This window comes from Cuculus canorus, chromosome 2 (assembly GCF_017976375.1).
Source record: "Cuculus canorus isolate bCucCan1 chromosome 2, bCucCan1.pri, whole genome shotgun sequence".
Lineage (NCBI taxonomy): Eukaryota > Metazoa > Chordata > Aves > Cuculiformes > Cuculidae > Cuculus > Cuculus canorus.
In genome coordinates, this window is record NC_071402.1 from 19486887 (window position 1) to 19608782 (window position 121896).

Sequence of the window (121896 nt, forward strand, 5' to 3'; positions counted from 1 at the left end):
CAGATTAAATAGCCTGGCATTTCTAGGCCATGCCATTTTGCAGCTGAGTTCAGTCAGAGACAAGGGATGAACTCGTCTCAAAGTTTCACCTCTCTCCAATGTCACTTTTAATATGAATCAAAGATCCTACTTCTTTTTATTTCACCAGCATGAAAGTTCACATGCAATTCAAATGTGTACTTTCCACTAACTTTCACATCTTTACCTTGTAATCTGTGGTCTTTAAATAGACTTAAAATTAAAAGTGAACTTCAATCACAAACGTAAGTCCTTCCACATACAGCAGTTTCAACTATTTGTTGCATTAATATTTCATAGTTAGTATGTACTCCTTTGAATATTCACTTGGTTACTTCATGTAGCAAATTTATTTCAAAAATCATATTTATAAACATTATTCAGAAGGAAAGAAAATATTTCTGTGCATCCAAAATGTAAATGAATGCATTTAACTTGCCCATTAAATTTTAAGAATTATTAACTATTACCAACAAAATCAGCTTACAGTACAGCTTACACCTCAAATTAATTCCTGCAGAAGCTCACCATTTAATAAGTGTAATAAGTGCATGTGTACTGCGGCTGACAAGAATTCCTTATCATTTCTCAAGCAATTATTGACATAGGATTCTTCAAAAGTAGTTGTTTGTTATGAATAGATTGTCAAAAGATTTCTGGTTAACATAAAATAGTGTCTGAAAAAAATCAAATCTGAAATCTTTTTGCATTCATACATATTATCTCCTCTGTTGCGTGTATACATATGTGTATGTGTGTGTGTTTGTATATATACTTATGTATATTAAATTCTCCAGCAATGACAATCATTTTACCATTTCTGTCATGCGCTTTGATATTTATATCTGGAGACATTTATAGGAGTGTAATTATGTGAAGCACATAGAGATTACATACCCATCTGTCTTACTAATCAAAAACAGGACAAAAATATGATTTATAACCACAAAATTATTACAAATGCAGAAGAATCTGCCTTATGTTATTCAACTCTTTATCAACAACTGTCTGGATATTTTTTTCAAAAGCCTAGGAGTGAAATTGTGACTGTTGAAAAATATTTCCCTCAATTATTTTTATCTCCTCTGAAAGAGTTTAAGATAACCTCATGAAGTTATATACTGAGCTTCACTGCTTTCTTCTAGATCAAGTGAGTAATATGGTACTTAATATATATTTGGTTTAGGGAATAGCAAGGCCATTGCGTAAGCTCTTGGACAATGCACTCCGAGACTCGAGCAGAAGTTCTTTCATATACAGTGTGATGCTCTGGTTCCAAATTTTTAAGCTCGATGCCTGGAGTTAGAAGTGGAGGTACTAGCACTTAACAAGAGGTGTGAAGTCAGATATGGGGAGGACCTGTCACTCTGAGTCACTTGTTCATTGGGCCTGTCTTTTAAACAAGACCCTTTTGGGTCCAATTATTGTCAAATATATTTTCAGTTTTCAGACACAAATTCTCTCTTTAAGAAGCTGCATGGGAAATTGGCAAGAAAGATAAGACTAAAGCCCACCTTCTAGGTGGCTACTTGCAAAGAGCTGCAGCTTTTATTGAATCCAAAGTTCATGACCAAGGACTTCACTGGAATACATAAAATGTATAGGTCTTGTGGTCATCCAATATTCACCAGCAAAAAGGTCAAGTTTTTCAGTTTTGTGAATATTTACCAATACAGCCCTGTTTGGGCAGACTGCAAGCAATGGTTTCATTACCTCATATCCAGACATTCATCATAGACAGAAGAGGCTGAAAGGGTTACTCATCTATTTAAAACAAAAAAAAAAAAAAAAGGAAGGAAAGAAAAAGGAAGGAAAAAATAATTCAAAGAAATGAAAAGGATGAGACTGCCAATTGTAGTATGTATCTGTCTAGTTATCAATGTCTCCATTAGGGAGAAAAGCAGATGCAAGCTGAAAAGCTAAAAATAGGGAATGCACATTTGCACTGAGCAGCTCATGCCTCTAGCGTGTACCAAGTCATGTCTGCTTCTTGCTTATTCTTTCTCTGCATATGCATATCTGTATTAATTTCTTTATTTTCTTCTGATTTGAAGATAAATTAGGATCATTTCTAAGCACTTCATATTTTATACTCCAGCTGGTTTTTCATGTCCTAGTTGTTTTCCTATAAGCAGATGTCAGTGGTTCAGCTGATTAATCTCACTGGCGTCCAGTCACAGGCACAGATGCAGCCAATTTTCTATTGATGGCCAGATATAACATCCTTTCCACCTCTCTAAAATTTTGCCTGCACAGTCCAGCATTTAGCAGGATGAAGAGCACTATTACAGAAGTACAGTAAAGTTCTTACCTTTGTACCAAAGAGACTGAATTTTATGCCCTGTGCTGAAACGCTAATACTCATTTGGGAATAGTCTTGCATTTGATTTTTTCTGAAGACTTGAGCAGGAAGAACTCTAGAATAATATCACCTGGATGAAGATCTCTGAGATAGGCCAGAGATACCACTCTTTTTTCCCCCCCAGATAATGGCTGCCGTTTCAAAAAAATCTGGCTTGATATTTTCCAATAGCATTTTTTTCTGATAAGTAGTTGTTGAATTATCTAAAGCATAATATCCTGTGGTAATATATTGATTTCAAAGAACCTGTGCTGGAAATCTTACTTCTTCGTCTGACGCTGGAGACTCGGATAGCCCGAGGAGCGAGCGGGCCCAGAAACAGGAGTATCCCAGCTCAGCCAGGGATGAGCAGCTTCCAAGTCCCCAGACTGATCTGGGACAACTTTTGAGTCAAAACTAATTTATTTAAACTATTTCAAAAGAGATTTCTCTTGTTTCCTCTTTTATGATGTTGATTTTAATTTGGGTTATTTTAAATGTAAGGGTTTTACTAAAAACTGGAACAAATAGCATCTTAAACGCCTAGGGTGCTCTTTGAAAGTGGGTCATTCAGAAGTGAGCACCACAGCCATTCTACTCCAGTGACTCTGGAAAACATCTTGCTGAATTAAATTACCTAGAATAAGGTACTTAGTTTGCCACAAGTCACCATCACCAAGCTCAGCCAAAAGAATGTTGTCTTTTTCACTGAGTCATCATTGTACGTATCCCTGGTAAAATATGAGTTATAGCATCCTAAAGTACAGATAAAATTACCTACTTTCTTCTCTCAGGCCTTGTGAGATGCCTTTCCATTAGTGATATAATCAAGAAAGCTTTTAGAGCTCTCTTTGCAGTCACTGGCTAAAAAGTCAAGTTCTGGACCTTCCTTCCACTGCACTACAGGTACAAGCAATCAAGATAGATTGTCCTCAGACGTGTAAGTAGTTAATTGAGCAGAGGGAGCTTACAAGACCTGGGAGAAAATAGCAGTTGAAGATTCAGGAAGTTAAAATATCCATCAGAAAGCTGAAGAGAAATCAAAAAGTTGAAGAGAAAAGGCAAGAAGGCTTGCCTGGTTGCACGCAGCGAATGACAAAAGTGTCAATGTCCTAGGCTGGGATAGATGTATTGTGCTTAAATTGCACTCCATGTGACCTGTATGTGACTGCAGAAGGAAGTGTCATCAAACACCGACATAATTTCGTATGATTTTTTTTAAGAACTTGTCAAACTCAATCACACCTACAGATAACTGCACTTTATTTTCCTTTTAAAATTAACATGCTTGGTTTAACTATCCATGTATATTGTTTCTTCTTAGCCAAACTACAAAAAATATGGGATGTGTACCACAGACTAGTCATGCCTACAGCCTTTACAACATGACGGCTAAGGAGTTTTTGACCGACAAGGAATGCCTTTCCATCTGCCTGATCATGGAGTTTTATCTCCAAAAATCAATTCAGTTGCCTGCTAGGTACCCAGGCATTGGAATAGATTAGTGAATTCCAGTTGAACACTAACAATTTTTCGTTTCTTTTATCAGTTGGTCCCCACGGTAATTTTATATCAAACTAAAAAGTATTACAATCTACAGCTCTTCCAGTTACTTTTCAGAGTCATGCATGACCATTCACGGCAAGAGAAACAATTCGCTCCTTAATGTTTGTATATAGTCTATCAAATAAAAAGAACAGAAAGAACTACTGCTTATGAATAACTTTTGCAGTATTGATCCCGTATTTGCAAAAATACCAGGAACTTTAAACCTCAGAATTAAGAGCTTTCATTGTGATATTTCATTAAAAAAAATAATTCAGGAAGTATATTCTTCCTCTTCCCTGCCATGGAAAATGTCACCTTTTTAATGTCTTTAATAAAAAACAATCTAAACACATGAGTCTGATTTTTTAACACTTTCAGTCTCCCTAGCAATCATGTGGTATAGATTGTGCCCAAAGTGATTGTGATAATTTACTGATCGTTTTGAAGACTGGATGCTAAATAATATCAACAAATTTCAACAAGCCTGAGTAGTGCCTTAGTTTTTATCAGCTTTTATTGTGATGTACAATCTGTTAAAGTGGTAATTTTGATAACACGACTTCTATACTTGCTTTAAAGAACAGGAGAATTAATTGCTCTCCTAATCTTTGTAGAGTTAATAGCTTTGAGACACTTGTCTGTGTTGCATACACATACTGATTCTTTATTGTAGTGCTAAAAACAAATAGCAATTAAAAAAAAAGAGGTAATTTTGTTGTTAGTCTGCAGTCTTTGGATAATTTCCCCTAAGTGTATTTCTTCCAGCACTGCACCTCTTACTAAAAAAAAATAAAATAAAAAAATCAGCAGATTATCAGTCTTTTTATATAATGAATACAAGAATTTACTATGCTATTCTTAAATCCTGTTTTCAAGTTTAGTGTTGTTTGCCTTAAATTGCAGACTCTAGTCTGTAAAAGCACAGATTTCCTACATAAAGTATGCAATTTATTTATGTTCCTGTTCATATTCCTCTACGAAGTGATTCTATCATGAAGAGGTAGTCTACACTCTGTTGTTACATGCATGCCATCCATTAGACACCCATGGGAAGATAGTTTGAGTTAGCAACAATTGTCAGAAACACAGACAACACACATAAAAGCCATTGGTTGGTTTTGGAAAACAGAGCTGAAACATCATGGTCTTTCTACCAATAAAGTCTCCATAATCCCTCATTTTGTCTGATTTTATATTTTTAATTACCTATTCCATGACAAAATGTAAATTTTTCCAATTTCTCTCTCATGCTCTTGGTCAGTTTTTCTTCAAAGATTCAAAGAATGCACACATTTCTCAGTACTTTCCAGGATGGATTTGATATCAGCCATTGAATTTTGCACTAAACATAGGAACTGGAGGAGATAGAGGAAGGGAAGAGTAGCTCAGAATTCATTGAATGGCAACATCCGAAGACTGAAATTTTTCCCATTTATCAAATATTTTGTAAGGAATGTTACCGTACCTTGACTTCACAAGATAACTCAAGCTAACCTTTTCCTCCTACCGTACCTTTTACTCATATGACATGTACAGTATTGATGACCCTTGTTCCAATACTAAGTTCTTTGATCAATAAGGAAAATACGTGTTGAAAGAAAAGAATTGAAAAAAATATCATTGTACTAGGAACGCCTGTAAGGATACATGGAGTGTGAGGACCTCAGGTTCATTAAGTTATTTGCTTAAGGACTATTCAGCATGAAAGAAACACCAAATAATAAGGAAACCTCATGGACACTAAGGACATTAAGGACTGGGCAGCAAAAGAGGCAATGCAGAAGATTAAAGGGATGGGTGAGCCCTTGAAAATGTTACAGGGCTCAGTCACACACCTGCTTACAGAGAAGCACCTTGTTCCTCATAGGTCTCTCCAGATCCTCCTCTTTCCTCACCTTTTTCCCTTCTACTGAATATCTCATGGTAAGTTCTGGACAGTCCCAGGAGCCCCCCCAAATATCCCACATTATTTGTGTTAGTCTTGTTGCCCCCTTTGTGTCAGTGACAAAGCTCAGGCTGATCCTGGAATCTGCAGGATTTCTCCAGCTGAACAGTGCCAATAAAGAAACACTTCCATGCCTTTTGGCCAGTTCACTCCATAAACACTGTGCTGCATGTAGATACACACAGAGTGTGTGGCTTTGGATATCCCCACTGTAGATGTCGAAAGCTGATTTTGATTCATGAGACTCTTTTCACAAGCAGGAAAAGATGAGGGCCTTGGGCACAACTCTTTTGTCCTCAGTCACATAACTAAAGCAGACAAATGAGCTACTGTATGTGGTCATGAACCTAAGTCAAGCGTAAGTTATGCAAAACATCTTTGCAAAGTTTGTTCATCTGGATTTTACCATTTAGTAATATGATCATAATTGTTACGTTACATATACTTTTGCAATGTTATTTTTCTTTATATAGGAACCTAACTGAGTATTTGTGTTTGGATGTCTTTGGAGATCTCCATCTCAGCCTCTTGTGAGAAACGTCTGCAAAAAATTACTTGATTTTTTTTTTTTTTCAATTCACGATGGCCTTTAAAAGCAATTCTCACACTGCCTTTCAGTCCCAGGTTGAGATTATTACAGCAACAGACCCTGTAGTAGAATATTTTGTATTGAAACCTGTCTATTGACATTGCTTAGTTTCCTGAAAGCAGCATTGTCAAATTCCTTCTTTTCCAAGAGCATATTAGCATAAAGAAACATGATTAACACTTTTTGATATACTGCCATTTTTCCAGCTTGAATTCAGCACTTGGAATTTTGAGCTGCCATGCACTCTAACCACAGTAAAATGTCACACATTCAATGTACCCAAGAGCTCAAGCTTACAGCACCTTTCAGTGACAAGGCACAAGCGCAGAGCCTAGGTACACAAGCTCTGAAAGGCATGTGATGTCTCCCATACATCTGCACGCTGCCTCTGGAGCAGAGAACACAGTGGAGTACACTGTGGCGGCACCTGCAAGACTCAGACAAAGCCAGGCAGCTGTGCCAGCCCAATCAGCCTTGGACAGGAGTCGTGGCTGATGTGGGCATCAGAAGGAATAGGGTCCAGGACAGCATGGGGTTCTGTCCCCTTTTGCAGGCAAGCTGAGCTGTGCTCAGGAAACTGCTGCTGAACAATGTCAGGGTCAAACACCAGTCAGCATTCATTTCAAATCACTTAGATATGAATTGCAGCAGTACCTATTAACTCTTGTCCTACCATGGCAAAAATATATCCCTTCAGTATTTCGCTTGAAGTAGATTTTTAGACTGACAGTAGCAAATCCTTATAGCCACCAGCAAGACAGAACTTACTTGTAGGTAACAAAAGGAACCATTTAATCCATTGTGTTTACCTTAGCCTCCTCACAGAGTTTGATCAGCAGTGGCCCAAAGAATCTGTCTTTTCACTATTAAACAGTGAAAATGTTTACTTTCAATCAGTTACTCCCTCTCTAAAAAGTAGAAACAAGCAAATGGTATTGCTATGAAAAAGGAAATAGTTCTTAGCTCAATAAAGCTTCACTATCTGCAGGAGTTTGGAAAGGAGTCTCCTAGTTTCATTTATAGTGAAGTCTTGGCTACCAGAATAATTTCCATTTAGATACACAGCCATTGGGCCAACAATGCAATGAAATGAAATGTTTGCTTTTCTTCATTTCTTCTTTACAATTTGTTATTCTTTACTACTGCTGATTTGTACTTGTACATGGAAAGAAGTTAATAAACTGACAGGGAAAGGGGCACAGTTTCATTACATCATAGTAGGCATTAAATTTGATATTTTTATGCTGAAACCAGGAAGCATATTTTTCTGGTTCTTGAGTTTCTATAAACTATGACAGATTGATATCTGGTAGGGATGGTGTGTAACAGATTGATATCTGGTAGGGATGGTGTGTAAACAAAAATGAGGTTCTTCAGTGTATAAAATAAGTGTCCAACACACTGGCAAGTGCTCCAGATATTGACTGCATACCATCATTTGTCTACATGAGTGGGAGCTCCAATGGTAAGACTAGGACTCTGCAAATCCAGTGGAATGATTAGCCATTTTGCTGTGAGATATTAAGCTTAACATCCTTGCAGATAGAAAGGGAAACATGACCATATGCACCCAGCTGGTGTGAACAGCGGCTTACTTCTCATAAAAGAATCTAATTGCATATACCTAAATATTAAAGTCTGTGAGGTAATTCGGTAGTGAAATGGGCCACTAGTAGTGCACATTTAAGCAGGGATTGAGACTGGACTGTCAGAGCCATAAGTATAAATATGAGATAAAATATGAATTGGTAGACCTGTGATGTCAAATATAGATATGCTAATAGTCTATCAAAATAGACTAAATACTAATAGTCAAATAAAGATAGAATAGCCCAGTCAAGTGGTCAATATTAAGTGTCAGTAAAGTAGATTTTTGCACCACTAGAAGGACTTCAAAACACATTTAGAAACACTGTGATCACAAGATGCCATCGGAACCACTAAGAACCGATGGCTGGAAATTCTCTGCAGATGCTTTTCTGTGGTTTTGAGCATCTCAATATTTCAGATAACTTTAGAGATAAGTCATCAGCAATGTTCAGGCACTTGAAGACATAATAGGGAAAGGTACACCTGTTTACGAAACTGGTAGCCGAATGTCAGAGGCCTACAAGGAAAGACATTTAGGAATAGCCTTGACACTTCACAAACCAAAAGTTATTTCTCTCTCTCTGCCTTATAGAGTAGGAAAAGATCAAAAAAAGGCTGAAAGAAGGAGGTATACATGAAATAAAAGAAGAAAAACATGAGGAAGAGGGAAAAGAAACAAATTCAATTCCCAAGCTTTCCAGCAACCAAGTCAAACACCAGACGCAGATGAAGATGGAATTGCCTTGTGCCACTTGGTATTTATTACTCTGAAAGATTTTAGTAACTAAACGGAGCAGCATTTAGGAACATACAGGATGTTTACTCTGTAACTATACAGTGTCTCAGGCGATCAGAGCAGCATTATATTTTTATTTAGGCCATAAAAAGCAAGTGCTGATTTCTCATGGAAAAACTGTCACTTAATGCAATCACAGTTGGCAAAATGAGTAGTATTTTATCTCTGAAGCAGTAGGAAAAGCAGGTGCTTATGTCCCTATTTTCTTGCTTCCATCAGCAGCGTTCCTTGTTATTTTGTTGCCATCTGGCAAAGACAGCAGGATCTACTAAAAGATACAGCAATTACTTTTTCTTTAATAAAACATGGTTACCATTGGCCCACAACCTAATATGAAATGCATGAAGTGTGAATTTTGGATAAGATTTTCTAATTCATTAATTTTGCATCCTGTCAGTTTTCTCCTCTAACAAATCTATTCTCCACGGAAAGTCATTGACCCACTAAAAAAAAGGGAAAATATTCCTTTGTCTGCCATTACTATAGTCCTGAGGAGTCTCAGTCTTCGGTATTTCATCTTATAAAGTATGCTCAGCTAAGGAAATACTATTTCTCATTTGTGAAAAAGTTTTTAAATACATCAAGAGAGTAAGTCAAGATGACAGTTATAAGACTAGTGACAGCACAAGGAATACCCAAGTGGGCTAATGAAAATTGGTAGACTCGTTTTATTTAATGTTATATGAGTGTTGCTTTGTTGTCTTAAATAGCACAAATTAGTACTGCTGGCTATGTTAGCTATTGGCCTAAGGTCTGAACGTGTCCTGATTAAAATACTTAACATCGTAATTAGAAAAATAGTTAATTCCTGTGTGTCCAATTGTGTTCCATATATTCTTGTAGCACTACTCCCACAGATTGCTTATAGAAATGGGAGGAAGTGGAATTTCTCTTTGTATGCCAATCCAAATCATGGATTAATTTTAAAACTGCACAGCACCAGTTTTGTAGAATTTCATACTATTTAATAAGAAAAACATTTATGATCTTGTGTGGAAAAAAAATCTTAGAGTTAAAACTACTATATGACACTGAGGTTTTGGAAACAAACCAGGCTGGCTTTGCTCTGAATTATTTCACATTTTTGAATTGCCTTTCATGTAGTCTTCAATTTTCTTGCTGTAAAAAATATATCTGTTGACTCCTGAAAGTTATTTTTCTGCATAAAATTCCAGGCATCACTGTTTTTCACAAATATCTATAGCCAGAATAACCACTTGGCTTAGTTACTTACTTCAGTTCCAGAGACATCACAGTTTAAACTGACCGAAGTCACATGGATGAGACTAAGGAAACAAAACAAGCCTAGAGAACAGAGATGCAAAAGAACACCTAAGTTCTTTACTCCATTTACAGAAAATATGCTTCTTTTCCTAGTGGTTTGTCCAATCCAATCAATCAGAATCAAGTGATAAAAAAAGGATTAGTAAGAGCTGACAATTAGGTTTGATCTTTTAATTCCCTCTTGAGTGTAGTTAATTATAAGGTTGAAATAAAATGTCAAAACAGTCGCACACTTAGTGAATTTTTCATGTGGAAAGTAGTGAAGTTGGTTGAGAATTTTCCCTTAAGGCCACTTCAGTATGAAAACCAAGATAGTTCTTCAAAACACAGAAATATTTTCTACAGACTTTTACCAAAGACCCTAACTTCCACAACATGACACCAAGGAGACTCTGCAATACTTGCTGAATCATGACAGGTGTCCGAGGACCTTTTTGCAAAGACTGCTTGGCAAAAAGCATGAAACGCACACACCTGGAGCTCCATCACAGTGTTGCTTAGCGGTTTGCCCTTACTCCAGGAAATCTGAAGAACTGGAGGAAGTTAACTTACTCTCCCACTGTCATCTGCCATACGAAAAATGCTACCCTGCTGCCAGAGTTTTCTGACTTACAGTCACTTTCACTGAATGGCAACAAAATCTGTCAGCAGGCTTTACAGAATAGAAAGTACCAGGATAGACACTTCTGAGATGTAGTATTGGTATTCATGGCAGGACTAATAACACATGTAAGAGGGTGTAACAGAGGAGGAGTTTGCAGGATTTACCTTAGGTCTAGATCCTCTCTTGTAAGGAAGGGTGGTGAGCAGTTCCTCCACATGAATGCTCCTTTTTTGTCCTGTCCCTGGCCAAGGTGACCACAGGTATCCCATTATCCCATCAGTTATCCTGTGAGCTCTTGCCATCTCACTCCAGCTCCCAGTTTCAGTGTCTTTCGGTGTGCTTTCCTTGCCCAGAAAGTCCCTTTTCCTCTCCCAGCAGCCAAAGGGCCTCCATTTTCCACAGCTACACCTGAACAAATACTTCCTTAAAGGCTTTAAGAGTGGAAATATGGCCTTTTTGTTTGTTACTTTTGGTGCCCTTGATCTCTACTACTGCCACTTGTAGCATGAGAGTAAAAACAGGCATCAAAAGGTGGGAAAGCAGAGTCCCCATCAGACTGGTAGGAAGAGGAGGTCCTCCGCTCAGCATGCAAAGATCCCCACCAAGGCAACGCCCCATCTCATTTGAGCATCTGGGCTCAGGTTGCTGTCAGACAGCATGTAAAGTCCAGCAAAAGGGATAAACAACTCCAGGTAGTATTAGGCAGGCTTTATGCAACACTTTTTAGAGAAGTGAAAAAAACAACATTTTGATTAAATTTACACTGTGAAGAGGTTAGATAATACTTTTATATTGCACAGTATATATTTGCCAGAGATCTGAGAAATAAAATTAAACTGTCTATGGTATAAGGCAGGAAAGAGGCATTGATAGCTTCCTGAAACACATAAAGCATTATGAGCTCTAAAAGTTCTTTTTGAGAATAACTCTTAATACTGTTTTTAAAAAAGCACTCAAATGACAATGTCATTTCTGTGATACATATAGATTGATTGCCCAAGAACAAAGGAACACACAGAACACTAAATAATATATTGTGGCTTAAATAATTGAAATGGGGCAGGAACACGTGGTTTTCTGAAATACATTCAGCTGACTCAATAAAATATAATTTTATAAAGACTGTCTTTAAAGTTACTCTAGGAAGAAAAAGAAAATGAGTTTCAGCAGCAGAACACAACAGACTTACACGTGGGAGTACAATAGATGATGTCCTTGGCACTAGCCGTTATCTTACTGTACCATTGCCTCTCCTTCTGTTTTCTACTACTCTTATTTCTAGTTTCGCAATTTTCAAATTTTTCCATTACTGGTTACCTGTTACCTGCTTGTTTTCATATCACCAGTAGATCTCTTATTTAAGCTTGAATTATTCTGTTACAGAGGGAAACCTAGAATTTAATTTTCCCTAGGAGTCACACTTATTTTTCCTTTCCAGACATGCATCTTTCTTCACAGATGGCAAAAGCCGTATGAACTGAGCTCATGACTGGCAGTGTTTCTGGATATGGAATTTTTACCGCACACTAATTCAATGATGAGACATACAGAACAAACTTTCATAATAAGTGATAAATGCAAATGTTTAAGTTAGATAATTATTTTATCTTGCAGTGAGTGGGAGTGTAAATAGTGTTTAAAGAAACATTAGAAGCTAAGAAATGAACTTGTTGGCTGTTATTTTATTTAGACTGTCTTGATCTACCGGGTCTGCAAATGGGTTGCTTAGGAATATACTACTTCAGTTTTTCTAATAGCTTTCAGATAAAAGAATATGTTTCTGAGTAGTATATCAACGTCTGTACCTGCATCGATCAAAATTAGTAAAAAAGCATCTAAGTACACAACAAACTATTCTGAATTAGAGTTTTTCACAGGGAAAAGTATTTTTATTTTGGAAAAGATAGTCTGTGCCATCGTTTTCTATTGAAGAATCTTCATTTGTCCCACCAAAATTTGGATTTCAATAGAACATTGACATGGAAAACACCACTCAGATCACTGGATCGAGTCTCCATATTTACCTGTTGAAATATCATCTCATAGGATTTCTATCACCTCTCCTACTGCAGTTCCAACAGTCCTCTTTGGTCCCAAGCTTATATATCAGTACTCTCTTGTTACTGGTTTTTTTTAGACTGCTGTTTTTAACAGTGCAAGGAGCACTTCTAGGTGCTGAAACTCAGTCCTCTATATTTCTAAATTGTTTCAGAGGTCCTTGGTACAGATTTGTTGCAGCCCAACTAGCACTCTCCCAAAAAATTCATTCTAGGGATTAAGGACCATCATCAGCTTTTTAGCATTTTGCAGCATTTTAAAATGAAAATATATACAATAGTAAGAGTACTAGTCACTTTATGCTAGCTGACCTCAGCACCAGAGAACAAGTCTGGTACTGAGAAATATTCATGCTAGACTGAAATTCCCGTCAGTGTCAGACCGTATCCAAAGAGAGACGGGCTTCTGTAAAGACTAACCCACCCCATCTTTCCTACACATTCACTGAAGGAAATGATGAATTTAACTTTAGAAGTGCCTGATCTCTTTCCATTGATGACTGAATAGATGACTAACTGCATCTATCTAATGAATAAATTCTGCCCTTCAGTGGTACACAGAATATCTACCCTACATGTCGTGAAATTGACTTGCAGACGATTTTCAAAATCCCAGACTTCCAGAGACATTTAAAGTTTAATTTTTGATTTTTGCTTGAATGCACACATGATCTATATATTAAAGAAGGCAAATGCTTAATTATGAAACTGAATCACCTAGCTGCTTTGGCATATGTCTAGCTTTGGGCACAGAAATACTTCCCTAGATTTCCTCATGAAGGTTAACTCATCATAATGCACGTGAAAATGACTAAACTTACAGCTGTAGAAGTTTAAAATAAGCTGTAAGCCAAAATAATTATTCCAATATTTAAATGCCAGAACCTGGACCCACAGACCCACAGACCCACAGACATCTGATTTAACTCCTGCCTAGCTATCTAACTCTCTGCAACACGTTTGAAAATGTTCTGCAGACAAATGATGTACAAGAGACAGTGATCACAAGTTTGAGTACCTGGGTGACGGTAGCAGGACTGTTGCCTACTCCAGTGAATGGTCACATGCAATCATTGGATAACATAGAAAGATGATAGGTCTAAACCTGTAAATTTACTAGTTCATGAATCATCCTGTAGGACCGATGAGATCTTTAGAGTTCATCTATTCATATTTTTAGGCGTTTTCCCTGGAGTAGCAGCAGCTAGATTTAATGAAAGTAGAGCTTTTCAAGTATTCACCTCTCTTCTTGAAACAGGAGTGTAAAAGGGAAAAAAGGTCTACTGTGGTAGAATTTTGATCAAGTTATTTGAACTACCAATACTGATTTCTAGAAGAGGGATAATGCAGTTAAGGATAGGAAATGGTAAAATTTATAAGCACTCCATTATTCCAATGGTTGCTATTGTAGTATTGTAGTACCCTAAGGTAGTACAATCTAGCTACATAAAAACAGGCTTAGGTACATTAATGGATCCCTCAACTGGAGCTCATATTCATTCCATGAATGTACTGTTTTGTTATTCTCTTTAGTCTAGTCTGGCAATAAAATTTTCATCCCATATGGCTCTAGCAATCTGAATTTTTGCACATTAATATTATCTGTCCACCTGCAAATATTGGTGTAACACTACAAATTAGAAACAGTTCTGATTGATTGCTAAGAATAAGTCATCAATCTTTTTATTTCTACACATTGAATCTTGCTTTCCGTCTTGCCAGGAATGAAATGAAGTGATTCATGACAATAAAATTAGTAGGACACACCTAGATAGCCTAAAATCAGTTACTTTGTGTTTTGAAAACACATTGGACTGAGAGTAAGGAAGAAGATACATTGCTTAGTGCTAAGCAAGCACTGTATTTTATTTGGCACTGTGAGAGTTCTGCAGAAAAGTACAAAAGATTCAAGGTGTAAAAATTTAATTCTGCTTTTCAAACCAAGTTTGATAGAACTCAGTTAAAGTGGTTTTAAAGTTTCCAAGAAAAAAAAAAACAGAAGTTACGCATGCATATAAAACATTAAAAATCCTGTGAGAATCACACCTATACTGATTTGTTCAGTGCTGCCATCCACCAAATGGCAAGAAACTCAGACTTGTTATTTTCACCATTATTAGAATTTCTCCTTTCAAAAATTAAAAACCTTAAACTCCTTAAAGGATCTTACAATTTTTATTTTCAGAATATAAAAAATTCTATAACAAAGAGAACATTTCGTGACATGAACGTTTGATTAGAAGCCTTTGGATGTTTCCCTTGGAGATGGAGACTTTCAACAACAGTCATAAAATATACATTGAAAGACCTAAAAGACCTGAAACATGCAAATCGGTTTTAGTATTTGGGACCAAAAGGAAAAATCATGGCTTTACATTCTGTTCAGCCACCAGTAAGTGGCACAGGAAGGTAGCCAAGTAGGAGGGAAGACAGACTAAATGGGAAAGGATGGGGAAAACTGCAAGGAGAGGAAGGATAGAGAATGAGGTGCAGATGAGAAATGGTAGAATCTTCTGCAGGGAAGATTATCTAAATTCCTAACTTCTTTCTGTCTGTTCTTACAGAAAAGAGATGAATCCCAGTACTTCTCCTGAACCTGCACTACTGTCTTTTTTGTAAAAAATCATTGTAGCCAGGTACTATTTATCTAGAGTAGTCTTTGCTAACAAGAAGCAATTGTTTTACACCGCCTTAAGAAAGCATTTATGGGAATGCAGTGTACATTTCCACAGTGCTCAAGTCAGAGTGCTCCCATGAACAGCTGCTCCCATGAGCAGCACTTTTTTCACTTCACTTGTGTAAATGGATAGTGCTTTACTGATGCCAAAAGTACATTTAAATTTTCAGAGACTCCATTCTGTATTGCTCATAAATTACCATACTCATTCCAATGAATCAAAATGGACTCTTTAGGAATGCTAATAATGAAATTTTTAAATGGTACATTCAGCAACCTAGCTTTCTTACATATGGATTTAAAAGTCTCTCCGTAAAAGACGATTATTAAAGCCAGTTGCCCAAATATTCCAAGTTGTCCCTGTAACATTTGCTTTCATAACAGGGTTGATTTTTTTTCTGTGGAATGACACTTATAATTTAATTATTATTGGTTCATCTCTTTGTTCATTTATTTTCATTACTTCTGGTGCACTTCAAATAAAAAAAAATACTCTTAGAGAAAACATCCAAGAAAATATGAGTTATGAGTCAGTTATGACAGTTATGAGTCCTTTAAAGATCATGTCTGAGAATACAAACATAATTTGGCCTTTTCAAACCCAAAGCACATGTGTTAGCACTCAGACTCCTCAGATGCTATGTATGGGATTCATCTGCTTTCAGCTGTCTGAGAGAAGTAGCCTGAGTTAATTGTTTATGTTCTTTCAATAACCAAAGAAAAGAAGAAAAATTTTAGGTCAAGATGAGCAGCTTTGTGTAGTCTGAGAAGTGCCTGTCAAAAATTACATAGAAGACCTACTTGATGAAAATTGATAGCTGTCTTTGTTAATTCCAGTTGGCATTTTAAAAATATTTATTTGTCAACAACTAGTCTTGCAGAACACTTGTCATAGTTTAAACACTTAAGTTCAGGATAAATGCCTAAAACCTCAAAGCTCGATTATGGTTGACTGTATATAGGAGAACTATAAACAATACTCAGTTTAGGACTTCATATGTGTGTGTGTGCGCTCGCGCACGTGTGTGTGTGTGTGTTCTTTTTTCTGTATCGCCAGATAAAGACTGAACTGGCAAACTCTGAAAAAAAATTACAGTTTTGCTACTGACAGGAAGTCTCAGATAATGGTGCATTATGTGCATACTTCTAAAAAGCTGAAATACAAAATAATGTTTCTAAAGCTTAGAATAATCAGCACCAATGTACTGCCTGAAGATGCCTAACTCAGCTCTTAATTTTGTTTCATGAAAACAGGTTGTATGTTATTTTTATGCTCTAGATTTTGTCTGAAACAGAAATAACTATTTACCTTGAAAACAGATGACCAACCTTTTCACACTCCAGATTCCCACCTTAATCACAGGATTGAGTGTGTTCCTCACTACAAGAAAGACATTGAGGTCCTGGAGCGTGTCCAGAGAAGGGACATGAAGCTGGTGAAGGGGCTGGAGAACAAGTCTTATGAGGAGCAGCTGAGGGAACTGAGGTTGTTTAGCCTAGAGAAAAGGAGGCTGAGAGAAGATCTTATTACTGTCTACAACTACATGAAAGGAGGTTGTAGCGAAGTGAGTGTCGGTCTCTTTTCCCAAGTGACAGGCGATAGGATGAGAGGGAATGGCCTCAAGTTGCACAAGGGAAGGTTCAGATTAGACATCAGGAAACATTTGTTCACCCAAAGGCTTATCAAGCACTGGCAGAGGCTGTCCAGGGAGGGTGTTGATTCACCATTTCTGGAGGTCTTTGAAAGACAGGTAGATAAAGTTCTTACAGATATGATTTAGTGTTGGACTCGATGATCTCAAAGGTCTTTTCCAACCTAGCAATTTTATGATTCTATGAGTCTATGAGTCTATGAACCTCAGCTCAGAGGGGCAATTTATGAAAAGTTACCCCCTTCCCTTGAGTCCAGTCAGTTTTAGAAAATAGAAATTAAAAAATACAAAAAGAAAATCACACAAGACAGTTCCTGTGGTATTTCCACTTTAGCTCCATTCTCTGTAATGAAATTAGCTCAATATTTCTTAAGATATCAGAACAAGATGAACATCAGATATTTCTGATCACCCACAGCCTGTAGTTGCCTAATTAGGTGACCTCCAAATCTATCAAGAAATTAGCTTTTCAGTCGTGCAGTAGTTACTTGGGTATTGATCTCATTCATGAAGGCATGGCTTCATTTATAGCCTGTCACTCACCCGCAAGGGCTCTAAAAAGAATGGAACACCTCAGACTTTTCATGAAATGCTGAATGATTTACAAAGGAAGGCCAGTATAACTTTCCTGTGGAGTTCACTGAGAAAATTTTCATTGATTTATGAACTAGTTCACTGGGAAAAGGAAAAAAAAAAAAAACCAAAAAACCCCAAAATCAAACTTCTATTTTAGATATACTTAGAAGCAATGAGGAATCCTGTTTTTCACAGCTGTGCTGAGCCTTGATATTCTCTATAGAGACACTAGTTCTTTGCAGACAGGTCTTGCCAGATATATCTGCAGGCAGAGTTGACAGTCAAGACCAGCTCAGCACCTGCTGAGTTCAGTAGTCCTGGTTATCTACCCTGTTTTGCAGTCCTGCAAAGCAATCTGCCTTCTTACTGATTAGGAAGTAGATTTGGCTGTAGGAGGCAGCTGATTAAATATGGACCCATCAATGGTCTACATAATAGGTGTAACTCATGGAGCAAAGCTCAATATGATACTTGATGTATTCATCAACTGGCTGGATGTTACCTCAAAAATCTCTCTAACCCAAAGGAGACTGATGACAGTGACAGGGGTCAGGAATGCCATTTCTCTCATGCCTAGCACAGCCTTCTTTCTCAAACTACTCAGCATCCTCATGTTCGCTGTCCACCATTCCAAATTAGGAGTAAGTTCACACTTTCACCAGTAACTGTTAGTTTTTTCCCAGCCTGAATGTCCTGTTCCAGCAAGCCTCAATCCCAAACTACTAACATCAGCAGTTTCCTCATGAACCTAGCTACTATATGAAGCAGATTGCTGTTAGCTGGAGGTAATACTGAAGTGACGTGAATGGTTCAGCTTGAGCTAAGTTCACTTCCACTTCTGCCATTTGCCATGGTCTGCAGTCTGTGAGGAACAGGAGAGTGAGTTGTGCCCTGAGTCGTAGCTGCAGCTGTGTCATCAAAGCAAAGTCACAGCAGGTGTAGAACTAGGCTGCTGATGCTGCAACTCGCTCAGATGGGAGATGAAAAGGACCCATCACTACCTGTGTGTTGAAATGCAGAAGGCGGTCTGCCTTTGTCTAACATTAAATAGTTAATGTAACTGGCTCCTAGGTGGTGACTGGTTTGGGAAACAGATTGTCCACCTCTGCACATCACTTCAGCCCCCAGAGAGCTGCCCAAAACAACTCAAAGTGTAAACTAGCTGGTGTTACTCAGTCCCTACACCAGAAAAGGATTAGATGGACATATGCACTCTGCTATACATGGCAGCGTGTTTGAGGCACTATGGAGGCATCTTTCTAGTCCTATAAAGTACATTTGAACTGTTATTGTGTAACTATGCACAGGTTGGCTCATAACTGTCCTGTCAATTGATTTGGCAGTGCACAGATCTGAGGTTAATGGTGGTCAAATGATGTCAAGCTAGAAGACTTGCAATAAAACATCACTGAAAGAGAACATGTGTTCACAGCTGACCTTGAATCTTTTGCTATTATTCCCTTGGTTCTGCCACAGTTTTCACTTGACAGAAATGTTGCCAGCGGGGGAGTGGGGGAGGTGGTGAAGTCTCACAATAAATACCAGAGAAAGCAATCTTCATAAATAATTGTACAATTGTCCGTGGATTACTCTAAACTTATGCGAAGTTGAATAAAAAAGACTAAAAGATGTAGTCTTTGTTTCATGATTGATGAAAAATTAAGTTTTAGAAAGAATTCAGTCTGCAGTTTGTAGTTTTCACATTCTTACACATTGTTTTTTCATGCATAATTTTGAGTGACTGACAATAACTCATTCACTTCTATAAATCATATCCTGTGTTCTTTTTTGTAATTGCAATATGCAACAGTCTGTTATTTTTTATGTTAATCTCAGAAGGAGCTAACTTACTATATGGGGTAGTTGGTTAATTAGGTTGAAAAAATTACTCATCTAACCTTACCAAATGTGAAATAGATTTTGGATCTGAAAAAAAACCAAAACATTAAGACATTTTGCTGTTGTGTATTTCTGTGCATCTGCAGTTCCCAAAAAACAAATAAAGTTCATTCAATAATATTCCATTTTCTTAACAGTGCCCTAGGAGCTCACTGTTTCTGTAAAGAGCACTGGGATTCTTTATTCTGGTAGGGCTTTTCTCAATGCTTATGGGAAACAAAACCTCCTGTCTTGCAAGGAGAGAGACTCAATGTATTACTATCAAGCCTTAAAACAAGCCATTGTTTGGACTGCATGGATTTCAGACAATGTCTCTCAATCTGAAGCATTAACTGCAGGACTCCTGTTATTCTGTTATTAAATTACATCCTAGGGGAAACCATAAATTAAGGGAATATTTTTTCATCATACAGGAACTAGGATTCCAGCTGGGAATTCTGGAGGAACTTTACACTGAAAATTCATACTCACACATTGGGTTTTTTCTTTTTTTTTGTTGCTGTTGCTTATTTGAATTCATTCTTTCGTAAACTAATTCACATTTAGCCTAACTTCCTTTACAGCTTAGATCTAAGAAGACCTCTGCTTCAGATCTAGAATCATAGAATCATAGAATAGTTAGGGTTGGAAGGGACCTTAAAAGTCACCTAGTTCCAATCCCACTGCCATGGACTTGGACATCCCACTAAATCAGGCTGCTCAAGACCCCATCCAACCTGGCCTTGAGTGGCCTCGAATGTACATGTACAGAAGAAACTCCAAAATATTGCTATTGCACAATTGTATCTCTGTCAGCTTGCTTGGTTGGCTGGGATTTTCTCAGTAGTTATCTCCTTTCTTTGCAGATAGTCTGTGTGGATATTTGGACTTTCATTTATTAAATCTATATTTTTACCAGTTTACCAAAAGGACCAAGGCAAAAGTTCTGAGCATAGAGTTCATCCACACTAACAGCACAATCCCTGGCATGTTTGTGGTCTATCCCCTCAGCACTCTCCCACACAACATCTGGGGCGACAGGAGTTTGTGAAAACCAGAAACTTTTCACAGGAGGCACCAAGACTGCTTTCACAGGAGACACAGTCATGCTGTTCTGGAGGGAGAAGGAATTTGACTCTATGGACATAAATTAGTGATCCTAGTCATCATGAGAAGCAGAGAATGACATTGTCCCTCTGATTTCATTAGTATATGCATTCCCTAAGTGCAGAGTCCTTCCTCATTGCCTGATACTGGATTTGAGCTTGTAGCAGTTCCTCTGCATTCATTTTTTTTCTGAAGTCTTTTAGTTAATTCATGCTTATTAGTTAATGCACACCTTTTTTTATATATTTTGCTGTTGTCTTTTGTAACAAAGAGGAACTTTTGTTAAAATCTCTAACTAGACATATACACATAGACGAGACATCCAGGCTCTGAAGTGCACGAAGCAGTGCAAATATTGTCATCCAAGTCATTAATCGTTGAACTAACAAAGGAACTTCTGTAAGAAAAGGTAAATGCTATTAGTTGCCATAATGCAGTCGATTTGACTTCACTCAAAATGTCTAGGGGTGCATCTTAGTATGCTTGCAGTGCTACTTTTTAATTAATTTTTTCTCCCTTTTCAGGTTAATTAAGCTGAGTCTTGATTTCTCCATTTATCTATTATTTTCCCCAGCATCCATTTGGACAAGTAGTTTTCAACTGTCACAGCAATCTTTTCTAATATCATATTAAATGCAAAACACTCACTTAATATTTTAAGCATATTATCAGAATTTTTTAATGAGCAGAAGTATATTTTTCACTCTTGATTAAACAAAGAGTTCTTTGTGTTTGTTTGTTTGTTTGTTTGTTTTAAATTACACTGGCCAGATGCAATCCTGGTGTTCTTGTCTTTTATCCAAAAGTTTAAATACTTGTTATTTGCAGTGCAATGAAGACCGATATTTCATTATACCTTCTTTTCTAGTCTAAGCAGTTCAGAAAAACCAACAGAGCTACATGTAATACATCAAAATCACTCTAATGAATTTGAAGGCAGTCCTTTCTTGCTGAACAGTGAGGTAGAAAATGGCTACTAATGCTGTGTGTTGTATCATAGCAATTTCAAATGTCCAAATCCACACCTACCTGTGTGCTTAGAAGTACTGTACTTTAAACATACTGCTTAATCAAGTGTTCTTTGCTTTTCCAGTTCATCACCTTTACATGTTCAATTCTGACCATCATCCATCTACTCTTTAAGTAAGCACTGATTTGCTTGGTTTTTTTCTGTACCCTACTAAGTATAAAGCAGAAAATGAAGTACTCTCTCTGGAATGCGAGCCTTTTCTTTTTCAGCACAAAAGCCTTTCTTCTTTTGTATTTCCCCTGGAAATGAACTGTATAAACTCTTTTAGCCTCTGCTGTACCAATTTTATTCCATGTACAGGAGGACACATTGTATTTTCTGTATTTCAGATGCAGTCTTTTTGTGGGGTCCTCATTAGTCTCTGTGTCTGCACAGTGAATAAAAATATTTTCCCTCTTTTTTATTTGTTTGTTTGTTATTGTTTCTTCTGTCATGTAGTCAGATCCTAATTTACTTTTAATCTGACGAGAACATCAGCTTAAAAATTTTAGGAAAGGTCTATGAAAGGCCCCAGCACATGCTCCAGTCAGGAATCCACCTGGTACAGTCTCAAGTTAGCTACGATCTCTACATCATGCCTGGGAATCAAACATCCCAGTGTGGAATTTTCAGTAGTCAGCCCAATCAGTCAGCAAAATCGATCAGTAGGAAAGCTGAAGACTAATCTTATTCCCAATACCACTTCAAAGGTTGAGCATTTCTATAGGAGACTACATGGCTTATGGCCCACATGCTTCTCTAGAATAGGGGACATATATTTCGGGTGCAAATAATGTCTTGACAGTAGTGGAATTGTGACCTGCTCTTCAAGTAAAGCTACATCTCAGAGTTCTTCACTAGAAAATTAGGAGAAAATTCAGTCCATGCCTTGAGTCTTAAACCACTCGGCAATGGCTGAATTTATTTTCCATTTGCATTGGTTAGAACACTGTAACTGGTAACAGCTCTTTTTTCACCACAGAGTCTATGATAAAGAAATCTATCTCTCTTTTTTATAGTTAATGAAGACTTCAGAGAGTACATTAAAAACCACCCTACTGACCTCCAAGCAAAAAGACACCAGAACAGCTCAGACACATTTAAGATAAACATTCCTGTTTCATGTAACTATTCAGAAATCATATTCAGAAACTGAAGAAAATCAAAGGTCCATATCAAAGTATCCTTTCTACAGTAAAGCGGAATAGGACAATATCCTGCAGGAGCTCCTGCCTTACAACACAGTATTTATTTTCCTTCTAAATTAATGATAGTACAATAGTATTAACAAAACATACGAAGTGTGAACTGCTATGAATGACACTTCATAACCAAGATTCTTATTGATTTAAACATATTTCCTTCTAAGATTTTCTCATAAGAAAGATTTTGCAACCAGAAGAACATCAGCTTTAACTCTCTCATGTTTATTTCAGTGAAGGTAGAAGAATGCCTTCTAAACTAAATGCATGTAGAAATTAGGTACTTTACAATGCTTTCTATAGACAGATTTTACAATTGTTTTTACAAGCCAGACTAAATGTAAGCATATAAGCATATTACCCACTTTTTTTTAGTATTATTTTAGGTCATCTGGAACAGTACTTGGGAGCAGAACATTTCAAGTCCTTGTATGAAGATGAGCACAGTAAAGGCAGTGTGTGATTTTTAATTTATGCCCTAAACACTGTGTAGCCCAGATAGAGGTCCATCTATCTGGTAAAACAGGGGGACTTGCACACTAGAAGTCAGCCTCGAGTGGTCAAGATTCTAATTTTAAACACAGATGTTTTATTAAACTCCTAGATAAAACTCCTAGATACCATATTTGCTAGATGTGTTCCACCATTAAGAAACGTAGGCAAGAGTCACTGGGTCAAAAGAAAGAAGGAGAGGAGAGGAGAGGAGAGGAGAGGAGAGGAGAGGAGAGGAGAGGAGAGGAGAGGAGAGGAGAGGAGAGGAGAGGAGAGGAGAGGAGAGGAGAGGAGAGGAGAGGAGAGGAGAGGAGAGGAGAGGAGAGGAGAGGAGAGGAGAGGAGAGGAGAGGAGAGGAGAGGAGAGGAGAGGAGAGGAGAGGAGAGGAGAGGAGAGGAGAGGAGAGGAGAGGAGAGGAGAGGAGAGAGGATATTGCTGTTGAAAATTATGTACAATGATCATATAGTCCGACTGCCTGACCAATTCAGGGCTAAGCATGTTATTAAGGGCATTGTCAAATGCATCTTCAACACTGACAGGCTTGGGGCATCGACCCATCTCTCTGGGAAGTCTTTTCCAGTGTTTGGCCCTCCTGGAAAAGAAATGCTTCCTAATATCCACCCTAAACCTCCTCTGGCTCAGCTTGGAAGCACTCCCACACATCCTATCACTGGATACCAGGGAAAAGAGATCATCAACCCCTCTCTCCACTTTGCCTCCTGAGGAAGCTGCAGAGAACAATAAGTTGGCCCCTCAGCCTTCTTATCTCTGAACTAGACAAGCCTGAAGTCCTTAGCAGCTCCTCATAAGACATTCCCTCCAGCCCCTTCACCAGTTTTCTTGCCCTCCTCTGGATGCATTCAAGGACCTCCACATCCTTCTAAAATTGTGGGGCCCAGAACTGTACACAGTATTCAAGGTGAAGCCAGACAAACACTGAAGATAGCAGGATAGATTTTAATCTCTTCTGTTTGTCTGGTTATCCTGTGTTCGATGCATTAGAAGTTATTAAGTGCATTTCACTACTATTTTGTGAGCTGACCATGAAGATAATTTCCTTCCAATAAAGGTTTTTCTGTTGCTCCAAATTTCCAGTGTCATTTGCAGTTGCCTGACTGAGTCTTTTACCTTAAAGCAAAGACAAGAACTATTCACCTTGTATTGGTTTCAGAAAATCAGAATACGAAATAAGACTGTTGATTTCAGTTTTCAATTAAATGGCTAATTAAATAAGAATTCTTTAACAACAAGCAATATTCCAAATTCATACAGGCAGCAGATGCAGCACTTACTCGCATGAATAATATTCCTCAAACTGACAACCAGGAAAGAAAAGCTTAGGAGAAACACTCCATCTCTGGAGACTTTGGAAAGGACGTCATCTGTCAGAAACAAACTGAGCATATGCAATTTTAACACCTTCACTGTTATAATCAAAGAAATAGTTTCATGCTGGATGCTTTTCTCTTGATTATATCCCTTTATTTCTAAGAGAACTAAATGCTAGGATTTTCAGAGCTGTGACAATAAGCTACATATACAGCTTTGACCTTTAGAGTACTTCCTGCTGTAATTGGCTGATTATGTCTTTGGAGAGAATAGTACTGTGGCCATTTCAGGCAGAAGAAAATCCAGTCATTTGCAATAATTCTTCACATATTTATAGAAAATCAATTCAAAGACAATTATTTACCAAAGGCAGTAATATGAGCATCTCTGATACAAGGATAGAGCTGGGCAGCTGTTTTCTGATAAAAAATAAAAATTTTGTTTGGGAATCTGAAACTCTTTGTGAATAATTTTTTTTTTGTCCTGGAAAAACTGGAAAACTGTGATAATAAAACTGTATCAATTCTCGTAATGGTATTTAATTAAAACAAAGCAAAACTTGTTATTTAAAGAAGAAAAAAGGAGGCTGAAAACACAACAAAATACTTCATGTTTGGTTGAGCAAAATGTGTGCAATTCAGAGATTCCTAATTTTTTATTTTATTAAGGGGAGGTCGCTAATGTGAAAATGTGTGGGGAAGATTTAGACTAGACATTAGGAAGAAATTAAGAGTGTAGTGAGACTCTTAAGCCAGTTGTCCAGGGAAGCTGTAGATGCCCTCTCCCTGGAAGTGTTCAAGGCCAGGTTGGATGGGGCCTTGGGCAGCCTGGTCTAGTGGGAGCTGGCATGGCAAGGGGGTTGGAACTGGGTGATCTTCAAGGTCCTTTCCAACCCAAACCATTCTACAATGCTATGAGTCTATGAAAATATTTCCCCTCCACTTTGACCTATACAACTATTCACCCATTTATGCCTAGAAGTGCTCAAGCACATTCTTAATAGTACAGATGCTCTAATCAAAGACTTGAAGATTTTAAAAGGCAGTGTTCAAAACACTTAATCCGTTGCAGCTAAATATGTTTAGAGAAAAGACAGGAAACTAGACTTTTCTCACAGAGAGGATAACAAGCATCTTTTCAGCACAATAAACTGCTCTGATCCACTTTGTAGCTGAATGAAATGGCAATATTTGATCGGATTTGTGGAGACATTAGGAGACAATATGTCCCCCCTTGAAGATTAACAAAGGTAGCCCGTCTACTTCCTCAGAGATTTTTTTTCCATGCTGCTCAGCTCCTTAGAAATAGCCTGTCAGTGGCCCATTCCTGAACCCAATCAAGCAACGTTATTATCTTTCCTGTCTGATCAATGCCATTAGGTACTTATGCTCCTTCTGTTTTTACTCATCAACTTACAGTTTTCAGGGTTACTCTGCAGCAAGGTTCCTCATATGACACATTACAGTCCAGATCTGGGAAAGAAGTATACAATGTCTTTTCCAAAAACTTTGCCAAGATTCTCCTCAATTCTAGACTCTCAATTCTAGTGAGCCACTGTATTTCTTAGTGTTTTCCCTGTCCTTCAGGAATCAGCTGCCGTACACTGCTCAGTTTTCAATTCAGAGGGAATGTGCAGCATCTGACTGTCCCAGAAGAACAGGAGCTGGCACTCTCCTTCCTACTGAACAGATTTCAGCAACATTACCCGGCAGATCTGGATAAAAATAACCACTGAGATCCGAGGAGGGTTTGTGGAGAGAACCCATGGGAAAAGCATGGTACTCTGCAGAACATAAAGATTTACGATCTCCTAAGTTAATGTTAAACTCTACTTGCTTTCTTCAAAGGTTCACTTTAATCAGACAAAATTTTACTCCCAAATGCTGAGGTAAAGATGTTTCTTGATCTAGAACTCAGCAGAAATTACCGTACACATAAAATCCATTTGTATAAAGATCTCAGCATCAAAGTAATACGAGCAATAATGTGATTAGTTAATAATAGAAACCTGGTGAAGAAAAATCCTTAAAGGTTCCCCCTAAGACCTTGCAAACGTTAATCGCGCCATTCATTAGAAAGGGTGAAAAGATTACAGGTAAAATGGGATGCAGAGTACATGAGTGTTCTCCCACAAAACTTTTGAGTGACTTTCTCCACTCTCATATTCCAGCAGGCCTTCATTTCACACTACGCAGCATGCAGAAGAAATATTTTTAAGTACCACTGTAAGAAATATCTGCAGTTAATGTGTAAGAAACACAAAACAACGTTGTAAGAAATCCTATTGCTTTCCCTGTTCCCCCAGTTCCAGGTCCAGAAGTCATCTGATCTTAGCTTCCTGCTGCTACCTTTTCATATGTGCATTCCTCCAGTTGTTAGCCAAGGTTTGTTTGGGGATAAAGCAAATAAAATTATCCTTCTGGACAGAAAATACAATAATGTTCAACCTCTGTGTCTCAGCTGAGGAAAACTACAAAATGAGAGGTAATGTAAAGAAATACTATTCATCAGAGAGAATAATGTGTCTCTGGTTTAATATGAAGTTACCATTAGTGTGACTGTTAGGTGTACAAATGCTGTCATGTAAACATGACAGTGCTACAAACATTCACATTTCTAGGGCTAGAAATATTCACACAGTCTTAACAATTTTCAGTACAAAAGTCCTGATAAACCATTGCCTTGTGATGCTTATTTTTTGCCCATTCTCTACAATAATGCAAATAACAATAATCATATGGAAATGCATAGACTTACGATAACAGGTATTTTATTCCCAGATGTTTCATTGTTTAACATAAATCTCTATAAAATTTCTCATGATAATACCTTTCTGATCCAGCTTTATGTGTTTCCTGAATCCCATATTTGTGGAACAGTCTTTCAATAACTAAGCTTTAAGACACAGTCTTTCAATAATTAAGCTTTAAGACACTTTTAGGACCTGAGATATTTTTAGTATGCAAATTAATTACGTATTTACAATAGAAACATTCCAGAGATCTGATGCATGTAATTAGAAATAGCTCTTCAGCGGTAAGATGTTAAGTACTTTTACACAGGATATGGCTTTATGTCTGAGTTCCTGCAAGGCTGGTTACTAAAGAAAATATTGTACATCTTATTTATGAGTCTCATATTGGACTAAAATGAAATGTGTACTAAGAAAGGCCTTAATATTTTGAATTTTGCCCTCCTGAATCCTTCATTTTTGAAAAATACCTACTAGCAATAAATACACTCTGGTTAGAGAAACTAGATTTGACCTTACACTACCCCACAAATACACCAGAGGTACCTTCCTCCTCTTGCTCAGTTAAACAAGGCTCTGAGCACTTGCTGTCACCTTTGTGTTTGTGTGTTACCAGTTAAAGTGTTCTTGCTGCACAAAGATTCACATCTGTGACAAAAGCTGAGAAAATGTTTTATTTTTACTTCCCTGTGCTCCTAGCTCCCTCAATTAAGGAGCTGTGAATTAAGCAGGATTCTCAAACTGCCTTTCTCATTACAGTTGTTTTCCTCTCAGAGCACAACTGCTTCATGTTGTGCAGAGCACGTTTTTTCTTGACTCCACAGTCACACCAAACATTTTATGGTCGTTAAATAAACCTGGGTTTTGTTCTTTGCATGAAACCAGGAAAATCATACTCACAATATATTTTGTCCTAAAGAAACTGGGTCAAAATATGAAAGTCTATCTATCTCGTATTATCAGTTTATTTGTAATTACTGAAATACACAAAAGATGTAACTTATATTAGTCCTGGGTTTGTTTGTGGTTTTTTTTGTGTTAGACATCGTGCAGCAATAAGTACTCTCCATTCTGTACAATGTCCAAATTGCCAGAATAAAATGCTGGTAGAAATCCTTCCTTTCAATAAACTCTACAGACATTTATGGAAATATTTAAGGACTACATTTAATGGCACCCTCCTTGTGACACAACTGAACATATCCAACATAATGTCAATTTATGATATGACTGACTACATTTCAACCTTCTGACATTATTAAAACATAATTCCATTTTTCAGTTCTCTTGTGCATAGCTGACCTAGTCCCTTCTCAGGACCAGCCCACAAGCACGTGAAGTGCACTTGGTGTGTCAGAAATGCACGCTTCATCCTGTGATCCAGCAGCTACTTACATGTGCTCATTGTATGACCAAGTACACACCTGCCATACGACACAGATGTTTAAATATGGTCTAGAAAGATGGTGGGTAATGAACTATAGACTTTATTGCTCTATGCTTTAGGCTGAAGGTCTACCCTGTAATTTTAAGGTGTTTTTTTTAATAGCATCATGGCTCCTTTGATCCAACTGGTTATTCAACAGGGTCTTTCAGGACTGTTCCTATTATTTGTTCTTCCTTATAAACTGCAAGATCTAACTGTATTACAGTTTGTCACCTAAAGAAATCTTAAGCCTTTCAAATGTTTGATCAAGCAGTTAAGTGGTGAGCCTAGAAAAAAAACAAACAGCCAATATTTGCATACTACTAATCTTAGCAATGCCAAAGCCTCACTGAAACACTGAAATGTTATTATTTGTATTCTTTAACCAGGTGCCCAGCATGCTTTTGGCATCTCCCAGGTAGCATGTTACCAGAAAATGAGCACTTTTCAGGGGATAGCATGAATCACAAACCCTTCCCAGTAGGCTGTATAGAGCATGCTATCCTGTTATTGGGGGAGAAGTTCATTTAAATGAACAGATATGGGATATACAATGCTGCTTACCCTCACAAACAAAGGATAAAGCATACCCTGCATCATGTACTAGTATAAAAGGGTCTTGTGTTGCTAAACACTTGGTTGTGAAACAGATAGTATCACACAAATATTAATTATGTCACATTTTCTTTCTTAGGTTACTAGGTACATGCTGTAGCTTTTAGAAGGAGCAATTGTCCTGATAAATACTTAGAAGTCTTAATATTACTCTAAATGACAGCTGGGACAGTTGTGGTATCACTGCAACAACCCCTTTGCAGACTATCAAGATTTCCACAGACTGTGAACACTTTCAAACTGTTGAGTAATGTTATATGAGGTCTCTTTCTGACATTTCTTGCTACACAGATTAAAACTTTTTAACTGTAAGCTTTTTTACTCCAATTATACCTATATCTGAACCTGGTATTTCCATATAAGTAAAAACTAGCTTTTGCTAAACAGTGTGGGAAAAAAGTGCAAGGATACTTTCACTGTAAATTATTAACTTCAGTGCTTGAGTGTAATTGATTAAGGAACATCAGTTAAGGCATTTTAGATTATGCTCACTTGTGAAAAAACACTGGTTTAATGCTGCAAAGGGCACTAATGGGTCTGGCAAGTCATGAATAAAATCTCCCAGTTAATCACAGAAAGAAATACTGCTCCTTAAACATTTTGAGCTACTGAAGCCTGTCTTCATACAGATTGTGGACTTTCCTCACATCTGTACTCTCACAATTCTCCTCTGACTCCAAACTCCCAGCTAGTTCCAGCTATGCCCATGGTGACTGACTTGCCATGCAAACATCCCAAATGACTAACCTGCAAACTACAAATGAAATATCAGTTGAGTTCAGACTTAAGCCTTTATCTCACCAGAAACACTAATTTTATCTCTCTCCTTTCCCTGCCATCATTTCTCATCAAAGTTCTGGGACTGGAATAACTCATTAAATACGATTGAAATTAAGCTTCTTATTAACAACCTACTACCATGAGGGAAGCAATAGATAAGTCCCATAGCCAACTTTCTTTAGCAAAATATCCTAGAATTTTAGTAGATTGTAATCACTATTAGCAGGGGTCTATAGAAATATCATCAAAAATCCTGTTTACAGTACAGTGCACAGGATGATTACTGCTCTTCATGCTTCAATATTCAGTATCTGATATGCACGTTATGTGGGGTCTCGGAAATCAAGATCTCTGCCTCAGTACTGGATCTCTCATAGCCTCAAAGAAACTGACTAGGAGTAGCATGCTTTCATTCTTGAGATCAGTCTCTAGGCAACAAAGAACTGAATTATGGCTACTGAGTAGCATATGATTATGAAACACTTCAATTTTTGGAATCATATCAATACCATATGTAACTGCATATATGCAGGCATGTGATTTATACCTACTATATGTGTAAGTATACATGCACGTATAAACTGTGTGTATATAGATATATATATACACACACATATGTACATAAAGGTACATATGTTAGTGTGATTCTCACTTCTAATAACATACGCTTCTATATACATCTAAGTACAATATGTATATTATATGCCTACTATATGTATACTGGAACAGAAGTTGTTTCATGCAGCTCTTATCATATGCGTGTGCCATGCTTCGGATCCACTAGCTACACAGTCATGTTCAGGTCTTCTTTCAACCCACACAACTGAAAAAGGTGGTGTGTGGATCTGTGTGGTGATCCAGATGCTGACAATGCCACTCTCAGGGTGCACAGCCAAGATATGGGGGTTCAGCTTCCCATAGTTGCAGAAAACAGATTTCAATCTGTTCAGACCACAATCTGATCCTTGAACACAGGCAAGGTCACTCAGATTTGATCCGATACAGACTGATACCAGTCGACAAAACACAGTAAGGTAAATCAGAGAGAGAGAGAGCGTTAGGGTAGGGGGGAGAAAGAGAGAGAAGGGAAAAAGAAAGAGTCACCACCTCAATGGGCAACAGCACTTCCCCTGGAACACGTGGTCGCTCCAGCAGTAGCTTCTTCCAGGCCGTGTCCTCCAGGCTGGTATCATTGGAGTGTTGGGCACGTGCTATAGCGTATCTCCTTGCTAGTTATTTTATAAGGCCAGTCTATGTCCCATCAGCACACAGAGGGTGGTCTTGCCACGCATATGTAGAAGTTCCTTCAGGAGGCTCCGGCCAGGGCAATTGAGTGCGAATAAGGGGAGGGGAGCAGCACATGCCGCCACACCTCCTCCCCTACAGCAGCCAGCTCAGGACCATGAGCTCAGGCAAAGGGAGTGCAGTGCTTGCTCCTGCACCTCCCTTCACATTGAATCCGATGCCACAGACAAGGTCCTCAGGAGATATTGGAAGATCAGTCTTTGGCAAGTGCCAGCTGCTGCACACCCTCCACTATTCACTGTCAGTGCCACAAAACAAGGACACAAACAGCCAGCCTTCAGACAAAATGTTTAAGGCAAATGAAGTCAAACTTTACAGTGTGTAGATATAGATAAGTGTGTGTTTGTATATGTATATGTATATACATATATATGCATGTGTGTGTATATATTTATACGCACATATATGTACAGGTGGTTGTTAAGTCCACCAGACTCAGAATAGTTGCATCCAGACCCCAAAGAAAGAAAGGTCACATAGTCCTGGTTTTGGCTAAGCCATTGCAGACTCATGGCTAATTTGTTTCAGTTTCTTGTAGTATCTGTATCTATTCATATTGCCTGTAAACCATCAGATAGTGGGGGTTGAGTCATGCTTTTCTTGCTGTATGTGAGTGTGGTTGTAACTAAGAGCAAAGAAAGCAATCCTGGCACTGGGAGGTGATACCTGGAAAGCCTAGTGACTATACTGGCTTCAAGTCAGAGCACGTCCAGTGTGGCCTAGAGTTTGTTCTTTCTTTGGGGGTGAACAGGGATCAACTAGGAGATGCCACTGATCTTATTTAAGAACTCACCATCTCCAAGGGTTCTTCGACTTCTTCACTTGAAAAGACAAAGATCCATTTCTCTTTTGTGACTGTAATCACCCCGTTCAACTAAAATATCTTTTCCTTCACAGGAGGGTAAGTGGGAGAATTTTTCATTTGCATGGACTGAGTCATTGCTTCTATGGAGAAATCCCACATGAAATATTCAGGGAAATAGGAAACATGAGAGAGAAAAGTGAGTTCTTGAGGTACTTCTACAGATGCAGGGAAGCAATACTTCTTGCCCTTGCTCTTAGTGAGGTTATATCAAACTATTTTATTTCCTAACTGTCCAGAAACAGTTTCCTTCTTCATTTCCACAAAAGCATCTAAAGCTCCATATTCTAACCCTTTCACTATAGCACAGGAAGTTAAGGCAGTAGAGCCTGTTTTGAGGACCTAGAAACTACAGCTGTTTCAACCCAGATTTAGCATGGTTTCAAGGCAGGCTAACAGACGGGAGATTATCTTGCCAGTATTCTCCAACACTTAATCTGAAGGGTATTGTGTCAATATATCCTTAACGTATCTTTGACTCATTCACAGAAAAGTGGATGGTTTTGCATTACTTCCATCTAAACTTTAACGTTCCTTATGAATGCATCCCATTTAAAGAAAAACATCTCTGCATGGGCTCCTTAGATACGTTCAGATTGCAACTGCAAGTCCAACCCAAGATAACCAGCCCAGCAAAGAGGCAGAAGAGGAAAGTGCTATAGACCCCAGAGGTATAAGGAATATTTAATTATTTATAGAAAGCACATCAGCTCAGCTAAGCAAGATGAAGAATGACTTGCTTTCCAGCTTGAACCTTCATTCAGTCAGATAGGACATAAAAATCTGCCCCAACTCCCATTCTGCCTGGTTTGAAACTGGGGTTTCATATGTTGGTGGTTATTCAAGAGTCCATTTGTTAGCCATCTGGAACTGTAAAGGTACTGGTTTTGGTTCACAGCTTGCAAAAATGTTAAGCCTTCAGATGTGAAGGTACTCTGCAACGTGGGATCACTTTTTCCAGCCAGCCTCCACATGTCAGCACTGGTAATCCTTAAACAGGCATCATTCGTCCACTTAGAGATTACTAGGGTAAAACCAAAAGCTTAAAATGCTACTTGAAAACCAAGAAGCAGCCAATCCCAGTAATCAAATAATAGGACTAAATTAGTAATAGGACTATCAGATTTTGTGACAGTTGCAGGGGCAGGAGGTCTGGCTGCAGAGCTCAGGGACAGCTCAGATGTGGAGCAGCTGAAGGTGGCTTCTCCCCCATCCCACTGGGGAGGCTGAGACATGGCCCGTCCTGGCCTGTGACAGCTACTTTTCAGCTGAGTCTCTAATGCCAGAACTATAGTCCTCACCGCAGCCTTGCTCTGCCCAGCCATGAGCTCTGCTGAGACAGTCTCATCCTATCTGTGGGACCATGTCATGACCTGGCCTTGGCCCAGCCCCAGGGAGGTGCCAAATGGCCAGGGATGGGGCTGTCCTGGTGCCCCTCAGCTACCCTGCTCTGCAAAGCAGAAACACCTTTCAGGGAAGGAGCAACGAGCTGCAGGGAGCTGAGGCCCTGCAAGCTGCCATGGTCCCCTGCACCAACACCCTTCACTTCTACACACTGCTGTTGCCTGTTCTGCATGAAGTCATGGGCACTCTAACTAGGCTGCTTCTGACGGTGGTCAAGAGGCTCAAAAGCTGTTCTATTTAATTTTCACTTGTAATTCAGTGGGCCTGTGCCCTGGAGAGCTGCCAGACTGGTGGTGTTATCTTCTTGCCAAAGCAGAGTGTTTTATTTCATTCGTACACAGCTTACATTGGACAGTGACATTCAATCTACACAGAGTCCCTATCTCCTCTCAAATAAAACACTGAAAGAAGCCCTTGTAACTCATGTGACTGAAACCACTGGCTGGAAAAATGACTTGCCAATTGATTCAAGACTTTTAGCGAGCATCACAACCTCTTAGTGGAGCACTGGCCTTTGCATCTCACAGTGCCCAGTGAGCACCGCCCAGAGCAGTATGCGTGGCAGGGACCTCAGCAGCTGCGCTGCAAGGTGCTCAGAAAAGCTCAGGGCAGAACAAAATAAAGCTCCGGTTCTGGTGAGGAGTTTATCCTCCTCAAATAGGGCAATGTCCTGGAGCAGGAGTACATTTCTCAGGTTTTTGGCCTCATAAGAAGGAAGGATGACTATTTAGATTAAAATTAGGAAAATGGAACAGCCTCTTATAAGGCACACATGGTCTCAAGAAAGGGATCACATCCTGATGGGTATATTTGGCTGAGGTAATACTAAACATAATCTAAAAGTACAAAAGAAAAAAGAATTGTTTACTATAACCATACCCTTACTTGAGTCTAAAATTCATACCTAAGCATTGTACTTCTTTTAAAGATCAACATTATAAAAGCCAGAATGCTACTTTGAATTTTGGCATCTTTAGTGTCAGAGCTTTTTAAAAGTTATTCTTTTAGTGACAACTGGGTCGCAAACATCATCTGCTTCCCTTTGACATCGATAAAAAGATTTCCTTGTTTGCCATGGAGATCTCATTGTGGCCCAAAAGGTAAATGAATCACTGCCCATAACTAGTATTTGACTCAAAGGTGAGGAAAATCTACTGGTATGTTAAATCCCTTCCCTGCAGTTTTGTCTTGTTCCCATCTGCCACCTTGTGGCAGTAAAAATTTAATTCTTCTCTAGCTGAAATCATTGTTCCAGACTGAGACACAGCAAAGCACCAAGCCATTGCCCATCCCACAGTTATGAGCTTGTTCTGTCCTAACGTTTGCTAACACATTGTGTCATGTTAAGCACGCATATGGTAACAGGGGCTCCATGCTTTTCCAAAATTTCGTGACAAGACCAAAACAAAGCGTTCCTGTCAAAAGGTTGGAAGATGTTCAGAGTGAGAAGGGAAAACTAGATTGGATTAGAAATATGTTAATGGACAATGCACTGGACTAGAAATTAAATCTCACTCATAACAGCAGAAAGATTGTTTTTCCTGCTGTAATTATTTGTGGAGGGAAGGCTGAAGCAATCTATGGGAGATAAAACTGTCATGCCCCAATCCACGAGCTACACACTCATGTCTTCATGTCCACTCATGCCTTCTTTCAATCTGCACAGTCAAACAAGGTGGTTCACTTATCTGTGCATTGATCTGGAGGATGACAAGGTCACTCTTAGAGTGAAATCAAAAAAAGCAAAATTTATTCTGGCTTTGACGAAAATAAACAGACCAAAATACTCGGGTGCACAGCCAAGATATGAGGGTGCAACTTCCCGAAGTTGCAGAAAACAGATTTCAATCTGTTCAGATCACAATCTGATCCTTCAACACAGCCATGGTCACTCAGATTTGATCTGACACACACCGATATTAGTCAAGAAAACACAGTAAGGTAAATCAGAGAGAGATAGAGAACGGAAAAGGAAAGAGTCACCACTTCAGTGGGCAACAGCAGTTCCTCAGGAACACACTGTTGCTCCAGCAGCAGTTTCTTCCAGGCCATGTGGTCCAGGCTGGTCCTATTGGAGTGATTGACCTGTAGCTCCTTGTAAGTTCTTTTAGAAGACCGGACCCTGCCCCATCAGCACGTGGGGGGTGGGCTTGCCACACGTGCAGAAGCCCCTTCAGGAGGGTCCAGCCATCTCCCTTCTGGACCTTCTCCTCCCATAGCAGCCAGCTCAGGACCATGAGCTCAGCCAGGCAAAGAGGGGAGCAGTGCTGTCCCATTGAACCCAGTGCCAGAACAAGGCCCTCAGGTGATATTCTTTGGGAAGCACCTGCAGCTGCACCGCCTCCACCATTAAATGACAGTGCCACAAAACTGGGGTGCGAATGGCCAGCCCTCAGACAAGTGTTTAAGGCAAAGAAGGAAAGACCAAATTTACATACACCTAGTGAGGAGGAACAAGAATCAACCACGGGCAGACTTGGGAACACTAAATGAGGGTCAGCAGTTATAGAAAAGTGCCAGATATAAGCAGAGCCATCCCAAAGCTGTGAGCCTGATATGAGCAGAGCCATCCCAGCAAGTGAGACAAAATTGGATTGCTATTTCAAATACGAGGAACAAGCCACAGCTGTCACAGGTAAAAAAAAAAAAAAAAAGGAGAAGGAGAAGGAGAAGGAGAAGGAGAAGGAGAAGGAGAAGGAGAAGGAGAAGGAGAAGGAGAAGGAGAAGGAGAAGGAGAAGGAGAAGGCTGGAGTGGCAACAAAGCACTCTGTCCCACTATGAGAGAAGAACCTTTAAAGTCATACCAGACATTACTGTTGTGGCTAGAACTGTACAATAATATCCTCAGCCATGCAGAAAGGCTGCCTCTTCTCCAATGGCTACCAGGTCACAAGATCATAGAATCATAGAATAGTCTGGGTTGAAGGGACCGTAAAGATCATCCAGTTCCAACCCCCCTGTGATGGGCAGGGACACGTCGCGCTAGATAGGCTGCCCAAGGCCCCATCCAACCTGGCCTTGAACACCTCCAGGGATGGGGCATCCACAACTTCCCTGGGCAACCTGTGCCAGTGCCTCACCACTCCCGTAGTGAAGAAATTCCTCCTTATGTCTAGTCTAAATCTGCCCCTCTCCAGTTTATAGCTATTGCACTTAGTCCTATCACTACAAGCCTTTGTAAAGTCCCTCCCCAAAGATGGCTTCTGCTCAGCCACAACAAGTACTAGGCAGCAGCAGAAGACATCACTTTTGAGTTTATTGCCTCCAGAAGCACTCCATTCTATGCACCAGTCTGCTTTATCCCAGCTGGAGACATTTTAGATCCCTGGAGAGCCTTTGGCATCAGATCCACAGGTCTTGCTTGCTTATTAGCAATGAGATCATACACCTTCCCCACAGCCCGGTGTCAGCAAAGGTTTTTGGAGAAATCTCTTTTCTTGGCAAGGTAGGCAAATACTGAGCAGAGCCTCTGTCTGTAGGGGCTGAATTCATGCAGACTGAGCCCTGGACTAGTCCCTCATGAGAAAAAGGCAGGGAAGAGGAAATCCTGTAAGGTCTTTGCATTGAACTTAACAGCTCCAACATTTACACTCATCCGACATGACAGCATTTCCGCCAGAACAAAGTATTACTAGTAGAACAAACTGAGACACTCAGATGTTAGGAAATGCCAGCACTAAAGCACTATTCATAGTTATTAATTACACAATTACACATTTACTTCTGAGCAACGTCCATGTCATCATCATTAATGGCCTGTATGATAACAGGGAGAAAAAACCTCTTGCTTGGTTCAATTTTCCCTTGCTTTTTCTGTAAGGCAAGGACTTCTCAATATTTTAGGAAAAATCTTAGCAGCCAATAAGCCCACAGAGCCTTTGATTTATAAACATCTAAAACTCAGACAAAACAATGAATGGTCATTAGGTATTACATATCTACATATTTAGGCTTGGCTCTGTGGACAAATATATTCTTTTTAATCAAATCTCTTCATGGACTATGGTATAATATTTTCTCATATTTTATGGCCCCCAAAACTGAATTTCAGGTTAAAAGGTAGTTGTCTAGATCATTCTTGCATCATATCGAAGAATGAGATAAAATGATGTGATGATTAAAGCAGCTGTGTGTCTTTGTTTATCTCTGTCACAGAGTGATGCTGAGCTAATCAATTAAATGAAACTTTCTTCAAGTAGTTCCTAGACTCCATGCTCTTCATAACTTGTAATATTGTTGTGTGTGTTTCCCAGTTACTCAGTCACAAAAATCACAGAGAAATTCAGGCTGGAAGGGACCTCAAGAGGTCTCTAGTCTGACCTTCTGCTTAAAGCAGGCCTAGCAGTGAGAGAGATAACATTGCTCCGGCCCATGTCCAGTCAAGGTTTGAAAAAACACAAGGACAGAGATTGCACAGCCTCTCTGAGCAATAAGTTCCATTGCCAAGCTGTCCTCAAAGTGAAAAGTTTTTTCTTTATGCCCTAGGATCTGCCAGTGCTTTGGATAGAAAAGCATTATATAATATTAGCTTCAGAGAATGTAAAAATTTCCTGTTTTTCTAAAACTAGGCACCAGAATTAAGAGATCATCACTCTGCTTTAGCCCACTGTCTATAAAAAAGGACCATGTGACATTTTCCTGTCATGTTACTAAGAAATTAAATTCATTAACTTTTAAGATTATTTCTATCAAATGGATAAGGCATATATAGCTCTGTTTTTAAAACAGGATTTGAAGAGTAGTAATGTTTTGGGCCAGACACTAAGAAATGCAGTCCTGAGGGGAAAAAATATTATCTGTCATGGACACGAAGAAAATTTTGTGAATTAAAACGTTTGTTAGCTTGCATTTCCTAGCATTTAAATGCTTCTCTTTCCATCCTCAGTAAGGTAATTCCAGTAAAGTTCCTTTGTATAACAGACAACAATGAAACTAATCACATAAATTCTCTCTACTAAAACTCTGTAAAATATTTGGTATTTTACTTCAGACATCACAGGTGTAGAAGTCATGAGGAAGTCTTTGAAGGACATGGTGGTCTTGATTCAGGCAGAATAGGAAAAAGTTCCATCTATGAGAAGGAACACTGAAGTTGCAGGTGTGCCCTGTAACATTTTCTGTCTCAAAGAAATACAGACTTCTAAAGGATCCATCCAAACTCATTTGAAAAAAATATCCTTTCTCTTCTGATTATGTTGAGTTTTTTATTTTATGCTAATGTTTACCTCTATTACAGATGTAAATATTCTATAGAAGCCATTCCACAGAGTCTATAGAAGCCGTTCCTGAAGCTCTTTTTGTCGTGCATTCAGTGCTGACATCTGCATGAGCTACTGTATGGTAGTATATTATCCTGCCTCTAGGTGTCAGCATTTGCTCTCATTTGCAAACATTTTTAAATTGTCCTTGGAATCACTTGTCTCCAAGAAACCATGAAGCCAGGTGGGTTTTAGCAGATTCCAGTTCTTATTCTAAAATATTCTGAAGTTTAGTCAGGCTTAAAAGCATTTTCAAGTAAACTGGAATAACCATGTTGAGTCAGAAAATTATATTCTCTGTGTAATTAAGAAGGGAATTTTTTTCATGATTTCACTTCTAAGATGTAAGACGAAGGAGGATCAGTCTTGGATTCACCTTTTTCCCCAATATTCAGATTGCAAGCCATGATCAAGAAACAAAAAAAAAAAAAAAAAAAAAGAGAGAAAAAAAAGAGTACAGCTTGAAACATCTGCTATGCTAAGCACTTGCTGGTACACTATCAGATGAGCAAAAGCTATACACAGCTTTTTCTTTCAAGCTAAAGCTTACCTCTGAGGCGAGAGTTGTATGAGACTGCATTATTCCAGCTTGTGTCATGGCCAGGTGGTGAGGATGAGGCTATAGAAAGTCAATCTATTCTTCATTAATGTTGTCAGACTGATGGCCATCGTGTGGAGACAGAGCAAGAGCATAAGAGGAGAATAGCAGACTGATGTTTTAAAATGAAGGATCATGACCATAACCAACCTAACCTGTCTGCAGTCTCTCTCCTAGTGCATAGTAGTAAGATCTCAAACCCTGTGGGTTCACAGTGTGACTCCTGCAAGCTTGGTCATGTAGGGTTCTCCATAACACCCAGCTCTCAGTAATATCTAATTTGAAAGAACTCAGCAACTCATGGAACTGATTCTCTACTTTCTGTAGATCCTGTAGTTTGTTTGAGGTCGTTTGGTTTGTCTGAGGTCACTTGGCTTGTTCAGGGTGGAGATGAGATGGATGAGAGGTGACCTCATCACAGTCTACAAATTCCTCAAGGAGGGTAGTTGAGGTGGAAATGCTGATCTCTCTGGTAACCAGAGACAGGAAATGGAATGGAGGAAATGAGGAAATGGAATGAAGCTGCATCAGGTGGAGTTCGGATTGGACATTAGGAAAAGGTTCTTCACTAGTCAGTCTCTGGAGAAGGGTCCCCAGGTTAGTGCCCACAGCACCAATCCTATCAGAGTTCAAGGAGCATCTGGACAATGTTTTTAGTCATATGGTTTAATTTTAGGTAGTTCTGCAAGAGTCAGGGATTTGAGCTTGATGATCCTTGTGGGTCCTTTTCATCTTGAGATATTCTATGATTCTATGATTCCTGATATGAGTTCATAGCCACTGCGAGAAAAGTTTCTCTAGATCTCAGTAACTAAGCATCAATCACAACCTGTGGAAATCTGTCTGCCTAGAAGGTGTTGCTTTTTATTTTGAGGCTCAGTTGAGCCTCATAGGAATGTTTTCCAGGGTATATTACAGACTGTGTGATGATCTTTTATTTAATGAGCACTAGCATCACTCTGAACACCGATTAAGAACAGAAAATCACCAGGTTAAAAGATCTCATCAGTGAAAAACATTGTGTTGGGGAAGATGTTTAATCTTAACTTTCAGTAGTTCTCAGTCTCTAAAATGACCATGATCCGGGCTTTTTTTAATCTCTGGGGAGAAAGGAAGAAGAGCGTTCAGCTGCAGTCCATTTGATATTCATTTGTCAAATCAAGTAATGGACCCTTAAAGCTGGAAGTTGGAAGCTGTAGCAGAAAAACCTATAGTCTGTATCTCGTGGTTCCAGCCCTTGTACTTGGACCCAAGAACCATAGGGAAAAGCCTTTAAGAAATTCTGAAGGTAGTTTTCTAACCACTGTTATACTCAAGGCTTAAGTATCTGGTTTTAGGATTTATTGTTGCCAAAAGCCGACTTTATTCCACTAAACCTCCAACCCAATATTTGAATAATGAAGTAGAAAAGCAAATGCAACAGTAGTTTTATAGTGGTCATTTCAAATACAAAAATAATCACATAAATAAAACAAACACATAAAATCACATAAAATCACTGAAAAGAAATTATGCAGTTAAGATTGAATTTCTTGAGAAAGTAGAAATGTGAAAACTCATGCATGCATTCAAACTACAATGTTATGTCCCATGTGGATTTATATTCATATCATTAACAATTTCAATTGGATGAACATTTAGAATGCTGACCCTTGAAGCATGACCTACAGTTTTATGTTGGAATACATCATATTTTCTTTTATTTTTATTCATTGCACTGGGATATAAGCTGAATATCTAAAAGTCAGGCAGAGTTGTGTTTAATTACAGCCGCCGGAAGTAAGATTCAAACTATAAAAAAAATCCCCCATTCTGAAGTAGATGAGAGGAAATCCCTGATGTACTAAATGTAGTCTGAATTAATCTGAAAATGGTAGTGCACTATTGTCATTGCTCAATTTGCCCTCCTTTCAATTGCTCATTAAACTGGTTTTGATTTACAGATACTTTTACAGCCCCATCCCTGTAAAGAAAATGGTGTAAATGTTTTCATACAAGCATTGAAATTCTTTCCCGTCTCTTGCCTTTTGAACTAAATTAGGGACTACTTAAGGAAAGTGGATGTAAACAAACCCTTAAGACTGGATGGGATGTGTTTGCAGGTATGGAAAGAGCTGCCATATGCCATTACAAGGCCACTTTTACTTATCACTGTAAAGTTATGGAAATCAGGTGAAACCCTCAGTTACTGAAATAAGGCAAACGTTGCACCCATCTTCAAAGGGCAAGAAGATAAACCTGGGTAACCAGTTCACTTAATATCTGTCCACAGGAAAGTTTAGGAGCAAATTTTCCTGGAGGCCATTTGCAGGCACATGAAGTACAAGAATTTGACTGGGAGCAGCCAGCACAGGTATATCAAGGCCACATTGTGCCTGCCGAGCCTGATGGTTTTCTATGAGATGACTAGGTCAGTGATCAGCTAGAGACTCTTAGATGTAGCTCTAGCAAGACGTAAGCAGCCCATAATATCCTCCCAGCCAAATCAAACAGACAGAGTGAGTAGTGGGTAAAGGCTGCTTGAACAGCTCTCAGAATTTGCCTTATTTCATTACTTTGTTCTCTTTTTGCTTCAGTAGCAAAGAAGCATAAGTGCTTGTTTCCATTGAGCAGATCAAAGTGAATTACCATTATTACTTGATCAGTTCTGACACTCCTTGGTGCAGCGTAGTGCATGAAAACAGCCCCCATGACAAGCTCAAGGAAAGCCAGACACACTGAAAAATAGAAGGTGATTTAGTGATTGTGGTCTTTGCTTACTTCACTGTCAGTTACTTCTTTCATTAAAACCTTACAGTTTTCAGGGGGGAAGTGGGGAAGAGCCTTTGTAGATATATTTGTGGTCTGATGACACTACCCTACTTATAATCTATTAATTTTGAATGTAGGAACAGAAGTACTCAACACTGAATGTAGACAAACCCTATACCAAGGATGGTCAACAAATTAATTTAAAAGAAAGGCTTGTGATTTTGTTAAGATACAATTTACTCTGAATGCAAAACACAAGGGAAGTTTAATTCTGCAATTAATAAAATTGCCGATAATGTACAGAACTGAAAGGATGCTTAAAGTTAGAAACAAAACTGCTGCTGAAACAAGCTGACTGTTGACAAAACCAGCTCAGAAGAATCAGTAAAAGGATTATATGGGTCAAGTTGGGATCTCTCCAGATCACCTCATTCAGCAAAACCCACATCAGGAGCTATTGTCTCCAGAGGTCTCTCTGTCACATAGTACCTGAACAAAAGGAATTAATGTGAAGAAATTAATAGATGCCATCCACACACTTAAGATTTTTTTGAATCTTCAGTAATGCATACAGTGGAGGTTGCATGAAGGTGGGTCCAGAGTTTCTAAAACAGAGCACAAACATTTTGTAGGATAGTGAAAAGATAAATAGAGAAAGTCTGAAAGGCTCCTGTTTTCTGTCAAAGGATAAGACATGATGAAATCTTGTGGAAACCCTGAGAAAATCAGCAGGCAATTCTATAAGCTTTGTTTTAACTGCAGTGTTGGAAATGGTTTTGATTACTGAGATTGACTACAATTTCAGGAGATAAATAACACTTTTGTTCTAAAATGCAATCACTATCAGGTAGAAAGGTCTCATCAGTGTTCAGCTACCCTAACTCTCTTTTCTCTTTTTGTCTGATTTCTTTGAAGTTCAGTAAAATATTCCTAGCATGCTATTGCCATAATCTCTCATAAAAAAAAACCCCAAACAAACAAAAAAATACCCAGAAATTCATACTACTTATGACAAATTATATATAAGCTAAGCAATATTTTCTTTTAAAGACGCTACAACTTGGGAGCGAGGTGTATCCACCCACCTGGCTGGCAAAGGGTTGCAATTTTTTTGCTTCATATTTTTTCTAACTTACACATAAAATAGGAAGGAAAATTTCTTTCACTATACTTATGGAGTCACACTAGGACTTCACGGTAGTATTTGACATCAGAGGAAAACATTCCACATTTCCCTTGATATTAAATGGAGTGGGAAATCATAAGGGTAACTAAACTTATTTCCTTGAAGAAAGGAGGATTTGTTCCTTCTCCTTACTACGTAACTCTACAGTAAATGTCTGCCTTCTTTGTATACATGCACCTGTATTAAAGTCATGTGATCATCACATGATTGCTTTCTAGTTTGTGCCTTATGGTCATTTACAAACTTTTATCATCTCTTTTATCTTATGAAAAGCATTTTCTGTTTTTATACAGAAGCAACCAAGCACAGGTGGACTGATTCATAGAAGTGCAAAACTTCAGAGTTCGATAACAGGAAGACTCACCTTTCTTAACCGGCAAGTCATTGAAGTCTCCAGAAATTCTGGGACAGGGACGAGGGGGTTATCTTCAGTGTAAACAACATAACTGCATTCTAATACTGGAGGTGACAGCTGGAAACATCCTACCACCAATATCTAAGACACAACTGCAGCATTTCTCAAATTCTCCAGATAACATAAAATGAAATGAGGTCCAGAGCAGAAGAGAATCTTCTAAAAGTCTCACACCATGGCAAGCAGTCTGAGTCAAAATGGAACATGAGAGCTTTGCAGAGCTAATACCAGCAAGCAGGTATCAGATGCAGTGCAGTGGATGTGACATTGTAATACATATCAGGCTGACAGCTCTGGGAACTGAAGTCTACATCTTAAATATAAACTAAGGCATGACAGAGCAAACCTCAAAAGCATGGTTCACTTACCATCACAAGCAAGAAGCTTTGGTGAGAAATGGCAGTTGTATGTATCACTTCCATTGAGATTATTAGCAACGGTGTCTATATGTTTTATCCCCTTTCCCTCTGTCATAATACAAGTTCTTCTGGTACTGTGTTGGCCATAGGTGATTACCTGGTGTCATTTGCTTTTTCTTTTACTTTCAGTCATTGTGTTCAACCTAGAAGGTTAAATGACTTTTTAGACTCTTTGAACTTAAGTCTTTTAGGACTTCGAAAATCAGAGACAAAGGCTTTTAACTTGATCTCATAGTCTGTGAGAAGACAGCACTGAGTGGAAACTGGTTTAATGTGTTTGCAGCAGCCCTCATATGCTAACACTTGTCATTACTCTAACAATGCTGTTGCTATATATGGTAAAGCTCAGGTAGATCTGTCTCACGTGTCATTGCATATCATTTTAATCTACCTGCAAGTAGATGTTAAACTGAATTACAAAGAAACAGCTAATACTTGTAGCATTCTGTAAGTAAAACTAATCCTCAGGACTGAATGTTCAATCACTGTACATTTCATTGCTTTCTCCTGGAAGCACCCAAACAAATTTATCAAGTCATTCTGAATTTCTGCTAACTCTCTTAATCAAGGCTGTACTGTCACATTATATGGAAGGCTTGAGGAGAAAAAGTATATATGTCTTCCCTCTGTCCTTTGAAATAAAACCATCCTCGCTTTGCACCTCTGATAAAGTTTGAATGCCATGTTCTGATCTTAAGGCAGAGATTTAGCTTTTAATGAATGTGTTTGTATTTGCCTTTATTAGCTATTCTGCGAACTGTTTCCAGGAGGAAGGACCTTGAATAGATGAATGCACCCATCATATGTTTCTGAAACAGAAAGTTTGTGGGACACTTATTGAGAATATGGACTCCTTTCCAATGGGTCATGAAAGGGCCTTCAGATGGTCAGAGCTTAACCAAAGGCATTCTGAACAACAGGAAAATCTATAACTTACGAATACCTGGTGCATTTTTAAAGCTCATTGAAAATATTTTCCAATAAAAAGATGTAAAAGGAACTTGCCAGTGTAAAACACATTTGTTCAAATTGAAGCTCTCTGTAGTGGGTTCACCTCAGCTGGCTGCCAGGTGCCCACTCAGCTGCTCTCTCACTCCCCCTTCTCAGAGGCACAGCGGAAGAAAATACAATGAAAAGCTCATGCGTCAAGATAAGAGAGATCATTCACCAGTTACCATCATGGGCAAAACAGATACAACTTCAGGGAAATTAATTTAATTTCCAATTAATAACAAAGTAGTATAGTGTGAAACAAGAACAAAATTAAAAACACCTTCCCCCTATTGTTCCTTCTTCCTAGGCTAAGCCTCACTCCTGATTTCTGTATCTCTTCTGCCCCAAGCAGCACAGAGAGGCGAGGAATGAGGACTGGGGTCAGTTCATAACTGACAAATTTGTCTCTGCTGCTCCTTCTTCCTCACACTTTTCCACTGCTCCAGCATGGCGTGTCTCCCATGGAATACTGTCCTTCACAAACTTCTCCAATGTGGGTCCTTCACATGGAGTGTAGTCCTTTAAGAACAAACTGCTCCCATGTGGGTCCTTCCACAGGTCATAGATCCTGCTCCCTGGATCTTCTCCATAGGCCACAGTGCCTTCCAGGAACTTGCTCCTGCAGGGGCTCTCCATGGACTGCAGCTTCCCTCAGGGCACATCAACCTCCTCTAGCACGAAGTTCTCCATAGGCTACAGGGAGTTCAGCCTATGGTTCACATTTTCTTGCTGCTGTCTCACAGTGGCTCCACAGCACTTTTTACCCTTTCTTACATACATTATCACAGAAGTGCTAACAACAGAGCTTAAGGGTCTGGCTTTGACCAGCAGCAATTCTGTTTTAGAGATAGCTGGCATCTTCTCACAGAAGTCGCCCTGCAGCCTCCCTGCTCTTGCCACATAAATACAAACATTAATAACATCTGGTTTAGGGTCTTATTCTCAAATGTCTTATCCATTGAATTCACAGGCAAAACTGCTGCATATCTGTTCAGGCTGGACTCTACCACAATGCTTTGAATAGAAGTAGTTTTTCTCTTACAAGCTAAAGAAAAACCAACCCCATTATTATAATTTTTTGCTATTCCTTTAAAGTCATCATAAGATCTTTTTACTTCAGTGAGCACTGTGATCTGTATACATTTTGTATTTTATAAAAATAGGCTACCCTCTTTTCCCCTTGCTGCATGGAGGCTGCCTGAAGATGAGACTGGCATAATAAGGTCAGTGCTGCTGGGTAGTGTAACAAACTTGTCAGTAAATGTTAATATCAAAACCAGCATCTCAAAAACATTTTCTTTATTCTTCTCACTTGCTTAAGACATGCAGTTTCATGCCTCACCACTTGCTGGTTTTAGTAGGAAAAATATGTACAGGTTAAAAAAAATAAATGTAATTAAAATATTTCATTCAAAGCCAGGAAAATATTCAGAATCTAGTCATTAGAAGGAACAAGTATAGGCAGTTATACATGCTTAACTTCCTGTATGTAATAGCAATAGCTTTTGGGGTGAATTTCTGACACGTTTATCACAATCATGTCTAGAAACCTTCGGTTAAATCCTTGACCATGTACAAATCCTCTTTTCAATGCTTCAGTGGAAGATTCAACATTACAGAAAAATGCTATGCAAATCAGATTACATTTAACTGCCTTAGCGATTCCAATCCTTCTGCCCATTGACCATGCCAACATTCTCTATATAGACACAGTAGAAAATCCCAGAGAAAAAAGCAATAAAAATAATAAAACAATGAAAACTCTCCAGTACAGGGAGAGAGATATTAGCCTAATTTGCTGGGGAAACAGATCAGAAAGGTGTCTCCTGACAAGGACAAAATCTGAAAAAATATGAAGAACCAATCATACTTTCATATTTTCTGAATTTATAAGCAAGGAAAAGGGCAGTAGTGGCTCCAGCTGTGGGTGTTTGTATTATGTTTTGCATTTGATGTATAAAAATTTGAGTCTCAAACATGTTTTATGTTAAATGTGGTGCCTGCACACAAATTTACTGCACTAAGCAAAGAACAGAATATACAAAATTCTTTGTAAAAAAACTCAGCATAGCTGTCAGTGGTAATGCTGAGTTCATGTTGCATCCCAGAAACTGTGGTGTGCGTGACAATAAGTCTGTGCTAATAAGCATTCATAAGAGGTGCACCATACTATACCTTTACGCTAATATAGTAATCTGGGTACCGGTTAGCTTGGAGGAAAATGGGGAAATCTGATATGTGGGTATAGCAGACTCCAGTCTGCTGGCAAAAAATCCACACAGAGCTTCCCACTAGTAATCAGGTTCCAAACTACTGAAAGGGGTTTAGATATTGCTTAGAAAATAACTTTTCCCTTTTGATATTTTCAGGCAATTTAATTTTAATCCACTTTTGCTTCTCTCTTTGGTGAAGAAAAGCAAGAGATTTGTCAAAGTGATTCACAGAGGTGGCTATGGGTAACATACAGTCTAATTTACCTCATTTCACTAAGCAACTGAAACATTTACAGCTGAGGTCTCTGAGTGTGGAGTGAACAAAAGGGAATCTAAAAGCATGTCATATCACTTAACAATTTTATTCAATAAGTGTAGCATTTATTTCACAATTTCCTCAATAAACACATTTATGGTTTTTACATTTGTCGTGACTCAGCATACTGACATAAGTTCCTCCATTGTTTATTCAGACTTGTCCAGCAGTACAGGATTGCTCTGCAGTCTCTGTATTTTCAGATGTTTTAAGGAAAAAGGAAGATTCTATTTGGAGACCGCACTTAAAAAATCCTGAGGCAAGAGGTTGTAAAGAAATGGGAAGAGTGCATGTTCAATACTGAATTGTCATCCTTGCCTTTCTGTTACTATGGAGATGGCATGGCTGCTTCACAGCTTATTCTGCCATCTCCACAGCTGCAGCAGGAGCTTTGCTGGCGTGCATGTGATGTCTCTGTTCTTCATACCTTCTCTGTCCTTCAAAACCACTATGGACAAAATTGATAAATTTTCAGTTTATGTTTAGATCCTGGCTTGTTGAACTACTATGTCATTGCTGTGTTTAAGAATATGAGTCAGTGTACCCTGGGATTATGTGAAGCTCAAGGGATCAAGACCTATCCTTTAAACACATCACCTCTAAAAGTACTGCTGTGAATTATAGCTTCTAAGAGCCTCTGTACAGGACAACTTGCCTACTCATATTTTAATTCATATATACATTCAATTTAATATTGGAATGTGAAAATTATTATAATGAATGTACACACACAACCTAAATTTATCAAGTGTTTTGTATTCTAGGGCTATAGCAAGGGAGAAAGGGAGAGGAGTTAAGCAGCTGATGGCTGCAGGTATGAGAGAGAGGCATATGGCAAGGAGCCATCTCTCTCTTATTGTTGTGCCAAAAACATTTTAGCTAACACATTGAATAGAGAAGCAGGTCATATGATGATTTCTTTTTATGAACAGCACTTGACAGGCTGCACTAGTTCAAAAGTATGTCTAATTTTTTGAAAGGCATTTCTTCTTTCAGGGTTGGAGAAGCAGCTACAACACTATGCATAAAAGACCATTTAATGTGCATATGAACACTTCCAATAATAATCTCAAATGCTACTTTAAGTCCATTTCTTCATAACCAGGACTACCATATATTCACATTTAACACTGAAAAAAACCCACATATCCTTTTCCACTGAGCTATCTTGCTTGCGTGGATTTTGAAGAATTGGCTTCTTGTTTGAACTATTACCTGCACAATACTTTGCTACAGATGAAAGGGCTTAAACTACTCTGCAAGTGCTATATGAAACCAATGAGCATGTGAGTTCAGTTCTTTTATCAAGGGCCAAAATCTAGGAGGCAGGGAAATCATGAGATCTCCTCATGGATGCGCTCCATGGCCAGAGTTACATACACAATACGAACAATGTTTTTAGAAAACATTGGTCTTTCTACTAATCTACAAAGGAACAGAGCAGCACCGTAATCACCCGAGAAGCTTCAGAAAGGTTATCTGGTTGCATTTTATTTTATTAACTTTTTTGAATTGTGGTACTTACCATCACAACTGCTGACATTTGGTGTATAGACTTAATCCTTTGACCAGCATAAGACATAAATAATACTCTACTTATGCCTTTTCAGTTTTGCAATTCATACTGCCTACATTTGAACTTAAGTTTCATGAAGTAACACACTCTCAGACTCATCTAAGTGAAATACTCAGGTTATGCTGTAGATCAAATTTATCTAACACTGACTGAACAAATATCTTGGTATATTACACTAGTCTTCCGCTGTTTCAAAGTCCTCTTGACGTTACATTCAGAAAGGTGCAAATTGCTCTCAGTTCTTCTCTTTGGTATGTCTAAGTCCATTTCTCATTATCATCAATCATGCTCCTTCCATAAGCACAATTCCCGTAAGACTGGAGTCTGGTTTGCATCCCATTAGGACTAATGGCCGTTGCATGCATGCATCATGCACGCTTCAGAGCCAGAATGGATGCAGTGAGGGATGCTGGAAGAGCTGCGGGAGGAGCGCGCGTCAGCTTCGATGGGCGCTGTCCGCGGTGCTGGAGCGGGGGCGCCACCACCGCCCATTCCCACGGGCACCGCGGCAGAAGGGAAACGCTATGGGCACAGCAGGGCCAGAAATCGTGTTAACCCCGTCAACGCAAACAGATAAAAGCAATGTAAGACAGTCTTAACCGCACTGATAAAAAAAGTAATCCTAACTAATTATTCTGGGAGGACATTAATTCTTTATGTGATGTCACTTCCCATGGCAGGGGACTAGATGCTCTTTAAAGGTCCCTCCAAACTAAAACGTTCTGTGATTTTATTAGTCTATGAACGTTTAAACAGATTAGAGAAGTTCTTTTCCAAAATAGCTGCATTTTGATATCAATGTCACTATTATCGACCAGCTTTCTCTAACAGGAATGCAATCACCCTTCTGCCATGATTTTTCACAGTAATTGTTTCAGAAGCTGCTGTAGGTTTAAAACAAATAAGTTATAGCTGGATTCTTGTAATCAATCATTAGTTACCAGTTAGCTACTTTTTACAGTGTGCTTGTGCTTCAAGAGATTCCGTATTTTTTCTTGAAAACGGGAGAACACCTAGACTGAACTTAAGAAGAAACCTGGATTTTGGGAGATATTCTCTTTCCTCTGGAAACAATAAGGTAGTTCAAAAGGATCAGAGAAAGACACGATCAAACATCTGAGTCAAGGAAGGACTTAAGACAACAGCTGCTTCCACAAGGGATAGTGAGTTCTTCATAAGGGGACCTTTGGAGTTTGGAGAAGGAGGCTTATTAGGAAGATAAACAGGACAAAGGATGCTGTTCTCTAGCTGGCAAGTGGCTAGAGAAGAAGGACATGACTGAGAAGCACATAAACAAAGGTGATAGAGCAGTCACACTCATAAGCAGAGCAGAAAACCACTCCTGAGACAAAGAAAACAAGATGGAAACCCCAAAGATAAATACCAAAGAAGCGTTACCTAGCTTGTAAGCATGGAAAATCCCTGGGGGTCCTTTAGGACTTTAGGAGCATCTAACAACTCCATTGCTATCTGATAATTTCATTAGCTGCTACCTTTCACTCCTTTTTCTTTTTTTTTTTCCTTACTAGGAGTCTGTGAATATTTGCTAAAGAATGAGGGAAAGGTCAAAATTCATAGATTTGAATGTAAAGGTAATCAACTTTATTCCAACTTAGAATACTCAAAGCATATGAGTATATTCATTAACATGATGGATTTCTTCTCATGTCCCAGCTGTGACACTTTCCATGGGACAGATGGCACTGTCCAAAATAAATTCCATTGATTTATGCCATGTAGAATTAAATTACTCAAATTTCATCATGGACTTCATGGAAGGAAAGTGTTCTTAATTTTACAATATATTTTCCTTGACTTCAGTTTATCTTCTTACTCCTGTTTATATATCTTTTTCATGTTAAAAAATATATGTGTATAGAACTCTGGAACAGTATTGACATGTCTGATTCACACTGTCTTTGAGACAAGCTCACTGTAAGGGATATGAGCAAGTTAAGAAGGGATGGAGTTACTCAACAGTCAAAATTTATTTTCATTACTCAAATATGCTTTATAGGAGAATTTCTTGGAAGGGCAATAAGCAGTACCATGGCCAAGGCTTTTATATTCCTCAGCTTCATTTATTCATGCCCCTAACTGTTGCTGGAGTTTTGTCTACATTTGCTCTAAAAGGGCGGAGCACAGGAGATCTTATTTCATTAACAGAATATTTGGCTTGAAGCTCTTTGTCAGATCAAATCATTGTTCAACAAAGTAACAGTGTGAAGTAGCAGATTTTCCAATAGAATTCTGTCTAGAACAAAGGTGCAGATCCACAACTAAGGACTTAGTAAACATCTCACTTTTCTGTTTTGGAAGGGGCACAACAACCACGTGCTATGTGCATTTAAACCACTTCATTCTTTGGATCCAGATCAAAAAGGAAGATATCTTTAACCAGTGTGTCTAAGACATGGTTCTATAAGAAGAACACAACAGTTGCTGCATTATCTCATCTCTTCTTGTCCAAAGGGAAATATTTTCTTATTTAAAACGTGAAGATTTATCATTCCTCTTGCACTGACATTGCTCACCGAAGATCTGCTTGATGTTCTGAATCAAATCAACAGCATTTGTTCCAGGAATCAGTCCTGAAAAGATTAAGAAAATAATGTTTGTGTGAGGGAGTTAAATGTAGAAATCCTTCATGTTCATAGTTTCAAAGTAATAAAGCACTCAAGAAATCAGCACGCTTCATCTCTTAATCTTTGACTGCTATGACAATCCTTAAAATCCTTTGGATACCTTTTGGCCTTTTAGAGAGCTTTTCATACTAGCTTATTTTAATAGTCTTTATCAGTGTAGGCAGCATTTTGATGTGAGTGAAAAACAGCCCAGATTTGCTGTACAATCCATCATAACTAGATAGTGTCTGACTGACAAAAATTAGTTATTAATCTTATGAGAGTTCCCTTATATTTTTTTAAGGATTATTGTTTAGCCTTCTGTTATTTAGCAGTACAATTTTGCAGGGACATATAACTTCATTGAAAAGGTCTGACATGTAAAAATGTATCTTTTTAAAGTCTGCAGAGTTTTGAAGTGTGTAAAGGAAATATTTCTTTACTAAGAGGCTGATCAAACACTGGAACCGGTTTCCTAGAGTGGTGGTCAATTCCTGAGTCCTGACAATGTTCAAGAGGTATTTGGACAATGTCCTCACCAACATGCTTTAACTTTTGATCAGCCCTGAATTGGTCAGGCCGTTGGACTAGATGATCATTGTAGGTACTTTCCAACCGGATTTTTCCAGTCTAATCTAGTCTATATAATTATTTTTTTTTGATATAAAATATTTTTACCTTTTTCTTTTATAAAATCTCGATATTTCATATGAAAGTGTTGAAGTCACAGTACCTTAAGACATCAAAATGTGTAAATGGGTAAGTGTGCTTAATTCATAACATTGCCTAATGTGCAAGGCAGTGTGCTCTTCTTTGGAGATGTGGGCTCACAAGCAGGGGCAAATCATTTTGCCTTTGATTCTGAGGTCCTCATGGTGCTTAGTGTGCAGCTTAGAAGAGCAACACATGGTAAGTGTAGCTCATTCTGACTTGATCTGTAGTTGGTACATTTTGAAGTTTATCACTGTTACTTTCTTCCTTGACATTAAGTGGTAAATATGCTACAGGGAGGAAAGGAAGATCAGTGAAATTTTATGGAAGAGACTATGATTTTCAATTAAGTGTAAGCAGCCATTGCAGACAGGTGCCCTAGTTTTTGCTGTCATAGTTTCACACTCAGAAATAGCTGGGTTTCCTTTTCTGCCCTATCTTCACAGAAAAATGAAAGCTGAAATTCTCATTTATATTTTAAGTCCCTCATGCCAAGGATTCCCATAGCCATGTGCTTCACTGAATCACATTCGAATTCTGCTTTCCTCCACAGTTAGCCCTGCTGAAGACATCATAAATAAAGTACCTGACCCTGAATGTCAGCTTTTACTCTTGTATAGATGTGCACTATCTCATTTGACAGCTACTGGAATTATCTGGCTCATATGAATAGTTCATATGGAGTTTCTGATGAACAATTTTTTGGTTCTGTATGCCATAATGAATGCATAGCTTAATGCATCTAGCACCTGTGAAATATGTATCTCAAATAGTCTCTCAATTCTTTATTGTTTTCAGTTTTGTTGCAAATCCACACATAATATTTTTGCTGTTCCACAAGTCCTAACAAAAGGGTTTTCTCTAAGAAAAGGTAGACTTTCTAACCAACACTGAGATTATACTAAATTAATTTATTGCATTCTTACTTGGTGAAACTTGGGATTCTTACAACCTGTTAAGTGAAAATGCTTTTATCAATAGTTAGGGATTAAAAAGGAAAAGATACTCCATCTGATCTGCTATGCTTATTTGCTTTAAGTTCTCCTGATAACAGTTTCCCCTCTCCCAGTAAGCACTCACTCCTCGGGGAAGGCTGTGATACTGCCCAGGTCTTCCATCAATTTCACACTTGGAGTCTGAGTGCATAGAATAAGTTACTACACATCATTTTTTCCCTAGTAATTATCCATATGCCCTCTTATGCCTTAAAAAGTGCTAAGTAATTTAAAACAGCTTACCTTTTATAAATAGAAAGGCAATTCCCTATTCATTTGAAACAAGCAAACAGTTCCAGAGAGAGTTGCTGCAAAGCCACTGATGTCCAATAGCTTGACGATCTGTTGGTTGACCTTGGAGCCATCTTCTGCATAGGAAAACCCATGATCAGATGTCTAATCTGGAACACACTGAAACACTGGTCATGTTTTAGCAAATTTTGTAAAGCTCAGTATTTTGCACCATTTTCATACACTCAAGATGACAATTAGATTTTAAATCTCCATATCCATAAGGTAAATAAAGTATCTGTGTATAAGTATAAACTATGCTCATTCTTCAAAAAGAAAAGGCCAAATTTAATACATAGTTTCTAAAGTCTCTTAATTTATTCAAGGAAAATACAAACAAAACACTTCATACAAAAAGGCAACTGCCTTCTATGGACTGAAACAAATGACCAAATTTATCAGCTGAATTAAAGGCTGAACTTTCCTAGTCTGGCACAAAAGTGATACAATTCAAGTAATTTTAGCCTGCACTGAAAAATGGCTAAATTGACTCAAGTGACTTTGCATTTGTCATAAGAATAATCACGTAATTCATCATTACAACTCAGTTAATGCAACATAACTTGCCACATTATAGACACTTTGTGCCCAAGTCCTTTCTTTTATTAGGATCATTTTAGGACTCTTTTTAAGTATATGGATAATTTGCTTCATCACTTGTGAAGAAGGAACATTCTATCTGCAGTACACCCAGTTCTGACAGTAAGACGATGCTAGTCTGTTTCCTAGCCTATGCTGCCTATGGGAGAGAACAAGATGTCAGGCTGTGAAATTATAACTTTCCCTTGCATCTGGTAAAGCCTGAGAAAATGTGCTTGGAACAGAACCATGGTGACTTCATTGGAGTCAATATTTTGCATTTGTACAAGTAAATATAGCATCAAGGTTGAGGTTAATGGAGTTTTCTCAGAAATATGTTCATTTCAGATCTGTTCACAAGCAAAGACATTAACCTGTAATAATAACAAATGATAAGTGATGCAAAAAACCTGGTAAGTGCCTCATACTGTGAGATGTATTTTCAATGACTTTATTAGAGTTTATAGATTGCAAAAATAAATGAATTGTATTTGTAACATAAACAGCGTAAGGGCACAGAGGAGAATTTACTCTGAACTTAATTAAATTGCTATGCATAATTCCAAGAAAGATCACTGGCAACATAATATATCCTCTTGGAGCAAAGGTGTCTAAAGAGATAATTCACCTGATGATAATGGGCTTTGAGACTATAATTGTTGGTTATGTGCTTCAGAGCTAGCTATTTCTCATGGAATTATCATACTAAAGATATTACTTTCATGAAATAATTAATTATAATTGGTTCCCTCTAAGACGTGCTGAATACATTTAAAACTGAGCAATTAAAAAATACCACATTGTGTCATTTGTGTATGCCATGGATTTAGAAAATGGCACAAGAAATTGTTTTCCTTTCATTTGCATCTATGAAAATTTTGAATATTCTTAATGAATACAGCAAAATTGCATCAACAAAAAATTAGCTTAAAAGAAGAAGATTTACTCAGACTGGACTAACTATCCATTAGCAGATCCCAAGTGCCTCTGTTAAAAGCTGTGACTCTAGATAATGTGACAAATTTATTCAGTTCTATGTTCATGGAAACAATCTGACTTATTTTTTTAATCTTTAAGAAAACAAATAGTTTGGAAAACAGTTTTGGAAATTAATCTCTGTTTGTTTAGACAGGCACATTTATTCCACTTGCAACTTGAAAATTTCAGAATATTTGAGAGAGAGAGCAGGTAGTTGAGGATCTGAGGAATCAGAGTTTTGGCCATCTCTCCCAAACAGGCAACTGACTACCCAAGATGTCCTCCATGTGGGTGTAAGGAACACAGACATGTGAAAGAATTTAAACGTGAAGATGAAGAAGCAGGAGATATCATATTTTTACATCCATGTGTCATTCATACATGCAAATCAAAAGGCCAGCCAGTATCTCACACTAGATACTGAAGAAACATTCATTCAGACAGATGGATATGAACTCTACTTCTTTTATGAGATTCCTTCTTCCTAAACTAAATAATCACATGCATTTTGTATCAGAATACCCCTTGGATTTTTTTATAAATACTGCATGATTAGCAATTGAAATTATGAAGTCCACATCTAACCCATCAATTTAATTTTTAGCAGAGAACCACTCCTAGAACATATACATCAAGGCTTGCATATTGTACTTTCCTCAGAAAGCAATAATTTCCTCTGCATGCATTTCAGAGGTTGCATGGCTCATGTTGCCTTCTTCTTTGCCTAGAAGCAAAGCCAGTGAATTGTAAACTCTTCTATATTCTTTAAATCTGTCTATAAAGTTAGAAGAATTCAGTATGCTGAAAAGGCACTGTGAGTTTTTACTGTAGTTCTGCAGAATACTAAGATTTGGAAAATCATTTATCATTAAATCTCAATAAGAATAGAATTGACAGTATTATTCATGAGATTGACTTCAATCCTACAAAATAACAGTTAATTCAAATCACATAAGCTGCAGTGGTGCTATGGTGACTGGGTTACTAAAATAGTTCTACTTCAGTGAATTTATTTCAAATTTGATAGTATGGAAACTTCTATAAAACCATTAAATTCTGTAAAATTGAGAGTAGTACTGCATTTTTTCCTGACCTACATTTCTGCAGTATTTCTGACAGGCATTAGTGCAATTGATTTGAATGTGGATGTGGGATTTAGAAGCAAGATGTAACAGATCTGATTATTATTAAAAAAAAAAAAAAAAAAAAAAAAGAACCTGATGACTAATGCTTTGTATTAATTCAATGATATCACTACAATTTTCCTCTAAACGTTGAACAGGATGAAACTAATTACCCTCTATCTCAATACCGAAGGCTTTGGCAAAAGGATATTAACTACTGCAGGATTTTTTGTAGTACTCTAGAATATTAGGTTAATTGTCTCTAACCATACTTTGTTCTCCATGTAGATTTATTAAACTTATCTTGATCAGCAAAAATTTCTAGCAAAATTGATAAGTAATTTCCAAGTCTATTAAAAAAAACAGCAGTGCTTTTGCCCACCAAGTCATCAGCTCAGATAGGTCAGGATCGCTGAGGAAGCCCAGGAAGGCAGGTATGTTGGAAGCTCTTTTCAGAGCATTTGTCCTCCTAAGACGTGAATCAGTAAGCCTTTGATAGATTTTCTGTTACCCTGCATAATTACAAAAATGTGATTCTTCTAAAGTCCTAAAAATAGCTGGCAAAATGAAAGAAAAATTATAAATGAGTGACAAGGAATTTTTATTCCTATTCACATAGTAACAGTTCCTCTAAAGATTGAAATAGATGTCCTTTAGGGAAAATCTCTTATTTCCCTATGTTCATACAGCACGAGGGGGATTATTTGATGTCAAATTCATGTGCCTGGAGACACTGGTGTGTGACTATAATTACTTTGAGTGGACAACTGATGTCATGATTCTGAAAAAAGTTCATTTTCCTGCACTAGCATGAATTTTCTTTGAAATTGTATATGCATACAGAGAGAGCTTTACATATACATATGTGTAATAATATATGTGCTTACAGGATTTTCTATTAATATCTGACAAGTTATACAAACAACTGAAGAATATAGACATACAGATATTTTTACTTCAGTTTCAAAATTTTCTGTTCAGCAATTGTAACTGAAGTTAATTCATCTGTTTCAAGATATAATGACTACAATACTGCCAAATAAAATTATAAAACTGCAATTGCAGTCTGCGCACTGCTCATTTAAGAAACTGTTTTCAGAAACATCCTTTTTAGGTAATCTAATCTGCTCCTCATCTCCTATAGCACCTAAAGAATTTATTCAAAGTAAATTCTATATGTCAAGAACCATGTAGAGAACTGAAAGAGTTCTATTTACAAAAGAGTGAACTAAATTAATTTTCAGTGGCAGGCAATTTGGAGACTTTGGTAGCTAAGAGCTATGACAAGTTAGAGGAGAAGCTACAGATACAACCACAGGAATCCACTGCAAGCATCACTGAGGGATCTCTCCACTTGGATGGTAACATGGATTCATTACTGTGATTGCCATTACCCTCTTCCTAAAGTTGAGCAGGACTAGACTGTCTCCAAGCATTTTACTTTTCCAAACACCAAGGGCACTTTCCTAGAAATACCCCTATGGCACTGGAGTGTGGTTCTTCCTGGTGCAGCCATTCCGATCTCTGTTGACTAATTAAAGTCACTGGGCTACAGGTCAAATGTAAGCATCATTATATGAAGTCAGCTGGGAAATGAGTAACCTGCAATATCTGGCTGAGATCACTGCGGTGTCATTTCTGTAAGAAAAAATGCTTCTATTATTTATGTATTATTCTTCAGACCGATATTCTAGGGATGTTAAATACCATCTGATTAAAACCAGCAAATTTCTGATAAACTACATCCTTACATCAGGCTTATTCTTACTGTTATGAGAAAAGAGCTCTCAAAACCTATGAAAATTCCTCACTTCTTCATATTCATTTAAATGTATATTTTTCTTTTAGATATAAACTCTTGATATGTGTTTATTTATGTATATATTTATATAATATGACTCATTTAATCTCATATATTATATGCATCTTTAAGTATAAACATCCTTATGAAATATCTTCAAGTCATGAAAAACATTTAACTTTCATTTATCTGGTACATTTTTACAACACAGACTTTGTCAACATCTTAAAACAGCCTGTTCTTAAGAGCCTTGTCTTTCATTTCATAGTATCTTAGCATTCATACACACCAACTGAAGAGAAAGACTAATATAACTCTTGTGGTTTAGGAGAATAGGCAGAACTGAAGTCAGTGGTTACCTATTAGGAAGTGTTCTTTCTCCATCATGCATATTTTATAGAAATTACTCATGTTAGGCATGAGACAGATTCTGCCAATACACAAGTTTTGTTTTACCACTCTCCTTCTTCAAGAACGACAGCTAAAAACCCTGTGTTGTGTCCCCTGGGAAACATTGTGGTTAGTGACTGGAAGGTATGAATGCATCGCTGGGGAAGGCATAGGGAGGTGGACTTGTTTATATCTACCAGATTGTTTTCTTCTCTGCAGCACCAGCACTGTAGCTTCATAACATGTTTCAGGTGGCTATTTTGGGTCTGGTTTTGCACCTGTAAAAATGCAATTGTGTGCTTTCGTTTCCCACACATTCTTATCAACTGGCCACGAATAATAATTTCCGACAAATTTAACCCTTCTCCAATCCTGTAGGTAGGCTCAGGGTTGCTGGGAAATAGGAAAATAGTTTTATTTCTCTCATTCATTTCATTCCCACTTTGACTTTTCTTTCAAAATGTAGATGTATTCTGTCATCTTCACTTCCTCCAAAAGACCTGACACTTTTCAAGACTGTAATGTCACTCTAGAGCCAGCCAGGAGTGGGTGCTGTGGAACATAGTCTGTCTTGCAGATCCCTGGGTTTCTGTAGAAAATCATGGAACCATAAAATAATAGAATATTTTAGGTTGGAAGGAACCTTTAAAGATCAACTCTCCTGCCTTGGTCAGGGGCATCTTTTACTAGATCAGATTGCTCAAAGCCCTATCCAACCTAGCCTCGAACGCTTTGAGGGATGAGGCATCCATAACTTCTCAGGTATCTCACCACCCTCATCATAAGAATTTTTTTCCAAATGTCCAATCTAAATCTACCTTATTTTAGTTTAAAACTATTGCCTCTTATTCTATAACTATGGACCTTGGCAAAAAGTCTTATTCTGCCTCTCTTTATTGAAATTCCACAGTAATGTCTCCCTGGAACCTTCTCTTCTCCAGGCTGAACAATCCCAACTCTTTCAGCCTTTCTTCAGAGGGCAGGTGTTCCAGCATTCTGATCTTTTTGTGTCCTTACCGTAACAGGTCTGTCTGTTTCTTGTACTGGGAATCCCACAGCTGGGGCCACAGCTCTCCAGGTAAGGTCTGACAAGAGCAGAGGGTGAGAATCACTTCCCTCAACCTGCTGGCCATGCTTCTTTCCATGCAGCCCAGAATATGGTTAGCTTTCTGGGCTGCAAGTGTACTTTGCTATCTCATGTACAATTTTTCATGCACCAATATGCCCAAGTCCTTCTCTGCAGGGCTGCTCTTAGTCCATCTGTTCTTCAGGCTGTATTGACACTGGGGATTGTCCCAAACCCAGGTGCAGGACCTTGCACTAGTCCTTGAACTTCATAGGCCAACTTCTCAAGCCTGTCAAGGTCCCTCTGGGTGGCACTCCTGTCCCTTACCAACTCACTGAGGTTCCACTCAATCCCACTCTCTATGTATGTCATTAATAAAGGCATTGAACAGCACCTGTTCTGACGTGGACCCCTCATAGACAGCACTTGTCACTGATCTCCACTTGGACATTAAGCCATTGACTGCAAGTCTGTGGATGTGGCCAACCAGCAAATTCTTTACCCATCTAAGAGTCCATCCATCAAATCTCTATCTCTCCAACTTTGCAATAAAGGTGTTGTGTGGGACCACATCAAAGGTCTTACAAAAGTCAAGATAGATTACACCAGACTGAGAGAAGCTTCGAAGAACAGAACAAATATTGATTTATTTTTCTTGCTGTTGCTTTTTAAACTTGTTGTGGGAGATTGTAGACCAGTGTTATGCTATGCTTTTGGTTTGTAGGACAGTCCTAATAGACCATAGCATCTCTGTACTTGGGGCACCTCAGCTCTGACAGACCCCTGCTCTGAGTCATATTGAAAGCAGACTTAAACAGAGCCAGAGGTGGTCCACAAGGTCTGTGTTTGGGGGCAGAGCAGCTGCTTTTTGATTCCCTGCCATGGCTGAACCAATCTCAAAGCATGGCTGCCCTACTACTGCACAGAAGTTTGCTCTGTAAAAGTGACTTTCTCAAGTAATTTTCTTCATTTTCTCTGTCTACCAAATGTGATAGTTTGGACAACTTTGATCTGCTGACAACCAGATTATGACATCCCCACTTATTCCATGACAGATATTGCCAAACACCCATAAAATTGCTACTTATTATTAGTTAAGAAAGTTATTAAAATATTTAATTTAACCTGAATTTCAATCTTAATCTCCAGCTTAGAGGTGGAAGGTTCTGTTCCCAAACCTTTAGCCATCCAAGTTCCAAAGAACAAATTTATTAACTTTCTTAGCTTGCAGTGTGGAATTAGGAAGAACAAGTCTTTTGGAATGTTAAATATTTAGACAAAGTAGTGCACCATCTCACTTCTATGTCTGATAACTTTTAGATGCATGGAAAAAAATGCTTGTACACTACCAGGTGTTTTTACTTTTATATATGCTGCTGATCCCGTCTTCAGAAAGCGACAAATAGCAGTAAGAATACATAAAGAACGATACAGGAAAGATGGCATTGCATTCAGGCAGACAAAACACCTAGGCTCATAAGTATTTATGACAACAAACATAGAGAGAATAACTCAGTGTTTATGAGCTCCCTTCTCCCATGCTTTCAATATTTCCATGAGCTTCCACAGGTACAGTCACCCGTGTTCTCCAGTCTTACTAGCAGAAGCACCTTTGTGTGACCTATCAAAGAAAACAAGGGAGTTCTTTGCATACTGTCAAAATGAACTGGGCAAATTCATGGATTGAAATCCAGCTAGATCTATAAAATATGTCTCCACTTCTGCTGTGGAAAGCTCTTGACCTACAGATTGCCACAGGCTGAGAAAATATTTTGCAAACATATCATTGCATGTTAAACTCTGCCCTTCTATGCTTTCTCATGCACAGATTGCTGGCCAGCAGCAGATGAGACACTGCAACACAACCATTTCGCCTCAGTTCCTGTGGCTGTTTTTAGGTTTTCATTATCTTAAGTGTTTGCATTGCAATAAATATGAATTTGGAAACCAAAGGGAAAAAAATTATTTAAATTATTTACTCTCAAACTTTCTAAGTACAGTTTGACAGTACAGCATCACTTTAATGCCTGTTTAATTTGGAAAGTCTCGCTGCAGTACAGTATTTTAACTTATACCTTCTTCTCTTACATTCAAAAAATGCATTCAACTTTAGCCTTCTTTACTCAACTTTAGTCTATTTACTGCATTTCTCGTACAGGATGAGCACCTGTCAGAAGACATTCCTTCTAATGAGAGTATGCTTTCTGTTTTTCACACAGAGAAAGTATTTCTATTCACTTCATAGAAAGTTCTGTTTAGCTGGAATAACGTTAGTGGACATAATTTATGATATTACGTAAAGGGACCATATTTATGAATTACTTTATCGTTTCAAATATTGCTGTACATTTAATTCCTGACACCAAAATTAATTGTATTTCTTTTAAGGTGTAAAATCAAGTATTTAGTTAAATAGCTTCATTAAATTGATTTTGATGAATTTATTGTTTTAATAAGTAGACATAAGCACTTTACTCCTAGATAAATACATTTATTATGCATACATATATATGCACAAATACTTATAGGTTTATATCATTTGTTCTCATCTTTGAGATGCCCACTTTCTGAAAAAAAATTTAGAAATTATGTTTTAAAATGTATTGACATAAATATACAGATTAAATTGTCATATGTTTTAGTGAAAATAAACACTTCAGCTGACACTGCAAGGGAATTTTCTCTAAAAGGACTATCAGAAAACAGATTTTAATTGCAAGATAAAGCTATTGCTCTCATACAAGTAAATAAAAAAATGCTGCAAGAAGCAAGGGACACTTTGAGGACTTCAATAACAGCAGAGAAACCTAAGCTGTTAGTCTACCACTCAGTAGGTATGAACAAATAATGCTGCCAAGTTTCATTTCACCAAAAAGATCACTTGCCAATCAATGGTTACCACTGGTGAAAACTGTGAAAGGTCTCAGCTTTGAAAAGGAATGCAAGAAGTTAATAAGACTGAAACTGCATCCTAAGGAGTCATTCAAACATGCCAGGAACCTGTCCCCAGCACAAGGGCTGACTGGCACAGATACAGCCCTGTTACTAACCTGCCAGGCAGTAACAATCCCTGCTGCAGTCTGAAGGGGAACTGGGGTAAAGAGACTAAAGAGTTAGATTTTGTTCCGGTAATATAATAATAATAGTAGGCTCTGGAATAGGTTGCCCAGGGAAGTTGTGGCTGCCCCGTCCCTGGAGGTGTTCAAGGCCAGGTTGGATGGGGCCTTGGGCAGCCTATCTGGCAGGACGTGTCCCTGCCCATCACAGGGGGGTTGGAACTGGATGATGTTTAAGGTCCCTTCCAACCCAAACTATTGTATGATTCTATGATTCTAACATCCACCACCATTCAGCTAGGAGCCCGTCACAGTGCTGATCTCATCTCAAGTCCTCCAATCCTAACCAAAATGATCATTTTTGTACAAACTGTCTGTAAACAATCAAAGGAATAGGAGATGACTAAGAGCCAGCGTGGATTATTTAAGAATAAATTATGTCAAGTTCTTTTGTGACAGAGTGACAGGTCTGTGGGTAAGAGAGAAACAGTTTAAGTCACATATTTTGATTTTAGTACTTCTGATGCTGTACTGACAGTGCATTCTCAAAGCAAACTAGGGACATGATAGAGATGAAAATTTCATTGGCTGAGTGTGAAGTCAGTTACAAAATCATATCAGGAGGACAGTTACCAATGGCTCATTGTAAAAAGGCAGCATATACTTCAGTAGGATCCTCAGGGATCTGCCCTGGGTCTGGCAAGCAGTTCCATTAACAGCCTGCATGATGAGGTAAGTAGTATAATATTAATGTGCAGACAACTCCAAGCTGAATGGACTGTCAGTGCTTTGAAGAAAGTTCAGAATTCAAGATCAGCCTCAGATGATTTTCTAAAAAGGATACATGAAAATTAATGAAGGAATAGTGGGCTGTACAAGATGAGAAAAAACTTGTTAAGAAGCAGTTCTGCAGTAAAGGATCAGGACTGCTACGAAACAGAAAGGCACATAATTGTTTCTATACATACCGAGCGCACAGCACTTCTTCCTCTAGCAGGGGCTCAGCTGTCCAGGTTTGGATGCCACTTAGAGCTGTTATAGATGTGATGGGAACTGTAAAGCCAGACATTCAAACCAAAGTATGAACAAAATACGTGTTATGCATAAATAAGAAATAAGGAGGGGGAAATATTTGAATTGCACATTAAAAGTTCTACAAAGATGAAAAGAGCACTTTGTTCTTCATATCTCTGATGGACAGGGCAATAAGAAATAACACTTTAGCACAGAAAGTTCACACCAAATACCCTGAAAAGAAAATTAAGAGTGGAGAAGAGGAGGCTGAGGGGAGACCTTATTGCTCTCTACAACTACCTAAGAGGAGGTTGTAGAGAGATGGGCGTTGGTTTCTTCTCCCATGTCATAGGTTGTAGGACAAGAGGGAATGGCCTTAAGCTGAGTCAGGGGAAGTTTAGATGGGGCATTAGGAAAAATTTCTTCACAGAAAGGGTTATCAACCACTGGCAGAGGCTGCCCAGAGCGGTGGTTGAGTCACCATCCCTGGAGGTATTTAAAAGGTGGGTAGATGAGGTGCTTAAGGACATGATTTAGTAGTGGACAGGTACAGTTGGAGTTGATGCTCTCTAAGGTCTTTTCCAACTCAATGATTCTATGATTCTACAAATTATTTAGTTGGGGAGATTATGTAAACCATCACTGGAGACTTCCAAGAGCAACTTGGATACGTATCCACCAGAAACAACAAAGGTATAGTTGAAACTCTTAGTACTAGTATAATTTTAATTAACGCTTACAGAGAACAATATTTATTATTTGATATATTCAGCAAAGAAGAAAACTAACACACACAAAGTGACATTAGGAAGGAACCTGATTTGTTACATGCAGCATCAGAAAATCTGAGCATTTCCAGATAATGCCTGTACCATTACACAGCACAGGAATGAACATGCACACTGCTGACTGCAGAATCATGGCTTCTCTCACGCTTCTCCAACATTCCTACTAGAAGCAACAGGACAAGATGTCAGGTGTATCACTTAGAACATTTCAAATGCATTACAAAGGCAATGTTTTTTGCCAAAACCCAGAACTTACAGGAGGATAAAAAAGTCCTGTTATTTAAAACGTTAAATCAACTCCCATGCAAGCTTCCTGATTACAGAATAAAGTGCCGCTTAATTTCTTCATTCCATAGAATAAAGTGATTTGACAGTTATTTAATACTGCCATTATTTTGAATATCAAAAGAGGTCAGATTCTTTAATCTAAAAGCATTTAATGAATAGGAAAAATTCCAAGTATGATTGCATACTGTTCACGTTTTTTTTCTAATCCTTGGGAAATAAACAGTGGCTCCTGACAAGGAGCTGGAGAAAGCTTACAAGTGCTTCAATGAAAGCAGAAATAAGCGATCATTAAGGAAAGTCAGAAAAGGCATCACATCACCTAAGGAGTGTAAGAAAGCTGGGCAGCGTGGACAGCATTTGTGACACATTACAGTACGAATCAAGTAAGAGATGTAATTACATTTTCTATGTCTACAGAACATGAGCTTCTAATTGGAGTCACTTCAGCTCATTATATTAGTTGCCTGTCACTGAAAGTAGACCTTGTCAGTGGATGCTTCCACCCTACAAAGCACCAAGGAACTACTTGCTTCTAAAATCCCTAAATGTTTGTATCTTAGATTAAAACAAACTACAACTGCCATGAGGAGGAAAAGGCAAGTCATAGTCGCAGGAGACTCTCTGCTGAGGTCCAACACATCGAGCAGACCCTAACCACAGGGAAATCTGCTGCCTCCCAGGAGCCCGTGTAAGGGATATTGCCACGAAACTCCCCAGTCTGGTAAAGCCATCAGACTACTACCCATTACGACTGTTCGATGTGGGAAGTGACGAAACTGCAGTATGTAGACCAAGGGAGATTAAAGGAGATTTTAGGGCCTTCGGACAGCTAGTGAGGGAATCTGAGGCCCAGGTGATTTTTTCCTCCCTCCTTCCACTTATGGGTGGTGACTCTGTAAGGATCAGACAGGTCCAGTCTATTCATACATGGCTCTGTGCCTGGTTTCACTATAATAACGCTGGGGTTTTTGACAATGGGATGGACTATGTGGGTTTACAGGTACTGGATGGGAGCCACCTTTCCCAAAGAGGAAGGAGGGTCTTTGCTCAGGAGCTTGCAGGGCTCATTGACAGGGCTTTAAACTAGATGTGAAGGGGCAGAGGGATAATATCAGGCTTGCCTATGACAAGTTGCGGGAGGACACACAATGATTGGAGGAATGGGGTGCTGGTATGGACCTTCCCCCTGCTGCCTTGGAGCATGCTGGGGATGCCGCGGCACAGTTGAAGTTTTGTGGACTACAGGTATGGCAATCAGAAAAGGAAGGTTAAAGAAAGTGTATCCTCACTGATGGATGAAAATGGTGACCTCATGTGAACAGATGAGGAGGAGGCTGAGGTACTCAAAAACTATTTTTTCTCAGTCTTCACTGACAACTGTTCTCCTCACCCCCTCTGGGTCAATGGACAACAAGACGGGAACCAGGGGAGTAAAGCCCCTCCCACTGTAGGGGAGGATCAGGTTCGTGACCACCTGAGGAACCTGAACATTTCTAAGTGTATGGGGCCTAATGAGGTGCATCCCAGAGTCCTGAGGGAATAGGCTTATGTGTTTGCCAGGCCACTCTTCATGGTATTTGAAAAGTCATGGCAGTCAGGAGAAGCACCGGTGACTGGAAGAAGGATATCATTGTCCCCATTTTTACAAATGGTAGAAAAGGTGACCCTGTAAACTACCGACCTCTCAGACACACATCTGTGCCTGGGAAGATCATGGAACAGATCCACCTAGAAGCTATACTAAAGCACACGGAGGACAGGGAGGTGATTAGTGGCAGCCAGCATGGCTTCACCAAGGATAAGTCCCGTATGGTCAGCCTAGTGGCTTTCTATGATGGGGTAACCACATCAGTGGACACAGGAAAACCAATGGATGTGATGTATCTGGTCTTCTGTAAGTCTTTGACACAGTCCTTCACAACATCCTTCTCTCTAACTTGGAGAGATATGGATTTAATGAGTCGACTGTTTGGTGGATAAGAAATTGGGTGGATGGTCATATTCAGAGAGTAGTGATCAGTGGCTCAATGTCCAGATGGAGATCCATGACAAGAGGTGCCCCTCTGATGTCCGTATTGGGACCAGTGCTGTTTAATATCTCCATCAATGATATTGATAGCAAGATTGAGATGACACCAAGCTGAGTGGTGTAGTGGCCACACTGGAAGGATGGGATGTCATCCAGAGGGACCTGGACAGGCTGGAGAACCTCATGAGGTTCAACAAGGCCAAGTGCAAGGTCCTGCACCTGCGTCAGGGGCAATCCCCCATTTCAGTACACGATGGGAGATGATGTGATTGAGAGGAGCCCTGCAGAAAAGGACTTGGGGGTGCTAGCAGATGAGAAGCTCGACATGAGCTGGCAATGTGTTCTCGCAGCCCAGAAGGTCAACCATATTCTGGGTTGCATCAAAAGAAGTGCTGCCAGCAGATCAAGGGACTTGATTTTGCCCCACGTTTTCTCTCTTGTGAGACCTCACCTGGAGCATTGTGTTGTAACTCGGGAATCCTCAACATAAGAAGGATGTGGAGCTGTTGGAACGGGTCCAGAGGAGGCTACAAAGATGATCAGAGGGCTGGAGAACCTCCCATACAAGGACAGGCTGAGAGAGTTGGGCTTGTTCAGCCTGGGGAAGAGAAGACTCTGAGAAGACCTTATAGCGACCTTCCAGTACCTGAAAGGGGTGTACAAGAAAGATGGGGAGGAACTTTTTACAAAGGCATGTAGTGATAGGACTAGGGAGAATGGCTATAAATCGGAGAGGGGCAGACGTAGACTAGACATAAGGAGGAAATTCTTCTCCATGAGAGTGGTGAAGCACTGGAATAGGTTGCCCAGGGAATTTGTGGATGCCCCATCCCTGGAGAAGTGTTCAAGGTCAGATTGGATGTGCCTTGAACAGCCTGATTTAGTGGGATGTCCCTGCCCATGGCAGGGGGGTTGGAATTAGATGATCTTTAATGTCCCTTCCATATCAAACCTTTCTAGGATTCTAGGATTTCTGAAGTAATGTTTCTTACATATTGAAGTGGACAGGAGATTAAACTTTTACCGAATTGCATGATAGTGTTCACATGACACATGCAAATACCCAACAAAACTAAAGAGAAGTCTATCATGGCATGAATTCGGACAAGCACATACAGTCAGAATAAGAACCGAGGAGTTAACTTGTATCATCAGTCAAGCTAACAAACCAATAACAGTCATTTTCATCCAACATTTTCTATATTTTCAGTTTTTACTGTTAGCTCATATTTTAATATTTCTAAATCTGAAAAACAAATATATATATATTTTTATATATAAATCTGCAGCAAATATATCCTTCAAAATATGCTTCTCAATGACTTCTTGCAATTTGTTGTTCCCTTTAATTACAAACGTGTCATATTTATGGGAAATGGTATCAGTATCCCAATACATGATATTTGGGGCTAGAAATAAAACACAATACAAACTTTTTATAAATATAGATATAATGCCCTTGAGATATTTGTATTCCTGCTGAAGTATTGCAAAAATTGAGAATTTTTTAAGATTCCCAGCTGGCAAAAATAGAAGAGTTCCTTAAAGAAAAAGTTGAACTCAGCTCTCAAATCAAAACTGTTGTAAGTGATTTCTGACAAGCTGTAAAGATAAAATCCCCCCTTGTTACCAAGCTCTAAATTCTCTGTTATTCTAGTTATGTTGAATTTCATCTGCTGCTGTGGAGAGGGGAGTTTCTCAGAAGGCTGAGGTGAAGTTAGAGAGACAAGAGTGTTTGAAAAGCACTGGAGTATCTGATGAGAAATTGCATCAAAGGCCCTGGGCCAGGAGTATGTGATCTGAGTCCAGCTGACAGGCTGTTTATCCTTAGACCAGCACACAAAACTTAGTCTCTTTTGGCAAAAGTACATCAGAAGCTGTTGGGTTTGACATATGTACCCCTCACCTGGTGTTTTAAGTGTGTATAATCTCACCACTTCAGCAGTGTCCACAGAAATCCATTTATAGAATTACAAATGTTATAAAACCAGGCATGAACTAAACATTAATCCCAATTTTGCTGCTTTGTTGCAAATAGCAGATGCATTACACCATAGCTTTTCTAAATGAAAAGTAGAAAGTCTGTATGCTTACAGGATCAGAGGAGCCAACCAATGTTTAAACTGTAATGAAAATTAATTTCTGAAATAATAACATGGTTTCTAAATATTCCTAAATAATGTTAGGAAGCAGATTTGATATTCAGATCCATTTTTCCTTATAAAAAAAAACTAGTCCCTAGAACTTCTGCCTGTATGGGACATTTGTTTAGGCAGATTATGGTTTAAAGACTTTTTAGCCAGATGATTGCTAGCCTTCTTTGTGGGTGTACCATTTAAAAACAATGATGACAGGAACATGCAAGTCCCTCCTTTCTCTTTAGAGTTACTTTTATAGTGAAACTAACATAATTGTTTGGCACAGCTTGTGGTATTTGCTTACAGTAGGTTTCAGCAGGCTATATTTCATTTTGTCACAAGTTCTCTTGGGTCTAGGCTAGAAGCATGTTTCTTTTAACCCTACTGATACTACAAAAAATAATGCAGTGTTATTTGAGTATTGTAAAAACAAATTTTATTTTTAAGTTATTTTTCAGCAGAGGTATAACTTTAATATGGGATTGAGGCCAGATCCTGCAGACTTGCCAGTGTCTAACTGCTGATGAACTGAGTGGCAATCATTCTTGTAATACATCATGCAATTGTGGGATTAGATCTTGATGTGGGTTATGTTTGCATTCCATGATGATTCAAGATCAATGCTTCGAATAAATTGAGTGAGTCCTCTTGACTCCTATAAACTCAATTTAGGCCCTCAGTAAACAGTAATGATATTTTCTCATACTGATTTCTAAAACATCTATACCAAATTTGTCCAGGAAAATAATAAAAAATTAAGGTATAATAAAGGGAATGTACCATTTCATATACTTAAATGCATTCAATACACTTTCACAATTTTGAAACTAATAATTTGAATCATAGAATCACTTGGTTGGAAAAGACCTTTGAGAAGATTGAGTGCAACCTTACCTGTCCGCTACTAAACCACACCCCTGAGCGCTTCACTTACCCATCTTTTAAATACCTTCAAGTACGCTGACTCGACCACCTCCCTGGGCAGCCTGTGCCAGTGCCCGATAACCCTTTGGGGGAAGAAATTTTTCCTGATGTCTAATCTGCATCTCCCCTTATGTAACTTGAAGCCATTTCCTCTCGTCCCATCACCTGTCACTTGCGAGGAGAAACCACTTCGCTACAACCTCCTTTCAGGTAGTTGTAGACAGTGATATGGTCTCCCTTCAGACTTTTTCTCTAGGATAAACAACCCCAGTTCCCTGAGTTGCATCCTTGCTGCAACTTGGAGTGCTATCTCCTCCTTCCTCTGAAGTGGCAGACCGAAAGCCTCGCTAGCACACCAGGCCTCAGACACTGGGGTGCTATTCCCAGACTTCTTTCCATCAAGCCTCCTTCATATCTAGTTTAAAGCTCTGAATCTGCACAGGTTACCACCCAAATCAGTCAGAAGGCCCACTGATCATTTAAGGTCTAGATTAATATAGCAAATCAGAAAGACATGAGGAAAACAAATTTGTAAAATAGCAATTTTTATAACATATTTTTACTGGTGAGGATTTTGAATGTCACCAATGGGTACACAATAATTGTATTAATTTAAGTTACCCTTAGTATCTAGAAGAATTCCTCAGTAGATGATTTTAAAAGCTTTGCCTTTATTTCGGGTAGGAACAGCAGGGCAGGACATAGCCTTTCAGCTATGCTGGTAATTATGGATATACAAGGACTATGGGATTTAATCATATATCAGAAATATTTGAGCCCGATCCTATACTCTTTCCTGGTCTGAAGCTTGCTCAGCGCCTGCTTTGGTCGTAAAATCCTGCAGTGCAGGCAGCACTGTACCCCAGGCACCTCCTCTGGGGAACAGGATATGGAATCATCTGACAGTCTTCCTCCTCCTTCCCTGCACTTACACAGATCCCTGTCCTGCCAGTGTGTAGCTTTCCTCCTTGCCAGTGAAAGCAAAAAGGGGTCAGTTCCCAGTTCCCACTGCCTACTTTAACACTAAGTGCCTGTGGGGAAATGCAAGGGGACTCTGCCACGCTGCATCCCTGCTTCCCCCACACTTAAAGTCCAGGAGGCATTTGGTGCAATTAGCGGTTAAATTGTGTCAAGGGAGTAACTGTCAGACGTGTGCAGCAGGGGATTGCTGGCTGGGTGCCTCCAGCAAGTTCGGAACAACACGGTGTGAGCCAACACATATCTCAGCAGGAGTTTTGCCGTTGTGCCAGGCCACAGCCGAAGGGCCTTGTCCAGACAGAATGGCAACGTCAGTGAAACTCAGATGAGTCTGAACAAAAAGGTAAGGGAGGCTGATGTTGTCTTTCATCGTTGCCTGTAATGTAAATTCATGGCTCAAACTGACCCATTTCTCTCAGCTAAATAACCGAACAATAAATCAACAGCATATTTGACATGGTTGAGAATCCAGGATCAGTAGAAAATACTTTCTTTTTTATCTTGTCTACTTTTAGAGAAAAATCAAATGAAATTACAAATTACAGTGCAAACAAAATTATCAAATCGGATGCAAAATGAAGATTAAAAATCTCATTTTCTCTTTTTACATTTCTAAACAACAATAAGGTTCTGCAGCAGACCTACAGACACACATCTTTTTCTGGAAGTGGAGCGCTCTACTTCTGCTCTTTACATATTTGAGTGTCCTCAGAAACTTCACAGCTATTGTATCAAAGAAGTGTCACTGTTACTTACTGACAGTTGTGGAAAATATGATACTACCAGTGTCTGAAAGTAGATGCCTAGATAAAAAAAAAAGAGTAATTTGCCTTTTACTTGCCCCAGGTAGCACAATTATCTTATTGAAAGGGAATGAGAGGATGGTAATAACATAACTCGTTCAATGGGGGATGTTATCAAGTAGAAATGTAACTGTCAGGAATCACATACATCTACCACAAACACACTTCTCCAGAAATCCTTATGCTAGTGATTTAAAAGCCATCGAAGACTACATGATCTCTGTGATTACTATCAGAATTTACAGCATTGAAAGCATGAAGCTTTATCATTTTCTCCAATTAATATTATCATCTATTGTTTATGTGGATTGGTATTTCAAAGCCCTGTTCAAGACTGCATTGCAATAGATACTGAAAAAAATAGTCCAAAGGCCTTGTCTGTGTTCTTAGTTCAGGCTCTAAACCTTCCTGGAGAGTATCTATGCAGAGGGCACTGCTGGATAAGCGTCTAGCCAAGAACATCAATAAAAGCAGAAAGGAAAAAGGGCAGGAGGATGAGAGTAAGTATGATATGACCCTTGGCTTATATTTATTGGTACTGTGAAGCTGATAGAAGACAAGGCTCAGAAGGATAAGACCAAAACATAAACAGTAAATCATCAGTTGAAAAAACAAAAGCCATGTTTCTGGTTCCTCTTTGGTGCTATTCATGTTTTCATGGTTTTCATGAAACAATTTATATATGAATACCCATATACAAATTTCTAATTATTTGAAACAGTACTTCAGTACTGAAAAAATACAGGTATATCCCAAATTTTATTATTAAAGCAACCTCCGAGGAACTAATATAACTAGGATAAAATACAATATAATTAGGATAAAGGACATTCTAATATTCTTACTTTTTACAATCAAATTTTGGGGGGAAATAGTATTCATATTTCTGTCATTTCAAAGGAGACTATTGAGGCAAAAAGTCTCTGTTCTGACCATTCTTCATTACTGTTACTTGTGAAATACAGTAAAAATTCAATCCAGTTATCCTCAGCTTAAACCGTAATGCTCTGCTAACATAGTTTCAGCTCTTGCCTTAAATTAAACAGCTACTGACATGGGCAATTCTATACCATTTGCATTGTTTTTCTTACTTCAGTGGCAGTTCTGATGGATTTGTGCTGCATATAGCAAGCATGGGAAATCATATTATTTTGTCCAGCAGTGCCTTGGATCACATCTGCACCCTAGATATCCTTTTCCTAATCACTTTGTGTCTGCCCCCCGCAGGGAGTTAGCACCGATCATCACCTCCCGTATCATGTCTCACTTGGCTACAGCACATACAGCGCTTTAAGGCTCATACCACGGAGCCTTTGGGCATGTTCTAGACTTCATCTCCCTCTCCACCATGGTGGTCTCTCATTTTGTCTATTGCTCCTGTGCGAGAGTTCTTATAAATGTATGAAATTTGTCCTAGCTCAAATCATCACATTTTGACAGAAGCATGTGGTAATTGACAAATTGATTCAAAGGGAGCAGCTCCTAAGAACAGTATTAGATTCCAGGTCAGTGTGAGCTTATCCTCTTAACGTTAAATGTCACCAACCAATTTCAAGCTCACCAGTCTCTGCAAGATTGTGCTTCAATTCCTAGGAAACTTTCTGATATACAGGTATCACTGCATCCTTTGTCTTTCCCACACTGAAGAACAATTGAAATCAGACTCCCCTCTGTACTTAGAGCAAGAACAGAATAAAAGTAGCTCAGAAATAAATGTTTACACCTTAGAACAGAAAAACTCAGCTAGATGTGCAAGATAAATGGGCAAATACTTCTCAGACACCCATTTTATGCCTCTCCAAGTGGCACTTCAGTCCAGCTCCCCAATGAAATGCTGCTTCTATCTACTCTGTGCAGCAAATGCTGTATACTACATAAATATACATAAGGTACTGAAGAAAATAAGGCAAGATAATTAAATTATTTTTCTTGATAGCTCTGGGAGGTGCAGAATTCAGAAATAATCAGCCACTGAATAGCATTGCTGTTTACTATCTCACCCATTCTGACTTAATGTGAAAAATGCCTTTCTCAGATTGATTATACCTGTATCCTTCAGTTTAAATGATGGTTGACTGATACCCACTGAGCCGAGACATAAGTGAAGAACATCTGCTCTCAAGCAAAAAAGTGTTCAAAACTAGGTAGGAGTCACCATGTATGTGGCCATCTCAGAATAATCTGACTTCCTTGAGTATTCATATTTCAGCAATATCACACCAAATACTAAAACAACTGGGATTATTGATTATATCAGGGATCATCTAGCAGAAATAGCTGCACGGGACCTTTTTCAGGACTTCACCACTGCCTTTTCCCAAGCTCTACTGCAATCTGTATAGAGTTTATGTTATACAAAAAAGGCACATGGTACAGTAAGCTACAGTTACTCAGCTCAAAAGGTAGCATTTCAGGAGTTATAACAAGGCTGCTCTAAACTTTGACACTGGATCAAGTAATAAATTTCTTAGAGATTATCAAAATATGTGTCTTGCTATATACAGACGTTTTATGAATTGGATAAACTAGACCTATATAGCAATACCAGATTTCATTCCAATAGAGCTCAGGCACAGCTACAGTCTACCACACACAGGATATTTCAGGGCCACTTAGACTGCACATTCAGAAAATAATAGCCTTCAGTGGGAGTACTTGTTATGGCAAAGCAGTTTAGTAATAGTTTCTAGGTAGATTTTTAATGTGTTTACACTGTATTTTAAAAGCAGACTCAAACTGCATTTCAACTCAAATGTCCCGTATTTGCCAAACTGTTTGGATGCAGAGCTGAGTCATGAGTCTTGGCAGTGCTCTTGGAGACCCTGGGGAGGGAAGCTTAAATCCAGGCAGGCACTGGGCACAGGTCCTTCCTTGCACCTCCATCTCCAGTGTGGGCACAGGCGTGGATGTGCCTGCTTGCCATGACTCTGCCCCTATGTATCTCATAATTTCACACAGTAATTTCAGATGCCTCAAGTCAGACAAGTCAAACTAAGGCTTTTCAACTTATATAGGCATGTACACAAACATCTGAGGCCATACAGTGTTTTAATACGCTTTCTGGCTCTCACTTCACTGAGTAGTACCGACAGAGATCTGCCCAGATCACACAATTCTTATCAGAAGTCATATTAAATAAATGTCTTGCAGAAAAAAAACATCTTCCTTGAACTCTTCCCCACTAGAACTGAACACACTGTTCCAGCACACATCTTATGCTGTGTACATAGGCAAGATCACTCTCATATTTCAGCTAAATATTCCACTTCTTAAGCACTGGTTCTCTTAACCACAGTCCTGGTCTAAGAACTCACATTGGGACATTCAGTACTATGGGTCCAAAGTATTTTTCTGATAATTGCTTTCCAAAACAGTTTCCTATCCTGTTGGCAGAGCTTCATTATTTGTCCCAGATGTTTTTTAATTTGGCTGTATTTTTTTTAAAATGTTACTATTCACTCGATCTAATAAGTCTTTTTTTTTACAAGATACGCTTCTTATAAAGGCATTTTGATAGCTTTTGGTTATATTTTTAACCTTTGATTTTTGTTGCCAGAGTCCCAAATTAATTATTCTCTTATTTTGCCCAAGACTGACATGAAGCAATGCATCTCTTTTGCTCTCTTCTATACATTATAATGATATTCATAGCCTTCTCATCTTTCATTTTCCGGTATTTCTTAAAGATGATGAGAGATTTTTTCAGGTAATTCTCTGAAGACTTCTAGTGTACACTATTGTTATGAAAATGTTTAGCTCCAGCTCATGTTCTTTTTAACAGAAATGTTTGAGTGAGATATGCTGATACGCTATACAACCCATGCGAATAGAAAAATAAGATCAACACATTTGATAAGCAAAGTAGTGTGCTATTCTGCTCAGGGAATTTGAACTCATTTGAACTAAGGGCAATCAGAATGGAGATCATTGAATGATGGAATTATTTATGTTGGAAGAGACTCCTAAAGGTTATTTTATCCAATCTCTCTGCCATGGGCAAGGACATCTTTCACTAGAATAGGTTGCTCAGCTTAGAACCTAAGTTTGAACACTTACAGGGATGGGGCTTTCCAGCTTCTCAGGGCAACCTGGTCCAGTGTCTCACCACTCCTATTGTAAAAAAATTCTTTCTTGTGTCCAATTTAAATCCATTCTCTTTCAGTTTCAAACTATTGCCCCTTATCCTGTCACTACATGCTCTTGTAAAAAGTCTCGCTCTGTCTTTCTTATAAATCTTTGCTATTGAAATGCTGCAGTGAGGTCTCCCTGGAGCACCTCATTTCCAGGCTGAACAATCCCAAATCTCTCAGCCTTTCTTCATAGGGGCGGTGTTCCAATTTTTGTGGCCTTCCTTTGTCCCTGCTCCAACAGGTTTTTCCTGTGCTGAGGCCTCCAAAACTGGACGTATTATTCCAGGTGGGGGTCTCACCAGAGCAGAGGGGAAGAATCACCTCCCTTAATCTGCTGGACATGCTTCTTTTGATGCAGCCCAGGATATGGTCGGCTTTCTGGGCTGTAAGTGCACATTGCTGCCTCCTGTCAAATTTTTCATCTACCAACATTCCCAAGTTCTACTCCACAGGGCTGATTCCAATTCATTCATCCCCCAGTTGCTATTGATACTGGGGATTATCCCAAACCAAGCGTAGGGCCTTGCAGTTGGATTTTAATTCTATTCCACATCTGATTTCTAAAGCAGACAGCGTACCACCCATCAAAAACAAGAAATGTGTAAGTAGCATTCATACACATTACATACACATATCTGATATTCAATGAATATTTGTTTCATCTTTAGCTTTCTTCTATTTTTGCATTCATCTATTTGTTTTACACTGATTTTCCATCTGTAATCCTTATGCAAAAGCACTTTGTGTATGACATTTTAAGTGCAAATTTATTTGCAATTGTCTAATTTTCCAAGTTCTCTAATTTCTCCACCATTTCTAGCTGTCATATCCATACTAATATACTGAGATGTATGATTGCAAATGAATAAGCATTCATATTCGGCCATGCTTTTCACTTTTCTTGCTAACCCATATATTAACCACTTGGTTAGAAAGGAGATGTTTAAAGATCTCTAAGTCATTTACTTTTAATATACACGATCTCTAATGTTTTCTTGATTATTCCCAGCTTCATGTGCCTTCACAATCTTCCAAACATTTACCCGTTTCCAAACTCTGAAAATGTAATTTCAACACTGTTCTCACATTTTGGATGAGAAAAAAAATGTCAAAGCATCACACGCCTCAGCTGGCAAAGTACAGATGCTGTCTAGGTCACAGACATAAGTGTTAGCAACTATCTGCCTGCATTATTGAAATAATGTAGTATCAGGATAACAGATAGAGCTCAGCTCTGCCCTCTGCCCCATTCAGCATTTTTCTTTGACCTCAGAAGGAGATATGATCCAAAAATAAAACCTGCCCTATGGTCAGTGAAGCAGCATAAGGTTTTGTCTGCACATTGTTGACCTCTGGAAGACCAATGCCAAATGTAAAAGAGAAATTCAGCGACTTTAAACTGAACTTAGATTTAAACATCAAAACTCTCAAATTCAAAATAAGTTTGCAAGAAAGCCACCTAAGCCTAATGAATATAAGGTCACAAAATGTCTCCGATTTTCATCTCAAATGTTCACAAGTGCTATCTGTGCTATAACAACTTGAAGCTGTCCTGGTCTGAGCAACAAGCCAGTGCGGTTTTGGACCAGCATATTTCAGGTGATTCAATGAGTGCAGAAGCATATTTCCCTACGAAATCAAATTTTGCAAGTATATAGGACACAAACGAATGACAACAGTATAAAACACAACAGCAATGCACAAAGTGACTGCTTATTGGGAATGCAAATAGTGCAGGAATCATTGTTCAGCCTTTTAAATACTACACCAAAAAAAAAAAAAAAAAAATCCAACTACCCAAAATTCTAGGTTCCACTCCTTTTGCCATCTAAGAGACTACAGCTTCTGACTGACTAGAAGTCGAGCTTTCTTTCACTCTGTGACGGACTGGTCAGAAGTAAAACAAGGTAGGAGTGGAAGCCTTCTTGCTGAAGCTGAACTACTACACAGAAAAGAAGGAGAATTCATGGGACCACAAAGGCAGTATGCAAGGCTGTACCATGCAGAAGGTCTCAATTGAGACTTGGTCTCTGTTGGCAGCATGAATAAACCTCTTGTGCTGAGGTATGTACCCCTGTATGTACTGCTATACAATCCCTCTGATTCTCTCCTGGGTAAAGTAGTTTTTTGCTCGTCCTTCTAAAGTACCTGATTCTGAACAGAAATACTTGGGCACTTGATTAGGATGCCGAGACCTTTACTGGACTTCTCTGCTGCTGTTATGCTTACAGGCAAAAATACAGTAGCAAAAATACTATACTCCAAGAAAACAAACTGGAAAATTGCATTTGCACACGTCTAGAAACAACATACCATTAGGCAGAACAAATAACCTTCCAAAAACAAATTTCACAGAAAGCTTTGCAAAAGCAACTGGTGAAGCTTTTTTTCCTAGTTTAGTTCAGAAAGCAGTAGTACAAGAGCAGAAGCAACAGCAAAACGTTTTCTATGATGAATTCACCCCGCCCTCTCTCCCTTGCAACTTTTTCTGGAAGAGCACTCTGTCTTGAGTGAAGATCTCGGTGGTAAAGCCTGGAATAAAAACTGCTTCATGTACCTTGCTCCCCTAGCACAAGGTCTAACCCAAGGGCCTGGCCCAGCGCCCAGCCTTCCCTGGCAGCTCTCGGAGACGAGGTGCTTCTGCTGAATCTGCAGCCCTCTGCAGCTTCCTGGAGAGCTTATTTTTCAGGAGAGAGTAAAGCAAGAAAAAGCCTAAGAAGATACCGTGTTCTGTAGATTTTCTGAGGCCCTTACGAATGTATTATGTTTTTCCTTTCCACAAAAAATATGGTGTTGTTCAGAGTTACATACAAGTCTCGGAATTTGGTTTTATAGGTGATATCACAGTAGTGCTGGTTTGTAAAAGGTGTCAAGAGGAGTATAAGAGTGATATCACATGACCATGACAAGTACTTGTTCCTCCTAGTACTGATGATTACCTAATGCACACTAAAAATATTTTAATAAGCAGAAAAGTCACTTAATTCCGCTATACTTATTAGATACATAGAGACTGTAAGAGAAGAAAATGTTTGCTTGGAAGTTAATGATTGTTTTATGATCTATGATGAGGCTATAAATCTGTACGCAAAAAGGAGAGGAGATCAAAAGCAATCACATCCTGTAATGAACCCTGAGGCAACACGAAGACTTTACTTTTCATGTCTTGTTTCTTAGCAAGGCGAAAAAATTTGAGCTCAAAATGGAAAAAGATAAAGCAGGCTCCAATAACCGAATCATCAACTCTTGAGCTGAGTTACTATGGCAATAGCACTGCTGCCGCTGCACAGCTTCTTCTTACTCTTTCTACCACTACAACAGCTTTGTAAATGTACACAGGAAATTTCCACTGCACATAGGCCACGTGCAGCTCATGGAAGAAGCTGAAGTCTCAGGTGCCTTGGTTTCTATTGAATGGAAGAACAAATTTGTGTGATTAAAAAAAGTCTAATTTGTAATTATCTGTTTTCCATGGAAATAGTGCTGAAGCAGTAGGGAAAGGTCCAGGATTCTTCCTGTTCTTTTGTGCCTCAGGAAGATATATTCCAGTGCTTAGAAGATATCTGATAAGCACACAGAATATTTAATAGAGGAATTTTAAGCGTTGTTTGCAGCCATAACTATCTCACTTCTTTGAATTATAGATGTTCTTGCCACTGCCAGGGAGGAGGGTATCATCTTTTTGGCAGAGTATAGCTTGGAGCTCTACATAAGTAATGGATTTAATCCTGATGCCAGTTTAATAAATTAGTAATTATAACTCTTTGTGTATGTAACAATGTCCTCTTTCCTTTTCGAGGACTAGATCAATGCATCACCTTTGCTATTACTGATGTCATGTTCTCTGTACCACACCAAATATACAGTTGCTATTCATTATTTTTGAGAAAGCATTTAATATTTACGCTCTAATAGTAAACAGAACTTCCCAACAGGAACCGAGGCCCTTTGCAGGAAGCAGGAATGCAAAGCAAATCTTTGCCCAAAAATACTGTTGCAGAAAGTACAGTTTCTGCAAGACCATTAAGTCCTATAAGCAGACCTTTATGTGGAACCTCAGATGAACTCCATATTGAGAATTTCATCACACTTTTCGTGGAAAAGAAGGCCTTTTCACCCACTGTGTGGATACGCCTACAGCCCAGGCTGCAGGCGTGCTAATGCATGAATGCCCTCCAACTAGACCCACTCTGGGGAGCAGATGAAGGAGTTTAACACATGTGCATTAACCAATACGAGGTTCAACAACAATCACCACGATGAAAGGTAAGAGAGACAACACAACAATTAAAAATACTATGCAATATGGTGTCTGAGAATCCAGTAAGTCTTTACATCTCTACGTGTTCCGTGAAAAGCTGTCATTAAATAATGAGAAGCAGAAAACATCTGACGCATTCTGCTATTTATATAGCTGCTCAGCCATCATTTTCGTACGGGTCACATCTGCCCTCTGTTACATGTCTCTGCGTGAAATCTGTAAATCCGGATGCACGTCCCGTGCTCAGCCTGTCCAGATTTTAACACATTCACCTTCCTGGCTTTGCATCCAGGGGGGCTGGAAGCTGAGTCCCCAGGGTGCAGGGATGCCAAAGCGATGCCTGGGGATCCTGAGGCGATGCCCAGGGATGCCAAGGCAATGCCCAGCGGTGCTGAGGCGATGCCCGGGATGCCAGGGCGATACCCGGGGAGCCGAGGTGATGCTAGGGGATATAGAGGTGATGCCCGAGAATGCCAGGACAATGTCTGGGGATGCCAAGGTGATGCCTGGGGATGCCAGGGTGATGCCCAGGATGCCTAGGCGATGCCTGGGGGTGCCAGGGTGATGCCCAGGGATGCTGAGGCAATGCTTGACGTGCCAGGGCAATGCCCAGAGAACCAAGGCGATGCTCAGGGATACAAAGGTGATGCCTGGCGGTGCCAGGATGATGCTTGGGGATGCCGAAGTGATTCCCGGGGAGCTGAGGTGATGCCTGGGGATGTCGAAGATGCCAGGGCGATGCCTGGGGAGCTGAGGTGATGCCCATGGGTGCCAGGACGATTCCCGGGGATACCAAGGCGATGCCTGGGGATGCCAGGATGATTCCCGGGGATACTAAGGCAATGCCTGGGGATGCCAGGGCAATGCGCGGGAATGCCAGTGTGATGCCTGGGGATGCCAGGGCAATGTCCGGGGATACCGAGACGATGCCTGGGGATGTCAGGGCGATGCCCGGGGAGCCGCGGCCATGCTGCAGTGCCCCGCACCTGCCCGTCGCGCTCGGGGCGGTGGCGGCACCACGTGCCGGGGCGGGGAGCGGCGGGGCCGGGCTCCGCCACCCCCAGCGCCGCAGCGGCTCCGCGCATCCTCTGCCCATGCCGGGAGCCGGGCTGTGTGGGGACTGAGCAGCGATGGGGCCCCTGCGGGAGAGCGGCAAGGTGAGGAGCCGGGGATGGAGAAGGGGCTGGGGGAGAGGGCAGGCAGGCAGATCGAGGCTGTCCCCCGCCTCTGCGGGTTTTGGCTGCCCCTGCCGGGATGGAGGGAGCGTTCAAGGGGTCCCTGACGGTGGCGTGTCCCTTCCCGAGCAGGAGCAGAAGGCGCAGCTGGAGAAGGAGGCGGCCCGCAGCCGCATCCCCCGCTTGGTGCTCCGGCCGCAGCAGAAGGCATCCCCGGCTTCCGAGTCGCCCTTTTCGGAGGAGGAGAGCCGGGAGTTCAACCCGCCCAGCTCCTCCGTGGGCTCCGGCAGGACCCTCAGCAGCAACAGCTTCTGCTCAGGTACCGCAGACAGAGAGACAGACGGACAGACGCCCCGCAGTCCCGTCCCGTCCCAGCCCCCACCCCCCCGAGGCGTCGCTGTCACTTCCAGGCGCAGCATCCCTACGAGCATCCCCCTTCTTGCAGAGGAGGAAGGGCAACCCTGGATTTTTTTGCAGGGAGATCCAGTATCGTTCTTTTAATACTCGTCTGTAAATGACACCAGATGTTTCCATGTCGACTTCTGCTATCCACCGCTAAAAAGTTGGCGGTTTTACTGCAGCAGAGCAGTTGCTTTAAGGAAAAAGGTTTGCCTTAAAAACTGCAGCGTTGGTTTGAGGCGTTCTGAAAAGCCTGTGAGCCAAAGAGTCTGTAAAATGGGAGTTGTTATTAAGGGCATCACGCATGCATTCCTTTTAGTTTTGTGATGATGATCTGCATGCATGAATCAGAGCAAAATATGTAGGTTAAGTTTTCACTGTCATATGGAAGTGAAATTTAGAGAATTTAGACATGATCTGGACGTGACGTCCTCTCTACAGAAAGGGCAATGGCTGGGTGATACATCAGAAGTAAATTACTGCTCTCCAACTGCAGACCACAAAACTGCCACTTGCTCTTCAAAATGAGTATGTCCTTTTACATCAGGGACAACTTAAACTGGATTTTTTTATGTTAAATATTTGCCCTGTGTAGAGTGTAGTACAATTTAAGTGCCTCGGCTAGCAGTGAGGGACTCAGATGCCTACTAGTGGTGAGTAATTTTTTAATTCAGTGAAACTCTTCACCACATATGACGCTATGCACATGTCTAATGGCACTGAGGGTCACAGGAATACTTTGGGTATTGTAATTTTAAAGATATTTTACTGACAAAAAATTCGGTTTTAATAGTATTTTGGAAAGCATAACATTCTCTGTTTAACTAAAAATCTGAATTATAACATATTTTTGCAATACTTAATATCAGAGCAAGTTCATGGATTTCCTCTTAGTTTATTCATAGGGTATTTAAATTTCCAAAGGTTTTCCTGAGACCAGCCAGAAACATTGGCATTTATGTTTGTCTTCACTACAGTGGATCAGATTTTATTTTTAAATTCCTTTTACAAAGAACAGTGCATTGAACACTTGTACAAGAACAGCCAATTTTCCTAGATGAGAAATAAAATATTCGTGTTTGAGTCTACCATTTCCTTCCTGGCTTGGATAGATTTTGCAGTTAAGGCTCAGTGGAATGATCTATTTGATTGTTGTTTATTGAACAATGCAGAGTGTTAAACAAACACCATAGGTGGTAAGAGTGCTGAAGTCTTTTTCCCACGCCTTTTGAATCCCTCCACCTTACCTGTTTGAGTTCATCTCTTACAAAGAAGTAAAACCCTTAGAAGCTTTCTGTAGATACATTATTTTTATAATCTCTCCAAAATGGCTGCTTTTTATTCTGATTTTTTTTCTGTGTGTGTTGACAAGCCTTTCATCCTGGCTACTGACATTACTTTTTATGATGTCTTTCTGGTTTGTATCGCATTCTTCAGATCTACTCAACACAGAGCTGCCACTGAAATACTCTGGTTGGCCCTCTGCACAATATAGGCTGTCTGGAATCCCAGCAGAGTTTTTTGTTTACTCTGGGTGTGTCTGATCTCATGGCTTGACAGTTTTAAGGTGACTTTCACAGAGGAGTGAAATGCTGGCCTCTTAACTTGTCTCTTAAGCACAACTGTTCATATTTTTATTTCCTTTTTTTCATCTTTTATTCTTCCACAAATGCTGTGTTGATTTTATTTGATTCCCCCTGACACACCCCTGTGCTTCTCAGGCTGCCTGCAGCACCCATGCAGGAATGCATTACCCAGGCTGACTACTGCAAGTTCTCAAACCTTCCGCAGCCAAAGATCAGCCAAGGCACTGTCCTCTGTCCCAGTATGTGGGTTTGGTGTTGATAGGTTTGGTGGACTTTCACTGCGATAAAGTCGATAAACTCATGACAACAGTCACTGACTTGATTTCCTCATTCTCTGATGTGTCTTCTCTGTTTTCTACTTATGGTTCTTTCTTAATAGAGCATATCTAATTTAAATTGAAATTCTCCAGCAGCAGTATGTGGCTGCTGGTTCCTGTTTCTGGGGAGGGCATGAAGAGGAGCTGTGTGGAGAGGCTGAGTGAATAATGGAATCATAGAATGGTTTTGGTTGGAAAGGACCTTACAAATCGTCTAGTTCCAATGCCCCTGCCATGGGCAGGGACATCTTCCACTAGACCAGGCTGCTCAAGGCTCCATCTAACCTGGCCTTGAACACTTCCAGGGATGGGGCATCCACAACTTCCCTGGGCAACCTGTTCCAGTGCCTCACCACTCTCACTGTGAAGAATTTCTTCCTAATGTCTAATCTGAATATTGTCCCCTTCCAATTTAAAGCTGCTTCACCCTCGTCCTATCACTATATGCCCTTGTAAAAAGTCCCTCCCCAGCTTTCTTGTAGGACCCCTCAGGAACTGGAAGGCCGCTATAAGGTCTCTCCGAAGCCTTCTCTTCTCCAGGCTGAACAACCCCAACTCTGTCAGCCTGTCCTCGTATGGGAGGTGCTTCAGCCCTATGATCATCTTTGTGGCCCTCCTCTGGACCCGTTCCAACAGCTCCATATACTTCTTATGTTTGGGGTTCCAGAGCTGGACACAGTATTCCAGTTGGGGTCTCACGAGAGCAGAGCAGAGGGGGAGAATCACCTCCTCCAACTTGCCGGCCATTCTTTTTTTGATGCAGCCCAGGATATGATTGGCCTTCTGGGCTGCGAGCGCATGTTGAGTTTCTCATCAGTCAGCATCCCCAAGTCCTCTTCAGGGCTGCTCACAACCACGTCGTCCCCCGTCCTGTATTGAAACCGTCGATTGCCCTGACCCAGGTGTAGGACCTTGCACTTGGCCTTATTGAACCTCATGAGGTTCACACAGGCATACTTCTCCAGCTTGTCTAGGTGACTCTGGATGACATCCTGTCCTTCTAGAATGACAACTGCACCACTCAGCTAAGTGTCATCTGCAGACTTGCTGGGGGTGCACTCGATCTCACTGTAGCAATGAAAATCTCGCAATAATGAAAATATAAAACAGCACTGGTCCCAGTACAAGCACCTGAGGGATCTCCATCAGGACATCAAGCCATTGACCACTACTCTCTGAATGCAAACATCCAACCAATTCCTTATCTACCAAACAGTCCACCCATCAAATCCATATTGCTCCAATTTAGAGAGAAGGATGTCGTGGGGGACAGTGTCAAAGACTTTACAGAAGTCCACATACATCACATTCATTGCTTTTACCCTATCCACTGATGTGATCACCAACCTGCCTCTCCTGGTGCTTTGCTAGGCACTTACCATCTTCACTGAGAACTGACGTACGCAGAATGTGTATTTAAAATTTGCAAGTATAAATTTGGAAGAAGTGAGCAGATGAGTACTGTGATGAGTGGTAGTGTGATGGCAGGATGAAATAGCTTATGAGCATTTGGAAAAATGTCATCGTTTTGTAATTTCTTTGGGGCGTTAAACTCCAAAAGGTTCTTGATAAGCAGCAGATAGTGTGAGTTGTCCTCTGAAATAATTCCTTTCCTCTTTACCTTTCCTTTGACAAGGCACTCTATACCTTTCTTCCTTTATTATTGACACCAAACAGTTATGATCAGTAAATTCTTCTTCCCTCCCCCCACCTCGGGTAGAAATTATATATTTTTTCCTTCTTCTATTTAAATAAGTATTTCCTGATTGATTCCATAGAGCTTCTGAGGTTGTCCCTTTTCCCTGGGTGCTTACATTGGTCCCAACATGTAAGTGAAGGCTTAGAGTTCTTTCTTTCTAAATGAGACCAGCAGAGTCTTCTATGTATAATTAATGTTGATTTAGATGGGGTGAACCTTTGGGAACCGCAGCAGTGCTGCAAGCATGGTAGCAACAGAAAAAAATACCCCTTGGCAACAGATAAGAAATATTGTGTTTTATTGCTTAATTTCTTTTGAAGAAATTATTAGTTCTGACTGAGGTAAGTTTTAAATTTGCATGACTGGCTCCCTCTTTGTCTTGTGTCACTGGATCAGTGACTCACTTAATGGTGTTGGCCAACTATTTGCAATTGACTTTATGTCAGCTTTGTTTTTTAAGTCCATATGAAACACAGTGAGACTGTTAGTCTTCCATTTCATCAGGAACATCATAGATATTTTTAATATTTTATTTCTTCCAAATTAACATGGATGCTCTCTGGATGTTGTGCAGGCAAGCTGAGCCTTTGTATCGGTATCCACTATGTGCAATCCTTCTCTAAAACCTTAGCACATCTGGGGTCCTGCTTGTCATTTGATATGGGAATACTCTTCCTTTAGACACTGCCCTCCTACACCCTGCTTGTTGGCCACAGGACTCATATGATGTCTAATGATGAAAAAACCCTCTCCCAGCAGCTTCGTCTGCATCTGCTGCTACCGAGCACTTGCCCATCTTATGCGTGTTTTCCTCATAAGTTGCACTTGGCTTTGAAGCGGCTGTGTGAGCTTACCTTGTCAGTCAGGCGAAGAGCATGATTTTAAATGTCATGAAGAAATCATCTGCTCACAGTTGTGTTGCTGAGCGGCTGCTGCAGGAAAGAGTGAGGCTGTTTTGGTAGCCTCAGTGACAGTGTTTGCTTGTAGGAAATAAGATACTTAGGGCGGGGCATTACCCTTGTTTTTTGCATACACATCCTTCTGATACTAAGCCAGTTGCGCATTGGATTGAAGGCAGCCTGCGTGTGCTAAGCTCAGTAACAGTCTATTTAGCTTTTCATTTTAAAAGTATGTTAGTTTGGGATATAATTTTTTTTTCTAGTTTGTGCCTCTGAATAGCTCAGCTTTAAATTTCTCCTTATGAAGAAGAGTTGTTACATGCTACCTTTATAAAGATGCACAGGCTTTCCTTCAGCCTTTCTTCAGAAGCCAGCCACCTGAATTTCTGCAGGTAATGCAGCAGTGCTTCGCTAACTGAGATACGGCTTTGCAGGGAGCACTTGTGCATTTAATAATCAGTTAGTGTAAGATTTTATGAGCCAGAAGAGCTGTTTTATTCGCATAGCAAATGGTTCTTCTTTTCTCGGGCTTACCTGCAGATAACCTCTTTAACTAGACTGCATGGTACTATGGGCCATTGAGAAACAGTAGCGTATCTGTATGTGAATGATGGTGACTCTCACTCTTAACAAAATTTTCAAAAATAGGCGTCAAAGTTTCTTTTTTGCTTTTTCTTTCAAATTTTAAGGCCTAGGCTCAATGTTTATTTCCTAAGCTGTTTTCTTCTGGTTTACTATATTTAAAAAATGTTGTTCTTCACATAAATTGCAGAATAAATGCTCCAGTATGTTGGCTGCACTGTAAGTCCCAAGGTGTATGCACTGCAACAGGAATATCACTATTACCATTCCCTGTTCTCTTGCTTCTACACATGGTCCCGTAGGAGCTAGGGGGTTATTTGCCAACTGACCCAGCTGTTGATGGGTGCTAGGGCTGAGTTTGCAGTGCTTATGTCCAAAGAAAGCATGTAGGTGCTTTAGGCAAGCTTATTAATGTTAATGTGAATGCGCTACCCATATTGTTAGCCACAGACCAGAGGAGAATGGAATTTGTGTGAATGTTACTGAATGAAATTCTGTACCTTCGCACACTCTGGTAAATAATTTCTTTGCTAGAGCATTGAAGTAGGTTGTATTGTAAACTAGCTAGCTGTGGAGGTGCACTATTAGTATGTGTGTTCCTAAATACATATTTCTGAATGGAAAAAGATTAAGGAAAGCAATTTTTCAGTATTTTAGCAAAACAACAGATTGAGGTTAGAGAGTTGTTATGAATTACTGAAAATAATTACCTCTATTATTTGTGTGTATATGTATGTTATTATGGAAACAGTAAGCTCTCCCATTCTTCTTGTTTCTTATTATAAGAATAAATATTTTGTTTAAATAGTTTCTTACTGGTTTATTTGCTGTTCTTTTAGTTTGATTTACTGAATCAAAGATATGCTTAAAAGTGCTCAAGTATAAGATACTGAAAGTTAGCTTCTCTTTCCTGCAGTTCTTTATGCTACACTATTCCACAGTCCTTTTGCCATTTTGTCAAATTTCTGAAGTGGAGGTTTTCTCTGGTGCATCTGTTTGCAGCACTCTTTAAGGCAGTTCAGTAATCGCTGTGATATTAATTTACCAAAATGCTGAAACAAAAATCTGCCTTCACAAATGCACTTCTGGCCTTTGCATAAGGCCATCGCTGGTGACATGCTTCCTTTCCCATTGCTGCTTCCCTGGAGAATTTCCTGCTGGGCCAGCTTACATGCAATATTTTATTATTGCTTCATATTGTAAACCAGCGGTTCTGTTTCTGTGGCACAGAGATCTGTTCCAAACCTGGAAATAAGAAAAGTGTCTAAGTGCTAAAGAGCAAAGCCTGCCTGTTCCTCAGGGTTTGGCCTTTCCCTGCTTCCCTTTCAACTTCACAGTTTATTCCCTCTTACTAAGTAATGATCCTTTTGTTCCTGTGCCACACAACAACATCTGGAAGCCAAAATATTTGACCTTTTGAATTTTTATTGTCACCTTTTTGTGTATCTGTCAGCACTGTGAACTTTAAAAGCCTCACCCAGGGCCTCCTGAGGTCAGTAGAAGAGTTCCTGTTGTCTCTCACACATTTTGGATGGTGCCCTGAGAACAGTCAGTAGCTCTTCCTTTCTACTGCCCTGTTTGTCTCAGTCTTCTGTGTACTATGGACTGAATTCTAAATTATATCATGTATTTTCTTCACCACTAATGAATGACTAATCTAATACTTTTGTTTTAAAGTGCTTTCCTTGCAATTTTCTGTTGAGTTGAATATTGTCATGCATATTGAAGAACATCACAACTTGTAGCAGGAATGAAAGTTTTAACAGAAGTCTTTGATGTTAAAATATATACTTTTTATTAAAAAAAGAATCTTGATGTTTTAAAGAAATTCTGCATGGCATGTTTTAGCCCTACATTTATAGGGTTAATATTTGTCCTTGAAATTTTGGAACAGTGTTTTGACATATCCGTATCACCAAAGACACTAAGTGTGTTCTGTAGTAATGGAACAGTGTTTTAACATATATGTATCACCAAAGACAGTAAGTGTGTTCTGTAGTAATGCCAAGTGACAGCGTAGGATTTTTTTGGCAATTAAGAAAAAACAAAAAAAACACATATAAACCAACAATGGATAGAATCTATGAGTTTTCCAAACATTATTAGAGGGTAAACAGTGCAATGTTGCAAGTTGATGTTGAATCTGTGATGGTCACAGTCATACACTTTGAGCTGTGGAGGCAGAGCGATGTGAGAATGAAGGAATATAATGTGTTACACCATTTGAGGAATAAGTAAAAATTTCTGCATATAGTCTATTGGAGATTTTTATTTCCAAAAATAGTACCTTCTAATTGGATAGAATATTTATAATTTCTTTGTTTGCTGCTTAAGTGAATTAAGCATGTAAAATCACACACACAGAAACCCATCTATCTATACATAGATTTCACATAATGGTAATACAAAATGGGTAGTATTTTTTACCTTTGATGTAGTCAAGGATCACCCACCAGAGGTAGCAGTAGTGGCACCACTTCCAGGTGTTGGTCTCAGGAAAGGTTAGTAAGGTCTACTAAAGCACTTTAAAAAACCTTCTTCTGACCTTTAGTTAAAACTTTTCTTTAAAATTTTCAAATGAATTTGCACTCCTTCATCACCTTAAGCCCCTTGTCCAAATGTCATCTGTGATGTGACATAAAAACTCTAGGAACTTTGCTACTCCTGACCACAGCACTCTCCTAGTAACAGTGCTATTTTTATTGATATTTATGCTAGTAAACCTTGATGCTTTTGTTCTGTAATACTAATACCATTAGTGGTGCTATAAATGGAATGACAAAGCCAATAAACCACAATTATATAGTCGTTGTTTCAGATGGTTTCCCAGAACTCACGTCAGTCCTGCTCGTTAGTGAAATGTTCAAATAGAAGGAATATTAGGAAATCTGTTGCCAAAGTCACTGCCAACTTAGCTGTTGTACAGTCAGATGTCAAGAGCCGGTATCTTGAAGGATATGTTTATGGGAAATAACTGCATGTTACTGGATATCCAGGCTTTAAGAGTGGATCAGTCCATCTTCTTTCACCTTCCTCTCTCTTTTCTATATAATCTAGCTCATCAACTTTCATGACATGGTGTAAGTGAACAGAGAGGACCCTTTTGACACATTCGATGAGCTGTTTCCATACTAAATTTTCAGTAATGACTATACGTGGTCAGCCTCTAGGTGTGACGGGAGCAAGGTTCAAAGGGCTGGCGAGGAACAGGTGTAAAAATTGCCTGTATTTTAATGACAGGAACCTCAGCAACAAGCAAAAGGCGTTGAAGATTTTACTTACTCCATTACTGCATTATATTTTATGAATAAAACATTAAAATCAATAGTTTTAGCTTGAAAGTTGGACTGGGAAAAACAAGGTGGTTCCCAGCTGTGGAATACCTTAAAAATATAAAGGAATAGCGTGATCCCAGGTATGTAGGTAGTACAGGACCTCTGGAGATCATTTGAACCAGCTTCCTTTCTGAAGCAAGACTGTTTCCTCCCATCAGTCATGGTTTTGTCTGTCTGAGTGTAGTAAACCTGCAAGGACAAAAGTTTGCACAGGCTTTCTAGGTGACCTCAGGGAATGGCGGAGCTGCTTGCCTGCCTTCATTTACAGTCAAAACAAAGCATAGTTAATTCAAGTTCCACCTGCAGAGACAAAGACATTAAATGTGGAATTAATTTACTTAGCAGGATTTTGTATAAGTAGACCGCCTCTCTTTACCTGACAGGACTATACTTTTGGTTGCTCTTCTGCTATGCTTTAATGTGCTTGACTTCTGGTAAGACATTTGACTTACAAGCATGTGATATTTTGATTAATTTTATGAGATACCACAGATCTTAAAAACACCTGTAAAATGAGGTTAGAATTGACCAGAAGGATCAAAACTGGTAGCATTTTTAGTACTCTACTTTTAGAGAAGTTATTAGATGTTTTTTTTTAACAGTCTGTGTGACTTTGTGGTTTGCAGGTGACAAATAGTTTGTAGCAAATAACTAATCTTCTAGAGTACATGAAATCATCTACTGGAATGGCTGCAGTGAAAAATGGAATGTTTTAGTAGAAATAGGAAGTGAAGAGAATATCCACACTTCTTGCCTTAAGCTGCGTTCCCTAAATCATTGCTGAGCAGCTGAGCAGTGCCTCCAGAGGGCTGTTCATTGTCATGGTGAGGTACAGGTTAGTCTCCTGTGTATTGAGAGCCTAATGATGTGCATGTGAAATATAGTTTGGTTTGGGTTAGAAGGGACCTTAAAGATAATCTAATTCCAATTCCCCTGCCATGGGGGTCCCTCTAGATCACGCTGCCCAAGGCCCCATCCAGTCTGGCCTTGAACACCTTCTCTAGAGATGGGGCATCCATAAACTCCCTGGGCAATCTGTGCCAGTGCCTCACCACCCTCATTGTGAAGAATTTCCTCCTTATGTCTAGCCTACATCTGCCCTTCTCCTATTTGTAGCCATTCCCCCTAGTCCTATCACTACATGCCTTTGTAAAAGTTCATTAGAGCCCATGTTTAATCCCGGAATCAACAATTCTTAGTTGAAATAAAGAGTATGTGCAGCCTGAATGTTGATCAAGCGAATCTTAAGTGAAGATGAAAGTGGGACAGTAGACAAGGGATCAGGTAGATGATGGACTGTTCAAACCCATAAAAATACATAACTAAGTCTGGCAGCTAAGAGTGAAGGTAAAAGGAAGTCAGTGGTTCCTCAGCGAGAGCATCATTAATTATTTGGTTTGATTATATAAGGAGGTTGTAAATTCAGTATTTCTTGAAGTCTTTCTGAAAAGGCACTATTTTGACTAAAGAAAGCTGGAAGGCATTTTCCAGTGAAACTCCTGAAGTCTCTGTGCCTGTAAAGCCAGAGAAAATTATCAAGTCGCAACATATGGCCTTAAAGTCTACAAGAACATTATTTTTGTCAGTTGTTAGAGTATTATTATATTTAACACTGTTGTTCATGCTTTGACTTTACTATTTGAAAGTTAGTCAGTGCATGCAAATGTCAGACTGCTCTGAGCAACTTCTCTGATTGTTTGTTTGAGGAGACACTATCCCTTGAAACTTGGCAGAGTGTCTGATCTGGAAGAGGGGTTGGACGTAGAGTTTCAGTGATGAAATCCAGCTGATGTTCAAAGGGAACATCTACTCCCAGAATGCTCTTAGGAGGCCATTGTGAAAAAAAGACACCATGAATATTGCAATTAAAATCGTGTGTTATAAATTTATGTGGTTTTCCCTCTTGTGCAAGTTAATAATACAGGCAAAATCAGAACTATGGATTCACACAACAGTGTCTGGGAGTTTTCTGTCTGGTATCATCCTGACACTCACATCCCTGAGAAGGCAGATCAAGTCTGTCTATATTCCTGGGAAGTCTGGACATGAAATCTTTACCGCAGCAAACGTCTTGCTGAGTTGTAGGACTGAAACCTTATGTGAACTTGCTGAAAACACCATGTCCTCAGCAGAAAGTGAATACCGTTGTGGGCTTGCCTGCTCCTGTTACACCATTGCCAACTTTGGAGATATAGATTCCTTGCCTTGGGCCATTTCTGGGCAGGTGGAGGTCTTCACCTCCTTCTGTCAGATTTATTAGTGGAGTTTTGGAGGTACTCCCGGGAAATACTGAATCCATGCTGCCACAGTTACATCCTTCCTGTTGCAGGCAAGGAGCAGAGGTATTCATTGTGGCGGTGAGCAGGGCAGATGGTCAGACTGTCTGCGGGACGGACAGGGTATCAACTTGATGCAGGGTCAAGGTCCAAGGGAGGCTCTGTTGCTCTGCTGTGGGGATTTCATGTGCAATATTAAATACAATTAGAGACCTTTAAGGCTTCAGTAGCAGGGAAGAACAAAGGTAAATGCAAGCAATTTGACTTGCACCAAGCAACTAGATATCTTCTCATTGTTCACCAGGACTTTGCCATGTGCCAGAACCATGAGTTGCCGATTGGCTGAGAAGCGCATTCTGCCAGAGTATGGCAGAGCTTTGACTGCCTTTGGTGGGAAGCACCAGCATTTTGTATGCAACTGTTCGTTTCTGTGATAGTAAACATTTGATTCTTCAAAGGACATGGCAAAAAGCTGACACAGAAAAATGTTTCTCTGCAGCTTGCCCTAGATCTGGAAAATTTATCATTTTGTTCACATTTCTGGTTAATACTAGATCGAAGGTATAGAAGTTATACTTTAAATCAAGAAATTACAAATAATCGGTGGAGAGAGCGCACAATAAAATAATTCATTTACTTCACTTGACGTGAGAAAGATCACCTGGTTATTGGTGTGTCTAAAGGTCACAAGGGGCATGAGTAGAGAAGAGCTATTGTTCTTCATGCCAGTCTCATTTGTTCCTCTAATAAATGCCCCATTGCAACGAAAGCTGAAGTCCTTAAGAATAAAACGAGGATATGTAGGTATGACATAATTTGATTATACAGTGTCAACAGCATGATATCAGAGGCAATTTGAGGGGATGGCAATTAAAATATTTTTTTTTAAGCTATTTTTGTGTGCTTTGTTTGGATACCCCATTTCCTTATTGCAGTTAGTTTTACATATTTGTTTGTTTTAATGCCCTAATTCTTAATTCTGTAGTTATTTAATTGTTTAAAGGTTTTATCAGCTCCTGAGGTCTTCCAGATAGCATCTCTATAGCTTTGGGAGTTATTTGTACATAAAGTTTCGCATATAAAACACATCTATGAAGTCTGCAGAATCTGTCCAGGTGGAGAGATGAAGTAACTGTCTTCTTTAAAAAAACAAAAAAACCCAAAAAACCTACAGTTTTGAAAATAATGCTACAAAGAGGAACATCTAAGTGGAAAGGTTATATTTAAAAATAAACTTCACTTTTTTTCTGAATATATTTGATTACAAATTTTTATGTGCTTCTAAAGAGAAGATGCTTTGGACATAGCTAAAGGAACTGCTTGAATGCAATTCAGAAGCTTTCTCAGCCACGCTGACCCACTGCCCTATGGGCAGCATTCATTAAGCCTGCAGAAAAGACTGAATCCTTGAGAAAAGGAAATGGGAGGAAATTACTGCTTTCTCTCTTCTCTGTGAGTTATATTGCAATGCTCATGGTAATGGAGAGGATGAAAAGTAAACTAAAGTCACATGGGCAGCAATCCTGCTTTAGTCAGGGTGGGGATGGGCTTAAAACCTTATTAAAAGTCTTCCCTTTCCTGTTATATTTCTAGGAGCTAATTCTGAGTTGCATAAGGCAGCAGCAAAATGGCAAAAATACATGCTTGTAGGCTTAATTAGGCTGGATTGGGTGTTTTTGCACCATTACTGCCCTTTGAGCTTTGGGAAGTAGGCCTGGCGGTAGGCTGGGCTGCTCCCATGGCTTGGCATCATGTCTGGGAGTTTGCAGAGGCCTGAGCAGCAACACGTCAGGCTGCTGGCGGCTGTTACCTGCTTATGCATACAAGCACTCTTTGGATAGTCAGCCACTGGGGGATGGATGTGGAGAAATGAGACGCAGAGGGTATGATAACTGGTCAGACGCGAGGGAAAACTTTTTCACATTAAAGGATGAGGATGTTTTCTTGTACTGAGGAAGTAATGGTTAACAATAGCAAAGTTGCTCTTTTCTGCAGAGGGGAGGCAGGGAAGGGGTTAGATACTTCTGGAAGTCCGTTTTGCCTCATAAGTGCACAGTCATCTACTAACTTTTTAAACAACCTCCCTATGCAAAGCTCCTTGCAAGATGAGGCTTGTCCCATATTATGAACAGGGTGGGAGTTTTAAGTGCAATATGGTCATGCAGATTATTTGGCTCGGTTGCAGGTACTTCTTTGAGTTTCGTGTTAGTTAAAGATAACACACAGGCGGTAGAGTGTAATTGCATAATTAAGATGACAGCTATTATTTTGTCCTGGGAAAGAGTGAGCAATTACATTTCTTCAGGAGAGTAAATTTTCAAGGCTTCACAGTGTCAAAGTTGCCTGTTTGTTTTTGTGGTGTATCTCTAAAACCACCGTGACTTTTAGAGGAGCTGTGATTACTGAAGATTACAGGAGATGTGATTAGATGAAGGCAGTGTTTGACATGTGGATTTCAACTGGACTCAGACTTCTGACTTTGCATTTGATTGTTAGGAGCTGAAGTGTTTGTATTCCTGGAGGTCAGGAATGTATATCTATTTCCAGGGTGACTGCTGATGCCCTGAAACACTGATGTGCTCTCAGAGGAATTTGGCTTTAAACAAAAACACTGTGTATTACGCACCCTCTTCACTGCTAGGTACCTCACTGCCACTTTGCAAGAATGGAAAAGCTCTATGATTATGGTTGCTTTAAAAAATAAAACAATTTTGAGAAACCTTTATTAATTCCAGTTAAATGAAAATACTGACTTAGAGCATATGGGCTGTAGGTTATTCTCTTCCTGTTCAGATAGGAACATACCTTGAAGAAGAGCATGTGGCCAGTGCTTGGTTTTTGTCCACTGTGCACTACACAAGCCTTTCCTGTGTCTTATGTGCATTTATTCATGCAGTGATATTCCCTAACCTAGCTGATTAAAAAGAATTTGTCTTAGATCTGAGTTTTCATTATGTAGCCGCTGATTTTGTATTTTGTCAGTCTTAGTGAAACAGATAGTTGCCATTTTCGTCTACCATGAGGTATTCAAGACTTCTTCACAAAATGGGAGAAACTAATAGCTGCTCACCAGTTTTCAGAGCCAAAGTTGTGCTTACCAGGTAACTGACTGTAAACAGTTGTAGTCCAAACACTTTCTTTTTTAAAATTCTGTTAACATTTGTTTACTTATTAGTGACAAATTCTGATATTTTCTCTTTTCTCTTCAGATGACACTGGCTGTCCTAGTAGCCAGTCAGTATCTCCAGTTAAGACTCCTTCTGATGCTGGAAACAGTCCAATCAGTTTTTGCACTGGTAGCGATGGGGACTTCTCCAGGAAGAAATTCAGTCCAGGAACAATAAGTGAAGGGAACTTGCAGCTGGCTCGATATAAGAAGGAGACAAAGACAAGCCTTGTAAAGCCTGGTGAGTACAGTGTAGTTCCTTTCATTTCTTTAATTACACTTTCTAATTTACTAGTACATCTAAAGGTGTCTACATACATTGTGTTATGCTGCCTGTGATACCACTATATGCTGACAGTAAATAAAAAGAACAGTTGAGTTCTCTCTATGAAGCCACATGCAAGAATTGAAAACGCTATTGGTATTAGCCTTATCATGGAAATAAAACTAATTGACATCTTCACTTTCTTTTATGAGGCTGCTTGGTGATGTCAAATAACAATTGAAACAGATTTCATCCCGTTTCGTGGTAATTGCACACATATTTCATTGGCCAAAGATAAATGACTCTTACTATCAAAGCAAAGACTTACAGTCTTCTGATGTTAGATTTTTCATTGGATTCTGCCTAAAGTTTACGCTGCCAGGCTGTGATAGCTCTGGGAATACATGTCAAACCAAGACAAGATTGTGGGCAGCCTAGGTGTGGGAGTTGGGCAGATGTAGTAGGTGAATCAAGAGCATGTCTCCCATTGCCTTAAGCTAATGGGGCACCTCAGACCACCAACTAAATCAGCACCTGCTTGTCGCGTATCCAGGACTAAATATCCTGGTGTGATTTTAATTAGTAGATATGAGGGGGTTTTTGTGATTCATGTACAGGCAGCTCTTGATTGCAAATGGTTGGGATATTTATGCTGTTATTTAATTAATCATGGCAATAGAGAGGGAGTTGACCCTGTACAGGCCCAGCTGCAGAACTGACATAATTTATGAGCTCAGGTACGCTCCGGCTATACTGTTTCCAGAGTCATTTTACCTCTGGAAACAACTTAGATACTTACAGCAGGAGAGCCAGCTCAGATTTACCAGCACCACATTTAATCCAGAAGCAGTCGAGAATCTGTTGCAAAAACTCTTCACTGGCTTAGTCATTGAAAGGGGTGATTAAATCTGACTCGCAAAGTTCCTCAAATAATTTCTCCCATTATTCTTCATGAGGGGAGATAATATTTTTTTCAAGGTTTGTTTTTGGTTCTATTAAAAGCAAGGAATCTAATGCAGGTAGAATGTGTTGTATATGGTACATGACAGTCAAATCTACAGCCATGGCTATCAAAACCATTTTGTTTGTGAATATGGATGCAGCTTAGGAAACTGTGGATTTTGAAAGGTTATTGTACGAAGAATCCTATACACATTGAAAAGAATAAATGTTTCAATAAATTACTTAATTGATTTCGATTGTTACACTTAAACTGACCTGTAATATTGAGTTAGTAGCCTTTTACAGTAATAATCAGAAGTCATCTTCATTTTACTTGATGGTGTTGTTTCAAGGCTCTGAATTTAACTTTAGGTATTTTTTAAAACTATAAGTTTTAAACTATATTTCTGTCAAATATCAGGCTTTTGTAATCATTTGACCTATGTTTGCCTGTGTCTTCCTTTTTATCTCATCACAACTAGATTATTTTGAGTTTCCTGAGCAACTTCAGCAAAATTTGAAAATGAGTACGAGAGTCAGTAAGACCGCAAGAATGTAAGTGGAAAGGCTGAAAGAGGGAAACAAAGGCAAGCTGAGTAGAATTTTAATATGGGAATATTTTAATATTTTCAGGTGGGGAAAAAAGTCAGCACACAAGAGTAAAAAGCAACCTGTTTTAATGCTTTTATTTGGGCAGACAGATGTGTTGACATCTATGTTCATTCATTTGAAGCTTTCACTTGTCATCTTTTCAGCTTCCTCTTAATGTGGCTTTGTTCTTGTAGGCCATTTTCTGTAGCTGTTTGTACCTCTGCATTGATAGATCTCTAAGGTTGGAAAACTTGTCTCTAGAGTTCAAGCATGGGATCCATCAAAACTCTCAAAGCAGGAACTGGGTCTGATTTAGAGTACTTCTAAGTTCCTCCTCCCAATTATCTCACAACTCTTCTAATGGAAAGTTGTTAAAAACCTCATTGTAGTCAATGTGAGAGTTGACACAGCAGGGGAACATGTTTGAAATGGGAAGCTCACCTGGGGACAGATGGGGTTAATTCTCCTCATTGTTGGCCACAGGGATTACTGCAATTGTCTCCCATTGTTATCACTTCACTTCAGGTGAATCCAGTCCCCAAGGATCTACTTGTGCATGACTTTCTGGTGACTCAGTTGGGAAGGTCTAGCCCTTCTGCACAGAGAAGGTATTGTCTTATAGCAAAATACACAGGCACTAACAAGGGAGCAGTAGAAGGGAAGTGGGACGTGGGAGGAAAATAACAGCAATGTGTCCTTGTCATACATAACCTAGTTCTGCATACAGCTGAATACCTCAGACTACACTGAAAAAGGTTATGCATAATATCTTTCTGATCAGCCCTCACTGATTTTATGGAGATGATCTCTACTCCGTATTCATCTGAAATGTCTTGTGATAATGACTGCATAGCAGGAACCAGACATGAGAGAGAAAAATCCAGCCTACCGCTATCTTTTACAGACTCTGTCCTGCACTACGTTTTTGTAGATGAGTACATCAGTCAGTGTGCACCTCCAGAATGCCTGTAATTTAGCTGAAAATTTATCTCTTTCCAAGATTGTTTTCTTGGAACATGCTGAATCTCAGAAGTAACACTCACACAAATATTTAGATAATTCAGGAAGTGTCAGAGTGGGATTGCACTGAGAATGAACCCAAGGATGTTTTTAGGCTGTTCCCAAGCTCCAATGCTTTTCTGCTCATCTAGCAACATCACTTCATCTTTCTTTTCCAGACTTCAAAACATGAAATACAACATAGCTTTTTTTCTCTAACAGCCTAAGGCATTGTTATATGGATCCAAGTCATCTTCACCTCTTGAAGTATTAACAAACTAGATTTGGATATCATTCATAATTTATGTTGTTTGCATAGTGAACCTTACTTAATCCTGGGATGCATTATCTCTGCCTCTTGCTAAAGCTCTGAAAGATTTATAACCATGAAGAAGTTATTCATTTGGGATAGTTTGTAATGTTTTTTATTGTGCATTAAATCCAAATCACAGCAGTGTTATAGACGAATTTGGCTTAAAATTTATGTCTGCTTTCCCAAGAAAGGATGGAGAGGACAGGAACATTAAGGAAGATACCTAACGTCCAATCCAGGAGAGAGTTACAAGCCTTTTTGTTTCAGGATTTTAGGAGTTGTTTCTGCATTTGGATGTGATTCATTTATCCAGTATTAAGAGCAATGGAAGATGTGTTGCGGAAAATGTGTTGCAGAAAATGTGTTGCAGAAAATGCCTGGATAAAAAGGCAAAAAAGCTTAATTAACATTAATCTTAGTTTTGTATCAAAATGCTGTGCTGGATCCTAGGGTTTCTGTTAAGGAATAAACAGGGGCATAAACATTTCTACATATTCAAATACTCCTCCTGCAATGATCCATGCTGAATTCCTGCAGCTCAAATCCACATCTTGTTGAGAATACTAGGAAATGTTTGGCTTTCTTTGACAGTCTTTTTCATCTCATTTTTTGACTTTCAAAATCTGCAAGGATCCAAAATCTGGCTCTGCAAAGTATTGATAATCTTCTAAAGACGTGGATAAAGAAAAGGAATCCTGTGTGAGAGTTGCATCAATAACTTTTTAAAATCCTGCATAAAAAGAGACCTGTGTGAGCTGCAGTTAGAATCAGCTCCCAAAACTTGCAAAGACTGTCATTCACAGTAATGTTCAGTAATAACCATTTCAGGTAGCAGCACACTATGTAGAAAAGTTATTCTTTTCCACTGATGATAAAATATCTGGCCACATATTACTGATTACCACATCCCAGGGGGTCCTACCAAGTAATTCCTTGAAGAGCTGGAAGTCTCCTTTCCTGAAATTTAGTGTGACTATAGTCCTCACCTGTCCGTATCCCTCTGGACCTTGAACTCCACCAGTGAATGATCACTGCAGCCCAGGCTGCCACCGATCTTAACATCACTGATGAGTTCACTTGTATTGGTGACCATGCTTCTCCTTGGGTGGAGGTTTCTATCAGCTGGACTAAGAAATTATCTTCGATGCACTCCAGGAGTCTCCTGGATTGCCTACAGCTTGCCATGCTACTTCTCCAGCATATGTATGGGTGGTTGAAGTCCCCGAGTAAGATGAGAGCTTGCAAGCATGAAGCCTCCTGTAGCTGGACGAAGAAGGCTTCATCAGTTGTCTCACCTTGATTGTCTGGCCTGTAGTATACACCAACTAAAGGGTTCCCTTTGGTTCTTCCATCTTTAATTTTTACCCACAGGCTTTCAACCTGTTCGTGGCTATTCTTCAACGACAGCTCTTCGCATTCTATCCCTTTCCTGAGACAGAGGGCAATGCCTCCACCCCTCCTTCCCGGTCTGTCTCTCCTGAACAGCCTATAGCTGTCGATAGCCATGTTCCAGTCATGGGACTCATCCCACCACGTTTCCATGATGGCAACCAGATCATAGCTTTCAAGTAGCACAGTAGCTTCCAGCTCCTCCTGCTTGTTACCCAAGCTTCGTGTGTTAGTGTAAAGGCACTTCAGCTTGGCTGCCGGTTGCATCACCTTCCCAGTTGACCTTCTTTTGCCTATAAGGTGTTTTGTAGAAGTCTCCTCCCTAACACCTGACCCCTGACACCTGTCCTTCCACCTTTTGTTAAAGGTTAGCTTGGTGTTATCCCCCTACCCCTTCATATCTAGTTTAAAGCCCTGTCTACAAGCCCCGCAAGTTCCCGGGCAAAGATCCTCCTCCCCCTCCGAGAAAGGTGGCTCCCATCTGCAGCCTATAACGCCGGTGCCGTGTAGGCCATCCTGTTATCAAAAAACCCATAGTTATTGTGGTGAAACCAGCCACGGAGCCGTGTATTAATAGACTCGATATATAATATATATACTATATAATATACTCTCAAGAATTTCAGGTTTCTGATTGCAGAAAGATGCAATGATAGGACTTTGTTTATCTTGGGAAGGCTGATAAAATATTAGAAATACATCTTTTACTGATGCATTTATCCAAGAATGTTGTCTTGTATTTACATGGCTTTTGTTTCTCTGTACCAAATTTCTGCAAGCAGTGGGAAAAATAATAGCGCTGTTGTTCCTGTTGTTCAGGAACAGAGGCATAGAATACAAAAAACAAGTTATAGAATGTGCTAACTTGAATAGATCTTAGGGCATGCAAGTAGATCCATTGTTCTTTATAAGTACTTGTTGGTACTTCTACCAACTTATATGTTAAAACTTTATATGTTAAAATAATTCTTGAAAGGCTGCTGATGTACTATGTATTCTAAGGCAAAGTAACATTGTTTGTTTAAAAAATAAAACAAAACAACAACAAAAAAAAAAGAGAAAACTATTATTTGGAGGTAGCGATCTGCCTTAACTGATTGCTAAAATAACTTGGTGTGCTTCATTTTAAAAGCAGGATCATGCAAAGGTGAAAGGGATGAGATAACCTCAGTGCAATGTATCGCTCCTCCTGTTGTGACTTATTTAGCAGTACTTTATAACCTGTATTCCAAGACTGCATCTTTTCTGGGGGAGGGATAATTAAGATCAAGGATATATCAAAGAACACTTAATGCAGTGTCAAACGCACTATTTAATCAGAATACACCCTACTCCCATCCTGCAATCAGTCATTACTTAACTTGTGTTTTGAAGAAGGGAAGATTCGGGCTTCTATTCCTGTAAATAGTCAGATAGTTAAATATGTGGCTCGTTTCATGTGCATAAGGATACCGAAATTAGGAAATGAGCTACACCTGATTCACTGTACTTTAAGTAATTTGTCATAGAGAAAAAAAGTGTTCTGAATATGGACTGAGCGAAATGGATAACAAATGATCAAACCTCTTTCCTTTTCCTGACAACAGGCAACATAACCATCCTGACATTCAGATCCAGTGGTGCACAACACATTTCCTGTACAGTTATAATCTCTCTTCTCCCTTTCTTATATGTGAAACTCGATTTTATTTGGCACAGTGAAGTTTCTAAGATCTTTTCTTAGAGTCTAACAAATACAGTTGTAGCAGTTTTCAACCCTATTCCTTTTTGCCGTTGGCAACGTGCGTTTGGGTTGTTGCCTTCAGCTGGGTCAAGAGACTCAGTGCGGGCAGTAGCTGGTGTTGGAGCTGCTCTGTCTAGCATCAGTCGCTTGGTGTTTGTGATTCGGAAGAGGTGAGATTTGAATCTACAGGTCTCCTTAGACAACCTCCAGGAGGACTGGCTCTTTCTGTGGCCTAGTGACTGGTCCCTTTGCTCACAGGAGATGAAACAGCTTTAACACATGAATCTCCCATTTCCCTTTTTCTGAGGGCTACGGGGGCTGTTTTGGATGTGAGGGAGATGGGAGTTCACAGTCTTGAGCCAAGAGGAATAGAGGGTGGCCTGTAATTTACCTGACTTCAATTCTGTAGCTGTAATGTAGGTACAATTGTCTCTGCCTGCACGAATAAAATAGGTGAATCTAATGTGTGGTCTTTCTGACCAAATATATAAGCATTTGTTTTAGGATAAGATAAATAGTACCTTGAGTACAGTGATTATACTGCCTAACTCTCCCTTGACTGAAAATGGAACCAAGGCTGGCTTGGGTGGGAGTGTCTGCTTTAGAGACATCCACGTTTCATTACATGAATCCCACCCACGTCTCCTGTTTCCTCACCCGTTTCCTCTGACAACTCTGTTGTTAGACCTTATTGAAGCCAAGTGCAGTCTCTGTCTCTTTTATTTATCTTTCTTTTTTTTTTAAACAGAAAAGAAAGTCAGTCTTAGACATTCAGTTGCAGAAGAAAGTTTGTGTTTGAAAGTCACGCATGGATCTTCAAGTAGGTCTAATTAGATGCCTTTTCCTCTTCTGTTCATCCTTGACAAGCCTAGGCAATCTCTGTCCTATTTCTGAGGATTACTGCCCAAGGTGCCTAGAATTGCATAGGAAGATTCTTTATTTCATTTTGCAGTATGAATTCACAGGAATGAATTTTTTTTAGAATGTAAGCTAATTAAATCACACTGAAGTGAACAAGTGCTCTGTAACTTCTGAGAGGTAATACTGGAATATAATAATAATATAAATATTTTTAGCAAAAGATGTTTAGAAAGTTAGGTAAAAACTATTAGAATAGCACTATTTTTTTGTTTGGATTTATATATATAATAGATTTAAACTTTTAATTTAAACAAATTTGCTTGAATTGAATATTTAGAAATAGCTAATTATTTCTTTTAAAGAGAATAAGCAAGGTAGCAGCTATGAATAGTGCTTTCACTTTCAGGTGTTTTGTGGTTTTGAACCCAAATCTACATTAAAGTGGCCTAGAAAAACAATCTTTTAATTCTGTGTCACAAATTTTACAATCCATCCCCTTCTAAAAAATTATTTTAGATGTTGCTTAGTAGAGTTGTAGGCAGTTAGTGGTTGCACTGTAGCCTCTCAAGACATACACCTCTTTTCGTTCAGGGGACTCCCAGGCTGCAGCAGGCACCCACATCTTACAGTGCCAATGAAGGATCCACAAAAAAAGCCAGCCAGTTGCCAAGAAGGAACCAGCAACTAAAAGGTGAAAGGCTAAGTTCCATCTGTCCTAGATGATGACCTGCCCAGCTGTGCCCTGGTGACACAGCCCGCTGGTGATCCAAGGTCTTGGGCACAAATCTTCCTCGTGAAGAAAATAAATAAAAGGAGATCCCTGTAACTCAGTTCAGTAAAGTGAACAGAAAATTCTATTTAGATCTGTTTGCCTCTGTTTTGGAGGATGGACTTGAGCATAAAGGAGCCCTAATACAGGACTGCTGGGCAGGCTGGGGAGATGCAGGGAGTCTGCTCCCAGGGAAGCTGTTCCACTTCGTATAATTTAGTAACTGAATGGGAGTTTTTGAAGCCAAGTTCCCAGCAGGCAAACTGTAACTCTTTTCTCTCTCTTTGGCCTGTTAATTGTCCTGATATCACTCCAGATGTACAGAAATTGGGACAGCCACCAGTAAAGGGAGATTCTCACCTGAGGATGCCTGCAACCGCAAGCTTAGTCCATGAGAGAGCCACGGCTCAAACTGCATATCGGAGTGAGTAGGGGATCTGTATATGGGACTTGAGTAAGGAATGCCCAGGGTGCTGAACAGGGTGAGACCTGTGCATGCCAATTTATCTTTTTGCTCCAAATGCCTTTTTAGAGAAGTAGGTCTCCTGGGGATTGTGAGGATGTGCTTCTGCATCTGGAAAAGCTGTCTGAGTGCCTGGTGTGGGAAGGGCACTAGAGTTTAGAGGTTGGTGTTGAGGCAGGTGTGGAAGATGGCAGTAGCTGTGATCTTTAGTCAAAAACATTTCTTTCTGTGTATTCAAGTGGGTTTTTTTTCTCTCCTTTGCTAATCCAGAGTGGAATATAAGCCAAGGGAAAATGATGCTATACACTGCACATTCTTAAGTATTTGTTTTAAAATATGTGTGAGGTCAAGATAGAACATGCTTTACAATTTGTGTGTTTATTGCAGTGAATTTTCTGCTCCTTCTGGTGTTTTTCTGTGGTTTTCATCCTCCTTCACCTCCGCAGAAAGAAATACCATGTATATGAAAGAAGCCATTACGAATCTTCCCTTAGGAGATATTTTTTGTGCTCTGCCTTCAAATTGCAAGCTATATTATTTATGCCAATGTTTAAAATAGCTTTCTGATTCCCTGGTTGAAGTATTCTGAGCCTACTCCAGCTACATTTTACTATGCACAACTCCCACCAACCATCAGTTTTTATTTCAAGTAATTTTCTGTGAAATAACACCCATCACAGCCAGAATCCTGTGTTACTGTTGCTTGGTTTTCTTTACAGTTTTCCAGCTGTATTCCTCCTCCCCATGATAAACACTGTTGCCAGTATTTATTTTTGTCTTAGAATACACAAATTGCATTCCCTTAATCTCCCTTCATAAACGGTGACCTGTAATCCTGTTATCATTATTGTTGAGCTTTTTTGGAATTCCTCCAGGTTATTAATGCCTTTTTAATGAGAATCTTGGGATTTAGACTGTTTTCTGAGCAATGTTTACTCAAGAATTGATAGATTGTTTCCTTTTCTATTTTCCTTTACATCCACTATTTCTGTTTTGTCTGACATCTTATTACGTTCAAAGTAGAGCCATGCAAATAATTGATTTGGGGGTTTGCTGCCAAATCAAAACATTAAAGAAAACCTTTGTTTCAGACTGAACAAAGATGATATTAAATCTAAAATATTTAGAATGTTCAGGGAGATTTTTTTTAATTAATTTATCCCCTTTTTAAAAGAAGAAAGAAATTTGTCAGTTTTCAAAATTAAAGCATCATTTCAAACAGAAAGTAGAAAATTTTGCTTTATCATTTTCTGGCCATGTTTGACTTCAAATCATAAATAGTTTCCTGTTGAATTTTGGTTTTTTGGTGGCCAAGTTGCTACCTAAAGGTTTTTGTTTCCCTTAGTATTTATTACTTTAAATACTTTCTGAGCAATATTGAGTGGGTATGTCTATGTATTCCTTATGTTTATGTTTATGTATCTGTATTTATATGTATGAAAAGCTAAGGGAATTTCTTTATTTTAGTCATGCAGATCTTGCTTATTTGTTTTCACTGTGGAATAAAGTCTTTGGGTAGTTTGGTGGTTACTGCATAAACAACTGAGCAGATCTTTGCAGACAGCTGTGGCATTTTGAACACTTGTCCTGTTCAGGCAGTGGTGTATTAATTGCTTTTATATAAGTCCTGGTGAAGCTTTATTTTAGATGCCTTCGTTCTATTTTCTTTCTCGCTTGAATTATGATTCTGAGCTCACAAAGAGCCTAGGAGAAGGGAGAAATGCATGTCCAGTCCCTGTTCCAATTAAATAAACCAAAATCAAAAGACATAAAACATAGCATCCAGAAGAGCAACAGGGCAGAGACTGCCTGACTTTGCTCAGAACTCTAGATTGTGGACCTTAGTTTTCTTAAGCGTGTTGAGTGCAGCTGTTGGGTAGGGTCTCCCAATGGAGGTGGGAGCTGTGAGAAAGTCAGGCCTGTTTGGATTCCCCCATGTAGCAAGTGGTAACAAGTACAGGCAAGCGTCCTAAAGTGGATGGATTTATGAAGGATGTGGAGAGGGGCATGACAAGCTGAGAGGATGGGAACCCCATGTCTTTGTCCAGTTCTTACTTCTGGGTGCGGTGTGTTGGCGATATGTTGTGCAGCCTCCTCCCGGTTCAAAGCTAGATCTGGCTCTGCAAATACCTGGTGGATCCTTTCTTTTCCCAGTAAAGTACGCAGCAGAAGAGAGATTTCCTTGGGCTGATTTCGTGTAGATCCTAATGTATTTGGTGTAGCGTGAAACACGATGGGAGCCAGGCAAAGAGCTATTCAGTGCTTTTAACTGAGAAGCTTTGCTGGTTGAGACTGATGGAGGTATTCCCAAGTGAGTTGGCAGAAAGAGAGAGCACCACTTCTTAAACATCCCCCTGGGAACTGGGGACCTGGCATCCTTTCACGAATCCAGCTTCCATGCACTGCAGGGTGGACATCGCTTTCCCAAGGAGCTTGCAGTATATCACCTTTGAAAAGGCTTAACAAAATAGTAAACCTACTTTATAATAGCCTATCTTACAGATACTGTTATGTAAAATTTATTTAAAGAAAGTGAAAATTCTGCCTTTTTTCATATTTTATTGGTATAAGAAGCCTTGTCTTGCTTCTGTGCTGGGGCACTTTCATTACAGGTCTCTGTTCCTCCCTTCTGAAATTCTGTAAGCAACAGGAAAATGTTTGCTTCTGAAATCTGGGCAAGCTGTGACTGTTTGCTGTAGTTGGCAGAATACAAACCCATGAGGATTAATATGCTGAAAAAGCACAGGCTTCTCATCTGTTATTTGTGCTTCTTTATGATAAGAGTGCCATTGGGGAAAAAGAAACCAGCCAATGACAGCAGTCATAACTTGAAATGCTTTGCCCTCAGACCTACCTTGGCTTTATTACTGTAAAAACATAGATTAGGCAACCAATGAATATACGGGATACTGCTTTACTGTTATTTTTAATAGATGACACTTGAACTCTTATTAGTTTTTTGTAATCATTTCAACTTGTGTGTTAGTAAATATTTGACTATCTTATAACAAATTTTACTTTTCATCCTGGAACTGCAGGGTTGTTTAGTTAGTTACCCCCCAGACAGGTTTCTTATTACAGTGTTTTTCTTTTCCTTGTTGAAAACATGTCAAACTGATTTAAAATGTTTTATGCGTATTATAATGAGAACTGTATGCTTTATAGTAACGGGGACTGTACAAAAGTTTTAAGCTGAATCAGGTTTAGCGTGTGATTTCATGCATTTGCATATATGCTGGGAATGCATGCCTGCACCATGAATTTCTGTGCCTCAGCCAGTCTCTCTTTTCCTTGTGCGTGGCAATGAGATTTAGGAGATGCGTTGAAGGGGCCTCTGAAAGCCCTTTGTTAAACTTCTGCCACCAGCATGACAGGAGGGCTGGGATGTGTTCCCAGTCTGTGATGGAGTTCACTCCCTTTCTGTGTACTGCTAAGTCATCCCTGCCAAAGATGACATTTTCCATCTCCTAAAAATACTTCTGACAAGCCTACCCATTTCCCTTCAAGCAGACCATATAGTACTGCCAGATATATGAAAAACCTCCTAGGGTGACACTACATCCTTACTTATAAAAGAGATTTGCCCATAGGTGGATTTACACATATTTTATAAAACTGTTATTTGCAGGTTGAAAACCATATTATACAACTATCAGTGTATTTTTTTAACATCCGATCTCAATGTTTCTGTTGAGGTTAGTGTAGCAGAGTAACATCTTTCCATCTCTGATCCAAAGAGCCTTTTTGTTTGAACAGGAGGATAAGTTACCCAGACTGTTGCCTTATGCTCCGTGAACATATGTTCCTTCTGACAAAGGTCATTTCAGGCTGAGAAGAGTAAATTTATGGGAGCCATTTTTAAGGTGTTGTTAGAACAGTTCAAACTGTGTATAGAAGCGTAAAAAATAATTAGGCCATGCTGTCTTCTGCATGAAGACTGACTCTCCTTACGATATATAAAGCAGAAAAAACCCAACTTGCAGTGCTGTTTGTCTGTTCCAACAGCTGCTTGTGGCTGCTTTGCAAATCCATGAATTAAAAACAATTAAGAAAAACACAAGCCTAGATCATATTAATATGAAGAATATAGATGGTGGCTCTTGGCCAATATCGGTAATTAGTTTGTAGTGACTGTTTTAGAGAAGAGCTTGATTGATTGTGGTTTTACAGCATACACAAGTCACATTCTGTATTCATTTTGAGATCTGCAGTGCTTACAATTTGCATTAATGTTGTTCAGATTACTAACAAAACTATAGTATTGAGATGACATATGAAAACTGCTTAATGAGATAAATTTTGATTGTTTGATAACATACGTTCATCCAAAGTAAGAAGAGTGAGCAAGCAAAATGAGCAGAAATCAAGATAACTAATTAGTTTAGATCACTCAACCAGCAGTCTGAATTGAGGAAATAATTTATAAAATCGAGATTAAATCAAAATGTGCAGGATCTGCATTGCAGTTCCCCAAAGTTGTCTGTCTGGTTTTAAGCTGGAATTCTCATCGGGCAGCAGGTTTGAACAATTTGTAGAAAGTCACTGTGGAAGTTTTCTCTATATCCACTCTGACTGTGCCTTTACCAGCTGCTCAAGTTACCAGCTATTACTGGACCAGGCAATCAGCTCAAACATGATTGAGAGATCTGTCTGATGAGCCGACAGTGGCAGGCAGTGGGATGGGTGTCCACTGAAGAGAGGGTGGTGGTGGCTTCATTGGCCAGTGCAGCGGGATAGCGGAGGAGATACGCATTGGTACCCTTAGGATTGACCGTGCGAGTCATTGCTGTGCCCAGCTTCTCACCATTGTTCTGGGAGCACAACTTACAGATCTCAGCTCAGTGACAAAACTGCATGTTATATAAGAAGAGATGGTTCAGTACTAAAAACCAAGATTCACAGCAGAGGGCGTACCAAGCAGGAACACATCTCCACCTGTTGACAGAAGATGCCAGAGAGGAGTGCCTGTCTCCCAGACTTAGACAGCTACTTGTTCTGAATGTGCCCACACGTGTGTGTCTCGCGTTGTCTCTGAACCTCCATACTGGAGCTAGACCATCTCAGTGAGGGCAGGCAACTGGCATGTTTCATTCCTTTGAAATATGGCCAGTGCTAGTGCTACAGTTCTGTTTTGTATTGTAGCTGAGCAGTTAGAGCTTGGGAAAAATGCCCTCCTTAGACAAAAGGAGTTCAAATTCACACCTCTCAGTGGCTCCTGAACTATTGCGACCTACTGGGGATCCTCACTTCCTCCACTGATTCCAGGCCTCATAGTAGTGGAGAGTGTGAGGCACAGGCAGGTAGAACATGCGGGAGCAGCTTCTGTCACCCAAAGATTAGAGCAGTCTGCGTGGAGGAGAGTCCTGTGCCTTGTTCCTTGCTCGCAAGGTTGTCTGCTTTTACCCAGTTACTGCTTGACGTGATGTCTATAGGAAATCCAAGTCAAGAATCTCATGCATAGCAATAGTAAATCAAATAAGTAAGAAGTCAAAGGCCAGGGACCAGAACCAAAACCTACTGTCATCTATGGACTTGACACTGAAATGAGTACGTTTCCAGGCGGGAGACTTTGCCCTGGGTCTTTTTTAACAGTGTTACCCGAAGAAAAGCCTGAAATGCTAAAGCAAGTCTTCATCACTTCTTTGCCACTTCTTTTTCTTATATTTGTGAACAGTGTGGGTTTCAGTCCTAGTTTGCTTGTGGTGTACAAAATAATCTTGCAGGAACCCATATTAAGTAGAAAAGAAAAGCATTTGTGTTTCCTGCAAATATACTGCTTATGCTGTTAAAGATCGGAACAAGAGAAGTAGCTGTGAGTTAAAGGTTTGAAGATAAATGAAACCAATTATCTGAAAAATACAGGTCCTTTCAATAGTAGGCACTACAATTGAACTCCCTCTATTTTTCCAGTCTCTGACTCTTGCCCTGGGATCTCTAAATACAGTTACCTACAGAGACACAGCATGCTGCTTAACTCCTCTAGTTGCTGCATGGGGTTGGTGGACATGTATGCATATTTCTGTCTCTGCTGTACAAGAGGATGCTTTTGAAGGCAAGGAAGCTTGGCAAAATTACATTTTGAAGACAAGCTATCTCTGTCAGTACTATTTTATTTACAGCTCTGTTTCACTAAGTGACTATATGCAAAACCTAGCATCAAAACTGATATATATATATAGAGAGAGAGAGAGAGAGTTGATGTTTATACAGCCAGAAGATAGGTAAGTTATGTGGATCATATCCTTTGGCAGCTGTGAAACAGTGGTGAAGGTGCAAATAAGAAAGACTAACACGAAAAGACTAAATTTTAATAAGCTCATATGCATCCTGAGTTTTGGGAATCCAGTTCTGCTGCTCAGCTGTCAGTGTTCCTCTCACAGATATTACTTAAAATTTTCATTTTTTCTGTATTGTAATCTTACTGTTTAGATAGCAAAGGGACAATAAAATGCTCACAAGAAAGTTTGAGCTTTATTCTTATAGAAGGAAAAAGATTAAATGTTAAAGTGCAAGCAGAATTTTAATATTGAGGGCAGAAGACCACACAACAAGGGATCCAGTCGTCTGCAATGGCTAGAAATAGCAGACTGGGATGCCATACTGCAGGCATGCATGGGGGGTTATTGTCTGACTGTGTTAGGAATGTGTATACTGCCTCTATATACCTGTATACATATATGATGTATTTCCTTGCTTGCATACTGTCCCAGTAGACCAGACATACCTAATCTGTTCTACCTGTAAAAGCTCTGAATGTATTGTGCAACATGGTCATTGTGCTGCATCGTTGTCCTTACAGTGTGGCTGAGGCAGCAAAGAGAGTGGACTTAAAAGTGAGGCTTTTCTACACCCAAAAGTGTAGGCATGACAGCTGCCCTGCACGAATGCCAGCTGGAGGTGTACTAGGCCTTGTGCAGGCAGCTCTTTCTCCTCTTCTGTCTCTCCCCAAAATTTGTACTTACATCACATGCCAGATGGGAGATGGGCCCTTGAGTAAGTTAGTAAGTTTCCCAGTCAGTTGCAGTGCTATGGCAGGACAGTGTTAGCCCCTGAGCTGTGATCTCCAGCCTGCAGCGCAGATGAGCACGCGTCTGCCAGACCATCAACCTCCTCGCCGCTTCTGCCTGGGTTGTGGGTCCCACGCTGCCTGCACTCCTCATCATAGCCAGCACAGCACACAGACAGTCAGGCTCCCTTCTCCCCACTTAGTCAGCTGGAGCTACGCAACTGTTGCGGTGCTGTCAGGGCAACAAGGAGGCTAAGAGGCAGCACAAAGCATGATGCTGTCTGCAGCATGCTTTTAGCGCGGAGCTGTTGCCCATCGAGCAGTGAAGTGCAGGGACAGTTCTAGATGCTGCGTGATTTCACTCCTACTTCTCAGATACTCATTGCAGGCAAGGAGCAGTCCTGCAAAATGTTACAGTACTATGTTGGCCATCCTTATGTTGTTCTACCAATTGCATGGAGCAGTGCACAGCTCCATTCCTGAGGTGTGGGTGTGCTGCTGCTCAGAGCCCACTGCAAGACAAAGGAGGGCTGGAGTGACAGGCTTTCCAGCATCAGATGCCATACGTGTGCCACAAGCATTTCTATCAGAGCATATTTTCAAGATGACTCACCTGCCGGCAGGCTGTTACTACTATGACACTGAATGGCTGTAGCATGTAAGAATCTGTATGAATGAATTTCATATGAGGCACCACTGAAGCCAGCAGCTCAACACATAGCATCTTTTCAGGAAAGGATGGGTAAGACAGTCTATTTATAGGAAAGTCTTAGCTCAGAGCTACACAAGTGTTATGGCCAGTTAGGACAAAAGAATATGATTTGGGGAAATTTCAACTCCTTTCGTAGTTAATGTTGAATCTGTGGGCTGTCCTGGGGCTTACATCTGTGAGATTTCGCAATCACATTGTCGCAGTGATAAAAATAGTCAACAGGTGTCCTTAGGGAGCTGTCAGCCTGGAGAATGGCATTAGGAGGGATGAGAGGCTGTGTGCAGCTCCTACCCACATTGCTCCCAGACAAGAAGTTTCACCTCTTTGTTAAGACATTTATAAGACAGAAGTCACACTTACCCAGGAGAATATGTTGCAATTGATATTTTATGGATGGGTGCCATGTTATTTTGCTTGGAGGGGTCTACCAAATGGGAGAAAATGTTTCTTTAAAGTCTCCTAGTAACATTGCTGTTGAGCTCTGCTACACACAAAGCTGGCGTGAACATTACTAACATACCTTGAACCATTGCTAGTAGTGACTCCTTTATTTTATAAATGTTCTTGAAGATCCTATAAATAGCCGCATGCCTAATTTTAAACATAAGTCGTCTTTGGTGCTCAGTGTTAAGCTTGTGTTTAGCTGTTATCAGGGCCAGGAAGGTTAATTCATGCTTCACAGGCACAGTTCCTGGTCTCAGAAGCAGTTCAATCTTTCAGAAAGCCCAGCCTTTTTAGGTCGTCATGTCTTCAGGTTCTGCTGACTCTTATCAGCAGTGCCTAGCTCGCAGCCTTTCCCAGCACTGCGCTCCGAGCCAGGCAGGTCAGGGGTGGGTATTATTAAGCCTTGCTTCCTCAAAATGCTTTTGATGGTGAGATCTGATAATGATGTGATCTCCTTAACTAGAGGTGAGCCTTGGCTGGGGCTCCTGCCCTCTGTGCTGCAGCCAGGACTTGCCTTTGGAAAGCTCTTGGAGTCTTGGAACAGCAGAAATGTTTTGGGGGCTGGAACACTGGAGGTATGAAATCTGTGTGATGTGTTTACCTGTTCAGGTCTTGCTTATAAAGCAGATTTGGGAGTAGTGTGATGCTGAGACAGTATTTGCTATCCTAGTCTCATAGATGGGAGTGTTCTATTTACTAGGAGAATTCTGGTGTGGCTTTGGACATCGTGTCCCACGGTCATTTTGCTTCCCCAAGGAGAGGGTCACTGACATCTGCATCTGTAGACATGATATAAATACTCTGTGAAACAAAGCAGTTTTGCTGCTCTCTCTTCCTCCCCATGCAGATTTGCACTTTAGTTACGGCTGTGGTGGCTTGGATCTGATTGTCAGGGGTGTAGTACTGGGTATGGAGTTCGTTAGAAGGGGTTACCCTTTTCAAGAGCTAGGCTTTGCATTTTAACACTTTGAAATTGGGCTGAGGAATATCTGAGGCACTGAGGAACAGGCTGATTCTGATGCTGGGACTTGATGAGGCTGGGAAAATATCGGGTTAAATCAGAACATATCTGTTCCTAACACCAGTTCCTAGGAGTGGAACTTTACTGGGTGGTAAGGATGGTTGCTATATGTCTTGTCCTCTTTAAGGCTGTGAAGACAGGCTCTGACAAGGCCTTTTTCTCCATCCCAGATCCCAGTTATTCAGGGGTGCAAGATGTGCCCAAGAACAGTGTAAAGGATTTAAGAGAGAGGTTGTGCCCCTCAGTGTTTATCTGCTGCAGCAGGGATGATGGTAGCTGCAGCTGCATCTCCCCCTTGTGGAAAAGAGCAAAAATGGGGTTTATATTAAGTGGCAGCCACCGACTGGGGGTGTCTGTGTGCTGGACGGCATCCCAGGAATTCTCAGGTAGAAGATGCTCCCCCTGACAGGCCGCTTAAAAGACATTGAAAAGTTACTTCCATCCCATCAGATAAAGTCATCATCCATTACTGTGGCTTTGTAGCTTGGAACCTGTGTCTGGCTTGGGACACATGCCAGTCGAGTGACAGACTGAAAAAAGTCCTAACCTTAGTTTTTTTCTGGGGTGGTAAGACTTCCTTAGTACATCTGCCTGCTCCTGGCCTTAGCAAAATGAGAGCAGTTTTCCTTGTATATGCCAGCACTTTGGAAAGAAAAGTTGTGATCTGTAGAAAGTCAGTGATCAGATAGATGGCTTAGCACTCAAGAAGCACTTGGGAGCTACACGTGATTATTGGATTATTTTAAGGCTATTAGAACTGCCTTAGTATGCTTCTGTGCCGCATGAAAATATACACATGTACATATATACATATGCATAGATAACCCTGTTAGCTTATACACATTTATACGTTTATACATGTATGGGTATGTCATCTCAGAAACTGGAATAGAAACAGCATTCCTCCCAGCATGTAGTATTTTCGAGAGAAATCTCTAGTTACAGTTGTGTGCTCCTAATCACTGTGCTCCTGTAGGAGCCATGTGAGCAGCCTCATTCATCTATTGATGGCTGTGAGAAAGCAAACAGGTTGTCACAACAACTGTTCCTAGCTGACTCCTAAAATGGCTTCTGTAGTGTGAGGGTTTTGTGTCCAAATGTTTTTTTCTGCTCTTGTTGAAGTGCCAGTTCTGAAGAAATGCTAAAAATCTGGAACAAATCCAGCACTTGTCCACAGAGATGTTTGAAAATTCATGCAACTTCTGAAATTCACACAGGAAGGACAAAGGAAGGATGCTTGTGATTCATTGTTATTTTGAAAACAGTCTTTGAGTTATAATTTCCATCATGTTTTCACTCTTCCCTTTTCTTTTCCAGGGAGTGAAGCCGATTTTAGCTCTTCAAGCAGCTCAGCAAGTATTTCAGCGCCTAAAGTCCATATGTCTGCTGCTGGAAGCAAAAGATCTTTTTCTCGCAAGTAAGCAAAGCAATTTTTCCTGAATATTGCAAGTGTTGCTAGTGCAAAGATAGACTGCTGTGTAAGGCATTGCAGTTAATACATACAATAGTAGAATTGTGAGTTTTAAAACAATATGGGTAACATGGTGCTCTCAGGCAACAGTGAGAACTGCAATATGAGAAACTAAGAAATGCAGTATTTGGAGCACAAAAATGGTCAATATGCTAGATCAGCTGACTGGTATATTTTTTTTTTTGTTTATTTGTAACAAGTACGGGGGATGCAATCAGGTGGGGCAGAAAAGGCGTCAGCTGGAGTGGAGGAGGAAACAGCCGAGTGTATGTTAGTTAAATGCAGTACTTCTAGCAGGTTAACCTTAACCTTCTGGTCTTATCACTCATATTTTTCCCTCTGTAATAAATCTTTGGCTTTCCAGAACATGACTTTATTTTTTGTAGGAAGAAGCAGACAATATTGCCTTTGATGTTTTTTACTTAAACACCTTTGTGTAGCCTCTATATAACTAAAACTATATCAAATAAAAAGAGAAGTCATAGTCATCTATCTAAATGAACCTTTCATAAAAGATTTCTGTAAGATATCTCCTTATCATATGTGAAGTGCAAATGCAGACAGCTTGTGGATATGGGGGCATTTGGATGGAGCTGTGCACATTGTGCTCTCTGCCTACGCAATCCCTGCTGGTTACATTTTTTTAAGTTGGAGGGAAGAGTTTAAATTGACAGGACTACTTTCCTGCTCTTTGTGGAATAGCTGGCAGGCAGGCTGGGACCAGCAGCAGGATACCCATATGCTTGAGTGGTACAGACATCTCCAAGGTCACAGTGTGCCCCAGTGTACAGAGATTGGCAGAATGAGGCTTAGTGAGTGGTTTCATATTAGTATCGTGAGACTGCTAGAAAAAATAAACATTACTTAAGCACCCTGTAGATTAAATCTAACAAGTGAAAGTACTGGCTATAAGAAGAAAAAGTACTAAGTATAATATGAAAGCCTAAAATCACCTTTACTTTCACTAATATTATGTATAATTTCGTCTGTTCTTGTGCATTTAAATGTAACTTTAAATCAGAGCATACTGACCTACTTAATTGGATGGCAGGCCTATGTAACAGTGCTCCTTTAAGCACATTGCTGTGTTATGCAGTCTGTGCAAGTTCTGCTTTATACCTGTGTTGTTGCTGTACTGTGCGAAGTGGAAGAAGATGTCTCCTTTGCAATATATTCTTTTTTAACTGTTTCATTTAACTCACTATGAAACATTTCAATGTTGTCACAAACCACAGTCCTGCACTTCATTGTAAAATAATTATAAAATCACCCAAACCGCAGCAGTGTGATGAAGGTTTGCAACAGCCACTCAACCATCTGTTCCTTATAAACTGTTCCATTTCCAGAGAAGGGAGGAAACCAAGTCAGACAATTTTAAGAAGAGATTTTGCTTCATAATCCTGTGGTATTTAAATTTTTATGTTCAAGCCATCTCTTTTGCTGGCTGGATTTGCTTTTTTCCGTATTTTTTGAAACCTGCCCTTTCATTACAGTTCAGAAGAACAGTTTCCACGGGAGAATGAAGGTAGCAGTGTAGTGGTGCAGGAAGGCAAACCCAACCGAGCAAGCAAGGAGTGCACCTCAAGAAATTGCCCTAAGCACGCCCCAGCCCTTGGGCAGTACAGGTAGATAGGAACTGCTTTCAAGAACGCACAGTTGACAGTCAGATTATTTAACAAAGAGTGAGAAAAGAAAGGTGGATATGTATGAGGGAAACTGGAAGGAAGAAAGAAAAGGCAGTGCTTTCCTTTGTCTATTTTAATACCATTTCAGCCTGCTCTCGGTGGGGTTCAAACTATCTGTAAGCAAATGAATAGCTGACAATGACAGCTGAGGCAGCCAGTATGCCAAAGGCAAAAAAGAACAGTGGCTGTAACAAAATCTGTTTTCACTGCATGCTGTGAACCCTCAGACTGCTTGCTGAGGAGCATGAAAGCACTCTTGGAGCAAACCTCCACGGATGGGCCTCTCTCCACAGGCCTGGCTGGGGAAAGCTGAAATGTGGTTCTTTTGGCACTAATCCAGGCTACAGTCCTCTCATTACCTAATGGAGTCAAAGATTCAGGGAACACGGATCATCTGATGAAGTCAGTGGGAGCTATGCTATCCACAAAGAAATGTGAAAGTGGCCAAGCTTCACGTGATTCAGCCTGAGAGCTCCACAGTCAGTGGAAAAACATGCAGTGGCTAATGACTTAGGACTTTCTTCCTAGCCACTCAGTTACCTGTCTGGTTTAGTGTTCAGACAACTGTGTGTAAAATAAGACACATACAGGGTTGTGTGATGAAGATAATCCAATATGCTTTAACCATTTTGGTTTCCCTCCAGCCGTGGCCCTTATGCTCGGAATAATGGATCATTATCCAACAAATCTGGAGCCAGCCCACCTGCTTCTCGTGAGAAGGACCCTTTGCCAACACTGTGCAAAAAACAGTTAAGTCCTGCTAACATCTATCAGAGTTACAAGGCTTCTTCGGCCAGCAGCAGCAATTCAGACTCATACAGAGGAAGCAACTGCAGCCCAGTGATGAGGCAAGTCTTTCTCTCAGCATCCCAGTGTTCAGCACACTGACTTACCTTCTCAGCAGTGTGACGTGGATCAGCTCTATGAGTTGCTGAGCAGGTTCCCTTGCTCCTCAGCATTGGTGTGACTCCTCATATAGGTGGCTCAACGGTGAAGAGGGTGCACCATCCCTTGTAAAAGCTTTATGGTTTTCAGCACTGTAAAATTCAAGGTCACTTTTAGTCAAAGCTCTTTGTAATTGGTTTTCATTCCAAGACAGGCTGCTTTGTGTGGTTTTATGTCATCAGTTCTCATGAGGATCTATTGGTTCTTTCATCTAAAGGTCCCTTTGCTTTGGAGAGAGTTGGGTGGAGTGGCATAGAAAATGCACCCTGCCCATCCTTAGGCACCTCCCTAAGGATTACTGTTTCCTGTACAAGAAGGAAAATGGAAACCTGCCAGTGACAGCAGTGGCACATACTACAGAGGAGAAATTGTCACTGTACTGCTGCTGTTGCCCTCTTTCTCAAGCAACTCAGAAGCCAAGCATGTCAGATACACACCTAAAGCTATGCAGGATGAATCTGGGTTTCAGCATGAGCAGCTTCCTGTGTGTGGAGCTGAACTCGGTCTGTGCCCTGCCTCAGCTGGCCTTGTCTGCAGCTGAGTGTCCTTGCCAGTGCCCAGCTGTCTGCTCTTGGACACACCACCCGTTTTGGCTGAGGGCATAGCTGGGTATTTTAAAGTTAAATGTCTCATTTGATGTAACGAAAATGAAAACAAGTATAATAAATTTTGTGCTATAGCCACAAATCAGCCTTTCCTCCAGTACTTCAGTTTGACAGAAGGAGTCATTTGTGCAGACACTGAGGAGCCCCAAATGGGTAAAACTTTGTATCAGTCAATAGGGTGTTTTTCTTTTTACTAGGATGGAAGAGCTGTAAGGTTGATATTGTGTGATGGTTTGGTTTTTTTTTCCTTTTCAGGCGATCAGGGAGACTAAGTTCTTGTGACAATCACATCCTTAAGCCACAAAATGCAGAGCAGTATTTGACTCCTCTGCAGCAGAAAGAAGTTACAGTACGGCACTTGAAAACAAAGCTGAAGGAATCTGAGAACAAACTTCAGGAAAGGTATACTTCACTTCAGAAATCAGAGTTAGAAAGATTTATTCAGGAACATTTGGGGTTGGCAATCCTGAACATTTTATTCATTTCTTGACCACATAAACTGTTCACTTAGAAATCTGAAATATGCTTAGTCTGATAGGGTTGTTTTCAGGTATTTCAGGTGAGCATCCCATTTAGTTATAAATATGGTTGTTTCTTTTTCCCTTTCTGAGACTTTCCCAATAGAATATTTTGACTAGTCCGATTTAGCATTGAGACCTTTTATACATGAAATGCTTCATACCCACCAGCATGTATTACCTTTGTCTCCTGTTCTACCTCACTCACTGAAATATGACTACTAATGTCCCCCTTCCTCCCTAATGAAAGAAAGTCTCTCACACAAACCAGTGTGCCCACTTGTGGTTTTGTCACTTAGATACTATATTTTTACAGTAGCCCTTTGTATGAATGCAGAGCAAAGAAGTGACAGTACACATTACACAGCAACAGATGTCGTTTCTTTTACTAAAACCACTCTGAGAGCTGGCTCTCGAACACACACAACCCAAGCGGGCACAAAAGGCCATTTGAGTGCAGCCCCAAGGCAAAGTCCCAGGAATCCCTTCATCCAGCCTGACCTCTGCATCTGTGAGGTCTGAATCTCCCGTAGGTGCCCCTTCTCCCCACTTGTTTGCCACTCAAAGCAGCCACCTCTGGCTCCATGCTGGGTAAAGCAAGCCAGGTGACTGCAGCCCCAAGCCATCCTGTAGTTGGTGAGATGTTAAGCACTGTACTGGTTGGACCTAACCTAGAGGTCACTACATGTGCCTCAAAATGTCCAGGATCATGCCATAGCCCACAAGGCTGCTGGCTGTGTGGTGAGTTTGGTGACTCGAGTTAGCAGTCAGTTGGCACATCTTGGGAGCCGGTTAACATCTCTGTCCACTCTCTCAGAGGTGGAAGCAAATAGTGTATGGAGGAATTTGCTTCATTCTTGGAACGTCTCTGCAGCAGAGCCATCCCAGGATGGTGGAGCTTCATGTTGACTCTTCAACTGACCGGTCAGCAGAAGTGTTACAACATTTTTATTTTGCTACAGGGAAACAGAAATAGCAGAGCTCAAAGCTCAGCTGGTAAGGATGAGAGAAGACTGGATTGAAGAAGAGTGCACTCGTGTGGAAGCAGAGCTAGCCTTGCAGGAAGCACGAAGTGAAATTAAACAACTCAAGGAGGTTATTGAAACCATGCAAACCAGCTTGGCGGAGAGAGACAGAAAAATTGAGAAATATTGCATAGACATAAACGTTCAAAACAAGAAATTGGAATCTTTGCTGCAGACCATGGAGATGGCTCAGGATGAGCAGTGCCTGGACTACAGGTGTGACCCAGAGGAGAAGCCATCACCATTGTGTGCCACAATGCCAGACAGCATCGTTACAGGGGACCGAGCTCTGGAGGAGGTGACAGATAGTGGCCTGCTTCCTAGTGAGGAAATAACTAACGGGACTGATTTATCTGAAGAGGGTTTGATCACCACAGCTTCTGATTTCAGTGATCCAGCTCCCTTCAGTTCTGCTGCGAAGACAGAGATGTTTGAAAAATCTCTGGATGAAAACCTAGCTTCTTTACAGAAGGAGGAGAAAAGTGGTAGCAACATAATGGTGGAAAAGGCTGTCCAGACCGATGTGGTGCTATATAGCCTAGATGTAGAGCAGCACATTCAAAACATCATCGGAGCTCAAGGTGACAGCTCCCTAAGCCAACCTTCTTCATTGAAGGAATTGAATGAGTTGTCTTGTCAAAGCTTCAGCGATTCTGGCATCGTAGTGGACTTAACTTCAAGTGACCCCTATTCTGCCATACTTTTGTCTACAGAGAAGTCTCCATGCAAGAATGTGGAGCACAGAGAGCATGAAAATTGTTTTGTGAAAGAACTGGATTTTACAGAACCTTGTGATAATGAAACCTTTGGGCATGTCTGTACTGTGTCTGAGACAGGAATAGAGAGGAGATATTGGAGCAGCAGTCTCCTGAGAGATGTTCTGGCTGTGGCAGCCCCTGTGGTACCAACTATCATATGGGCTTTCAGTACCCAGAGACGAGCAACAAATCCCATTTACGGTATTGGAACTCTGCTGCGTGGTTGCTGCCTGGTGGCCCTCCATTCTTTGCGCCATACACCCTTCAATATGAAAAGCTAAATGAGACAGATCATAGGAAGTTGTATATTCTGGTAGAGTCCATCATTTGCTTTTAACTATTTGATTTGCACTATAAGTTGGTTCAAAAACGTGTTCCTTGTTTCAAAGTTTAAAAAAAACTGTAGTTCCACAAGATGTTTTTAACTGGTGTTTTAAAAGTACTGCTGCCTATGGAAATAGCCCTCCTGCTCCTAGGCACTGCGATCCTTCCCTGGGCTGATGTCTTTCTGGTGCCAGTGCATCTGCACAGTGAAACATGACCAGGGAAATGAAGGAGAATTACAGATAGCATTCTTTCGTGCTTATTTATTTGCTGAGATAGTATCAAACTCGGCTTCCCTGAGCGGTTCACTGAGCAAATGTACAAGCACTTTGCACTGGCACAAGGGTAGTGCAGGGTGTGCCAGGGAGCAAATGGCCAGAGAAAGTTGGGGTGTTTCTTTAGGCAGCGCTAACCTAAACCAAACATTTGTGACACTACAGTGTTAAGTGACACAAAGGCTTTTTCCCACATGTACGCCAGAAAGCATGCTAGAGCTTTCCGTTTGTTGTCTGAAGTGTCAATTCAATTTCGAGATAAAACCCATATTCCCCAGGCAGCTTCCAGCACATTGTTTATGCCTGTCTTGCGTGGTGCTCTTCTCAATCATACAACTGCTTGAGCGTTTCACTGGTCTTGTGTGCATATGGGGGCTGTAACCAAAAATATACATTGTGGGGAGTCTTGAAACGTCTTACATTGATAAGTATAGGCGTGGATACAGTTTGAATATTAATGTTGTTTTGAAGTCTGATAGTCTTTTAAGCTCTTTGAAATATAAATGTATTGTGTTTTAACTTATTGTTTATTTAATTGTTTTATTTTAATTTACCTTTGTTATCACAAGTTCATTAAAGCATGTTAGAAATGTTAAACTTGTAAGTGTTTTATTGTGGCAAAGCTATAGAAAATAACCGCTCTCAGCTGAGCTGTCAGGCAGAGGCTGAGCAGTAGTAGGCACTGTGTAAGGCACAAGGACCCATCTTGTGCATCTTGTAAGGCACAAGGACCCAGAGGACAGTTACACAGAGAAAACCTGAGCACAGCTCCGAGTGTAAGCACACAGCCAGAGAAAAATGCTTCACTCTGTCCATGGACATGCACG

At 39.8% G+C, this 121896-nt stretch overlaps 1 protein-coding gene and 1 long non-coding RNA gene across 6 annotated transcripts; one reads left to right on the top strand and one right to left on the bottom strand.

Moving 5' to 3' along the window:
* Nucleotides 1-51375: 51375 nt before the first annotated feature.
* On the bottom strand, nt 51376-86703 carry LOC128851410 (uncharacterized). Its single transcript, XR_008448782.1, has 4 exons — nt 86562-86703; nt 64147-64231; nt 54137-54294; nt 51376-52154 (listed from the first exon to the last, which is right to left on the bottom strand). It is a non-coding gene; the product is annotated as an uncharacterized LOC128851410 (long non-coding RNA).
* Nucleotides 81561-121643, top strand: SYBU (syntabulin). 5 transcript variants are annotated; one of them, XM_054060088.1, is made up of 7 exons: nt 81561-81688; nt 81839-82025; nt 96009-96206; nt 114781-114880; nt 117264-117368; nt 118425-118571; nt 119650-121643. In XM_054060088.1, exons 1-7 carry the CDS (start codon nt 81662-81664, stop codon nt 120749-120751), a joined length of 1866 nt encoding a protein of 621 aa, XP_053916063.1. In that variant the 5' UTR covers nt 81561-81661; the 3' UTR covers nt 120752-121643. The 5 variants fall into 5 exon arrangements, with proteins under 5 accessions (XP_053916063.1, XP_053916062.1, XP_053916065.1 ...); XM_054060087.1 differs by having other exon boundaries at nt 117264-117467; nt 119650-121641; XM_054060090.1 differs by lacking the exons at nt 81561-81688; nt 81839-82025 and adding an exon at nt 86860-86998 and having other exon boundaries at nt 117264-117467; nt 119650-121640.
* The last annotated feature ends 253 nt before the right edge of the window (nt 121644-121896 follow it).

Excerpts from the sequence above, each read along its gene's own strand:
- SYBU (XM_054060087.1), top strand. The coding sequence starts at position 81,662 with ATGGGGCCCCTGCGGGAGAGCGGCAAG. Across the intron at positions 96,207-114,780 it reads GACAAGCCTTGTAAAGCCTG|GGAGTGAAGCCGATTTTAGC; the intron begins GTGAGTACAGTG and ends TTTCTTTTCCAG. Across the intron at positions 114,881-117,263 it reads AAAAGATCTTTTTCTCGCAA|CCGTGGCCCTTATGCTCGGA; the intron begins GTAAGCAAAGCA and ends GTTTCCCTCCAG.